This window comes from Apteryx mantelli, chromosome 3, assembly GCF_036417845.1.
Source record: "Apteryx mantelli isolate bAptMan1 chromosome 3, bAptMan1.hap1, whole genome shotgun sequence".
Classification (NCBI taxonomy): Eukaryota; Metazoa; Chordata; class Aves; order Apterygiformes; family Apterygidae; genus Apteryx; species Apteryx mantelli.
In genome coordinates, this window is record NC_089980.1 from 89,288,647 (window position 1) to 89,432,825 (window position 144,179).

The following is a 144,179-nucleotide window of genomic DNA, read 5'->3' on the forward strand; positions in this document are numbered from 1 at the left end:
GGGATGTGTTATATCCTTGATTGCAGAGTTAGTGTTTCACACTAAATAGAAAAGCCCTAGTGGTTTTTATCTGTTCCTCACACTCACTGAATGCATGCTGGTGTGGGTGCTTTGACACTTGTGATCGATTCAAGATTGCAACGGGAAACAAAGAAATCCAAATTTAGCTCTGAGTCCTTGGAAGCCAGGAAGTCTATTAACTCTAATCATCATTATGCTCGAAAACAGCAAGTAGAGATCTACAAAAGGAGTCCTGAGAGATGCCCCCCTCCTAAACTTGGTATTAGCCCTCTTACAGGTCAGCATTCCTGGAGAAGCTCCCCACTTGCCTTTGCATCTGCCCGAGCCAGCCTTTGCCCTGGTGAGCTGCACAGTCTGATCAGGGATAGCTTTTCCTCTTAAATATCTTCTCTGATTTACTGTTGTGTGGGCAAACTGATGGAGTCCAGCACCTTCTCAGGCTTACTCTTCAGCACAGGCAGGCAGATTAGTGTCCTTGGGAATGGGTGGATCAAAACAGAGCTGCTGTCTCTCTCAGAAAGTCTTTTTGAGGTATTTCATGCTCCCTCTGAGCCAGGCAGTATCTACAGTGTGCATAGTCAGCACAGGGCACAGATCCAAAGAAGACCCAAAACGGAAGACCCAAAATGAAGTGTAGTTTACTGCTCAGTGCAACACCACAGACATATCCTTACCTGTTACATTCCTGATTAGGGTTATAATAGAAGGTTTGTGGCTTGTCTGTTTAAATACTGTGAAATTCAGTGTTTTCTTCTATAAAAGAAATTGCATCATTTTACATGCTGTAAAAAAGACTACAGCACAAACTTTTGTAACACAGTTGTGCTTTTCTTTTTTTTTGAGTTAATAACTGCCAAAGTGCTATGACTATGGTATCTTTTTAAAGTAGTAACATCTTCTGTATTTAAGTGATGCCATTTTCATCATGACTCCTCCTCTGGGATAAACCTTAATTTAAGCATTAAACAAAATACTACACTTTCTGTATAAAGTGAGAAGGTAGCATAATGGTCCCTCCTTGTAGCCTCAGTTGCAGTGTTCATCTGAAGATTTCCCTGGGCAATTTTGGATTAACATTAGTTGAAGTACAAGACCCAGTTTAGCCTCAGTATAAGCTGCTCCAATCCTCTTTATTGCTATTAGCAGTTGGTTTTAGCGACAAGGCTGGATTTTGCCTATTGAAGGTCCAGTTTTAGTGATTCAGTGCATTTCCATTGTTAGCAATTGAGAATAAATCATTCCAGCTCTTATGTTTCCAGTGCTGTATATACAAGAGCAAAAAGGCAGTTCTTTTTCACAAAAGATTATTATCTTGGGGTTCGGAGTTGGTTGTTCTTATGGGGGTTGTGGATAGAACACAATAGATACAAGCTCTTTCAAGGGGCAGGTTCTCTTCTTGATATTCTTGAACAGTGTTTATCACAACAGGGCTCTGTTTGGTTTTAGCCTTCAAAAACAAGCCATAATTTTATAGAGTGGGGACAAAAAAGCCTTTTTTTTAAAGAGCGGTTGCAGCTTCTCAGGATATATCTAGCTGTCATTAGGTGGTGCATTGTCAGGATTCATCAGGGCACAGGGACACCTACAGAGGGCACATAGAAGAAGCTGTTTTTTATTGTCTTCTAAGTTCATTGGCAACAACAGCTTGGAAAATTATTGCAGTGAAGTTACAGTGATAAGTAAAAGTTATCTGAAGGACACATTCTTTGTTTCTGATTACATGAACCAGGGAGGTACTGTCAAAACAGTGGAGAATTGGACTCTACAGGAAAAACTGGAAAACACTGATAATTTGAATAGCAGTGAGGAGACGAAGCTTGTACTTGTATACAGTGCAGGGTCATGAGCCCAGAGGCTTAATAATGAGCTCTCAGCTCATACCAGAAATGCTTATCTATTGACACCAATGGAGACAGAGAAAGCCCCAAGCGCACTGGTTAATCATAAATTGGCTTTGAGCTACTGGTGTGGTATAATGTGGCTATGTACAATTCCAGAGTGTTCTGGGGAGGACTTTCAAGAGAGATGGGGAAATACTAACGCGGTTGCACTTGCAAGACTGCACCTAGAATTGTCTTCACAGTACTAGTCACCCACATCAGAAGACAGATGAATTCAGCTGGAACAGGTGCAGAAAACAGCTATTGAGCAGACTCTAGGTACTCTAGGCCAGGATATACAATTCAAAAGGGTAAGTGAGCCTTTGAGGATTTCAACAGCATAAAGTTGGGGCACCTCCCTCACCTCTGCCTCTACTTCCTCATCCCTCTGTCTTTCATCTCTTCAGTCTTCCTACCCTGGACCTTCAGCTTCTTGAATGAGGTACCAGCTCCTACGACACTTAATACCTCCTCTCTTCCATGTGTTTTCCAACTCCTAGTGTTTCAGAGTCTGCCTAAACAACCTTTCTGTACTTCTCTGTTCTCTTCCCAAGCTGAAAAGCCTCATCTTGGGTGGCACAGTAAACTGCCTAGTGCCTATCATGAATATACTGCAGTGTAGGAGTTTGTCTCCCCATTGGGATGAGTGTTGGCAAACAGCACTCGTAACAGCAGCCTATCAATCATATGCCAAGAGCAGTGTGGCAAGGAAGGCCAAATAAATTCTTTCACCAGCCAACAAACTGACATACTAGAACAGGCCCTCTAGCTAAAACAAATTTCAGTTCCCAGTGCTTTGAAGTGCATTTGTGATTGGGCCACAACATTTCCTTGCAACTCTTGACAGTACTTCCATCGTTATTGTAAGGGTATCATACCACAGGCTAAGCTATAAAACTGCACGCAGGAATAGGCAAAGTCCCCTGGCAGGGTTCATGCTTGTTTCTGTGAATGCCCTATGCTTCTAAGCTAAAGAATCCTTTTATCACTGTTCAACAGCAAACATGAGAAGATGCCTGTGCTGGGTGGGAGAGAAGCTTCTTCTTTTAAAAAGAAAAAACAACGTGAACGGAAAAAGTTAGCCTGGAATCTTTTAATTGCATCTGGGCATCAGTCAATGAACAGTGTAGTAAACTAATTATGATTGTGTTTCTTGTTTCCTGCCTTTTTCTAACATTCATGTAATTGGATACCTTCTTCTTTATTTAAGAGACATACTGAAAACAACAAACTTAAGTTGCTCCTTTTTTTTTTTTTTTGCATTTTTTCTGCCCTCTCTTGTGGCATTATGGTCACTAATTTAATTTGAAGTATGATTGTTGTATAACACTATCAGCCTCTTAGATTTGTAGACACGCTCTCTTAGATTTGTAGACACGCTATGCACACCTCTTCATCATTTTCTAGTTGCCCATGTCCTGTAAGTATGTGAGTCCGGAGTTATTGTTCGTACAGGGAATAGTGCTGTGAGAGGCAGAGTTGAAGGGGAGGCCCTCAAGACACCCCCAGCAGGGTATGCTGCCCTGGTATGCTACAAAGCACATTTCCTATTGCAGCTTTCCAGAACAGCTTAGTTCCTAGGTGAACTACAAAAGCAGCAGAAAAGAGACTAGCACTAAGTAAGGGGAAAAAAGCAATGAAGTCGCAATAACTGAGTGCCCTACACCTGAGAAAATGAGAAACATGTGGATAGTAAAATAGCTGCAGTCATGTTAAAGCAAGTTTGCTTTGAATTTGTCCTTATTGTGAAAGTTTGTTAAGGAGGGTGAGGGGAAAACACATCAATGAAAACTGCAGGAATATATACATCAGATTGCAGTTGTATTTTAAAATGTTTCACAGCAGAAGTTCTTAACAACTTTCTTCTCAAAATAACTTCTCCACTATGTAATATCCTTGCTATTTCTGAGTCCCTGGAGAAAAACATCTCCCACTCCCAAACATTTAGGCAGATTGCTCATTTGTTACAGCTCTAGCTTTTGTTTCCTTCAGGAAGCACTGGAATTATCCTCTGGCTGCAAATCTTTCACAGGGCTCGCTGTGTGGTAAGGTTACACCTAGCCACCTGCTGGGCTATGCTACAATGCCATAAAGGTTTCAACTCTATTATATCTGTGAATTGTTTTTTCAAGGCAGCTGTACAAAATGTTTGTATAGGCAGTTTTCCCCAGACCTTCCTGTGTTGTTAAATTCCTCCACTCCTGTAACAAGGGATTTTGAGTTTTTCACTAAACTGTAATAAAAATGTTACTGGTTAGGTGCTGGCAGCAGCTGCACAAAGCTCTGCTCAGCAGTACTGCTCACAACCATCATATCATCTAGTGCTAAGCCCGGGTATCAAGCTACTTCAGGGCCTGTTGAAATGCACAGTCAACTACTTTGAGATGGTTTTCTAATAAGACACCAAGTATCTTAGATATCACCTCAAAAACCTTGAGGCATTTTTGCTTATATCCTGAGGCTGCCAAACCATGCTGGTTCCTAAGCTCTCATTTCCAGTTTGGTGGAATTCCATTATTAGAAAGGGGCTGCAGCAAGAGCATCTGGTATGGGGTCCCCCAAAAGGCAAAACAGGAGAGGGTGGGAGGGGGCAGAAGGCTTGTTGGGGCTGCCTGGAATCTAATAGCCCAGAAATTTAAGCATCCACCAGGAGTTTTGTTTTTCAAGTCCTTACAGCTCTAATTTGAAGACAGGTCTCAACCATTAACAAATTAACAAAGTTTTAAATGACACACTATTCAGAGCTGTAGGATAGACATCTGTCTCGTTTGTACCTTCACTACTGTGCGCCTCATTGTGTAAATAATTATTCAGGTGTCTCCACTTTGAAAGCTACCAACAGAAGAAGCACTGAAGGACACCTCAGAACACCCAGAAGATACTGGAGACTGGATTCAGATCCCTGCTTTAAATCAAAGAAAGTGCAGGAAGGGAAACAGTTTCCCTTTTTCTGATACAAAAACAAATTTACAACTTTAATCTCTCACACTTCTGCAGTTGTGGAAAATGGAAACAACATTCACAGCAGCTTGCTAGTTGTTCAGAAGGCCTTCCAGTCCACTAACACTATAGTCTGAAAATTGGTTTCAAGTTACGATTGTATTGAATAACTGTCCATCAGAGTAGTTGGTATAACTCTTCAGGAGAGCTAAACTGCAGAAAATAATTTCTTATTTAGTAAGCATTTCAAGTGTTGATTACAGAGAGCAGTGATGAAGGAAGAAAAAAAAAACAACCAACCAACCAACCAACCACAGACTACTCGAGGACTAGAGGGCATCTTCCTCCAGAAGAAATTTGGAATTAATCCTTCTCGCAATAGATGCAATCTGCAAGATATGTACACCCATGAGTTATTTCACCTCCTGCACAGGTTTGCTTGAGGAAAGCACTTTTAATGAACTTCCATATGTTATTTCCTTGTTTCCTTTTGTATTTATCTGTTGGTGAATGGATCCTTGATACCTCTGTTCCATTACAGCTTGGCTGGTTGTTTTCATTACAAAAGTCTACCTTCCAGAAGGAAACCAAGCCCTTTGGCAACCATGTAGTTTTCACACAAAAGTTCAGGTTAGTTCTCCAATGGGCCAGATACCTTAGACGCCCTCTAGAGATAGAAAGAAAGCAGCTCCAGAGGCACAAGATGTGTAATTTGAATCCAGTGAAAACAGTGTCAGTTATGAATGGTTCTTAATAACACAAACATGTTTGCTTAATGATTCACTTCAGCTTAATTACACAGTAACAAGCTTTTATGATTCCATCCTACATTACTGCATATGGTCTTAAGCTACATTATTATTTCTGCAGAACAGAATTAACTGCAAAACTACATTTTTAAAGAATCCCCCCAGCTTTCCTGCTTAGCTGACTAGCAAGATTTGTGTTACAAAAAAGAAACAGATTTCTGATGCTGAAAGACACTGCAGTCATGCCTCTTCACTTCTTCTAACTGGATCATTGGGAATTTTATTTGTTTTTCAAACCATTTGGCTACAGTGAGAAGCTGCTTCTCCTGGAATGAATGTCCAATGAACTGAAGCCCAACTGGCAAGCCTCTCTTTGAAAGAGCTGTAGGAATACTTATGGCTGGCAGTCCTGAAAGAAAAGAAGTTACATATGCAAAGGTTTACTATTAAACAAATTCTATAGGAGTCATTTTTGTAACAATCCTAAGAGAACCAGAAGAGAAATTATGTAGATGCAAAAGACCAGTTAAAACCATATAAGCCAGTGAACTAAAGATACTGTCAGGTAATCACAAGGAAATGAATAAGAGAGATTTAAGGAGACAGAATCTTCTCAAATAGGAATTGATTTTCCTCAGGAAGAGATTTCAGCTTCCCAAACCTGAAAGGATTCATCTTATCTGCAGCATCAACTCAGCTCCAAGGAGCAGGGTTTTAAATCTGGCTTTATATTTTAAAGCATTTTATAAATGAACTACCCTTCCAGCCTCACCTCCTCATCATTGTATGATTTACAACATAGGGTTGATATATCTTGATACAAAAGAAGAGGTTAAATGACTGAAGGAAACAGAGAGGAAAACTGACTACATAGGGAAAAAGTACTTGAATTCCTCTCCCTACTCACCAGCCATGTTTGCAGCCTGTGTTAGAATATCATCTTGTGCACTGCGGGTTCTGTTGTCTTCTTTGATGAATTCCATATACGGTACTGCATCGCTCAGAGTGGTAGGAGTGAGCAAAATATCAACACCACTTCCAAAAACCTTCACAAAGTCATTAGCAATGAGGCGTCTGACTTTCTGTGCCTTGATAAAGTAATTCTCATAGTTTCTAGAAAGAAATATGGAGAAGAAGGCTGACTGCTTTAATTCTGAAAAATACAGAGGTTAACTTTTCAGTGACTTTAGAAAAGATAAGCTCATTATTCCTCCTGGTTAAAAGATTAATACATGCATTTGAGATTTTGATATAACACAAGCTTAGTCATCAAACATGGTGCTTATGCTCTCATAGCCATTAAGTCGTCAGAGAAGACAGACAACTGCCAAATTTTTCTTTCTCATGTAAATATGTAAGCTGTAGTCCATGGAGTTCTAAACTCTCTTTATACAATTCTGAAGCAGAAACAAATTGGTTGGCTTTATGTTTATCATTTCTTTTAATTTCACATGCAGAACATCTCTGAATTTAGGGATTTCACTATACCTTTAGAAGTTCAGTTTCAAAAACAATGACCATCTAAAACAATACCTACTCTAAAAACAACTGTATCCTAAGATAGTAGAAAAGTCTGCCAGAGTGTGTGTAGATAAAACAACTGAAATTGCCCCAAATCCAATCTCTCACCAGAATAATTTAAAGATTTAAGTTTCTAGAAAACAAAAACATCTGTAAAAAATAAGAGACAGAAGATTCTAGTCAACAAGTTATGTTATGGAAATCAGCCATCTTTGAGTCATTTCTGAAATCATGCTAGCTTTTAATTTAAGGAAACAATAAAAGGAATAAAAAGGACCTCAAATAAAATATTAAGCTGGAAAGACTATTCTGGGTTAAAAAAAATGAGAAAAATTGTTAAATCAAACACATGCTCTCCATTAATTCTGATATGCTTACAAGCATCCATCATTTCATGAATCAAACACCTAGTTATTTTACACATTTCAAAAGCTAGATAAAAATACTCTGTAAAATGCAATGTTTGCAGGAGAGACAGACACTTGCCTCCGCTGTTTATTCTAAGAATGCTTTCTGAACCCTGAGTTCTGTTCTTCAAAAGCAATTTACTGTTGACAGGAATAGGACTCCTTCTGTTCAATCTTCATGGAAGCCAATTTTGCATTCCTTCACTAAAAAGTGAGCTACATGCATTTTAAAGCATTCACTCTAGGCTTAGGAAAGCTGATCTGGACAGTCGTAACCAGAAGGAGCACATTTAGCAGGAATGCCAGCATTCCATAAAAGCTGGTTGTTACATACTGACTGACAACATTCCTGTCTCTGAGAGCAACTAGAAGTCACATCTCATGACTACTCTTGCTGACAGAGCTCTTTCTGTGGTGCATTTGCTTTGAGACTGATTATACAATTAATTTTTCCATTTTATAAAAAAGTTAAGACAGAGAAAATAAGAGTTCTTAAGAACATAATTTTAAATTAGGACTGTTAGATAAGGAATGAAAAAAAACCAAACAACACCACCCAAACTCTGAACCATGCACTGGTTTCCCTGCATGAGTTTGAGAAACACCTGGCTTCTATAAAATGTTAGTTCAGTACCTTTGCCAGTGCCTTGCCTTCCCTTCCCTGTATATTGAGATAGAGTTATAGTTAATTGCCACACCTTCTCACTTTCTCCAGAAGACCTGCTGGAAAGCAGCTCTGCCAAGAAGGACCTGGGAGTGCTGGTGGACACCAAGTTAACCATGAGGCAGCAATGTGCCCTTGTGGCCAAGAAGGCCAATGGTATCCTGGGCTGCATCAGGAAGAGTGTTGCCAGCAGGTCGAGGGAGGTGATCCTCCCCCTCTACTCTGCCCTGGTGAGGCCACATCTGGAGTACTGCGTCCAGTTCTGGGCTCCCCAGTACAAGAGGGATGTGGCACTACTGGAGAGAGTCCAGCAAAGGGCTACAAAGCTGATTAGGGGACTGGAGCATCTCTCTTATGAGGAAAGACTGAGAGAGCTGGGCCTGTTTAGCTTGGAGAAGAGAAGGCTGAGAGGAGATCTTATCAACATGTACAAGTATCTGAAGGGAGGGTGTCAAGAGGATGGGACCAGACTCTTTTCAGTGGTGCCCAGCGACAGGACGCGAGGCAACGGGCACAAACTGAAACACAGACACTTCCATCTGAACATGAGGAAATACTTTTTCACTGTGAGGGTGACAGAGCACTGGAACAAATTGCCCAGAGAGGTTGTGGAGTCTCCTTCTCTGGAGATATTCAAAACGCGCCTGGATGCAATCCTGTGCAATGTGTTCTAGGTGACCCTGCTTGAGCAGGGGGGTTGGACTAGATGATCTCCAGAGGTCCCTTCCAACCTCAGCGATTCTGTGATTCTGTGAATGTACCAGAACCTTTTCCGTGCAACTTCAGTGAGATTAATAGCTACAGAACTTTTAACACTACAACAGTGACAGCGTCAGTATGATTTCATCGACATACTGTAGGATAGATTTTTGCATAATTTAACAGGTGACAATAATACTCTCATGGGGGGAGTAAAATTACTACGTTGTTTTACTTAACTAGCTCAGAATGCTCACTGGTAGGACTAAAAGATAACATTTTCACTCCTTATTAACAGTTTGCTAGGTAATATATAGCTAAAGCGATAATAATGATACAGATAGCTATTAGAGTAGGAACAGATTTTTTTTTTCAAGTCATGATAACCAATTTAATTACAATTTGTGGAACAAACTGTTAAGGTGGTAAATTTGAACTTTAAGATGTGTTCTGCTTACTGTTTCAACAAAAAGTAGTTTCCTGATAGAATCCTTCCTCTTACAACATCATTAAAACCTTCTCGTCGTGTTGCAGCATACATACTTTCTGTGGACTTGTTCATGTCAGCACGATGGCCTGAAAAGAAAGAAAAAGCCAATTTGGAAATTAATGGTTTTTGTGATCTTTAAGATTTAGCAACGTAAAATAATGGTACGTACAGTAACACCATTTACTGCAGTCTGACATGCTACTATTTTGGAAAAACAACAAAGCATCTTCATGTTTTATTACAGAGGTATTAAACAGTTTTTAACCCGACACTCATGTGTCTGCAAGTGAAATATTTCTATTCACCCTTACTGATAGCTTCAGTTGAGAAAGCTACTATACTTAATCTCTGATTTTCAAAAAAGCATGCCTTCCCTCTCCTAAAATGCACACATGTAAATACTTCAGTAACTATGGTGACTTAGTATTGAGTTTATCTTGAGTAAAGATAAACAACAGAACTCCATGATGTAGATCTGCACTCTTCAAAGGAGCTACCTAACCAGTATTTTTTCCCTCAGGCTTAAAAATAGCTTTGTGAAAATAAATAACTAATTCATATGAAGCCAGATACTAAGCCTGTTGACATCTTTGAAGTATATGAATGGGTTTTCTATGATACCTTAAATCTTTTCAATAACTTTAAGCACACCAAAAGACATAGGGCTGAAAAAAGCACTGCTATATCGATGCAATTCCACTTGCTGCAGTAAAGCAGTGCTTTAATGCAGATTTTGGACAATCACTTTATTCTGTGATTCAGATACATGAAAAGAGTTAGAACATCATTTAAAACCTTGGTTTTGCTTATTGGAGTTTTGGGATCATTGCAGTATCAAATTTGCAGTATCAAATTAGGACAGAACAGACTCCAAAGGGGCAGGATGCTACAAACATTATAAAAGCCTAAGTTCAAAACAAAAATGAGTGCAATAGTAATATCTGTCAAAGCTTTTAAATGACATGCATCTCTTCTATATCAAATTACTAAAAGGTAAAAAACAAAGACAAGTTGCCAACTCTTTATAATGCTGTTTTATTTAACGTTCTCTGAAATATTAGTGCTTTAACTAACTTCAGAAGTAGGATTTTGTTTACCACTATTACCACCACATATACATGAACAAATAATAGACATGCATTTGACAAAGTAAAGCAGTAATCCATTAAACCCTATCTTCCTTGATCTAGCCATACAATGCAAGCACAAAGGTTATTTTAAGGTTAGCTCATTCCTTTGCTCATGGATTATGAATTGTTCTTTAGTTCATATTTGTATATTACACATTTGTTAAAAAATATAAGGTGAAAAAATCATATGCAAGATATGCTTCACCCAAAAAAGGCACTGAATCCACCATTTACACTGGTTCAAGTGGTGTAGTTAACAACACAGAGCCAATAAAAACGTTAGCTTGGTTAGGCTGGTAAATTTTTTTCTGACTAGTCCTGATAAAGCACAGTAAGGCACTACCCATACAGTAAGTTTAATTTAGCAGTTAAAAAAAAAAAAAGAAAAAAACCACGCAACACTATGGGCGGTACCATCATATATCTGAATTCAACACCATTTGCTATTCTACCAAATATATTTAAATACCCAATAAACACTAAAGAATACTAAAGAATATACAGTACTTCACAGTTTTACTAATTTATAATTATAAAAAATAAAAAATTTATTCATTCCCTTAGCCTAAGAGGTATCTGGGTTTCACAACAGTGAGAGTACCTTTAGGTCATCTCAGTTGAAAGATTTACTCCAGCTTTATTTGAACAAGGATTTACTCTGCTGCAACTTAGAGAAACATTACCAAAGATTCAACTATGAAATGCATACACATTACAACTGCACTCAGCAATGTTTCTATTGTTTGAGAACAAAAAAAAATTTCAAAGGCCTTACCATATTCCAGTCCATCAAACCTGGCCATATTTGATGCTACTTCTGCTGTGCACAGCACATGATAGCAGACAATTGAGTAACAAGTATGTGGTAAACTCACTTCAATTACTTTAGCACCTGCATCCTTAAAAAGGTCAGCAGCCTTTGACCACAGTGCCAGAATTTCACTAGAAAGCCCTGGTGCATGGTATTCCTTAAAGAAAAACAAGGAGAGTGATTTTATACACTGGTTTACTTTCAATGGCAGTCAACATGCAAATGCTATGTGCTAAAAATACTTTGAAATTATTCCCTCACCACTGAATGATTTTAAGAATTTATTATAGCCTTCTGTATTTACTATATATTACAGAATCAAGTGGTATAAGTTAACTGGATTCAGTCTTTCAAAAGAGTAGTATGTTCATTTCAGTAGGATCAACCTGTGTAATGCAAGCAAGGGAATTTCAGCAGTGATTTCTGGATGAGAAGTTCCGGTTACCCACTTGTTCATCCATTTATGGAGTCCGTACTGCACTGCTCTGCAGTTCATGGGCAGCATCTCTTCACATTTAAACCCTAATATTAGGGCTAATGTAAGTCGGAAGGTAGAAAGAAATTATGCCTACAACACATCACTGGCAACTGGCATGCCTTAGTCAAAAAACAAAACAAAACAACCCACCAAAGAAGAATTATAATAAGGGGGCTGGGATATGACTTAGTCTAAATTAGCTAAGCTCCTGTTTAAGAGCTAAGTTATTCTGTTAAATTCACTACTCTTGAAGATGTTTGCTTCATTTCTGTAACCCACCAGGTCAAAATACTGTCTGATTTCTGAATAGCAACTACCCATGTTTAACATTACACATGTACCTGTTTAGGATAACACATAACAGCAGAAAACAACTGTTCAAGGAATATGGATAATTAACCAAAACCACTATATTAAATTTACCAAAATCTAAACAGTAGGCAGCTGACTAATTTTCCAGTCATACAATTTTGACAAGAACGACAAAGCATTTTAGATGAAGCACTGGCACATGCTCGCTCTGGATCACCTGTGGAGGCAACAAAGCACATATTTCTGTTCTCTAGGAGCTGCTCATACTGCCTTCACTAATTTAAATCACACGAGACTGGGAGGAAAGGGGCAAGATATAAAGATAACTTTTATTTTGGTAAAAGTCTTATTTGCTGTTCCTGCCCATTCAATCAAATATTGACAGGATTTAAACGTTACCTTAGGAATTCCTATACAGAGCTTTCTGACATCTATTAAATTGGGTAGTTCAAATGGCTTAAAGGTGTCCTGAATTGTGGTAGCGTCTTTAGGATCATGTCCAGCAAGTGAACCTGAAATATGAAATGACATGTGAATAGGAAAAAAAATGTACAGTGAATAACCTGAATTCAATTTGTTTTGAGACATGCTATAAACAAAAACATGTAGTATACAAAGACATATATAGTAGAAATACCTAACACAACTGCTGCATCATCCACACATCTGGTTAAGATTCCTGGCACATCCATGGAGTTCACTAAAGGAATGAGACCATGGCGAGAAATCAGTCCATATGTTGGCTTTAAACCTACTACTCCACAATGAGCAGCAGGGTTTCTGGTAGATCCTCCTGTGTCTGACCCTAAAGCTCTACGGTTTCAAAAGAATTACCATTAGTAAAATAATTCAGAACACTTACAAACAATAAAAATGCACGGCTTTATGATGTGTAGTTTTAAAAACACATGAATTCTTCCAGATTAGAAGTCATAATCACACAGCCTAAATTTCAGTCTGCTCCCTACATCCACTAGTTTTTAATCTGTTCTCAGTATCTTTCCTAGGGCTTCTGAATTAGTCATCAGAAGACCTCAGTTCTCTCCACCAAGCAGGGACAGACAGGTAGAATTTAGGCCCTCTGAATATGGTCCTAAATATCTACTTCTGGCATCTCTGTTGGTCTGTTCCATTTCTGTGTTCTCCGAAAGATATGCCTCATGTGACTTAGTGTATGATTTTCAGACATTCAGATCTCATTTATTCTGTCCCCAATAGACTATGAAGCAGCACTTCCCAGCATACAAAGAAATAATGATAAAGTATGCATTTTTCCCCTAATAAAAGGGAACACTTCCCATCAAAGCAGAGGATGTTTTTCCTGCTTTCCAAGCCCATGAAGCACAGCCTCAGAATTCCCACTTTACGGTAGTGTAAGTGTAATTTTAGAACACAATTTATTATTATTACAAGTTGAATCATTTTATTTTTCTTTTGTAAGTGAAACCTTGTTCTTTTTAAATTGAAATTTTTATTTCAGGAATTAAAAGGGAATGGGCAAGTCACACTGAAATGACACTTGTTCTTCTTGTTTTTAATGATTTTAGCTCAAAAAAAAATTTTTTTTAAATAAAACTGTTTTCATCAAAATCTTTGACAAATATAAAATAAACTTAGGAAGGAGGCATAATTTTTACTGAAGTGGTCATGTGACTTTTCCCATAGGCATCCATTTGTGAGATGGCTGAACCAATTCAATTGACTTTGCTGAAATGGCATTTTCTCAAAGCTTTTATGTTGATGCAAAACATCTTCATTTTTGTAACATTTCTGTACATCCAAATCTCAATTGAAAAAAGAAAGACTGGCAGCATTCCTGGTGCTTGAAAGAAACTAATAATGAATATGTGATAGGTTATAGGCAATAAAATAGCTGGAAGAAAAATCTCCCTGATCTGACAAAGTGCTAAGCAGTGCAGATTGGAAGGCAAGCACGCCCAGAAACATCAGAGATGCTGCCAGACCATCTCAGGATCAGGCCATTCTGGCTCAGGACAAGGACCAGCAGTCCTTGGGAGAGGCTTCACTGCATTCAGTGTAAACAGTAACAAATAGTTAAAAGCACAACCAAGATAATCTTATATATACTGAGCTCCACTATGTAGCGCTAAAAACTGCATAAATAGAAAAGTGTAAAGTTTTAAGGGTCGGATTTCTCTCAATATATTTGAATGGGAAGACACTATAAGCAACTGATTTCTTAAAAAAAGGATTGCTATTCCATGCAGATAATAATTATTAAAAAATGCCAGCTTGTTTAACTCTCTTCCGTTGTGTTTTTTTTTTTAATTTAAGATAGTTGTCTAGGGTATCTGTGTAGCTGGCTTCCTTTAGGTAAGTCAGGGATCTGAAAGCTTTTAGTTCCCAAATCTCATGCATCTGTATTATTACATAACCCTGCCATAAAAACAAAGAATGGGAGGAGAGGTTACTACACGGTTATCAGTTCAGGAATCTTGTCATTTTCTGAATTATATTTTAGTGTGTGTATATGTAACACATTTACCTGTGTGGAGAACGTGTCACAAATCCCATGCTGTTTTTAAGTTAGCATGTGGGAATAACAATAAAATGTCATTTCTTTACTGCCATTAGTATTTTGTTTTATGCAGTACAAAGTGGTCGCATCAGTATGCTGTATAACACTTAAAATTAATAATCTTAAATTTACCTACATGGAATCATTTTGGCTACATGTTACGCCGTGAATAAACCAGATATACTAAAACAAATTCTTGTGTACCAGGGCAAATAATCCTCCCATTTCAAACAAGATAAACATTTTCCCTGAAACTTAGTCTATAAACTAGCTTATTAAAGGATTATAAAATTAAAACCTGGCAACATATTTTGAGGAATTTAATTAAAAACAATTCTAAAAAGCCTCTTACGCAAAACATGTGAAAGATGATACAGCAGCGGCACTGCCTCCTGAACTTCCTCCTGTTATTACCCAGTCAGACTCTTCATTCTCAGAACTGGATTTTGGCGGAGTTTTTTCTTTGTACTGTCTTGAATAACTCCAGGGGTTTCTGACTGGTCCAAATATCCCATCTGTACTTCCAGATCTAAGATATTCAGATAGGATAAATACAAACAAAAGTGACAGATGACACACTCCATTCAACGAGTTTTTCTTTATCCAGTTCTTCATCCTTCATCTTAGCAAATTCAATTTCAACATAGAAAGACAGGTGTATGTAAATCCTTGTGCAGTCAACCCCAACAATGTTACACAGAATTGCAAAGTTCTTAGATCTTCACCCCTTCCTGACACAGTACTTTGACAGAAACATGAACTCATATCTCACTCTGACGTGTGCCAGTGCAACTAAAACTAATGTAATGACACAACATAAAACTGATTATGAGTCACATAACAGTAAAACTGCACATCTGCTACAAAACAAAGGTCTTCTAGTTTCCTAACCCTGCATTTGGAAAAGACAAAGGAATATGACCGCAGTCTTGTGGAAAACCATGCTGGTAGGGGTAAAACAAAGCCCTGCAATAGCAGGAATGAGCACTGCTCTGTAAATAAAATGCTATTACTCCCTACGTAGCCTTCTCCTGAGGCCAAAGTCTGTTGGTTTAGACTGCTAGACTAGCTTCTCAGGGTCCAGTTTCCAGTAGCCTACACCAATTTAAGTGTGGGCTGCTACCAGAAGCAGGAGTGGGAGTTTCCACCTTTCTCCCAACCGCTACTTCATGTTCTTCCCGACTCTAGGGTGCCCACGTTACTAGCCAAACCATCTGACCAAACAGGCAATTGACACAGCAGGTAACTAACCTTACCAAGACATGACTTTTGAGCTGGATCAGCTCCCTGATCAAGCTCATGGTGCAGTCATGCTGGTTCTAGCACAAGTGAGACCATGCAAACACACAGGCCAGAGATGAGGCCAGGGGTGGGACAATCCTTTTCAGCAGCATCTTGAGCTTCCATGAGCTCAGACCAGGTGTATCACTGCATAATCAGTTGTTTTTTTCTGCGTGTTTTCCCTGCCCTTCTTTTGAAGGGTTTCTTTCTGACAAAGAGATGACTTTATCCAAAACAATGCAGCCGGATTACTTCCATGCAAATTGTCTGAATTTCCAATCAGTTCTGTCTTTAGTTTAGATAAAGCAAAAACCAAAACAAAATACAACACTTATTACTTCTCATGGGTAACTAAATTCCCAGACAACTCTTTCCAGATCCAGCAGTGTCCCATCCCTAACTGTCCATCACTGCTCCCTGCCATAGCTTGCTGCCTTCACCGATTTGCTGGAGAATCAATCTGTGAAAACATTTCCCAACTTGCTCCTGATAAAAGCCAGCAACATCAACTTAGGCAATTTAGACTGTTACTCTGGATTAGCCCGTTTGTAGCAATTCAGGGAGAATGCATACAAATAACTCCAGTGGATGACTGGCAGAGGCAGTAACTATCATCAGGGGCATGATAATAATTAGCTAAGGTCAGAAATCACCAGTGAGCAGAGAGAAGAAGGTGACAAACAACTGGGGTAGTAACCAATTCTAACAACACAGCTGGATCTAAAAAAGCCTTCTTGCCTTCTGCAAGGTCTGTGCTGCTTCCACCCCCTCAAACACAGCTCTGGTCAAACACCATTTTCATAAAAATCAGCATTTATATGATTTACACAACCGTATAAGTGTTCAGGGTAGAAATTCATGCAACTCCAGATGCTTTTTGAGGATAATTATTCACTATTTTCTAAACTCACACAAAGAGGAATTAAGGATTACAGACAGATCAGAAGAGGGGGTATATATTCTATTTAAAGTGCAATCACATATTAAAAATAATAAACATCACTCACCCCATTGCAAATTCATCTAGGTTTGTTTTTCCTAAAAGCACAGCTCCCTGATCCAATAATTTCTGAACTACTGTAGCATTGTAAGGAGAAATATAACCTGAAAAAAATCAGAACAGTTAAGAGACTGGTTGGTGAGATATGGATGATTTTCAGAAGCAACTACTCCTCCAAACACTCTATAAAGTTGTCATTATTTTTGCCTAAGAATTGTCACTTCACAGTGCTAAAATTTTGCTTCATGATAACACTAGTAATTATCAAAATGTACCAAAAGTAAAATGAATATTGTTTTGTTCACAATGTTTTTCTTCTTCCATAATTTACAATCCAGTAATTCTGAATTCTACAACTCTAAACTGTAGAACTAAGACTTCACACAAACAAGTTACAGTAAGAGTAGCAATTTACTGGAATCAGTCAATTTGCAGTAACTGTCTAAAATGCATACTCTTACCCCACAGGAATGAGAAGAAATGAGAAATAGCTCTTTACAGAAAATTGCTAAGCTATGTTGAATTATCTGCCACTATCATGAGATAAAGGAGCATATAGCCAGCCACAAGCTGAAATACTAACTGGCTATCCTGTGACCAAGTGTGTGATCCCTTAGACCTTATATAAACTATGATGAGAAACATATCACTTGCATGAGATACTGGGTAGCAACCAACTCCTTCTGTGAATACTGACAAGGATTTCTCTACCCCCACCCTCAACCGGAACTAGCGAGAAAGAAAACATCACTCCTAATACTCTCAGCCACGCTACTACAATCAATCACAACAGGTCTGAAAACATGCACATGGAAAAGCATTGGAGGTAATAGGACGCTTTTTTAAAGGTGAAGTCTTTTTTTGTTTGTTTCTTCTATTATAAAAACACAGTCATCAGATTAGCTCAAATAAATTAGCAGAATCCTATCCTTCCTCTAAGTTTTACAGCTTTACTTTGTACGTATGGCAGAATAAAACTGATAAGAAATGCTTTCTCCTTATCAGGAAATTAAGGAGTCTATTTGTGCTGGCCTATCTTATAACAAAGATTTTGTTTTAAACAAAACCTTTTTTTCCAAGTGCTTTTACTAAGGAAACATTCTAATTTCTTGAAAATCTTCATGGACTGTTAATTGAAACAATGAGCTTGTGAAATTTGAACAAAACAAACAAAAAACCCCCCCACACCTTCCAGAATATGTTTGTATATCACGGAATGTACAGAAAACCTGTAATGACTACTCTCTTACAGTGACATGAATAAATGATTTAAGTCAGAATTATCAACAGAACAAAAAAAGGCTATCTTTTTATTTTGCTAGATGGGACAACAGCAAGAAGTCCTGACTGCTCTCCTAAAAATCTAAAAGTAACATGAAGCAAAATGTGAATTGGAGAGTGGTTACCTTTCAGTATATTGGCTACAGCAACATTGCATTTTTAACAGCAATGTAACTATGTAAATAAACAAGACAATGTGTTTACATAAGAAAAAGATACACCAGTAATACCAGAAGAGCTTGGCAGAGGAAAGCAGAAAAAGATTGAAATGATTTCAGTTCATTTTTTGAAAATACTTAGATTTCCAGAAGACTCTGCTCCATAATCCCTTTAAAGAAGGGAGTTAGGGTTTGAAATGAGATCTGACTTTACTTAAAAAGCTCTACTGTACCTTTTAGCATGTTTGATGCACATGTTGTCTCAATGCCAGCTGTATTAAAGTTGTCTTTTACTGCAATAGGAATTCCATCTAGAACACCCAGCGGCTGACCTGCATGAGGTATTATTACAAAGACAAGGATTAAATCAAAGTGTACTATATATACAATCTTTTTATCAATTACACCTTATTTTATATGTCACTTTGGGTTTTTTTGGAAGTAAGAATGCTATCCACATCACACAGGGTAGCCGTCTGTTACATTTTCAAGAACCATCTTCTGTTTTAACTCTAGCATTAAGTCTGCCCAGACCAGACTTAACTCCGCAGAGCCCAACTCTGCAAATGTTTTTAAGCCTGCAATACAGGCAGCTGCTTTCAGATAGGTTAGCCATCCCAAAGGAGTGCTTACTTCTTCAAATGCGACCACATAATGCTTATTTCAACCTTAGGTACTGCCTAAATCTACTCCATCTCTAGGCTGGGAGTCATAAATTCTGCCTATCTGACATACACAGTAAATATGATCTTAAAAAAAAATGACAGTAGCAGAGAAAGTCCTCCATAGGTGATTGATTATCCACCATCCAGAATAAATAAATAAATAAATAAATAAGTGTCTATGTCAGGAAGCAAAATACTCTGGTTAGCAATTTTCTTAATCTATCAGAGGTTAGCAAGTGTCACCCAGAAAGAAAAAAAAAGTACCCCATCCATGAAAATTTCCCTTTTCTGTCATCCAGGAAATGCACAGGAAAAGGAAGAAGGAAAGCTTGCCAGTGAGGACACAGCAACATCTACCTGCTGTAGACAACATGATTTAATGCTGTTCTGTTCACCAACAAATAACTGAAGATTATCAGAGTTGCTCTATTTTTATTTGCTTTTTTAATTTAAAACCCGACATGCCTAGGAGCAGACTGTCCTGCCTGATGGGCCTACAAAGGCCACTACATCTTCTTGCTTGGGGTAATCACTACTAATTTAAACTAAACTTCTGAAGGAAAGACGAGGCAGCCAGTCACAGCAGTGTTCAGTGGGTATGGAGCTTATTTAATCCATACTGTCTGCTACTGAAATAAACTAACTGGCTTAGAGCAGGTCCTTGAGTGCTGAACCAGATACACTCCTGGGTAATGAGCGTACAGTCACAGAGCTCGTAACTGCAACCCCAGCCGCTAACAGCCAAAGGAATAACGCATACACCTCTTTAAAGGTAAAAGGCACTTCATTTAACAAGGAGAGCTCCCCCACGACAGCTTTTGAAGGACTAATACTAGATGCAAACAAGCTAACGTACCTCTTCTGTATCTTTTCTCTGATTCTTCAGCCTGCTTTAAAGCAGTTTCTTCCGCTACGGTAACGTAAGCGTTGAGGAAGCTGGTGCTTTTGATGAGGGAGAGGCATCGTTGGCAGAGCTCTGTTGGGGTCACGCGTCCTTCCTTTAACGCTGCCGATACCTGAAACCGCGTTTCCCGCCGTGAGCGCCCCGCAGCCCAGGCACGAAAGCCGACTCGCCCCGTCGGACGGCTGCGAGGCCTCCCCACGGCGGCAGCGCGGCCCACAGGGCCCGCCGGGCCCCGCCGGGCCTCAGCGCGGCCGCGAAGCCGCCCGCCGGCAGGGCGCAGCCACCACTCCCGGCCGCCATTTTAGGGCACGGCCCCCCTCACCCGCAGAGCCGGGCCTTGGCGGTGGCCACCGACACCGGCCGCCCCGTCCCGCGGTGGGGCGGGGCGCGGCTCCGTCTCCGTCTCCGTCTCCCCGCGCGCCGGCGGCGCCCGGGGCGGGCTCGGTGCCGCTACTCACCTCTCGGAGGGAGGCGCGCAGCATGGCGGCCCACTCCCTGCCGCCTCACGGCTCCTCCGCCGGCACGGCGCGGCGGGGCAGGACGGCGAGCGCCTGGGCGCCGCCATCTTGCCGCAACATCGAGCGGCGCCATTGGCGGGGCGGCGCAGAAGCCGGCCGCCCATTGGCCGCGGGAGGCGCCCGCGGGGCCGCGGGCGGAGGGGACGGCGCCAGGGTAGGGCGGCGTGGGGCCGCCGCCCGCCGCGGCGCGTAAGGGGAGCGGCGGAGTCGCCCCGGGGCGCCCTGGCGGCGGGGCCGGATCGCCGCGGCCATGCTGGCGGGGGGGGCGGCGGCGCTGCGGGCGGCGGCGCCGGGCCGCGGGCTGCGCAGCTCGGCGGCGCGCACCGCCATGCCCTCCTGGGTCATTGACCGGTACGGCCTCAACGAGGTGCTGCGCTTCAGCCGGGACATGGTGCTGCCCGCCATACGCTTCCCCAACGAGGTGGTGATTAAAGTGCACGCCGCCAGCCTGAACCCCATAGACCTTAGCATGAGAAGTAAGTGCCGCTGCCTCCCCCCGAGCGTGAGCGGCCGCCCGCCGCGGGCCGAGGTTCCCGGCTCTGGGAATCGGCGGGGCTCAAGGTCGCCTCCCGCTCGGCCTGTACAAGCTGACCCGGGCCGCAGCGTGCCCTGGCGTGTCCCTCGCGTCTTCCTGAACCGGCAGCCGAGCAGCTGCTCTCAGCTGGCCCGGGAAGTCTGTACCCGTGACTGGCTCTTTGTATTTGACATATTTAATCAAAATGTGTTATCGGTTTCCAGTTTTGAAATACAAGAAGGAAGTTGCAGTCATTGAAGATCTTACATTTCACGTTGAGAAGTGATGTTGCATACCTAGTTATATTCAGTAGCCCACGCGGAGGTATCTGCGTGAAGCCTACCGTCAAAGCTGTAGTTTGTATTTTGGGTCTCCAATAAATTAACTTAAAAAAAGCCTTTTAAATTATTTACAATTGTGGGTTTGATTATGCAGTGTTTCCTTATCTGAGGATTCTGGTTGAATGACCCACTTGAGCTACTGGGTCACAACTTGTGTTTTTGTGATTATTTGGAAGAAACTACGTTTGCATCCTGCTTTCAAGGTGTCTGTGTTTGTGCCTTTACATCCCTTTTAGCATCATGAGGCAAATAGGCTTCCTCAAACATTTGAAAGGCCATACATGTCTGAATACAGGTTTGTAAGGCTGAGCAGAGTTGCTATGTGCATAATCCTAGGAGTTCACAGCATTTAGGTATTGCTTCTTGAATAGAAGTTAAGGTTTCTCATCTTAGGATATGTTCCTTAATTTTTACAATGATATTTGTGTTGCTGTGCTTATGGTATTTTATATGCAAAGGCGAATGGAAAGCTTGGAGTTCTTCTGGACTCCTGCAATGTTGGACAATGGAGCATTTCCCACAGGCTTCTTAAAATAACAGTGTTACCACATATTAGATGTTTTTATAACAAAGAGCCATTTTGTTTAGTCTCTAATAAGATCATGATATAATCTGCTAAATTGTTTTATAGTGATTTGTATTCTTACACATACTGTATGTTATATAAGGGAGGAAAAAAGAAATAGGCTAGAATTAAAATTTGCTTTTTACTTGTAAAATCTGTAAAAATACAAAACATTCCACATCTTGGCATAAGTTACTGTAGCAATGAAGAATATTTTGAAAACTAGATACATTAGATAAGGACAAGGCTTTCTAATTGGAATTGTCCAGTTAATAAATGAAAATCATAACATGGCTTATTGAGTTAATTTCATGTTTTGTAGGTGGTTATGGTGCCACTGCATTAAATATGAAGCGGGATCCCCTGAAACTGAATAGCGTGGAGAATGAATTTCCACTAACGCTTGGTCGAGATGTCTCTGGTGTAGTTATGGAATGTGGACTAAGCGTGTCTTATTTCAAACCTGGAGATGAGGTGATATAACTAACTTCTTTTTTCTAAAAGAGCATAATTAAAATATAACACAAACTGTTCAGGTTTCATTTCCTTCTTAAGATTTTTTTTTTTCATGATTCTGCATACACTGTTGAGTATCATGCAGAGACTCTTTGGAATGCTTTCTTCCCTACCTTCTTTCTCTAAAAACCTTCTTTCTCCCAAACTTGCTTCTACAAGTTGCTTCATTTTTTAATTTTTGGTCCATTTCAGTGGTGGAAAGAGAGGAATTTATTTATTTGTAACTATGCGAACTCAGGATGCTGCTTCATTTTGACTGAAGATAGAATTCTAACAAGAAGAGGGATTGCTCCCCACCTTGAGTGAGTTGCTTAGTAATAGTAAGGACTCTAGTGTAGCCAGAGAATGACTTCTCAACTCCCACATAAATCCTGGTATGGTTTGCTTTCAACTTCTTAGCATCAGTATAGCAAATCTTGTTTCTGTCTCCCCCCCCCCCCCCCCATCTGAGCTTTCCCTCTGTGAAAGTAATTTGATTTTTTTAAGGAATATATATGCTATGCACAATGTGGTGCAGCTCACTTACGCAGCTCAGCACTCCTTCATTTAGTTACTCTTCTCATGCTTTTTTAGGTAAACTGGTATCTGATAAGCAACAGTGAAGACATTTTGCAAACTGGGAGAAGATATTTCTTTCATAAGGAAAGCTTCTCTCTGTAGATACAATATTATTTAAAGTAGCAAAAATTTATAGTTGTTTTCCCTTCATTTTTAGGTTTGGGCAGCAATTCCTCCATGGAAACAAGGCACTTTGTCAGAGTTTGTTGTAGCTAGTGGAAATGAGGTAAACCTTCAAAAATGTGGCCAAGAGACAAAACCTAAAATTGTTAATACTGGCATTATTTTTTTCTTCAGTGTCTAAATAACTGACTATTTCTTAATGCTTAAATTGACTTACAATCTTTTGCTAATTATGGATAATCAAGATAGTTGAAAATGTGGAATACATGATCTGCAATTCAGTAAAGCTTGTTTAAGTGTTTCAGTGGTACATAGGATCTGCTCTGTCACTTGGATACAATTGGTCTTATTTCAGGTGTCTTTTAAGCCCAAGTGTCTCAGTCACACAGAAGCTGCTGCCTTACCCTATGTAGGTCTCACAGCATGGTCTGCAATTAACAAAGTTGGAGGACTGAACCAGAAAAATTGTGGTGGGAAAAGGTAAGTAACTAGTTCTGGTGCTAAAGCTTCGTGTTTCATTTTTATACTGATTAGCAACTTACAAGACACATCTTAACAGTGATGAAGATTGTAATACCATGACACTCACAAAGGTCAGGTGGCCTGAAGGTGCTAGGTTCAATCTACACAACTCCTGAGAGAGGCTCCTTCAGAGGGAGATTCAGACCAGGAGCCTGACTGAAGTGATCCTAGTAACTTGCTGATGAGCAAGCTTCCTCTGCTGACTATATAGAGAATTAAAGGGTGGTGACTCTAGGAATTTATAGGGACTTTACCTTGCTGCGAGCTAGGCCAGTTGTCCAAATATATTCTCTCTCTGAGTTATCTTGGCAACTCACAAAAGTTCTCTCATCCACAGAAATGTGATTCACTGGGTTGCTCTGTTCCTGCATGCTCTGGGCCACTTGGATCAGACTGGTCTTCCACACTTTTAGGAAAAAGAAGGTGACCAGGTCTCATTTGGCCTGTGTGCCAGAACTTTGATGCGATCAGAAAGGCAAAAGAGAAGGCGAAAACATTCAAGACTAGCAGCCAAAGCAGATAGAAAAACTGGCTTAATTATCAGTCTATTAATCTGATAGTGGAAGGTGGAGGGCAGAGGAGGAAAAAATGTATTGAAAGATTGGAGCAGATACCATTTTTCACCTGATAATTGAAATTTGCAGTTACTTCGGCCTTTAGATGTTTGTGTAAATAGATAGCAAAATGTTCAGAATGGAAAGAAGGGCAAAAGTAAAAATACTGAAATTGAAAAATAATCATTAAAACTACTATGCTGCACCAGAAGTTTAGATCATAAAATAAGGTTGGGCACTAGGAATCTGCCTGTCTGACTACTTCTTATCTTGGGGTTGGTGTTGTAATGCGCACATTGCAAAGGACACTAGATTTGTTGTAAGTCTTCATCCACATCTTTAAAGGATACTTAAGCGAGCGGTTGTTCGTATGTCACAGTAAATTTCATCATGAAAATATAAAGCAAGTGTTTGTTCTAAAGATAAAAAATGTTTTGAGAAAATGAATTGCAAGACGTCTTTGAAGTTAACCTGCAGCTAGTGATAAAATTCTAGATTTACCATCTCTTTTTTTTATTTCTTCAGTATTCAGACTGTGTTTTGCTATCTTAACTTTGCCATATAAATATAATTAACCTAAAGATATATTAATAGGCTAACCTTTTTTTGAAGTGTCTTTACAATGTTCACATAGGTGTTTAGATTTTTAAAAGTGAAATGTAAACTGCATTTGCATTTAACACTTACTTTTATGTTTCCAACAAATATTTAATTATCAACAAAAAACATTTTCCCATATTTAAAAATTTATGATGTTTCGTATCTTGAAGGTTTAGGTTTCAAAACCAACAGAGAATGGCTTATGTGGAGGTGATTTTTTTCTTTAAAAAAAATCTTGTAGAAAATGGAAAAAAAGTATATAAAGATATATATATAATGCATGAATATATAAAGATATATATATATATAATGCATGAATATATATATGTATGTAATGTACTAAAGTGACTCTGCGAAAGTATATTTTATGAACCTTACATAACTCTTTCAAGACAGTAGTCTCAGGGCAAGAATGTACATAGTATTTTTTAATTTCTTGAAATAATTTAACATGTTTGATTGGTAAGAAGGTACCCACATATGTGATTTTATGTTGGTCTTTTTGTCTCCTGTAGGTGTATGTGTATAGCTTTGTAGAAGGTTGTATATACACACAAGAGTGTGTCTTATTTTGAAAGAGCATCTATATTCCTTGATGAAAACTACTTCACTGATACTTTATTGCAGTGTTAAGACATCTTAGAAACAGCGAGATTTTTCCATTGGTGTGTATTGTTTTCTCTGCCTCTTCAAGGTGGAAGGGCGGGCTAACCAGAAATATTCTCCATTAGTTCAACATCTGACTGTATTCTGATCTGACAAGAGTGTCTGCTGCATTTGCACATACTTTCACGGATACTGTTCTTACAATTTTCATGACCTCATAGTTACCTGAAGTGTGCTCAAATTGTTCAGGATGTCTCCTACTTCACTACAGCTCTAGTCATTTCCTAACTTTTATCCTATATCACTGTAATTTATGTCAATATTCTTGCACAAGCTAAAAGTGAATGTTCTTGTTTTTCAAAATGTTCATAATGATTCTACTGTTCAGAAGTTCTCTGTGGGTAACGCTTGGAGGGCTTCTTGTATTTGTGAGGGTCCTCTTTCAGTAGAAGGATATACTCCTTCAACAATAACTGTGTTAAATGTCTTGCTTGCTTGCACAAAAAGCATGATAAAAAAAAATCTGGCAGTTTGAAAAGTTCTTGAAAACTTTTACATTAATACTAATTAAAAAAAAATTGTTTTCTATATAAAAATATTGAGTCAATGTTTCAAACGTTTAAGAATACCAGGAGGAAATATATTAGGATTCTGTTACTGTAAGCTGTTAAACTTCTCCTCTTGGTTTGTGTTGTTACAATGAAAATTTGAATGATACAATACCCCAAGAAAATATTTTCAAAAAGTGAATGCTTTATTTCATCATTTTATCTGTTGAGAAGTAAAAAGTGAGCATAGGGTATAGCACTTCTTGATAAAACAAGAATAAATCCCAAGAAGACATTGTTGATGTAATCAAGTGGGAAGTACATGTCTTGCTGTCAAGCGTTTGCTTTATTTATACGCGTGTAGCTGAGCCACTGAAAATTGTGTGTTGTTCATAGACTGTAGAAAAATCTAGCCTTCATTCCTGCGCTCCCCCATTCTTGTTTCTCGCTTGTTGAACACAGCTGAAACAGGCACTGGTTCTCCGGTGCCAGTTGCTGGCCATGCCATAGTTCAGAGCAGGGTACAGGGAGAAGCGCTAAGCTCTCAGATCCCATGGTATACTCATCAGGAGAGAGACTTTGTGGTCGTTTGAACCGCTGTAGCATCATATGGGACTTTGTGAATGCTGAGGATGGAAAGGTTCAATTAAATATTGGTAGATACTTACTTGAATTATGTGCCTCCATCAGAAGGGAGCAAAGTTTAGGGTAGGTGAGATGAACATGTCTTTGTTCTTCTGGTAGAGTTTTTTCTCTTGGATCTCTGGCCAGGTCAAATAACTCGTTAGTTTGTTCCTGGGTCCTGGTCCCCTTGTGCACATGCTTTTATGTTAGTTTATTCCCAAGTTCACCTTTGCAGTGACTCAGGTAGTTCCTCTGAGATCGTTTTCTCCTGCCTGTATTCTCCCTAGGCAATACAAACAAAACTGCCTCATTTGGCACTTTGCACCCTCTGCGTTCCTTCAATACCATTCTAACAGGTCCTGCACCTTCAGACACTTCCCCGCTTCCTTACGTTACCCCAAACAGCGTGCATTGTGTCCCCAGTGTTATAAAAACACTGATCTGTCGAGCTGCGGCCCACAAACCTCGTGTAATTACAAGGACTTTGAGCTGAAAAAAACAAGGAACAGCCAAGCAAACGTGTAGCAGCAGCACTACAGGCAGCCGAGGGCAGGTGCTTTGCAGTGTGGATGAGAGCAGTCTCTTACAGATGAGCTGGAAGCATTGTGGGCACGAGTCAAGTCACGGGTCACTCGCCCTGGAAGGTGGCAGATTGCTCTGTGGCATCGCTGCCTTTAGAGTGTAAACATAGTTTGTCTCTGAAACAAAGAGCTTTTTTCAACTCACATTATATGGAGAAAGTTTTAAAAAGGTGAAGTTTTGGTAGAAAGTATCCCACGTAGCATAGGAACAGAAGGAATCCAGAGCGTACTTCTCCCTCAAGAATCTTAAGGGCTTTTATTGAAGAAGGGGAAATAAAAAGCAGTCCTAACGAAGCAGCTCCCCCAAACCAAAAATGTTGCATAAATTGTTGAGCAAAATGTACATTTTCAAATTACAGCTTTCTCCAAAATTTAAGCAAAGAGGAAAACTGGAAAGACTGTTTGACAAGGAATTTGTCTTTTTTTGTAGTAATGGAATGTAATTTGACATTTTAAAGGGATTTAGTTGTGACTGTCCTTTGTAAGGATAAAGATGGGCTCAACCCAGTATTGTGAGTGTAGGATACTGTAGTGCTTTTTGTAGGATAATAAAATTAAATATAAATGTTGCTTCAGGCATCTTTTGTTAGAAGCCTGGTTCTGAGCATAAGTACATTTTGGCAGACGGAACAGTGGCAGGCATTGAGATTTCAAATTCTTAATCTGAATTTTGCCATTTAAATCAGTGAAATAGAAGGGAACAGAATCTGATCAGTTACAAAAGAGGAAACATTTAAAAATGGGTACTGTGACCAAAGCCAAGTCTCATAAGTTACTTCAAAGAGTTTTTGTAAACTGAGACACCAGGCTGTACAGTACAGTTTTGCTCTCTAAAAGCAATTACCTTCAACATCCAGCACAGTGAGATTTGAAACAGGAACACCACCTACTTTTGAAGACAGTGAAATTTTGCTGGAAAACTGAAGTTCTGAGAAACATGATGCTCCACAGTCCTATGCCAAGACTTCATCTTGGATGTTCCTTTTTGACCGGGAATTAGCAAATGGGTCCAAACTTGTTGGATTGTTTGTAGCTTCACTTGCAAGGCTTTCTTACTACTTTCCTTCTTGAAGTTGAGCTATTTAATAAAAATATCTGGATGAAATTTTTGAACAGTGGTTGGACTGCTGGAGGTAAGGTTCTCACACCACCAAAGTTATATTCGTTTTTATGAAATTAGGATAGTGTGTTCAGTAAGTCACTGTGAGTTGTTTATTTCACGCAGTTAAAAGGAACTCAATAATAATTTGGTAGTGGACGCCTTTATTTTCTTGTTTGTTTACTGATTCCCACAACCTGACATTTTACAAGCTTTTTTTTGAAATCTATGAAACTAGCAAAATTCTACTGCCTTTTTTCTAAAGAAGGGGATAGATATTTTAATAAAACTTAAACTTATTCATGGTGAGGCTTCTTTGTTATGTTTTTGTCTTTCTTTTAGATAAATATAGCATGATATGGGAAAATTATGTTCCATAAATTCTGAAGTTCCTGGTCTCTCTAAATACTTTGATACTAAACCACTTTTTCTCTTAGATAATATCAGTCTGTGTAAAATGTGGGTGAACCTGATTTTTCCTTTAGGAAATAGGACAGGGCAATGCCAGTGGAGTCTGGTGGGCAGAGAGACTCTTATCTGATTTTGTCCCAACCTAAGCAATTCTGCTTGGGAAAGTATGCACTCCTCACAGGGCTTTTTGGTGATAAATGTTACTGCCTGACAGCTCCACTGGCTGGATTTAGTGGAAAGCACATAGGAGGAAATCTCTTTGGTTGGGCTGAGATAATGGTCTTGGCACAGGAAGCAAGATGAGCAACGTTACGTCATATTGCCAAGTATCTGAAGAGTTAGCCACTAAGTCATTTTGAATAACGGGTACAATCTTCTGCTTAAAGTAATTTGATGTCTGAGATTTATAAGAAGCATTAGAATATATAATGGAATTGTTTTATTATTCAGTTTATTTAAAGAACTGTTTAATACATTTTAATTTTCTCTTACAGAGTATTAATATTAGGAGCTTCAGGAGGAGTTGGTACGTTTGCTGTACAGGTAATATACTGTGGCATGCCCAGGATGTGCCTTCAAATTATTCAGCATGAACAAAATTTCTCAGAAGAGAACTGAGGGAAAGAATAGTTAAATAGTAAGCTAATGAATAATCTGCCAGAGCTCCAAAAGTAAAATATTTTGAGTTTGTTCTTTCCATCTTTATGTTTTACTAGCTTAAGGTAGGAAGTAGGGCATTTCAAAGAAGGGTGTTGTAAGTAGCAAAAGATCACGTTTCACTGTTTGGGTGCAGGAAATTTGTAACTTGTGTATCTTGAAATATGTAGTCTGTTTTCATTATCTTTCAGTCCCTTTCAGCTTAACTCCATAAATCTGAAAGGAACTTGGTGTGCAAGTAGAAAATCTGATGGAAAAAGTAGTTGATTGCAGTTGCAATTTTCCTTCATATGTTAATGTCTGTAGCTGTTGGTGGTGGTCAAAGGATGTAAGATGCACAAGTGTAGTGTATAATCTGTAGATTAATTTTCCTTTGCTGTCATTCCCCCACTGCCCTTTTGTCTTCCTTCATTCTAGTAGCTCTAAACTTTGGAGAATCAACATGTTCTTTTGTTCATCTATTAATTGTGGAACATCCTCTTTTCATGCCTTCATTTAATTTGAGGATTTGGATGCTAATTAATGTCATCTCATGCTACAACATCTTTCTCTTCAGAATATGAAAAAAAATGTACAAGTCAGATGATTGCATCATTGTTTTCCGTCTTACTAGACTATAAACATAATGGTCTTAAGATGGCCACAGGATAATATTTAGTGGTATGCTATTTGCCTGAGGCATCCTAAAGCAGGTGGCTAAATGAGATCAATAAAAAGGCTGAGCCAGCTACTGACTAATTGTGATTTCTACCTGCAGTTAACCTGAGTAAACCAAATTAATTAATTAATCTAGAATAAACATCAAAAAAGATTATTGTGAAGGAAAAATGAGATTACAGAAGAGAGAAATAATTAGCAAGAATCCTTTACTTTGCTGTAGCTTTGTGTACTGGAAGATAACCTGACATCCTCCCTATGGTGAATCAGAGATGATTTTCTTCTTTTTCTTATTCCTTTTATTAATATTTAAGTTATTTACAGTGAAATACTTAATGAGCTGATAGTAATTAAAAATGTTTTAATCTCTGGAATGGTTAAATCTGGTGACAGCTTTGTAGATTGTCAGCTAACCAAGCACTACTGTCCAAGCTACCAAATTCAGAAGGCAAACTGAGACTTTTATTTGAAGTTCTGTTTATCCTGAGACCTGGTATCTATAACTGTCATTTAAAAAAAACCTTACACACCAACTTCTCCTCTCCCCCCTGCCCTGCCCAAACCCCACTTAAATATTGATATTCTAGCCATGGTTTGTTTGTGGGATGTGCGGCATCTTGTATTGTAATACAGTTTTCCTAGTCCCCTGCTAAAGGTGCTTATTTATTATATAAATATAATGAGATTTTGGCTTTTGAAGGTGTCCTGTTTTACTAAATTTTAAAACTTGGACTTTTTTTGCTTTTTGTGCTTGTTTTTAGCTAGTGAAGGCCTGGGGTGCTCATGTGACAGCAGTTTGTTCTAATGATGCCAGCGCTCTGATGAAAGAGCTTGGAGCAGATGAAGTGATTGATTACAAATCTGGAAATTTGGAAGAGCAACTTAAAACATTACCCTTGTAAGTGTTTGTGTTGTTTAATACTGAGATGAAGGAGTTGGCAGTCAGTCCTTTTGGCTTTTGATTACTTGACTCCAGTCAGACTCTGTTTTCTGTTTTTTCCCCATTTTAAAGCCTTACTTTCTAAAGCAAGTTCATCCAAGTACTTTTTGAATGTAATTTGCCAAGTGAGTATCCCAAGCACAGATTTCATTGAAAGATTGAGTCAGTTAATTAGGTTTGTGAAGGAAGCTCACACTTTTACTTGCAGTTCTTCAGTGACTGTGATTTGAACAGTTCTGTCAGCTTCCATCCAAGGATCTCAGTGTACTTGTAAAGCATGAATTAATTAAAATAAATCTCAGGAATCCTATGTGAGGTTAGTAAAATTCATCTCTTAGAGGGAAGAACTGTGTCCTGAAGCAGTTAAGTGGCTTGCCCAAGGTCCTTTAGCTAGTGTGCAACACAGCTGAAAGTAGATTTCTTTTCAGTGACACTGAGTACAGCTGCCTTTGATAAATAATCATATTTATCTTGTCATAGCAGTTAGGTTTAAAGTATCTTGGGGGTTCTCTCTGGAACTGAAATTCTTTTTGCTTCTGTGATCTTTCTGAATGTTTAAACTTGGTCTACTGTGACTTGCATTTGCATATAGTATTTACTTTTTTTTTTTTAGCTAGATTGAGTTAGCTTTTTGAGAGATGAAAAAGACACTGTTTGATTAATAAAGGAATCTTACTGATACTGTGCTAAGCAGGCATGCCCTTCAACTACAGCGCGATTGTTAGCTGACCCGAGATCAATTGTGAGGGTATTGGCTGTGTCTGTATGGGCAGGCGATGCAGCAATTAACTTACCAATTTGCGAGCAGTGCTAAACTTGCCTTCTTGCTATTCAACATCTTAAATGATAAACACCTATTTTAGCAAGTGGTAGTTTGTAGGAGCTAGCACAGCACTGTCTTAGGGTGCAGTTTTATGATATAGCTAATCAATCTGTCAGGTAGCTGCTACTGAGAGGGATGGACATACTTCCCTCTCCTCCTCAGTTGTACTGACTCTTTTCAGACCCCATGCTGAGCTAGCTTTTTCTGGAGCATTAGTTTTCACTATTTTAATTTCCCTTTTGGTGGCACCTAGCTGTGAGGTTGACTGAACTGTAACATGAAATCACAGCCTTGGAAGAGCAACAGGGAAACTATCTTCTGAGAGATAAGAACTCTTTGACATAATTTGCATAAAGTATTTTCCCTCTTATTTGTGGGTTATTTAGATGAGACATGTATATATTGCTGTCTGGAGCTTGCCGGAAATTTACAGATGTTTGTGAATGAACTGTGCATCTAACAGAATAGATGCATAGCTCTTACTTGCCCTGTTCAGCCTTGGCAGATTCATATGCTGGGATAATGAAAATGAATGCTAAAACTGCTGCTTGTTGCCAGAGGCTATACAGATCCATTCCATGGAGAGAAGGTTTTGGACCCTTTGCATTATTAGGTTCTACTTTGCATAGGTAGATGAGGAGAAAAGAGCTGTCAGAAGAGGTAAAAGAGCCCCAAAACAAATAGGGAGATCAAAAAAGACCTTTAAAAGTGAGGCTGGGAACTTGGTTTGTGGAAAAGTTGGGATAGGTGGGGGTTGGTGGGATAGTTTATGTAAGTTTGACCTCTGGGACTGACTTTCACGTGAACAAAGCATGAATAGGAGATGTTCCTACTCAGAGCGCGAGTCCTGACTACTTTTTACATGCATATTGTTAAAATGTCTAGGACTAAATCTCAAGACAGTCCTATTAGCCTCAGTGGGAGCAATGAGGAGATGGAGCTCTAGAAATTGTTAAACAAATTAGAGAATGTACTTGTGCGTCTAAGAGTCTGCTTTTTGGAGTTTAAGAGCAGTTTAAGTTACCTAAGTAGCCTGTGTCTGCTGTGCAGTGAATGAGCAATAACCTATTAATTTAACTGCCTTTGTACAGTGAGGCTGAGGTTTAGTTGAAGGTCTTCAGACTTTCTTTCTGCTTTCTTGCTGGCAGATTATTTTAATGCATTGCAGTGACAAGTAGAAATGTAAACTACAGCCAGTTTCTAAAATAGATTAGCTTAATGATGATCTGTTTTTCCCATATAGTGATTTTAAGCCTGTTCTTTACATGTCTGCAGATTTGATTTCATCCTAGATAATGTTGGTGGATCCACTGAGAAGTGGGCTCTAGATCTCCTGAAGAAATGGTCAGGAGCAACTTATGTTACCTTAGTAACACCTTTCTTAATCAATGTGGACAGACTTGGAGTGGCTGATGGCATGCTACGAACAGGAATCACTATTAGTTCCAAAACTGTAAAGGTATTTGACAAAATCCTGTATACTTTACTGTTATGTGGTACCCTTGTGGCCTATTTTGTGGCTTGGATGCTAGTCCTGTGGTTCATCTAGAGGCTTCTGTCTTATTTTCCTCATACGTCATTAAGCCTACTTCAGATGTGTTTTTATTCTTTCCTTCTTTCTTGCTCAGAAAAAAATATATTGGGGTGGTGCTGATTAGTATATGCGGTAGTTTGGGGTGCTTTGAAGTTTTGATTCCTCATTGTGCTTTTCATTGTGGCCTTTTCCATATGGCATCCTGGTGAGTCCTGCTGACAGCTACTGTTTTATAGTAAACAGAGCAAATACCTGCCTCAATGAAGTCAGGGTAATTTTGCTACTTGCTTCAAGCTGGTCAGGGTTTCTTTCAAAACACTGTTCCATGACTGGATTCTTTTCATCCTATTCCAGCACCAGAGAGTGATAAAAGTGGTTGAGGGTGGCCAAAAAGTCTTTCATCTCTTTCATGTTTGTGTGTCTGGATGGTGATACTGATTTTTCTAGTTCTTCTAAGTGGATTTTTGAAACATTCTCCCAGTGGCCGAGCAGTGAGGCTTTTTAGAACTTTTCTCTGTCTTCTCTCAACATGTGTACTTGCTCTCCAAGAGCAGTTGCCAGGATATTCCTGTGATGGCATGGTTGAGTGAGTGGTTGATGGTTGGTTGAGTTTTTGAGTCCCACACTAATATTTTCAAATGAAAGCTCAAAAACACAAAGAAAAGCCTGGAAAGAAATCAGGTAACTGTATTTCTCAGTGCAATGGTTTTGCGTGTTTCCATGATGAGAAGCATTGTATGCCATGTATTGAATGTCAGTTGTGTTTGAAAAATCAGGACTCTTATTCCTATAACGACTTCCTCAGAGGAGGTGCTCTTGACTTGTGCTCGTGAGATCTTCCCAAAATGCTCTTCACATGAGCTTACAACTGTCATCAAATCGTGATGACTGGCAGATGTGACAGTGGAAAATTTAATCACTGACACTCAGGTGGAAAGTTCTAAATGTCACATTGCTGGGTTTATTCAGCCCTCTCTGTGAATGTGTATAAACATATGGCTTTGCACCATTTCTCTCTTATGTAAGAAATAACACTATTTCTAGCTGTAGAGAGAAGGTCGTTGTTTTTCTCAACTAGCTGACTTGTGCAATTAGGCACAAAATTCACCTTGATCCTATTGTGGTAATACAACACCCCTGTCTGTACGTTTAATCCACATGCTTAGGTGACATTTTCTTCGGACGCTAGGGAATAATTTCCATGTTTTTTGCTTAAATACTTCTCTGGTGTTTCTGTCATTACTTTTAGTTCCCATTTCAGTTTCTTCTCATAACTTTTTAAAATATTTGTGATCTCTTTCTTGCAGCATCTATGTAAAGGAGTCCATTATCGGTGGGCATTTTTTATGCCAAGTGGCCCATGTTTGGATGAAATAGCAGAACTCGTTGATTCTGGAAAGGTATGTCAGTAATAGTTGTTTGAGGTTTTCGTGCTGAAAGATGTGCTGCTTTGACTTACAAATGTTATAATTAACAATTAAGGAATAAAATGTTATGAGATTCACAATGAGAAAAAAGAGTTGTCTTGCTCCAGTTTTGTCATTTCACTCTAAGTTTTGGCTTTTTACATGGAATTTAAGTGTTGATAGTCCATAAAGCCATTCTGCCTTCTCCCTCTCTGCCCTACCTCTTTTTAAAAACCAAGCTGACTAAGTTATGAAGAGAAAACAGCCAGTGCTTGTTTTCTGTACCAATGGGAATCATTTAGCATCAGTTCTGATGCTGAAAATGATGCGTTTTTAGAGGCTTTGTGTGGTTCATTTGGTCAGAGTGAACATGACTGTGTATTCCTGCATATGCAAAATTCCCTAGCCTGGGTGATCAAGAGGCCTGTGCATAATGTACACAGAGATAGGATATTCAGGTTATTGCAGGTCACAGATGACCTGCATTGGCAGAGTGGTGAAGAGAATCTTGCATTTCATTATTTCACTGCTTGGGAGTATAAAGTTTATGCTAATTTAGCACATATTGGTGACTTGAAATATTGTGAGCATTCGTAAGCTTTTGGGAAGCTCTGAGTAGTGGACTTTGGGGGAAAGTCATCAAGTGGCAAGTGTATTACTGCTTTTCTGATCTTTTTAGGTTTGAGCTTGTTATAAAATGTCTGTGAGTGTGTGCAATTGGTTGCTCATTTAGTGGAGTATGTGGTGCTGTAGGTCCTGGCAGTGTTCTCTTTTGGAAGATTTCATATTGGCAAAATCCCCAGAGTAGACAATATGGACAATTGCTGTTAATCTTTGTTTGTTCTGCCCAAGTAGGGGAGGAAGCAGAGTTTGCCCTGACTGCTGCTAATTCTAGTATGTGAGCTGTCAGGCCTTCTTGTGCTCAAAATCTGTATGCACTTAGAAAAGTTTAGGTTTCTCAAAGACAGGTTGAGTGTTCATCTCCTTTCTCTCTGCGCACCGTGTTCCACAGTTTGGAGAAAAGTAAATAAATTTCTGTCGTGCTTAAGGCCTGATTACTTGTATTTGCCTCCTCAGTGCTGCTGACCAGAGTAAATTTCTTTCCAAATTCAGCCATTCCTACCTTGCGTTGTCACCTTGGTGCTGCTGACACAACCGATGGAAAGTCTGTGTTTTCCCCCAAAGTTACTTGCTCATAAACAGAGACTGTAGTGGCAAATAAGCTGTAATGAAGAGTGTTCCTGGCTACAGCTTTACATCACTCTGTTTGGCATTATGTCCAGTGCATTTAGGCACTATCTGTGGTCTAGAAAGAAACCCTAGAAAATGTTTCTTTTCCTGTCATCTCATCCAATCACACTTTACTAAATTACAGTTGACTAGGAAACAGAAACGTCCTTGTCTTCGTGCTTACCATTTATCCTGATTCTTAGCCAGTCACAACTTGTTTTGTGTTCAGCTCCTACTTTGTATGCAAAACAGAAATGCAGAATATGCCCATGAAAGCTTCTTGGGGAACATCTGTTTATGCAATAGAGATAGAGCCTAATTGGTATTCATCTGCCCAGTAATCTGGACAGGTGAATTCTAATGCCATTTAAAGTGTACGTCATACATATATGAATATCCTGATGTACCTTTTGTTGCAAGATGATTGTGAGGATAAAGATGTTTGCTTAGTCTTTTATTCTGTGTCTGCAAAAACAGGTCATAATGTCAGACTGTTTATCTGCATAGTCATTATTCTAGCAGTATTTTACGCTATTCTGTAAAATACTGTAAACACCTATGCTATCAAAAGTATTGTATAAGACCCAGATGTGACCCATTCATTTGGATGAATGTTAATAGAGTATGACTTTTATTGTCCAGACACAGGCGTTCTCTTAAATGGACAGATCATACTCTCAGAAGAGTGGCTTTTGGGAAAAAGGACAGGGGAGAACTACTGGAGGAGGTCCATTGTTATTTTCCATAAGTGATGAATAATTATTGATGTTTGAATTAGAGTATAATAAATGAGAGTTTAAAAAAAAAACCAACAAAGTGAAGCTAGAAGACTTGGGGAAACTAGCAAAGTGTGCTTGAACTTCTTAGTTTTCAGTGAATACAGTTTTGAGTAACTCAGATTTAGTTATTTTAAAATTTCAGTGAATTATCTGTTCTTCTGTTAGAGGCATCTTAATTTGTGTGAGGTGTGAATATGAGAGCAATTGGGGAGTTCCTGAAAAAGGGAGAGAGGCTTTCTTCAGGAAAGTCATGAGGGGGATTCTCAGCTGGGATCAGTGGAACTTACTTTAAATGAGGGTAATTAAAAAGAGCTAATGGTTTAAAGAGATGTTGTTACATTAGGTGAAGCTTTGAAGAGCATATCTGTGAAGCAGATGGGGATTATATTGATTTGTCAGTGTTTTTTTTCTTCTAGTCCTTTTTCATAAACACAGATCTTTGGTTCTGGTGTGTTGCAAAATCTTCCTAGCGAAAGCAGTGATAGTGGATGATGAATAAGCAAAAAGGACATTTTGTTTAAAGATGCTTGGTTTTCACACACATGAGCTTTGCAAAAGCAAGGAAACTTGTTTTTTAAAGAGATTCTTTTTTATGCAGGACAGTCCTTTTTAATGGGGAGGAGAAGGAAGGGGTTTGAAGAGCTGGTATGTCAAGGAAGGAGAATCATTTTCCTTTTGTAACTTCCTGCACATTAATGCAATTCTGGGGATTGTAAAAACAGTGGTGTTTTTCCCCTCGTGAGCTGTTTTCTCTGACTGGCTGTTGAGCATCTTGCTAAGAAATTACTGTGAGACTGAAGGGCTGAGAGCCTGTTGGAATAGCAGTGGGCAAGGAGAAAAACTAATATTTCCTTGTCACATCTTAGAGATAGTGTTTTTTTTCTGATAACCATGTCCCTGCTACAGGTTGCACTCTGCCAGTTAATTATTAGCCTATAAGGTTTGGCTTAACTTGGGCTCCATCAAATCAGCTGATGAAGCACGTGTCAGAAGCGAGGGATCTCTTTCCATAGCAGAACATTCCTTATGAATCATAAGGTTCTAATCTAAAGACAACTAAAATCAATAGAACCTTTGGTTCAGGACATAAATTTGCTGGCAGACTCTTGGCTGAAGCATCATCACTGGTCTCTACTGCCAGGTTAAGACGAAAGGCTCATCAGAGACTAGTTTGATGTATTTAGTGGTGTGGACCTAACACTGACAGTCTTGGTTTTTTGCTGCTTGCTTAATGCTTAACTTTTTGTTGCTTAACTTTTTGTTTCTTACTAATGATGTGCTGCTTGGTCCTTGGTGGAAAATATACCAAGTTCATATATGCTGCGTAGGTTTGTAGAAAACCTGTGACTTGTAATTGAGCGCTTTGCCTATTATAAAGCCTAGTGGAGGAAGGCAGGCTCGAGAAACTCATTAGTGTAGTAAAGGGGAGCACTAAGTATGTCCTGTGTTCCTGCTGGACTGTGTTAGGGTGTGGGTTATGTGCAGCCCAACAGAAGTTTAAAATTCTCATTTTAATTCGGTGCCTTTTAAATGTGCCATAAGCTACATGTGTGCAGTATTTCTGCTGGCTTGTTCTCCCTTCTTCAGAGCAAAGTTGCATGGGCTGGGCTGCCAGGTGAAAGCAGATTTCACAGAAGGAGGGCTAAGGCAAGGAGTGGAGTCTGTGATCATGAAATGAATAGATCATTCTCTGTATTGTGTTTCCTTTCTAGGTAAATGTTACAGCACATACACAAGAGAAACAATTGCATGCCTTTATTAATGTAATTTGTTTGTAGTATCAATTATACTTTTTTCTGAAGACACTAGATGCTTTGAACTTAGAGGCCTACTCTTGTGGATTGGAAGACAGGGCATGCTTACTGTTCACTGGCTCTGCAGCCATCTTCCTGTACGGGCGTAACTTTTTTGTACTCTGATTTCTCTATCTGCTAATGAAGGCTAATGCCGTTTATCCATCTTTGGATGATGTTCTCTGAGATTTCTTGTTAAAATGTAGAATGTAATTGTTTTCTGTTGCCAGTCTTTACTATTCAGGAAGCAAATAACACAAGCGAATATGGTCATCTACTTTGACGTTACTTGGGTTTTGAGTTGTTTGGATGGCCATGATTTAAAATGGCTTACCTTTGTTTTGCTAGCACAGGTTATTACAGCTTCTGGACTGTGTATTCTGACCTATGTGTACCAATTTGCTTCCCCCTTATCTTGTTACGGTTCTGCAAGTAAATTTTTTCTTGGCTTTTGGTGCCCAGTTGTTGCAAATTGCTCTGATCTGTGTAGTATGAATATCAAGCAGCTAATGTAACATATTGAGCCCTTGAATATTCTGCAAATCTGGCATCTGTAGATGTGGCCCTCTCTGCAGAAATTCCACTTTTTGTCCCTATGGCTGTGCCTTCGCTACTTCTTAAAATCTAAGGTGCCTGTTTTACTCTCCCTGCCTATAAAAGGAGTAAGGATTCGAGACTTAGATATCTGAATTGATTAAAGATCAGTCATGCTCCCCACTCCCTTTAGTCCCTCGCCCTGGTTTAGATGGCTATACTTCTCATGCAAAATTGAAAAGCATGCACCTCCTTTTTTTTTCTTTTTTCTTTTTTTTTTCTCTTTCAGTTTTGTGCTTTCTTGTTGTAGTACTTTTGCTTGCCAGGTTGGTTGGCTGGAGCCCAGAGATGTTATCAAGGAGAGGTTGCCAAAGAGACTGTTCAGTCCTGTCTCTTCTAAAAGGAACCTCTATCTGCATCTCATTATGGCCACCAAAAAACATATTGTGATTTGTATTAAAACATCTTCTGCTTCTTTTCTTTCAAATGATGTAGCTTGCTCATGATCTTAATGAAAGTGCTGTGTGATTACATTATAAAATGCCTGTGAAGAAGACTAATGGAAATCTTGCATACCATGGAGAGATAGAGTTTTGTTTGAATATGTAAGTTTGCATAAACCACAATGGGGTCTGGAAAAATTTCAGCAGATACCAGGTATTTAATCAAATGTATTGCCTCAGCTTGATGTTACTGCATATTCTGTGGAACGTCAGTGCTGGTGTTCTGAGCTCTAGTCTCCTAGTATAAGCGGGAAATACATCCAAACAATTACAGCACAACAGTGAAGTGTGGGGTCAATGAAACAGCTCATCTGAGTTTAATTTGCTGAGACCTGGGGAGATACAGGTCACGCAGGAAATTTTTTTTATTAGGGGGGAAAATATCAGTAAACTTGGGAAGAAGGAAAGCATATATATGAAGCATAACTATTCTAAAGACCGTTCTGTCTTGTTTATATGGTGGTTTTGCCCCAGTTAGGTTTAACTACCAGCTCCAGCATAAGCAGCAGGACAGCTGCCATGAATGTGACTGCTGGAGGATTACAGAAGAGATGGTTGCTCTTTCCTCTGGTTAGTAGTTTTTTAGCATGGTTCAGCAGGTAACTAAATCCAGAATTTTTTTCCCCACTTCTGTTGGTTTAAGCTTGAGTAGCCTGGTACACACTACACTTCTGGGCTGGTTCGAGTTTCTTGCTACTCTTCACTGTACTGTTGATGCTGTTCTGCCAGGGACAATTAATGAAATAGAAATTTTTAAGCACCCTGTACCCTCTGAACCATAGCCTGCCTAACTGGGATTTGCCTTTTAACATTTTAAGAATTGTGGATGATACTCATATGTTACTGTGGACTGTTGTTGCATGCTTGATATTAAAGAATTGCATCTTGGCTTAAAAAACAAGAAAACAAAGCCTGGTAATACAGTTGTTTGTAGGAGGACTGTGGGAACAGATCCCAGGACTCCTGCCTTCCGTTCTGGTGTCTTAACCACTGCACCATTCCCCTTGTCTGCGTATTTGATTGCTTTTACTTGTTAGGCACTTCTAGAGCAATAGTTACTTGAGTTCTGGGCCAGAAATATCAAGTACCTGAACTCCTTGATGTGTTCTTGGAAAAATGTGCATATTCTCTGAAATACGATTTCATCTAAAAATAGCACCTTGCAGTTGCAAAACTACCTGTAGACCATGTGACCAGAGCCAGCCATTCCAGAGGATAGGAACTTCCCTTAATCTTTGTCTTCCATGAGTGTTGACTCTAAAACCTATTGATGGCAATGTGAAGCTCACCACATTGTTGCATGTTATTTTATGGGAAGGGAAGGATGATGAAGGGGGTGGGATTAAGACCCAAGGAATGTGGGACGTGAATGCAGCAGGAAGGGAGATGCTCAGCTAAAGGGAAGAAATGGCAGGAACAGCAGTGTCCCAAAGGTGAGCACTTTTTCCATGAGATGACTCTAAAGTGCTGTACAAATAACTAAATGTTTAGTTACAGGAAAGAAACTGTTCTCTGTAGCAATTGCTGTGCAAACCTCTCATTGTTATCAAAGGGAGACTAACTGAAGGTCAGAGAGTTTCAAATTCTGCATTTACACCTTGGCTCATACAGCACAGTTGGGCATGGTGCTTGGTCATTTCTGGAGGAGGAGAGCCTTTACCTTCTACTTGGCTAGCCAAAATGACAGGCTAGCCTTTTCCATTAAAAAAGGCCTCAAAAGGATTTTGAGATCTGTCAGAGCACATTTCTGCTCTCACTGTGTGAACATGCAAGTATCCTTTTCCAAAGCGTGCATGCAAGTGATGACCAGACTTAGGGCCGAGACATAGCTAGCAGGTATATTGGGAGGCGGCAGCTGGGAGGGAGGCGCTCTGCAAAGCATGACTGCCCTGCAGTTTTGACACAGCCATCCTTTACAAACACAGGGACGAGCCAATGCACTGTCATTGCCCTTGGAGCAAGGGTGACTTGTTTCTGTTCCTTCTTGAGCTCAGCTTTCTGTGACCTGTGAGTTTGGGTCTTCTCTCAAGAATGTTGAGGTTCTAGCTCTCCCTCCAGCGGCAGGAAGTGGCTCCAAACTAATTGAAGCCACTTGCTAATGAGGGTCAAAGCCATCTTCATTCCCTTCATGTTTTTTCTCTCCCTTCGTCTCCTAATAAATTCAAACCAGGACCTTGCTAGCACAGAAATGGAAGCCCCCAAGGGAGGGCTTGAATTCGCCAGTTGTGGGAGAAGTGCGTTCCTGCTGACCTGTCTCCTCCTGCCTGCCTCTGTTCACAGCCTGCTGCATTCAGAGCAGGATTGGCTGTGGATATCACTTCAGTGCTTTCTGTAGTATAGCCTTAATCAGCGTCAGCAATTACTCTTTTTATTTTTCCAAACACGTGAGTTCATTTTGAGAGACCTGAGATTCATTTCTATAGTATGTTCTGCACTGGAGAGAATGAAGAGAAAGAAACTATCTTTCAGCCCCAGTCTGTTTTCAGATAAACATTTCAATGTGGGTGTGTATAATCCTTTCTCTCCCAGACTTTAGTTCAGTCCCTTTTCCCTGAACAAATAGATGTCCTCTGGCAAGGAACTGATGTGTGGCTGTAAATAGGCAGTGTTTTTATTATCCAGTTAATCTCTGGTTTATTATCACACATTCAACAAACAGCAGATGCTCCCCTACTTGTTTGTCTGTTCACAGGAAGAAATTTTATCTTAGTCAGTGGATTATAGCAAAGGCTGAGTGAATCACTGTGCTGCGACATGGTCAGCCCTTTCAGGGTTATTCAAACAATGGGACTGATCAGCCAGCCAGATAAAATGTTTAATGCTCCAGATTGTCAGGATCATCAATTTAGTATTCATGTCTCTCTATAGTATTGCCTAAAGGCAGTGTTAAAATGGAACTAGAGGTTACATCAGTGTAGCAGATGAGCTTTGAGCGTTTGGTGGTTGTAATACACACGGTGTTTTGAACTGTTAGACAGAATTCAGGCTTCCTCTGAATCCCTGTGTCACCACTTTTCAAATGTGATGCTTTGAACTTTATGTAATAGGCTGAGGACATAATATATGTAGTTCTGTCAGTGTTATAAGCTGCAGCCTCTGATAAATCACTGAAGGTAGCAGGATATTGAAGTGTAGTAGTCGTCTTGTTCACCTTTTCTCAATTACTGCATGTCTGAAATTACCTTCTGCCTTTCCCTGGAATCCCTTGTGCTTCCCAATCCCAGGCTGCTGAACTGCTTTCTTCCCCTAACACCTCCCCTCTCCTTCCAGCCTCTTACCCTGCTAAGGTCATCTGTGTCCATGTTCCCGCAGGCCAAGTTTCTGTATTCCTGTTTTCTCAACTGAAGCAAAGATTTGTATGCAGCTGCCGTTAACAATAACTACTTGTACAAGTACTACATATGCGCTTGGTTCAACGAGGTTACTGAATTTTCTTGTTTTTCCCAAGCTTCTGCTATGAAAGCAATGGTTGGTCTTCCTGAAAAGTCACTGCTGATCGGCAGCACGTTCCACTTGCTGTTAGTCACAGCAGCTGCAGTTTACTCAAATGCTCAGTTTACCCAAAGACATTACCTCATTCAGTGCTTTCGTTGCCCTGGGTCCATGTTCAATGACTTTGCTGATGCCAGAGACAGCATTTCCATTCTGCACTGGGTGCTGGCCAGACATGATTATTTTTCTTGAACTTGGCCATTTCTGCCCCACGTTTCTTCCCCAGTTGAGTAGTGGAAAGTGTTACACAGCATCTTTCTGATACTTGTTACTCACTTTGCTAGAGGTCTGTCTATATAGATTGTCCTGGCTGAACAAGGGGAAGAAATTACCCAGCCTTATGCCCTGAAGCATGGCACCTTTGAGGTACTTAGTGAATATTTATTTGAACAATTGCTTTCATAGTGAATCAGATGCTAATTCTAACCTTTTCTTTGAAGGAGTTCACTCAGTTCTGCTTTTATGTAATGTAAAATTTCACCCTACTGCTAGGCTTGCCTTGACAGAATAAAAAGCAAAATCCTAGTGACAAGATTAGGAGATACTGCAGTGTAATAGTCTGATTATTGATGTCTTGTATTATCTCATAACCAAAAATAGCAATTATTCTAGTGCAGTGATTGGGCTTTAAGATAGGGTACTGCATATGAATAACGAGAAAATGAACAAAAAGATGAGAAAATGTGTCCATGTGAGCATTGGCGACTGTTAGATTGCATGTGTTGAGCTGCTGTGGCAGGTGTTAGGTTGTCAGAGTCCTGACTGGAAAATGTGCATATATGAAAAACCTTTCCTTGGTAGTGCTGCACATTCACCTTCTAAGCAGTGTGTCTGAAAACATATCCCTGCCTTCTGGTAAAAGCAAAGCTTTTAAAAGAAGGCACTGTCACCGAAGTTGGCAAATTAGTCAAGTCCTTACTGTTTGTTATTTTATTCCTTTTCTATTTAAAGCAGTGCATGTCCTAGCAGGAGAGGGCACTTACCAATTCTGAAGTCTTCCACAAAACAGCGTGTGCTAGCATCTGGGGTGGGGGGGAACCCTGAAGATATTTTCAGTAACACAATTAACAAGGACTTTTTCTAGCAGAATAAACAGGGTGTTTGGGTCTTTGTTATTTAAATTCTGATCACTGTAAGAGCTAGCTGCAAACTCATTTAGTGTTAATGTTTTTCTCCGATAAGAGCATTAGGATCAGTCTGGCGATGCAAGAGCATGCATCAAACTGATGTTAGGGGCTCTATGGTAGGAGACCCCCCTCAGGGTGGGGTTTTTGGAGGAGTTGTGCATACAGATCTTTTGGCCTCCAGAAGAATGGCTCAACTTGATGCTAGAGAAGGTGACCTCTCTTGGACCAGCAGTGACAAGTATTTTTCAGAAGCAATTTTTTTTTCTTCTCTCTCCATAGGTGTACTACATTGTCTAAAAGAAAATGCTGGTAGGGTTTCTGGCTCCTGAGTTAGTGATGGGAACAGTGTATATGGTGAATATTCACAGTGAATATCACCTTCATTATTAGAGATGTCACTGAAGCAATCCAGAAGGCTACTCTACAAAATTAATGTCAAAATACCAATTGATGCAAGCTGGGCTTAATGATCTGTGTTTATTGGAATACACAGTGGCTGAGTTTTCAAGTGTGCCTAAATGATTCAGCAACAAATGCTAGTGGATTTTTGTACTTCAGTTGTAGCCAAGTCTTTTAAAGGTATGAGACACATACTGATGCAGAGGGGCACTAGATTCATGGGTATCTTTAAAATGTCTGACCCTTTGAAAATTGTTGTGTAACGTGAAAACCAGTTTGGAAATATGACAAAAAAAAGTTCACCTTTTTCCTCAGTATGTCATTTTGGACAACAAAGTTGAACCACAGAGTCTGTCAGCTTTTAACAGATGTGCATGTTTACAGCCTTGCATGGTGACTGTGTTGTTAGGGTCCCAGGTTAGGGCTCTTATCTGTGCTAGAAGAGATTTTTCAAAACTTGGGCAGCAGAAAGCTTTCTCCTGCATTGCATGCAGGGCTGTCCTTGGAAAAAGTTAAAAGCTAAGGACTACATCAAGTTTGGCAACCCCTGCCCTAAAGGCTATAAAAACCTCCCCCTTTCTTTATGCAGTTTTGAAGTGTGAAGGTGATATGAGTGCTTGTGATCTGCTAGATCATTTTATTCCTAATGTAGTGACACTTCTTTATTCTGTAGATCCAACCAGTTATCGATCAAGTCTTCTCTTTTTCTGAAGTTCCAAAGGCCTTTCTGAAATTGGAAGGAGGACATGCACGCGGAAAAACAGTGATCAATGTCATTAATAAAAAATAAAGGTATCTCTAATCATTGTTCTGCCTGTAGTCTGTCCTTAACTAGTAAATGACACTTGACCATGAATTGGTATATAGAAACTATTATTTCTTAAAGAGCTCAGAAAAAGGATGCATCATTTAAAAAAAAAAAAAAATCTGTTTTAGAAAAGCCTCTTTGATTCCTTCCTATTTTACTTGTAGATAAATTTGTGGAACAAACAATACTGTCCTTTCAGGAATTTCTAAATAAAAACCATGTTCAAAACATAGTTTCAACTCTTGCAGGACACACTCACTCTTGGGGGTAAAAGAAGAGTTGGCAGCACTTTTGGTTTGTAGATCTGTGGAGCTTTTATTTTCTAGATATGGTTTGGCTAAGTACCAAAATGGTGTGTAGATAACCACCAAATAAAGTATTGCTAGTACCGAATAATAAACAAATAGTAGTCAACAATTTTTAAAGGGGATTCATAGTGGCAGTCACAGCTTAAATGCTACAACTGAGAGCTCTTTACCTTGGAAGTGTGTGTACAGTGGCTGACATGGTAATGCAATAAATCTTTGTTGATACAATCATATGAAGGTGAGCAAGCTGTAGCAGTAGGTATGTTTTTTAATCACTTTGAGTTTCCTTAAGAAGGAGCTGTTTCCATTCCTTCAGGTTATTTAAGAGAAACCTAGTAGAATGAGGAGAGAAAAAAGTGAACTCTCCCCAGAAGCACACTTGTATCTAATTGTCCACATGAAACTTGTGCTGTCCTTTCTTCCTTGGCCTTCCATATTGTTTACCTTTATTAATGTATAGTGTTTGACTCAGCTTACTTTATCCTCTGAACCTGTATACTTCACCTGTATAGAGACACCAATGTGACTGTACTTTACTTAAGACTGTAATTTAAGCTTGATACGCTTTCACCAAATCTTAGCATAACTGATCCAAGTAGACATATGAAACAACATCAGTCTGTAATGGATAATTATTCTAGTGGTCAGACTCATGGTACAGATCCAGCTGATTACAGGGTTCATGTAGGTGGGCCAGAGGCGCTTTTGTCAGTGATCAGGAGCCCCTACTCCTTCCATGCCCCCCAGCACTGCTGGTGTTACAGTGCTGAAGGCGTGTTTGTTTTTTAATTCTTTATTTTGGCAGAGACAGATAGGATAAGGAATGACTTCCCATGCAGTTATGGAGGTAGATCAAAGGAGAGTGCTAACCTGGTAATCCAGAACTGCACGTTGTACTTTGGTGCAGCAATGGTGGTGGAAAAAAGTGTCATGTAGTGCTCCCACCAGGGGACAGAAGCAGCAGCCATGTGATTTGTGGCCCCATGAACACAGCGTATGTTCCTCAGAGGCTGCAGCTACTCCACACTTGTTCATCCCTTATTAGCATTATGGACAGAACAGGGCACAACAGAAAAGCAAAAGTAACAATGAAATGTCAGTTTTCTACCTTTAAAAATAATTTCAGTAAAAAGTTACCTAACTTAAATTTATTTGTGAAATGCCATATTACATTTAGCAAGAGCACATCAATATGACAAAGTACCACTGTTTGGAACCAATAACAACACATTTTCCATAAAGAACTAAAAGCAGCACATTTCAGAGCAAAAAAACTTGAGTACTTCTGTACAGTAGGAGGAGTATTAGTAAGGCACTTCCTCTCAGGTGGTAACAATAAAAGCACCAGTATCCTTTGAGGCAGCACAATAGTAATGCAAATGTTACTTTTAAACAGATCACTATGTGAGCAAAGGATGCTCCTAGGAGCAACTTGTAGTAACACTGGTCTAAGCCAGAACAAAACACAGCAGCATAGTACAAGAGTTGTTCATATTTTACTTTTCTGCCAAAATTATTAAAGAAAACTAACATACAGTTTCAACACAGGGCAACAGAAGAACCTTCTACAGTCATTTAATAGGTCTGACTTGTCACAAGCTCTTTTCTAAACTGGTAACACTTACTTTGAACAGACACTGCCCTTGTGACTGGGTACGTGTCCAAGCTTGGCTATGCCACTAACTACAGCAGTCTGGCATTTTCTTCCCAGCAACAACTGGGAGGCAGCAGCCCACCACAGATGTTGCTCTCCCATGCCACCTAAAACACTTTGGAGTATGGCATGCTCCACAGTAAGCTAGAGCATAAATAAGCCAGCAGAGGCCAAATGGCAGCATCTGAAAAGCCTAATAACCACTGTGCTTTTTCAATCATTTACAGTGATACTTTCCTTAAGAATTCTTGTTTTCTGTATGGTAAATGATTTTTAAGCTTAGGAAGACTGTACTTATTCAAATTGTTCTAAAGGGTAAAAATTTGTCTCAGCAAACAAGTGAAATACTTGTAATTCAAAAAAATTAGGCAGCCTAGAAAACGGGCAAGTTCTTCACATTCTGATGCATCCTTTAGCCAGCCCTCTATTTTTCTTGACAAACTTCTACTCATTTACATCCTCTCTCTACGTGAGAAAAATCTAGTTTTCTTAATTTAGGACTACTACTGTAGCATACTAACTGTATTTGAAGCCACATATCAAACATTCTCTGGATAAGCTGTGTGCTAGTAGTCTTTAAACTTTCAGTAAACATAACTTTGTTCCAGTGAAACAAATATATTAATTTTCAGTAGTGACTATTCCTCTATACTACAGCCCATAGATCCACATTGCTATACCCCCGTACACATTGCATGCCTGTCCTTTATAAAATAAGCTTTAACTATTTTTTAGCCCTTCTCTCAGTTAAAAAAAATTAAAAAAAAATTTAAATTATGGTTATTAACTATTCTGGATTAAGTGCTCACTGACATGATTATAACTCCATGTGGTCTCTCCCACCTTTAGTTCTTTCACTGTAGCCTGAGGGACACTGCCATTCTCTATATCACAGTGGTTTGTGAAGATAAAAAAAAGATTGTGAGATACTCAGGTTTTTATAGGAATAATAATCTTAAACAGACATGAAATCATTCTGTTGCTTTTTGTTCTTAATATTGCAAAGAAAAGACAAAAGTCTCATTGTTGATGTTGTATCCTTCAAAGATGGCAGTGCCAATTCCAGCATCCAGAATGGCGGCCAATTCAAACATTGTCTTTGCTTGTTTGGATTTATACAACTAGTGGTTCCCAACACTGCGTTAACCTTTCTTCATTGACTGTGTTGACAACGACATGGTCACGATCATACTGTGTGCCCCCTGGAAAGAAAAATTCAAAGAGCGTTCATAATCTTTGAAATGAGAAACAGCCTGGACTCTAGGTTTCAGGCCCATTCCAAGTGCTGATGTTCCTCTTCTCCCCAAGGCACAGAAAAGAAACTCATTTTCATCACTGCCTGCTTTTGGAGTTTGTTTTGGAACAGGGGGCCTTGTCTGCTCCCTTCCACCCCGTGCAGTACTTCAGCTCCTCGCCCTTTTCAGCCAGGAGGGGAAGGGGAGGAAATAATGCAACACAGTCACCTCCCAAAGACAAATTTAACTCCTCAATTTCTCCCCAACAGTTATCAGTTAAATCACTTTGCTCTAAAGATGTTTACACTATGAAATAAGTCCTGCTGTTAACAGACAACACTACTGTGACAACACCAAAGAAAAATTAAAACAAGGCAAGGGATGAGGTCTGGATCCTGTATTTTGACCAGCTGCATCACTATTTGCCATAGACAGAATATCAGCCAGTGTTCAGTAGCTTTAACTAGTAGCTGAACATACCCAAATGCAAAAGTGTGTCCCTTTCTTTGATGGGCTTAATTTACTCATGCTACACATAATGCCAAATACATTCTCACAGAAGAACACCATTAGAGTTCTGGCTTAAGGCACCCCCAGGCAAAGAAATGTTCAACCAGAACTGAGAGCCAAACCTGATGGTTCACTCTCAGATCTAGTGCCCATGGCAGAAACACGACATGCACATCTTTCATCTCGTACACCAGGTCTGCAAAAGCAGGTAGTATTCCCACTGCAAGTAGCTGCCTGAGCCAACCATTTGTCCACAACCCTGGGATACTTCTGCAGACCCTCCCCGAACGAGCAAAACCAGCAGGCCTGGCAGCTGAAAGCTATGTAGCAAGCTATTGGCATAACAAATACAGACTCCAGCAGATCCAAGAAAGAAATATGCTGGGTACTTGAAGTCCTGCGTGGTCAAGCACACTTGATAGCAGCTCCTTTGCTTCTGTACTAAGGGAATGCCAGCTCAGGCATTGTCCCACTGACCTCCGCTTCAGAAATTTGGGACAGGCTTTCTGGTTGCCACACTCCCAAATCTGAAAGGCCTTTAAGAAGGTTAACATCACCACGGTTTCTCTCCTTCCCAACACCAGACAATTTTTAAAAGCAGTACAGATACATAGCAGAAATATTTGCAGAATTCTCCACAAAGAACAAAAAGGGAAAAACTAATCAAACATTCCCAGAAGAAAAAACCTTTTACCAGCAGCTACAGGAAATAACATTAGATACATAGCTCAGTTACCACCGCTATGGCAAAAATATTTTGTAAGCAGTATGTAAGCAGTATCTGATAGAATGTAAACATGTAAAGACAGGAAAAAAAAAAAAACAATTTCAGTGGAACAAGAGACTAAATTTACATTGATAAATACAGAGTGGTACGAGGGACAAGCCACTGTACTAGGCCAGTATATCCACAAGATGGCATTGTCAGCGCGCAGTTGAATATCTACATTCACTTGCTGAAGAACTCATTAAGGCTGAGTTTGCGGTCAAGAACGCATCGACAGAATTGACTGGAACAGATAACGTTCCTATTCGACTTTCTCGAATAAAAGCTAAATGTACGTACTCTTTCAGACTTACTGAAATTATTATGCATTCTTTGTTTAAAGAAATCTGTGCTGTATATTTTTGTAACTGAATCTATACTTTCCTCACCAGACCTATCGATTGCAAAGTTTTTCAAATATAAATGCAGAATACACAATGTGCTTTTAACATGATTAACTGAAGACAAGCCAGCATATTTCTGCCTTTTCTGTGCAACTCAGAACTGAGTTTAGAAAAAAGTATGTGCAGAGTCACTGTACATAAAGACTCTCCTTTGAACTGCAGTCTTTTTTATAGGTTTACAATTATTTACTACATGCTTTATATGGCAGTGAAGAGAATTTATGAGTATTTACACCGGTGTTATATCAGTCAGACATTATATAACCCTTTTCTCACAATTCTGCTAGTCCTGTCCTTTTTACTTACAAACGGCTGACTGCTGACTCTGAGAATTTTATATTTTTAGTAATTGCTGTGATTAATGTCACAGCATCAATTCAAAATTAATTTTAAAACCACTAAAAATGTAACAGCTATGGGAAATGATTACTTCTCTCCCCCAATATAAAAGTTATGTAAAAGCATCTAATCATGCTAATTCTGCTGACCATTCCATTTGGTGCTTTATTGGCCCTATGAAACTATGAAAGCAAAGGTAGTTGAAGAAGAGTATCACAGGAAGCAAATTGCTGTGACAAAAGCTACTGTAAGATGTGCATCAGGCGCACACAGATTGCAGGCTGCTATGACAGAATCTCATGTTCAGAATACAAACAAAAAACCCCTTTGTGTCTAATCACATTAGTGTGCCTGATGTGAAAGGAAAGCCTGCCTTTGCTTTCCTAATATCCTTTGGCTATTGCATCTAAAACTACTATATAAGAAAATTTGCTCTATACAAATTAAAGCTAATGAGAAGCTATGTTTTTCTTGCTTCAGCATTTTAAAATAATTATATTCACATCACCCCGTGCCAAGTAAAATTGACTACTGAGGGTATCTACACCAAGTGGACACTGGGAATACAAGATAAGTGAGTACTGTGAGTTACTAAGCTCTACGTAGGAAAAGATGAAATGAAGTCCTAAGGCCTGTATGTTTCAAAAGGTCCGGCTACATAATTGGGTCCTTTCTGAGTCTAGATTAAAGTAACACCATGCTTATTTTACAGGCACGTTTAGTGCCTATCCCACTGTATACACCATGTAATTAAGACACAGTGTAATGAGATAACACATTTGCTTACCTTTGATATCTAAAACCAGTTTTGGTTTCATCTTGCTGTAGATCCTGCCATCAGGACTAATACGCCAGTATTGTTTGTCTTCATTCCGCTCAAATGATAGACCCAATTTAGAGCCAGGAGTTATAAGATTTCCAACAATTGTCAAGCAGCAATCCTCTGCCACCTATATCATCAGAAAGGCAACAGCAGTTACTCAAAAGGCCTTATTTCTAGTATCTCCTTGTTTTTATCTGGAGAGATATAAGTTGGTGAGAACTGGGCCTAGGAACTACTTCTTTCCCCTTAAGGAATGTATTTTTCCCCCTAAACTCGATTTATTTTTCTTTTGTTCCTGTTTCTGCTGACACTCTCCACTACATAAGAACATTAAAATAACCATGCTATATCAGATCAAAAGGTGCAAATAGCACCTGCCTCTAGCAGTGACGGTAACATGCTACGAAAGAGTACATTTGCTCTGTTGTTGTATAGCAGTATGCCCTGGTATACTCTCCCAGCCTACAGCAATTTCCAGCCCAGGGACTTTTCCATGCACAGCTGCTATCTTTGAGTTTAACAGCTTGATGGATACTGTCCCATATGTGAAACTGTTAGTCACTCACCCACTAAGACCACTGTAACCTTTTCGCACGTACACTATACTGTGCAAAGTAGTTCCACATCTTAACTACACATTGTACAAAGAAATACCATTTATTTGATAAACAACTACTAGCTTTATTTGATGCTCTCCTTCCTCCTCAACCTTCCCCCCTTTAAGGGGACAATCTTGTCCATACTAAATATGTGTTTATAGCCTGCAATCTTATCATCCCTCAAACCGCCCCTTGCAAGCTAAAGAGAACTAGCTATGTAGTCACTCCTTGCACGGAGGCCTGTCACCTCCTCCAGCCATCCTTTTTTGTCCTTTAATTTTTTCTAGTTCTGCAATAACCCTTTTGAGATAGAGAAAGGGCATAACTGCACACTGTATAATGTATAAATTCCACAGTGCATCATAATGACATTTTCTTCTTTGTTCTATATTCTCTTCCTAGTCATTTGTATTACTTGATTTCAAAACTCTGCAAATGTCTTCATGGTTAAAAAAGAGGACTCAAAATCAGACTTATTTGAAAAGAATATTAAAGCTGTATTACTAGCAAATTACAGAGAATTATTTTGTATTAACAGTGATTTTTCAGTATTAAAGATCACCATAAACTTCTTGTAGCTACTGAATTGACTTCAATGGCTGTTTAAATACCAATCCACCACTGTTGATGTGGCCCTAAATTATTAGATACAGTTTTGAAAAAACAGTATTTCTTACTATTGTAACCTAGAATTGAAATACAAGCCATGAACTAAGCCAATTTAGTTCTGTAGTTCTGAAATTCTCACCTGTACCTAATTTTTTCTCTACTGGGACTTGAAAGCTCACACATTAGGTCCACTAGGTCACTACTTCTCCCATCTCTGAGAAATTCATCAAGAGAGGTTACCCAAGTTCATATCTGCTCTTTGTGTCTGCCATTCACACCTGATTCTGACAAGCGAGAGGAATGACTTTCATATCCTGCTCACTGGTCACCCCAGCTACCTAAAAAACGTCCTTCCTGAAAACCTCTAGCATACCTACGCATACGGTGACTAAGAGTCGGTAAGATGACCTAAACTGACAGGGACAAAGGCACAAGTTCTTCCAGTGAAGTTTATCTGCCTATGTGCATGCATCCACCCACTCACAAGTTTAATTTTCTTTCTAAAGTGTGGTGTAAGCATTTGTTAGTGCAAAATACAGAGATTCCACTGCTATTTCACAAAAAGATGGCACAGGTCTGTAAGAGGTCAGTCATTTGTGACCAACGTTGCTGTCCTGCACTCAGTACTAAGCTACCTGACTGCTATACGGCACAAGCTGTGTATTTTTCTGTTTGCACAAAATTGTATTACAAAATACATGGAAGGTAAAAAAAGAGCATTTACCCAAAGCCATATAATACTGCACCATCCTGATACGAATACTTTCAGTGAAAAGTTTGAGAGGCATTGTCATGAGAAGTCTTTTGTATGTGATATTAAAGCTGTTTGCTTAGTTGGCATCATTTTACTGTCTGCATAAATCCCCTTTACTACCACATCTGTGCTGTAAACATGCCCAAACAATGCTGTAGCTTATTAACAGGGAGATTCTTCCCTTCAGGACAGATGACATGGTTACAAATGGCTCCTTTGAAGTTATACAATCCTCTAGAAAGAGTTCACATGATTCTTTGCACTCAAGCTGCTTAACTGTATTAAAGTAACTTCATTTTCTTTGGCCTACATCCCTACCTAAGACTAATGTACATGCTTAAGCATTATGAACTGGGCATACCTGTGCACACCTCAATGACACTCCGCACATGATTAGTTTTATAGACTGTGAGAAAAGCAGAACCTCATTTAGAAACATGTAAGCAGGTGTGGAAAAGGAATGAATTTGACCAATATAGGGATAACCAGCACAATTTTTTTTAGGATTTTACCTTTCAGCTTGCCTGACTGCAGGTGAGGGTATAACCTACACCACACAATCATCTAACTGCCCCAAATAATACAAGTATGTGTAGCTCAAATGATTATCAGGAAGGTCTGCATTTTAAAAGGTTTCCCCTGCTGGGATACTTTAGTGATATTTTCACTGTGGAGAAAAGGGGCATGGAAGTAGAGGGAGCACATGAAAAGCAAGATTATGATCTTCTGGTACTTACTGTATTTATTCTTTAGGAAAAAGTAAATCATAACTAAAATCTCTGAAAGATTCAATGACATCAAAAAGGGATATGATACAAGTGGTTTATACCACCCCAAAAACAAAGAGTTCAATGCAAAAAAAAAAAAAAAAAAAAAAATCTACAAAAGATCATATTTTAGCTGAAATGGAGTAAGTCTAGAAAATGAAGTAAGATGATATAGTAGAAATTAAATTCAGACAGTCCTACCATTGGAGGGAAAAGAAAATTCACATTGAATTTGAACCTCACCCGGCATCTTATGAATCCATCTTGATAAACCCAGATTTGATCATCCGAGTCAGCATCTTCTGCAATTTGTATTCTGAGAAGATTTAAATTGTCTAGATTTCCATCAGCTGACATGAATTTTCCAGTTTCCTTGTTTCGAAGCCTGAAGTACACACGTTTCTACAGAAACAACAGAACTCTTTAACCCCATTCTCTTTAGTGCAGAACACATCCTGCTCTGGTTAACTTCAGGGCAATCACTGCTCAGTACTGAACGTGGTGCCTGCCTCTTTCTTTCAAATGGCTTAGATTTGCTGTTTGGGAATTTAATTCTGAAGTCCATAAATATCTAGAAGACCCAAGCTTTGAGAATCCTCCGTTCTGCATGGAGAGTTCTAGGCCTGTCTATGCACAGAAATCAGTGCACAGTAAAAAAAAAAAAAAGTTATGAACCTTGAATTTATAGCATCACTAACTGTGCTCTGTGCTAACTCCCCATATAAAGGCTCTTAGCCTTCATTAAAGGTGTATTTGTGCAGTGCTGCTTACTTCAGTAACACAAAGTATTTCACTGCACATTCATGCTGTAGCTCGTTACACATTAACATTTCTGTTTAGACAAGATCTCAGCCAGGACAGTCAAAATGCATTATTTTTAACTCTGCTTGAGGCTATACAAAGGCAACTCTATGACAGCAAACGAATTTCTTACAGGTACAAGGGATCTGTGAATTACAAAAAGTTGTTTCCTCAATAAAATATGGCTCAACAAGAAGCTCAAGTGTTAGAGCTCAGAGAATGGCTGCAGCATGTGGACCAAATCAGATGGTCCCCATTTAGAGAACAAAATGGAAAACATCAAGAGAATAATTTTTACAGCAGATTTGCAAATTATTTGCTATGTAATGAACAGGGAAGGATTTTTTTCCCAAAAAAGAAAAAACAACACAAAAGCACTAATTGAAGTATCTAATTTTGTTGGTCAATTTTCTTGTTGTTCCAAAAATAACATAAGATAGTACACACAGCATGCCAGTGACCAGTTTGGTAGCTAATTATAAAACAGCTTAAAATATTTTCCATATAATAGTTATAGCCATTAAAGTAATTTAGCCAAACCTTATATGGCATCTTCTATACTTCAGTTTAAAGTATACTCAATGGACAGCTTACACAGAATTACACAGCCACGTAGCATAATCAATTAGTTTTTATTGAAAACAGAACTGTAGAGCAGTTTCTTTACAAAATTGCCGTTTCTGAAGCCTGTATATGCAACAAGATCATACATTGTTTGACTGTATGATAATATTCCCTCACCCCATTACTAAATACAAATTAGGATCTGACAATCTCATAGCAGAGCCTACTCACCTGAAGTAAAGGTCGCAGAGAACCTATCTGACAGCAGCCACTCAGTTTATACCAATCCGGAATTTCATTCGGTGATAACAACATCTGACGCCCCCTGTAATTACTATGTTCGTAAATTATCCATCTGGAAAAAAAAAAAAAAGCTTTTGCTGCCAAATCCTGCTTCTGAATCAATAAACAGGTTTAACAGAAATTTGTTACATGAAAAAAGTAGGGTTTAACTTAGGAAAGTCAATGTCCCATAGAACTGGGATTCTTTTTAACAGGTCTTCAAAGTAACAAAATCATCTCCTGATTTAGAGCAACTGCATTAAGATGAGTACCCTGGAGTTCACATTTTGATGTCCTGTTATTTAAAAATTACAAACAAAGCATTTTTTTTGTCTTAAAGGGGTACCTAACTTTTAAATATCACCTGGTTACAGGATGTACAGTGACTCCTCAAGGAAAATATATGTACATGCTTTATATGCTGTATATGCTACATTGCTGTATATGCAAAACCAGTAGTCCTGTAGACCTTAATTTGGATGAGCCCAATGCACATGGGGAAGCAGCACTAGGGGAGTAGAGTGTTTGTGACAAGCACATACTGGAACTGCAACATGGTGAAATGCTCTAGGGTCTTTTGATACAGGTTTTAATCTAAGAACACCTCTCCTCTTCCCAAATACTTGAAAATGGGGGAAAAAAGGAGAGAAATAGGATAGGGGTAGAAAATTTCTGTTTGGCATTCCCTTGGATGTGTCCAAGCATCCTAACAACCACATATTGAGAGCAGCCTGTCAGAACCTGACTCCTGCATCTCTACTAATACCATAGGCAGTGAAATACAACTGGACTTTGAAAAAGGCTGCAATACAGAGTTGTCTAGTTTACTCACACTTACAGAACTTATGGCACACTGATTTGCTGGGACTATCCAGTAGCCATAGGTTTTCAGTATATGAACATTGCATATGCACATTTAGCTGTCACCTTCTTTCCTCTGACAGATTCTTCAATAGACTTGTATGTTATATCCAGAAGCAGCACACTCACCTTAATTTTGGAGCTCCTTCATGGCCTATCCCCATCTATTCCCAAATAGGGGATTAAGAGAATTATAAATGAATCTCTTTTAGTAAGGGAGGACAGAAGACCAAAACCCTTTCAAAAAGGAAAACAGTAGGGGTAACAGACAGACACTGTGAAGCTTGTGGTTTGAGAGAGAACTAGTTCAGCAGCTGACATGGCAATAATGAAAACAGAATTTCCATACCATACTCTACATATTGCCAGTGACCAACCAGAAAAGACATTTATATTCATTGAGCAGGAAACACACACAATTCACAATTCCATTACCTGAACGGTAACCATGTTCTTGGCAAAGAAACAACCTGATCTTTGACTTCATGTTTTTTCTCCTTATGGAAAGTGAGGGTCAACTATACTGCAGTTATGTTGAAAGATACCAAAGTCTCAAGAGACTCAAGAATACACAGCATGCATCTTCTGCACAGCCCTCCTCATGACATTTGTGTTTCAGACTTCAATACAATGAGCTAAGGAAACCCCTTCACCAATTTTTCCAGATAGAGAAAAAGGTATGCGCTTAGGATCTGGTATTAGCTATCCACTTGAGGGCAGTAGTCAGCAACCCAATAGCATCTCACACACTTTGGAAGTTTGCCTTGTCAAAAGAAAATGCTTAAATGCAGAACAATTACATGGATCTATCATTAAAAAAAACAAAACTGACTCTTCAAGTTTAAAAATCTGAACATATACTTGAGGGAAGTAGCTTGGAGGTAGAGGTTAACACCAGAAAAAACACAATAAAAGAAATTTAACAGATCTGTTGAAACACTGGAAGAGGCTAACACAGTTGTTTTCAAAATGCTTCCAGACAGTTTTTAAACTTCATCATGAGTTATTTTTCACGTCATCTTTCACATCATCTTCACATGAGTAAAATTAGAGATATAGCTTCTTAAAATAGCTTAAGAATTAGCTGAAAACCAAATCGATATCAAGAGTCTGACCTCATTCCTGAAGTGAAAAGGGAGTATGACTACCAATGCTAAAAAGGGCCAGATAACTTGATTGTACCACTGTGTTCACAACATCTAGTTAAAGCAGCAACTACGGAGGCTTATTAAAATGTTTAGAACTCATGACACAGGATATGGATCATACACTGCATGATTTGTTATGGTTGAAACCTCAAACAAAAGCATGAAAGTTGGTTTTAAGGATGCTGCGTAAACTGGCTTTGATGATGCTATGGAATGAGGGAAGGGGTCAGTCCCCTTATCAGTTTTATATAAATTAATTTCAACTTCTTAGAAAAGCACAGTAACTTCTCAGTCAGTGGTGACATGCTGTAGAAATATGATCTGAGAAAGTTCTGTGAAAGTGTGTTAATGCACTGCACACATTGCAGTATTAGTTTTACGCTCCTTGTTTTCTGATATCTGTCATTTTTCTGCTGAAGAATCAAAAAGTTATTTTCAACTTACGTGCCACCAAGGACTTGGACTGAAGCTATTCGAGGGTTGTATCCCAGAAACTGGAGATTTAAGATTTCTGTATTGAATTCAATTTTCTTTCCCTGGAAACCCACCTTTTCAAAAAGAGCTATACGTGGCTCAGACAGCTCCTGCAAAAGGAAAGTAAGCACTTTTACAGGACATTAAAACTCCAGATGTGACTGTGAACATCATTACTCCACACAGCCCTTTTATTTCACAGTTTTCTGCCTGATTCTTTAAGATCAAAGACCCTGAATAAAGTTTTTCCTCTGCAACAAGTTATTAACAAGAAAGACAAATTAAAAAGTTATAATACAAAACCTTATATAAAACACACAATTGGTCTTTTTGCATGCAACATAAGACCTTATCATAAAGTGCACACAAATGTCTTTGTGGTTGATTCTCACATAATCACTTAATTATACTTTAAAACACATTTTAATTAATGCCATATCCCCCTTCCATTGCATTAAACCCCATTTCACTACAGGAATTCTTATCTGCAGAGCTGAACACACAGTAATGTAATACTAATTTCCACAGCTTCAAATGATGACAGACTTGTCTTATTACTTACTGCTCTCATTTTTAACTCCTCCAGTGGGTTATGATAGTATCGATCTCTCACTAAACCAAAGCCTCAAGATTGGTATTTTTGAGGTCAAATTCATGACTCAAGCAAAAACTGTAGCACTGCAATCCTCCAAATTGCTCTGAGGAGATGATTCTTCTGTCTCTCTGTCAAAACACTCCTGCTTTCAAAGGGGTTCTGCCCACATGAAACTCGCTGCATCACTGAATCCACTTTAAATGCCTTCTGGATAATGAACCTTGGGTTCTTTTCTGTGTGGCAAGATATCTGTAGTGGATCAGGAACAACTCCTCGCAATTAAGGTCCTCATTTGGAAGTTGGGAGGTAAAGGTTTGAAATCCCTCAGGATAAGGTAATTAAATCTGAATTCCCTGGTGTCATAATTTATACTCATAGATGTGAGAAGGGGAATGGCAGGGTCACTCCTAAGTCTTCCCATCATGACTAAAGCCAATGTTACGGCCAGATTCCTGCTGGCATATGCTAGGCATACTCCAAACACACCAGCTGGATTGGGAACTCTGGACGCGAAGGGAAGTCTAGACAGACTCACAACTGGCCTCAGGCGCAAATCAGGCTACGCCAAGGCAGAGGTGGTTCATTATACACATAGCAGCAGATATACATGCTTCCGTGTGCATTTATTTAGAAAAATCTAGATGCTTACCGATTCTTGACAGTGCTTAAACTGCTCTTTAATCTTCCTTTAGATGTTTAAGGGCCCAGATGAACATTACATTAGCATCACCATTATCTCAACAGCAGTCCAGGTTATCACATGGCAACTGAGCTATGCTTCCTGTTTGCCTGCATGCTGTCAGGTTGTGGAAAATGCAGGGCGAGGCCTTTTACCTTACCCCAAAATCAGAGTAGACCAATGCCCACAACGAAAGGTTAACACCGAGTCAGACTGTCATGCCTCATCATGGGTTAAGAGCCCAACATGAACAGTTACACTGTGATTATGTTTTGGTGTCTCTGAACCCTCAGCCCTTTTACAGATCTGCACCTGCGTTCTGTGACACAGAGCTGGTCAGATAGTAACCCTCGAGCCACATGCAGTATTTCAGAAATAATCTATTTAGAAAGAAAACAGAGAAACAGGAAAAAAAATCCTCCAGTTTTCAACCACACCTTCTACTCTGGGCGCTTTCAGATTCAGCAGCAACACTGTTATATAAAACATTCCCCACAGCAAGAAGTACAAGGTCAACTAAAAGTTTTCTAACTTGCATTCTTCCCACGTATTGCACTGCACAAAGCTGCTTCCCATGTATATCTATGTTTAGCTATTTCACAGAGTTACTTGTTAAAAAAATTATTTTCAGCATGACTGTTCAAGTAGAAACTACATACAGAGTTGTCTTTATCATACGTTCAGGGAAGAGAACATGTAGCAAATCTAAGAAGGAAAATGTATTTTCTGTCTGCAACACAATTATTTGGAACATGCAGAACAAGCACAATCCAGCAAAGATATGGTGATATAAATAAATAAAAGCCTTGAGGTTAGGAACAAAAACCCTTTTAACTTCCAAGTGTCTTAAGTGTCCTTTTATGTGGGTGTGTGCGCGTGTGTGTTTCCTTAGAAATGGATCTCTGAAAAGGAGTTAAACTAGTTAAGTATAGCAGCTTGACATATTAAAATAGAAAAGGTGCTTTGTGTATGGAAACATTGTGGAAAATCATGGGGAATGTTGTGGGAACAGCAAATTGGGGCGTGAGGGGAGGTGTTGAGACTGGCACTGCCAAAAAACAACCAAAAATAAATTTGTCAAGTGAAACTGGTGTCTGGAATAATAAACTCAAGCTTTTGTAAAATTATGAAAAATGAACTGTATAACATGATCTAACTTCTTATTCTCTGTATACAGGTTTGCTAATAAACAGCTGAGCAGAGCAACCCACTTTCCTCTTTCCTTCAAGTAGAAAGCCTCTGAAGAAGAAAGCAGCAGTATATGATTTGTAGATAGTAGGGGAGAGCTGTGTCTATCTAACTGTGATAAATCATACTACTAGGACCAGTTTCATAAGCTTTAAGAACTTCAAGAGGCAAAGATTTGCCATTTGGCTGTTTTAACATGACATCCTCTTTCAAGAAGAAGAAATTTGCCAAGAGTAAGTTGATCCTTCCAGAATGAAACAAGCATTTTAAACTCCAAAACTTGGGATTTAAAATGTACAAAAAGCCAATTTTAATCCATGTATGTGATCATCCATTAAGCTTGCCTAAAACCACTTCCAGTGTTTTTAATAGGATCTGTCTACTGGACAGCAAAACCATTCTGAAGACAGACACCTGCTGCAGATGTTTGTTTACATCATACATCAAAATGCTCCGGAGACATGAAAGAGGATGACACATTTTATTTCTCCTTAGTCAACTGCTACATCACTGACAAGCTACCAAAATTACAGTGGAGCACAATAAAATTGCTAAATTCAAAGACAGTCAACAGTTTACTCTTCCATTTTTAAAATAAATACCATCTCTGCATTTTAGTTGCAGTAGGTTCCTAGATACTTGACTACATTTTGCTAGTAATTACTTTGATCTTACAAGATACTTGCAGATTCCACAACTGATCTATCATAATGGTTGGTTATAGGCTTGAACAAACTCATTTTTGACCACTGATGAGTTACAACATATGTAAATGTTGTTTGGGTTTGTACCTGCCACATATAATAACAGCCAAATTTTGCCAAATGGCATTGGGTGTTGCTTTACTTTATCTAGAAAGGTGCATTATTCTGCGATGAACACAAATTACATTTCCCTGATGATAGCAATAGTATTGTATAATTACATGTTTTTCATGCAAAGCTGCATAGTTGTAGTCTGTTTTTTTAGCATGCATAAAAAACAAAGACAGCAGTACAAATGTTTCTTCAAAGGTCCTACTGACATTTCTCAACCTACTCTAACTGATCTCTATGGGGAAATAACAAGTCTATCTGACACATACTTGACTCCTTTTACGGAAGACCTTTTGCAGGCTGTCATTATAAACAGTGATGCCAACCAGCTGCTTCTGTGAAGTCCTCCCCTTTGCAAAAACAGCAGAGGCCAAAAACACTGACTGCAGATAGGACATTTAACAGCTACTGAACAGAAAAAAAAGTGCTGCTTTATTGTTCATGCCTCCCTATCATTTTTATTGTTGCAAAAATGGGGAGGTCAGAGACATCAGTGTACTTATCTGCTTACTTACAATATTTATAATCCGTAAAGATTTTGGAACTGCTTGGGGTGAACATCCCATTGCTGTCAGATCAGGATAGATTCCTTCTTCTAACACATACTGGTTACCAGAGAATTCTTCCTGGTCATACACTATGCAGCTGCAGGAAGAAGAACAAGTTGCTTCTTAAGAATTCCATGCAACTACAATGATACTAGCATTTCTTAGTCTTTAGCTACTGACAGAAACGTTATCCAAAATTTTTTTGTCCTGACAAGCTAAAATGATGTGTAAACTGCAAAGCATTATCATTTTTCTTTTCTCTTTAAGTCCCAACCTGTGAAACCATTTCAAATCTTAGAAAGCTGGTTGCTTTTTAAAAAACTTTTACTGAACTTGTTATTTATGTTGTATGAATACTGCAAAATCACTTACCTGCCATCTAAAATTTTTGAAGACTTCGCAGCAAATGAATCAATATATTTTGTGTTTTTTTCAAATATTTGGCAGCTACCCTTGAATTCAGGCTCTGAAAATAACTGGACCTTTAAAAAGTTATAAACATATCATTTACAAACAATTCATTCCTCAGCCTTCAGCAACATGACTCTACTGTTACTTCTGTTACTAAATTAAAATCTACTTAAAATCCAAACTCCCTCAGCTGCATATAATTTTTAAATACCTCATCAATGTTGTAATCCCTTTTCAAGATAGCAAGGTATCAATAAGAAAAATTACTTTTGACTATAAATCATTCAATAACATACAAAATAGTTAAAAATCACTGACAAACAAGAATAGCTCCTCGGACTGTCAGAAAAGATTTTTAAGTCCCCACAGAATGGCCAGAATTGGCACATCATTAATAAAAGGGCCATAAACTGTGCTTAATCCATTTAATCTCCAAAATACATACTCTTTCCACTAAATGAAAATCACTTATTTCTCAGAACATAAATGGTGCATAATCTTGGCAAAGGACTCGGACAGCACACCAACAGGCGTGGTATATATTCCCAGGGTAGATGGGCTCTATGTGCCCTGATTTAACTATAGTTACAGCCATGTCAGTTCTTTCTTTACTCTGAGGATAGGAGAGGATAAGTCACTCAGTGTCTTTTGTCCTTGTTTTAAAAAGAAAACCTGCTAATTTGGTTAGAGGATAATTAACCCTGATCACACAGAAGTCATTCACATTATCACATGCCTACCAGCTTTATTCACTCTTAACAGAGATACAAGTGCAGGCATGCACAGCGTTCTCCAAAGAGAACATGCTGACAAGGGATGCAGTTTGTTGACTACAAGCCATTTACTTCTTTGTTTCCTTAGGATAAGCTCTTAATAGGCAACATAAGATATAGATGTAAATAATTTTTCATGCATACAGCAGAAAATAAGCAGCCTTGAGATTTTTACTCCCCATAGTTTATACATATCCCTATACAGGAGATTCCAGTGAGGTATGCTACTAATGAAGCATGCAAATCAAGACAGCCAAGACTTTCCTCCCAGGTTCTTTAGTCCATGACATAGTCACCATTTTGACTGAAATGAAAATAAAAACAACCTCGTAGAGACACAAAAATGAAAAGGCTCAGAATTATGAAAGGATGAAAAAAGCCCCCACATCAATCTTATTGTCAAAACTATCTATTCGTACTTGTACATAGGACATGGTCCAACATAAAAATACACTAACTCACTGAACAGACAAGTTCTCTCTGCCATTTCCTTCTCTTAGTGGCAAAGCTGTCATTAAGCATGACAACTCAGAAAACAGTATTTATGAGTGAACTAGATTCTTTTCGAGTGCAACCACCACTAGCAGCACTGTTAACCAAAAAAGTAGGTTCAAAAAGGGTTAAGTCACAATTGCACCATGTATACCACCACCTAACTTGCAGGGCCCTTGCCTCTGGGGCAGACTGCAGATGCCTGCACCTGCTACCTGAAGTCCTGCATAGATGTGTGCGGGCTCCACCTCCACAGAGCCATCACCGGTAACCCCAAGCAGCTCACTCGCCAAGCCAAAACACTGCCTGGGCATACAGGAGGTTCTGAAGACAGCTGTACGTTAAATCCCACCTTTCCTGGACCTTAATGTGCCTTACCTATGAGATTCAGAAAGCAGCCTTCCTTCACTTTAAGGTTCTCACACTTTACCTGACTGGTCAACCATCTGTGCAAATACCTGGGTGTTTCAGGGGACAAAAAGCTGATCCCATTTCTTTATTCACATGTGTTAAACAGACACCATATAGTATGTTTCATGCATTTAGAGAAGTGTCTTACCTTGACTTTACCCCTTTCACTTCCAACAATATCCTACAAAAGTTTGGGGAATAAAAAGAATGATGTTAAAAAGTGCTAAAATAACAAAGAAGCATACAAAAGCTTACTGTTTGAAGAGTGCACATAAAATGAATTTGATTAAAAAAAATAGCTACAAATACTTCAGAGAAATGTGCGAAACAAGTGTAAAATAAAATCCTTACCACAACAATGGGTTGAACTGAAGATATTTTACAATTCTTGCCCCCCCATGCCTCAACGCTGGGATATAGCCCTTTATCCAGTATGTACTGCTCCCCTGTAAACTCAGGATTCTCATAAGCCACCCACCTGAGAGAGAGAGAAAAAGGGGCAAGGGGGAATGTCACAATACTTCTTCCAAAACAAAAGTATATATTCATTATTGCCTTCATGCTAACAACAGATCAGATGGTTGTATTTTTTTTTCCTAATACCATCACTCAAACTGTGATGCTATTAAAACTCTAAACAAACAAAACTATGTATCTTTCTATATAGTATAACTATATATTCCAAAACCTACTATAACTATAAAACTATATATTCCATTCAACCTACTATTATGTCAGTATGAATGTGAGTGAACTAGCTGAAGCAGACCAGAAGTTCTGAACTACTAGGTATTTTAAAAGACGTCTCCCATCAGAAAATTTGAGATATTTCACAATTCTATTATTTTATCTAGATCAAGTTCTTTTCTAGAAAAATAAAGATGTCAGAATATCATTGTTTTGGATGAAACTAACTTTCAGAGTCATCTGTGCCATAAAGATAGCTACAGGCAACATTAAAAATTAGTATTACCAAAGCTCTGTTGTGTTTAAGCAAACATATATCCCGTAAAAGTGTAACAAAAGGCCTTTATGCTAATGAAAGCACAGACTGTTCCTTGCTAGGAATCACAGACATCAGCAATAAGAACTTCTAAGGAAGTCAACATTAAAACCATCACAAAATCTGACCAGATTAATGTATTTAAATTCAAAGCAATTATTATGACTACTCAGCCTGACCTCATGCCTGACAGAGGCAGAGACTGTGATTTCTGCATCAAACCCCTAACTTTTAGCTCAGTCAGAATACATCTTTCTGCAAAGACACTGAACTTTGAGATGAAACAGTTCAAACATTAGAAAAGCTACCAAATACGACATGTATCTCTCCAACATTTAATTACCCTTGCAGCACTTCATTTCTAGTTGGAGGTTACGGAAGTGTATCTGCTACCAGCCAGTCTTGCTAGGCATAGCCTACTACATTTAAGAAACCTTCTGTCATGCGGCTCTTCTAATCCGGACTCCACACTAAGTCTGGATAAAGCATTCCTGTATCAGCATTAACTTTGCTTTTGTTATAAGCTCCCTAAATCCTTTAGTCTTACACTGCTAGGCTTTCCAAACTTTCCATTAAATTCCAGCTCTTTTTAAATGCCTTCCTCTCCTCCACTCCCCTCTCCCCTCTCTTTTTTCTTTTTTTTTTTTCCTTTTTTTTTTTTTAACCAGTGATGGCATTGGAACTGGCCACAGGATCGACTGCATTTCATTCGTTATATTTATGCAGGGATCAGAACATCTTCCTGGTTCTGCAAGATAATCTTCTACTCATAGTCAACCAACTTTAATTTTAACCAATACACTACACATGAGTGTACGCTATGTCATGCCGAAACCCGCTTACTGCAAAGTCTTCTCACAGAATTTCAACACTAACAAATTCACATCATAATGCAGTGAAATGATACTGAATTTTTAAATTCACAGTGGAGGTTAACTCTCACCATTTGACTTCACTATCAAATGATTTTTCTGTGTTGAGCACCTAGATTCTATTAAGCTGCAGTTTTGGTTGAAGTACAAACGCCAGAGTGTCTGCAAATATAAAAAGTGAGATAACTTCGAAATGAAATGAAGTTACATCAGCATGTGTGCGCTGACAGTGTGAGCTTCATATTATTTGTCCATGACAAGCACTCACATAGTGATTCACATTTATCACTGTTCACATCTCTTGGTTTGCCTCAGATATAATCAATTATTCTAAATAGTTATGCACTAATTACTTAAGGCATATTTCAAGACACACTCCTAAATCATCTTATACTAATTTATCAAAGAGACATTGGTATGTACAATAAATTAGGCAGAAAGCTCAAATATCTCAGGTGTGTTTATACCTGTAGGCCACTTACATCAAAAGCTGTGAAAATGAGGTTTCCTTAACCAATTTCTTAAGTGGATGTTCATTAACTTTTTTTCTGCACAAATACTAGGATATAATTATAGTACATGATACTTGGAGCTTGACTGACATCTATGAAATTAAGCAAATGATAAAACACACCAGATACCTCCTAAGCATCTCTTGATAGCATTCATTAATTTTCCTCCCATCTAACAAGCCTGAATACAGAAGTAGTTAATGTATCTCACTTTCAATACACGCATATGTTGAAATCAATGGTACAGTACCACTTTCCCACGCAAGCCAGCCCACATGGTTGGAGGGTTTCTAGCGCCAGGGCTCACTGGTGAAATACTCCCGCTTTTTCACTACATTCAGAAGGCAGTACAAGCTGCTGAGAGCAGTAATAACGACAGGAACAGGCAGCTGAATTCAGGAGCAGCTGAAGCTCAGTCAGACCTCAGGAACACCCCCAATAACCCATTTTTGAACCAGCAGAAAGGTCAGGAGAGCAAGGCAAAGCCTCTGTCTAAAAGAAAGCGCCACAAGAACAGCAGTATGCCCCTGCAGCAACCATCACTCTGCTCCAGAGGGAGTGAGTTTGCTTAATGCCATAGTTTTGTAAACCCCAGCTAAGAAACTGCTTTAGCTAGGCCGAGCGACAGCCTCATCCCAGGTTGCTGCCAGGAAGGCGATGGAGACCTCGCTCCACAGCACCATCCACGCTGCTGAAAGCAGAGATGTGGCCAGGAGTGTCATCTACAAACCAGAAGTACTATTGCACTCACACTATCTTCCCTCAAAGCATTACATATACAACATCTAGCAAGGCAACCCAAAACAGGGTCTGTAGGAACAGCCAAGAAAAATCAGTGACTTGTGACTTGCTGAAAAACAGCATTCTCCCCTGTTAGCTCAGGATTCACCTTACTTCATTTTAGCTTTCAAAATGCTGGCCTTTCTCATCATGTAGGTGCCTTCTAACATCAGCCGAGAGGAGCAATCCCTCCCTTTTAGTGCTGCTGAGATGCTGATCTTATGGCAGGACAGATTACCTCCTGGAAGGGCCTACTTCTCTCTCAGGTACAGAGGATTCAGTAACACCTTCATTAAACCAAATGACACAGCTGTGAGAAGTAGGCTTTCAGGCACAGAAGCGCTCCTTTAGCTCTGAAATAGGATCCACAATCTTTAAAGCTTAAATACTACTTTGAGACAACCGGTTTAAATTGGACTATACATGCTAATCAGCTAGACCGTGCAGGGCCGAGGAGGGAAGGAGGGAGATAACTGGCACTTGCAGATTTGTAGCATGATGAACAGAGAGGAAAAAGTGATCAAATTCTGTTTATAGGAGGGAGAGAAAACAGGTTCTTTATTACATGAAGGTTTACAGGAATGGCAACAAGATGGTAAAATAGCATAAAGATCCCTTTGTGCCTATGATCCCACAGACCTGTGAATTTTAATTTCCTGACTCCTTTAAAGGTTCTCTTGAACTTTAGTGCTGACATCAGAGATGGAGGGAAGGGGAGTCTTTGTCGGAAAAGTTCTCCCACCTGTACCTAAGGGCTCCCACCCTTTCCAGCTCCCAAGGAAGGTTTGTTCTTGTATGTAGCATCTCTTCAGTTTCACCCATATTATCTTCCCAAATGCATCTGATACACTAGAATACACTACATTCTGGCTCCTGTATAAGAACTGCTCATCACCTATTGATCTTCTCACCATATCACTATATATACACACTAGAGGCAGCCAAATCTGCACTGTAGGCTAATTATTTGAAAATTCAGGGAAAAACAGTACGAATTACAGGACTACAATAAAACAAACAGCTATGTAGAAAATAAATCTGGAGAAGTTCTTCCACCAAGTTTAAAAAGGATTGACAAAAAGATGTTCAGTACTTTTGGCACAAGTTTAGCGCAACTAAAATGTGTTTATAGATAAAGAAAAGACATTTCAAAACATGCAATGCCTATGATTTTGATCACTATTAAATATAAGCATGAAGAGTTACTAAGCAAACAGGAAATCATAAATTGTATAACACAGTTGCTTTCAGTACTTGCTTGAACTTGTAAAGGGTGTTACCTGTTGCTACTTAATACTTTCATTTTCTGCCATTTAAAATACTGCCAATTTGGAAGTAAAGATGAAAATTATATTTAAGAAAGGCAGGCCTCTCAGTTTCAAAGAGTGCATTGCTTTCCTCTCCCTGCTCCCCCCGCAATATGGTAGAAAAATAATTATAGCCTGGATTTTGGGCTTGGCTATTTCTGAAAAATGCTAAGAGCAAAGCATTTACCCATTTGTTTTAAAAGAAGGCAACCCTCGCCACCTTTAGCTATATTTTTCAAGATCTGTTTACGCTGGATTTAGCAAAGGCATTAAAGTATCACTTGGAAACATTCCTCAGAAGAATAATAGCTGAAAGTTTTATGCAGCTAGCTCTCAATTACCCACAAACGGACTAGTCATTCCTCAAATGCAGAGCTGGGCTGTCTTCAGCATACAGTTTAGAGATATAGCTTAGCTCAGAACTTGTTCAGAGATATCTGTGCTCTAGAATGGCAGCCCTTCTTTTCTTTGATACATCTTTTATATTGCACAGAAGCAAATTAATTACATAAGAAATATAGCTCAGACGTTATCTGTTATTGCTACAACTGCTTACCCCAGATATCAGTACTTAAAAAAAATGTTATGAAAGGTTCAGGGATTCTTCACTTTTTTTTTTTAATTAAGTATTTTCAGTATGATATGAGGAATTACATCTTTAAAAAACTAGAAGGTAAAATTACAGGGGCAGTAGCAGAGCCTCTGGAACAAGGGCTTTGTTTTTAATAATAGTTTTTAATAATTTCTACCCACCTTTACCATAAGAGTGTTAGAGAAGAGTCACTCAATTATTTAAACACTCAGAAACTCAAGCAGGATTCCTATCTCAGCTGCAACAGTCACGTTTACTGGAACAGCTACACAAAGGGTGTGACAGGTAACCCACAGTCTATTTCCCAGCCTTAGGAAGCGACTCCTTCCCATACATCTCCCTTGTGCATTAGGGAAGACAGAGAGGGCATGGTGGCTACAAAGGGCACCAGGCAGGGCGGGGGAAGAAAAAACCAGCTGCCACAGCATATTCAAATACAATTAAAAGCATTCCTTAGGAATGCACCGCGAGCTTGATTCTGCAGTCTTTATCCAGACAAAACTTGCACAGATATCGCACAGATAACATGCAGGAAAGATCTGGATACGGCTCGGTAAGGCAGCACTTTCAGCGAGTTACCTGCCTACCAGGTAGGGAGAGAAACTGTATGTCTTGCACTTTCAGTTCTCCTTCAAGTAATTTTGTATATTTGGGGCCATGATTGCTAATATTTCCAAAATACTTTGATGCAGTCCACAATGCCATGAAACTTGATCTGTAACCGACATGCAGAACAAACCGAACAGCTAAATCTACCAGTTTACCAACTGCATGCGACAACACACATGACAGAACTTTGACCACTCATTCTTAGGAACCCCACTGTAAAAAAGAAGAAGAAAAAGTGTTACTATTAAACTATTAACCTATGGAATTCACTGTAAAAGTAAGGTTACTTTTTGGAACAATTCAATTAAGGGCATGAATAGTGAAAAAACACTGTCCAAAAGATAAGATGAGAACACACGTCAATTTACTGCCTTAAATTCTATTCAGCATCAGAATTTACTAGTAGGCATGAGAAGCATTATTGTCATCTTGCAGGCACACAACTGAGCAAAAGCGCTAAGGATTTGTCTCTGGCTAAACACAAGAAGCCTCAGTCAAAACTGGAAACTAGTTCCATAACTTTGCTGCTAAGATGCTAAAAAAAAAAAAAAAAAAAGAAGAAGAAAGAAAAAAAGAGAGAGAAGAAAATTAAGCAATAAGAACACGCCATTTTTACCTCTATGATGACATATCAACTCATATACTTTCATACTTTGTAAATCAATTAACCAGCACTTCCTGGGAACATCTGATCTCATTGCGAGAAGAAAACTGATTTACTGCACATATTCACAAAAACAATGAGCTGCACTTCCCACATTGTGCAGTCAGGGGCAGAAAATTTTTATCTGAAGACTTTCCATATAGATATTAGAAGTCAGAGGGCAGAAAAACATTTGCAAAAGCTACCATATTCTAAAAATTGTAACAGCAAATTTAAAATTAAATAGTAGTTAAAAATATCACTTACACTCCACTTAGTACATTTATAGACTGTGTCCTCAGTCCGTATCCAGTGTCTTTCAAATTGGAAATAATTCCTAACACATTAATATTGGAACCCTTTGGTCCAAAGTTTTTTTCATTGTACATTATCATGCGGGAATTTGTGAAGTCCTGTTAAAACAAAGAGAAGCATCATAAGGAAAATGCAACATGATGTCTCAGTGTGCTCAAGAGATACCCACTACACGTTCTTGGAACTTACGCCAACAACAGGTCGCAGTGATTGCAGTTCTTCATCATAACCACCCCAGTCTGTCCAATCTCGATAAGCTCCTTCTTCCAGCAAGTACTGATGGCCTTCAAACCCGGGCTTCTCATAAGCAACCCACCTAAACAACAACAGAGCCTCTGTGTGAAAATGGACACCCGCTGCTATGTGCTGTTGCAGAGCACACACAGATGGGTGAAATTTGTTCTTTCTTCACCCCACTTTTGTTCTAAATATGGGAATCTCCTAAATACTTTTCCCATTGAAGTTAACCTAACTACATATCTTCTCAAGTCTAATAAAATCTTTGCTAATTTCGCCAGAATTAAGCAAAATAGAGAGAGTTGCATTGTGATGACTACTCTGGTTTGACACAGTGCAGCGAGGTGGAGAGAAGGCTTGAAAACCAGAAGCCTTTGGGACTTCAAGTGAATTTGAGAAGCCTTTTGTACTTCTCTAACCAAAGCCAGATGAGATTCTGTGACCATTCTATGGCTTGGGTTTAAAAGAACTACATTAACTAGGGAACCAGCACTAAGCCAAGTGAGAGGAGAGTTAGCCAAGTTAGGTAGCTGTAGCTGCTTGGCAGCCTTTCTATCCCTTCATCCACTGTTGTGAAACCAGGATGACACTGAGTATTGTCCAGAATGCAGCCTTTGCTTGTGAATATGTGCCGATTTAACCCAGACGTGTATCTAAAACCAAAAACTAGGAAGACGTGCATAATAACTGGGCACTGAATTTTATTCACTACAATTTCCAACTTATAGAGTTATTACATCTACTGAAGGACAAATATTGCTGATGCTTTCCCGTACTTACACTCCTCCCAGTACTTTCATGGATCCCACTGATGCAAGTGGAAGCACTGTCTTTTCTTCCAATTCTTTGTCACTGAGCATAAACATTTCCGATTCTATCTCCACATGCCTCCCTTCAAAGAAAGGCTTCTCATAAATGATGACCTGTGGCAGAAATGAAGTACAATAAAAAGCTGTAGACAGCATGACAAACACACCCTGACAGCAGACAGTTTCTTTTGCATGGGCACATAAAGACAGAAGCCAAGATTATGAAACTAACTAGTGGGATCTCTATTTTCTTCAAGAGGTTACAGATGCAACATGAGGACTTGAATATCATTATCCATCTGCATTATCCAGACGGCTGTTAATACTGTCATATACACAGGAAGGATGCAGAAGTATGCCAGAAACTGCAGTCGCATGGTGCGATCACATACAGGAGGACCAAGCACTAAAGTATAAGTAGGCAAGATATCACCATAATAAATATGTCTATGCACGTGTAGTTCATCTGTCATAGAAAGGACAATCAAATAAATAGATTTTTACCTTTGGCTCTCTAGTGAATTCTACTTTGCGACCACCCTATTAAAAAAAAAAAAAAGAGAGAGAGAGAGATACAAAAATAAGTTGTCTGTACTCAGTGTAGGTGGTTTTAAACTCTTTACAAAAGCCAGAATTCTTTAAGATGAAGCATTCTTCAAAGAACACAAGCGGAAACAAAAGATTAAAGACAGAAATAGATACAATCAAGTTTAGGAAGTTACAGAGTTTTTTAAAAAAACAAATTTTGGAGTTTATAAAGACTTACACTTTTGTGAGTCTGGAAAAATCTAGCAAACTTATTTTTAATGCATAAATGCAAGTCATGTAACTTGTAAGTAATAACAATATTTTACCATTTTCAAGGGCCTCATAGACCTAATGTAAGCTTCCTTCTTCTCCCAGAAGGCTAAATTAGGATATTCACCAGGCTCCAACATTAAAGGGATTCCCTGGAAACCAGGTTCTTCATAAATTAGCCATCTAAAGCAGAGAGGAGTGGAAAGTAAACAATAAAAGACAAAAACAAAACCAATAAAGAACAAGATAATATGCTTACTTTAGAAAAGACATCACTACACCCTTAACAAAATTTTGTTTGTGCTTATCAAAATTCTCAGCTATAAGCTGGTATTCTGGTATACTTCCGTGCCTGTGCAAGAAGCACCAACAATGCATGTATTTTGCTTGAACGGGGCTAAAAAAATTTTAGCACAGTGAACCAGGCATTTAAGGATTTGACCATGTCTCATCTGGAGCAACAGACATTTTAGATTGATGTTTCAAGACTTAAGATTACTGTATACTATTTTTAGAATAGCTCTAAAATGCACAGAACCAATTTTCTAGAAGTTAAAAGATCTCTTCTAACCTAGACTTCGATTTGTTCCAAACTGTGTTCACCAGAGAATTATAAACTTGCGTTATTAAGTGACATGTAAAAACCCCACAAGCTCCTTGGAAATCTGCTTCCTTATGACTTGTACCTGCTAACAGTCTGCTTTGAAAGTCATCATTTTCAAAATTCCTGATCGGGACAGCGACAGCAGATTTTCAAAGCTTTTTCAAAAAAAATCATAAGCAGTAATCACTTATTAGAAACAAAGGAACATACTGCTGATCTCTGCATAGAAGGTGGCAACTGATTTCTTCCAGTTAAATTTAAAATTCAGACTAAACAGGAACACTTTGTGCAGCCAACTCTTTGATCATGTAAAGACCATAATGTACAAATCTGGTGATATTAAAAAGATGTTAAAATAATCCATCATTTTAACATGCTTAAAAGGCAGATTCTTAGCTGATGGAAACTGGTACAAGTTGACATAGTTTCATCGACAACATACAACTTCAGGAAACAAATAAAGAGCTCTTCTTTTATTGCTACCTAAAGCCAAATATTCCATATATTGTTACACTGCTAATTCCATGTAGTTACACTGCTAAACACTATATAAGGGACTCCAGTCTTGGTAAGGTGAAAGAAGTGACACCACATAGTAAACCCTCAACTTCTCTGCCAGAATTTAAACACACGGGAGACCCAGGAGAGAGCACAATCAGAAGATAATGGTGCACTGCCTCATTTTTGTTGGTAGCTTTTAATCAACAACGATTAAGCGCACATAGTGGGAAACCTTAAGAAGATACTGCCACACCCACATAGCAGGGTGACTCAGAATCAAAGCCTACCCTCAGCCGCCAGCAAAGTGAACTATGCTGCACTTGTAAATTAAAGAAGGAAAGAAAAAAAACCTGCAATGTGGAAAAAACACAGCAGCAACTCTCACTTAACTTCTCGTGCATGCAGTTGGCAGAAGCTACTTCTTTCTACACAGGACTCATGAACCGATATCTGAAAAAGATTACTTTCCAGCCATCTATTTTGCTTCCTGATGGAAATATCACAGTCTGCCTTCCATTAAGGGATCCACATGCAACATCAAATAAATTTGGGCGGCAAGAATTTAACTCAGATTTAGTGCAAAAAATACTCTCACACTGATGCAAAATAAGGACCAGTCTGAAACCTGATGAATGTGCAAAGGCCCTGACTCCTTTCCCAAAGATCTGTTATTTCACTATTCACAAGAATGCTTCTAAGTGAGGAACAGAAATAAAGTTTATTAATTGACTTCATCCAGATTTAATCAGCATCCAAATAACATCTCTGATTTCATTATTGTTAGCAAACACATAATTTGGATTGAACACACAGTTCATAGGAAAAAAGCTCCTGTCAGAGAAACAACCACATGGGCAACATCTTAAAGTTTTCCTATACACCTGACTGCTTTTTTTTTTTTTCCTTAAAATTAAGGCATAAAGATTTGATCAAATAAAATACCCTTTATCTAGAAACTAAAATGTCCCATTCATCAGTTTATCTGAATATATCTTTGCAGTGGTATATAATACGTACTGACAGATGGACAGAAGTGTTAAACAGAACACTGGTGACATGAGCAGTATCACGCATGTGAAAGATGTGAGCAATAGCACACACTAATCAGAACCAAATGATAGACAGGCAAACAGTACTAGTGTTCAACACGACACAGCCAGCAGGCAACAACCAACATCTGTAAGCCTTGAAAACGTTCTACAGAATCTAAGATCGTTGCAGGTGGCTTCACTTTCATACTTTTTCTGGAAGCAACTGCCCTCTTCCGCGCGCTTTTCCCAGTGCCACTTTGAGGCATATTCTCAGTATTGATCTACAGGTTGGCTTATTAAGTCATTGAAATTACCATTTGTATAATATCTGTGCTGTTCTTTAGAGGTCTCCTTTTTCACTAAAGCTTGCTTAATTCATGACATACAGTAAGCCCCTAATTTATAGAGCTTGATGTTTTCAGGCATAACATACATGTCCTAAACATCACCATAAAAAAACACCAAATAAAATGCACTATGAAATGTAAGGGTGATTTCCAGAGTCTACACATGACAGTGAGTTGTATATGATAATACAAGACCTTTAAAATTTTCTTCTTTAACTATGGTGATTTCAAGTTTACAGAGGAAAGCAAGTAGAAAATGTGGTCTTATCATTATGTTTTATCCCCCCACTCTCACTTCTGATAAGTTTGCCTGAATCAGAAAGAGCAGCAGCGAAAAACTCATTCCTTTACTACAAATGCACCAGGGTTACTCTGGCTTTAGCCCCTGCAAGCAGAAGAAAGACTGCCTCCAACACAAAACATTTTAAGAGATCAGCCTCTCCAAGGATGAAGCATTGCAATGATGTCCTAATGGTACTGTCAACAAACACTACCAAAATATGTAACTAGCATAAACATACTCTGCTTTCTTGCATGTCTGATAGGCGTAACCAATGGTTTAAAACAAATTCCTTTCATAGCAGCACACGTTCACACAAAACTATGTACTTACATGCCCCAGTGTACTTTGATAGAACAGGTCTTCTGGGTGGTGCCAAACACGCCTGTTTCTTCAGTGTCGTCAAAAAAGGAAGTCACGATTCCCAGCCCTTCAGGTTCTGTATACAAATCAATTCGGCAAACCCTGTAATCCTGAAAAACGAAGATGGCCATAATCACTTCATCTGTGCTGTGAATTCTGTAATTACTGTGGTTAACTAAATCAGTTTTGAAACTTCTGCTTATTTGAAATCATCTCCCCTGTCGTCAATTACTGCTGTATTAGATACCTTTAATGAAAACATAACTAGGCCAGTTATTTGCTTGTCTCTGTATGGACAGAGACAACAGTCAGTCAAACTCTAATCAGCGTTTATATTGTTTACTTTCTGCCATGTAGGCAGGAATGCATCTTCTTTCATCACTTAACATCTCCTCTAGCAAATTAAATCCTAACATAACATCAAGCAGGCCAGTCTTGAAAAGAACTGTAATTTAAACAGCAATTGTAGTTACAAGTAATATATTCCTCCTTTTCCTTTCCCAGTCCGGTATCTTTATAGATCACGCTTATTTTGACAACCTGCAAAGCTAACTACTTAATAGTAGGATAAAAGTACATATAGAAACGTGCATGCACATTGTTCCACAGCGTGTGCTAAATCCCCATTTTGCACATACAGGGGTATTTTCTGAGTATCAAACAAGGTTTATTTGTTACAGTGAAGTCTGCATGGGTGTAAATTGTATATATACAAAAAGCACATGTATTTTTGAAAATACGACTCTGTGGACTTACTGATGGTTTTCTGGGATTTTGAGAGATTTACCAAATTAGAAAACATCCATTGCATATTAAATTTCAATAGCATTTTGAAGATTATTCTAATGAAAAACACTAAGTTTTCTTCCTGCCCTCGCTTTCCAGTGGATGTTACCGGAATCCCTATTGTGATAAAGTATCATCCATTTGGTTATTAAATCAGAAATTCAACCCAGAAGACTGTTTCATTCCTTTGTATCTCATGTTACACTTGTGCCTTAGTACACCAACAACTATTTGTATCAATATAAAACATCACCAAACACTAAGGCCTACACCAGATTTTCTTTTATTATATTACTTGCCTTAACAACATGTCTTATTGAACCAATCACTGCAGGTTTTAGAGATTTGCATTCATATTGCTCTTCAGAAGTACCTGCACCCCATATATCAGTGAGTTCCAGCTCTCCTTCTTCCAGAGGAATAGAGGGGCCTTCAAAATTTGGTTTCTCGTAAAGTATCCAGCTTAAAATAAGAGAGTCTTGGTTTTAATGGTACTTTATCAGATATGATTTGTAAAAACCATGCTCCCATTTAAAAAATCTTTTCACAAGAAGTATTATTTCAAACTTCCCTCCCCCCAGTACAGCTTATTCACTCAACACTGCTGATGCAAGTCATTTCTGGTGCATGCAATATTTTTAAGAGTGATAAAAGCAAAGATGCTTGCTGCTGACTTTCTGATTTCATCAAAAAGTCCTCCACCCATTTAAACTGATGGTTTGGGACAACAGAAATGCTATTCAGAAATACCATACTTTTGCATGAGATAATAATCAGAACCAATTAATCGGTCAGAATATGTTGACACTGCAGACTGCTGCACCATGTAAAAACAGAAGCTACTTGGGTCCTGGGAACAGCAGCAGGGAGTCCCATGGGGGCTGGTATGGATGTGCTGAAGGGTGGTAAGGCTGCTCAAAAGACAAGCACAACTTTATTGCTAGCTGCAGGTGTGAATGTATAACTAGATGAAAACTATATCCATCTGCAAATCCCAAACCCTCCCCTGGAGCTCTCAGTTGAAGGGAAACAGTCCCCCAGTGCAACTGAAAACCACACTGGAAAAGAAAGAAGAAGGACCTGGCTCATAGATCAAAAGATCTTCATTCCAGTTTTCTGAAGCTAAACAGCTATCAATGTGCTTCCCAGCATTTCCTACTACAGCTAGTCCTTGCGTCTCCAGCTTGCTATCAGATCATACTTTTGAGAACTTGCTATTTGACTGTATTAGAGCCTGATACTTGGCCACAACTTAACTTGTCATGCTAACCACGGTAATAATGGCTGTTCTGTTAATGCTACACAGAAGGTACAAGAAAAACTTGTTCAGACAATCTAGCTTTTGGAGAAAAATTCAAAATTCCTTCTGGATTCACCAGAGAAACACTCAGTTATCCTTACAGCACCATTTTGTACTTTTGGATATAGAATACATGGAATTCATCTTTTGCATCCAGATTAAAAGAGCCAAACCGCTGTCACTCCTGGCTAGCCCCCTCTTAGACCAATTAAAACACTACCCCAAAACCCATAAAGAGGAGAGAAGTCAAACAGCAGCACACCTGGAAAGAATCTGTCATCTTTCCCCTGTGCCTGCTGAAGTGCTGCACAACTGGATACCAGATTGCCACATTCACTCCAATTTTGCAGCAAAATAGGTTAGCTAGGACAGGACTTCCTACTGCAGGAGGTAAAATGCCACATTTCTAGCTCAAAGGTATCTACATTACATTGCCATTTGAAAAGCACACCTACATGTTGATTCTGTTCCAAGGGATTTTTAGTCTTGCCTAGGACAGGCCTAACTATACAGAGTAAAAATTAATCTCTTACCATCCTCTGATGACTTTAACTATAACTGTTGGTGACAGAACCCAAGAACTGCAATCCAGTACATCATGGAAAACTTCAATACCATTCTTCTGGTCATCAGATTCACTGTATATCACCAGCTGTATTATAAATAAATAAATAAATAGCGTGTATGCATGTATGCTTATATAAACACACATAAACACACACACATATATATATATGTAGATAGATAGATATAAATTCTATCTTGCTATGTTTTTCAATATAACGAGAAACAGTAAAAATCAGAAAACTCATCTTACCTTGCCAGGTCTGGGATTGATTTTATTTTGTCCATTTCTTGAAAATGCCTAATAGACAGTGGGGAGAGAAAAGTCACAAACACAAAACAAACCAAAAACCTACTCAATTAAGATGCTCAGTTATAAAATAAGTTAGTGAAAGAAAATTAAAATTGGTCTGAATAGTAAAAATCTGAGAACACTTCATCTCTACCTACTTCCCACTTCTGTTTTGTTTTCTTTCTGAAGAGCAGTATTTTGTCATGAATATACAAATTTACACTTTTTAAAAATAAACACTGGATTATTGTCTCACTAAAGCCAAGTGGTCTCAGACTTGGAATGCTTTAGAATCCTTTTGATCAGCTTCCCAGATATTCCAGGAATTTCAGACATCCTTGGAGAATGCTTAGAAAATTGATACTATGAAAGCACATGGTCTACAATCTTAAAAATATTAAAGAAAGTTTAAGTGTCTGGTATCCATAAAGCATGAAATTATTTTTCCAGGAACATATGAAGAGACTGGACAAGATATGATGGCATATGAACTAACTAGCATAATCAATTCTCTTTTGAACACCTTGTAACAAGATATGTATTCTTCAGAAAGTATGAGGCTCTGTGCAATAAGTGAAAGACTGAATATGGCAAGAAACATATTCAGGTATACAAAATCAAAAGCAATAGTTTTAAGTCAGTGGTGAATTTTATGATATAGAATACCCAGGAAAAGTTGTGGTTGTATCCTGTGATCTTAAAACAGATTTTAAAAGGGTTGCAATTATGCGTTTGGTTTCCTAGCAAGACCAGAAGCCCTCATTCTGGAACAGGGTCCCATTGCGCTAAGTACTATGCAAGCACAAATCACAGAACAGATCCTGCCCCAAACAGCTCACAGTCTAAGATAGCCAGCAACACGTGCAAGGAACTGATGAGAACATATTACTCAGCAGCCAGGACAGGCAGCGGTCTCAGGACAGAGTTCTTAACCACCATCAGGTTTTTGTAGGCATCATCAAAACGAGTTGAGGCATGACTGGTTTTTCGGCCTCTGCTTCAATTCCAGTCAGAACTTGCTCTGTGTTTGAAGGAATGTCAGAGTCATTGTTTTAGGCTGCCCTTATTCTTTTCCTTCACATGGCCTATTAAGTTTTTCATCATCGCCATCTTAGTCAGCGGAAGATGCACAGTAGGTATACATCACACAAACATTTTCGACTCCTCTCTAACTTGAGCAAGACGCTTCAGAGTCAGCGACAGTGCTGCAAAAGTCCTGGACCCTAGGGAACCTAACTGGGCTTTCCATGAGAGCAAACTTATGTGCCTGTATATCCCCTACCACCTTAGGCCCCCATAATCTACTGAAATCTGGAAACTCACTCAGGAGCAACAGCCTAAGGGGCAAAAAAATCAGTATCTGTATTGGTCATTTAGCTTCAAACCCAGGTTTTGAAATCCACGCTGGACCTTCCAGAGTAAGAACTCATTTTTAACTGGCAGCATAAGTATGCACTGCTGCAAAATAAAAACTAATTTCCATCCCCACACTAATTAAAAAACTTCTCATGAGAGAAAGTCTCCATCCTCAAAACTGCAAGGTAGCACAGAAGATTCCTTTCTGTAAGGTGAAGGAGAACGGAGTTATTTCTACTACTTCCCCCTGCCCCACCTTTTAGTAGAACAGTAACAGCAGATAACCATTTACTTTTGAAAAGTACTTAAAGCTTCTCATACCCTCCTTCAATTCCACAGATCACATTAATGCCTATTAAACTTTTGATATTACAGTTCTTCCTATGGTTCATAGATCTGATGATGATACTTTGCCCCTTAGTAACAACACAGACTCTGATCCACAGAAATAACTGATAATGCAGAGTATTTGTTCTTGATTCTGAAAATAGAATATATGAAGTTCTCCCACATTAGCGTACAGTTGCCTCTGAGGGAACAAGTAGGTCTGCCTTCAGTCATGATGAAGAGACGCTCCAAAATAGACAAAGGGACATCCCGCCAGAGCAGCGGCACTTTCAACCATTACTATTACCCAGTTTTTAAAGCATTCTTAAAGATTATATGTATTTTCTATCATACGCATGGAAATACTGGGAGCAGAAATGCAAGGCTGACCAAGTTTGCCCCCTTACCCATTTAATGGTGCAGGATGTTCTGGAAGAGCAGAGGCATTAGCATCAAGAAAAGAAGCAGGTGCAAGTTTTCTGAAGTTCACAGAAAGCATTTTACTGATTTATAGTAAATATGGCATTATTATGAGCTTTGTTTCAAAACAGAAAAACTCAAGCCTTAAGACATATTCAAAAATACAGACTGTCAATTCATATTTATGAAAAGTCTCAGAATAAGAGCACCATATAGAAATGTAATCATGTTAATAGATGCCATACATGCATCTCATTTCCATGTGTAGCCAACATCAGACAAAACTTGTACACACTACTGTACTCACTATTTGTAATCTATGTATGTCCCACTACGAGGGGAAACAAAGCAAAACAATATATACATATTGTCTGTAGTGAATGTAAAAGCTGAATAAATTTCCAAACAGACTTTAAAGAACAGAATACTTACATCCACATCTAATAAGCCAGCGGGGACATTTGATTCATATCTGCCTGTCCCTAACCAGCTGGAGAAACTTCTCTCAGGGTTTCCATAGTTAGACATTTGTAAACTTAGATCTTTTTTTGCACTATCTGCTTGCATGTACTTCTCCAAATAACTTGGAAACTTCATATCTGAAAGAGACTGAATTGCAAAATCACAATTAACAGTCATTCAGCAGCTAGACAAAATTTTACACTGTTGCATTTCTTGAATGGTCTTTATTACCTCAGATTTTTGAGGCATATTGAATGGTCCAGAAGCATCCTGTTGTAGAGGCATGCCTGTGGAATCAGTTGTTGTGTTATTTACTGATGTCACAGAAGGAATAAAAAACTTTTCTTTAGATGTAGATGACAACAAGCTTGAGAAAAGTGAGCTTTTTTCAAGCCGGGATCTCTTAACTTCACCATCTGTACTATCATTATTCTCTTTTCCATTTAGTTCCTGAGCGAAGGCAGGTTCCTCTCTACTACATGACTGCAGGGACTTGAATATTATGCTTTGCTCTGTTGATGCACGCTTGGGTCTGACTCTGGCTATCGTTTCCAAGCTTTGCATTTTAAATTGCTGGGCTGGTAACAGATCCTGTGCTTTCTCCCTCTTCAGTCCCAAACCAAAAGTAAATACACTAGGATCAAATACTTTCTCTAAATTGTCTTCGTGAATTGGAGGCATTGCAAAGTGGGGTGCTGGTGATTTGGGAAGCTTTGACCTTTTCTTCTTCTGTGGTAAACACACTGAGCTGTCCAAGTTTTTTATTGTTTCAGCAAACTTCTTCATGTCAGATGGGGAATCAAAAATGCTATCATCTTCAGCAGAACCATTACAAGTCTTGCTTGGACTCTTTTGTGCATTGATATCATGCTCTGTTGTCAATATATTATCTGAACTACTTTCATCATACTGCAGGGCTGAAAAGTTTGACTCTCCTGGCTTTGCCTTTTCATCTCCGTTTTCCATCTTCTGAAATTCTGACTCTCTAGAAAACTGATTAGGTTGTACGGGATATTTGTCATCACTGCAAGGTGATAAAACCTCTGTGTTTGAGAGCAGCTTTTCTTCATTTCTGGAGAATTCTGAGCTCGTGTTGTTTCTTTGGTGGCAAGTATCTTGAGTATTTTCACTCTTATTGGGTGAGTGTAAAGACAGTTTAAAAGGTAAACTTTCTTTTTTAGCTGTGGCTAATTCTGGATTGGGTTGCTTCAGAGAGACACCACTACCATCAGTTTTGCTATTTTGATTAAAAAGGGATATTGCAGCTTTTACTTTAAGTTCTGTTGCCTTTCCAATATCCTCATAAGATGCGGAACCTTCTTCATTTTTGCCTTTTAATTCTGCAGTGCTATCTTTCTCTGTCGTGCCATTTTCAAATAACTTCTGGCTACTGCTTTGCTTATTTAACATTTTATCAGGCTGTTCAGTTTCCTTAGGTTGTTTTCCAAATTTCAGCTTTGCTCTACCAACAAATGTGCTTGGTACAGTAGTATTTTTTGAAGCAGGGATGTCAGCAGGCCTCTGGCTCTGGTTAGCACATTTATTTTCAAACAAGGAAATTTTGTTGGCAATGCTGCTGTTAGTTTTATTAGCTGTTTTTTCAAGAGAATCCTGCTCACTTTCTAAACTGTCTTGATTTGTAGGTGCTTTAAAATTCAGCTCTACATTCTTCGGTTTGGCTGGACTACAGGAGGCAAAGTGATAAAGAGTTACAGCTTTCATTAATCTTGAAAACACTTGCAACATTTTTTTAAACAATAAAATGTAATATTATAATGAAAATTTTCCAGAGTAACATTCAGTTTAAATTTCAGTATTTCAAGAAGAATTTAAAAAGGAGTAGCTATATGACTGAGAAAGAAATTAGACACTAAATAAGGAGAATACATTTCACAAACACATATGGAATTCTGTAATGCTCAGTAAAACAAAAACCACACAAGCCTACAGCATCTACAAATGAGGCAGAGAACTTAACTATTTATGACTGACAGACATTAAAATTTAATAGAGAATAGACAGAATAAATTATATGCATGCAATTCCCTACAGAGTTTAGGAAACAAATCCCAAATCATTAAGGTGATAATGAGTTGGTTAACATTTGAATATATCTCTGCAACAAGTTTTGAAGACATCTGCCCTAATTCTTTGCAGCTCTTATACTGCAGAAGCACCCTTAAATCAAGTGAAAAACCTCTCTGGATTCATTAGTGCTGGTGGAGAAGGCTACTGCCCCCAGTCCACTGCAGCTGCTCATCACCATTTGGCTAAGAGAACACTGCATGTGAGGACTCTTCCATTTCCTTCAGGCAAAATCACTTAACAATTTAAATTGTATAAACTAACTCTGCTGATTTTACAAGAATTCAATTAGAGAATACCTACAGAAACTTCTCCATCAGATTGGACAGATTGTGTACTATAGGCAGAAGGGTGATGCTGTGCAGCTGTGTGTTTTAAACCTCTTTCATCTGAATAGCTAGACCCAGGAAAAAAAAAATCTGTCCATGTCACCTGCTACTGCAGGAACAGTATGAACAGCTGGGAAGAAGCAGGGCAGATGTCTTCAAAATTTATCAGTCAGCTATAAGCAGTGTTAAGCAGCCCACTAGCACCGAGTCAGACTTGTTCTCCAAAGAGGAATCTGGATGCATTCAATAGTGGGAGAAACTACACTACGTAAAAACTATGATGGTGGAAGATAAAAAGAAACCAGCTTGCAGCAGCAGTCTCCAAAGTCTCATATGCTCTAATCAATCAACAGTAGTCAGTGCTTTATTCTTTTTTTCACCTATACATACTGTGTTCACTGAGCAGCCGCACAGTTCTTTAGCCCAAGAAGTGTGAGGTGCAAGTGAGTTAACACCAACAACCTAAAAACAGAGACCACTCCTTTCCCCTCTTCCTCCCAATACCAAGGCCAAGTAAAAAAGTAAACCCTAACAAGACAAGCCTTTCCACTGTACAAGCTTCTTTTCTTGAGAAAAGCATGAGGAACAAACCTACTGAAACAGTAGAAGGAACCCCTAATCAATTACCTAAGAACCTGTACAGAAAATAACAGTGCAATCATCATATCTTTTAGGAGAAGACCACTCAACAGCGCTCACTGTAACTACTCGCCTACTCAAATATGTATAAACAACTCTGGCCATACTTCAAACAAGGACTAACGAAAACTTGGAAAATTTAAGTCTAAAAATAGAAAAAAGTCTCCTTAAACATACAGTGCTACTATGTACAAGAGGGGGATATCACATAGCAGAAAATGCATGATATTTAGACAACCACCTTTCACTTGCAGTATGCCTGTCTGTCCTCAATTTTTCAAAGTTAAATTATTCTATGATTTGCTCTTTCTTGAAGATGAATTTAAGTCAGAAGGGACCTCTGAAGGTCATCTAGTCCAACTCCCTGCTCAAAGCCAGGCTAAATTCAAAGTTAGATAAAGTTGCCTTGGCCTTGTCCAACCAAGTTTTGAATATCTCTGAAGATGGAGATTTCACAGCCTTGCTGGGGAAGCACTGGAACAGGTTAACTACCCTTTGTGAATTTTTTTTTTCTTGAAACTTCACTGTTGCAATCTGCAACCACTGCCCTTGTCCCTTCACTGCCCACTTTGGAGAACAGTCTGGCCCTGCCTTTTATATAACTTCTCTTTAAGTAGTAGATGGTTATTAGATCTACCCATATCCTTCTCTTCTCCCAGCTGAACAAATCAGCTCCCTCAGCTGCACCTCATACATCATATGCTCCAGCTCTGTCGCCCATCTTAATGGCTCACTGCAGGACTCATTCCAGTTTGTGAACATCTCTCTTGTACCAAGAGAGGAGAGTTGGAAGGAGATAGAGGGGCACAGTTGGACACAGTACCCAAATATAGTCTCACCAGCACTGAATATTGAGGCACAATCACCTCCTTTGACCTGCTGGCTGTGCTCCTGCTAATGTAGCCCAGTACAGCCTTAATCTTCATTTACTGCAAAGATGCACTTCTAACACATGTTCAACTTGCTGTCCTGCAGGACTCTTCATGTCTTTCTCTGTAGAGGAAAAAAACACTTACCCTTTCCTTCTACCTGTATTTTCAAGAGGTATCACTAAAGGCCTAATCATCACTACTGACTCATTTCCATACCTTCATTTTGTCAATCTGCAATTTGCACTACTATGCGCATTTTGGCATAACAGCACAGATCTTCTAATAAATTCCTTTCATTCCTGTAAGCCTTGACACACAAGCAGGTGTAATGATTAACATTGATGTTTATCAGCCACACCTAAAACCTGTTTAAATGAACAGTTAACACCTGAAAGGTATAGTTTCAGGCTTTGGAAATTTAGCCTTCCTCTACCTATATTTTACATTCTGTATTATTTCTGTGCAACAGTGGCAGCAACAGCAGAGACAAGCAGCTGAGACTGAAGAGCAATAGAAATCTCTGTCTTGGAGCTCCATCCCCTACAGCTGGCCTCCTGTAACTAATCTTTTCATTACATTTTTTTCCACACTGAGAAACATTGATTTTAAATGCAGCTAAAAGATGTGTCTTATTAGAAGTACTGTGTTTTTATACTTGTTAAGGGGGGAAGAGGGGGAGCAAAGGTGCTGTTTTAGGATCCTTTAAGTCTTCCCCCTAGTATGGGAGAAAACACTGGAAGATGGATTCACCTAACAGTATAGACACTTCCTCACAAACAGTCCAGTGTGGCTGATCACTACCACTCACTGCTCACCTGCAAACTATTTGCTAGTCAGGAACAAGCAGGCACAAGAGAGATACTGACATCCTTCTCTTTAGACTATACCTGGCAACTAATTGGCAGAAGGAAGCAGTTAAACCTCTCCCAATAAGGCTGTAAATGTATGGTGACTCACACAGCTGAAGTGTACTGTCCAAACGGCCAAGTCAAGCTTGCAAGATTGATGGCAAAGTACCAGATTGAGGGGAGCAAAGCAAAATGACATGTTAACAGCAAAGGATAATTAAATAAGTGGCATAAATGCAAAGGCAACTACAAAATCATGTCTGAACATCAAATATGACAACTGAAGACAAGATTTCTGCTAAGAACATCAAAGCAACTACTGCCTGAGGTTTTGTGTGCTGATTAAGATGTACCGTCAGCCTAAGCTGAGTTTCAAGCCTGATAAATTCCCCTTTGAAAAGTTACAAGACAAGTATCCTGTGACTCCCACATTCTGCAGCGCACCAACATAAAAGGGAGAAAAGACAGCAAATGCTCTTCATTACTTGAAGAGAACAGGCAAAAACGACTTCTTTGAAAAATGTTTCTAAAGAAACTTGTTTTACACAATTAGTAAAACAGCATTAGTAACGGACATTACACATTTTTTTAAATAAAAGCTACTTTGATTATTTCAAATCCATTTGATAGCAGGCAAAGCGGGGGTCAGTAAGTAAATCAGTATTTTTCAAACAGAAAGGGATAAACCTGAAGCATCTAAAAAAACCAACAACCTTTTAATCCTTAAAAATGAAAACTTTATCTGTTCTATAGTTCAAAATAGCATGAAGAGAACAAAAACACACTTTCTTCTAGCAATGGCATTGTCAAATTTTTCCTTTCCCATTTTACAGCAGTTTAATCCACATCCAGGTTTACAGTCCACGTGTTCTCACAAGCGACCATAAATGATACCTGGTAGTCTGACTATCTCAGTTTGCCTGGCTAAAGAAACTGTGTGCCACTGTCCAATGCTATCTAATAGACGCATCAGGAATCTTGTATGCAACACAGCAGTCCCCACCCAGGGCTAAAGTTCCTACTTTATTGATAAAGTCAAGACACAGTGTCACACACCCCACAAAACCAGGTAAAAATGCACAGACTGTTTATTCACCAAAATGAAATCTGTTAGAAAGGGTACCTATTACTTTAAGAGTACATCAGAAGATAATTTACCCTATAGCAAACCAAGTAGATGCCTACAAAAACTAAACCCAGATACATAAGCATTTACAATCTCATCATCACCAGTGATAGCAGCATAAAGAGAAAAATGTGAAGGCTACTTTTTTGTAAAGACACCAAACTTCAGAGTTTAAGATTTGTGATCTATATTGCCTGATAACAAAACATCAACACGTACAAAAAAATTCACTATTTAATTTTCAGAACTGGGCATTTTTATTTCAATTAAAAATGAACAAATCAGATGCAGTTTATCACAAATGGTGCAAAGGAAATGTTTCTAGATGAGATGTGAGAAGCATAATTGGAAACATATGCTTTTCTTAAGCCGTAACATTGAACTTCCATGTCCCTCTAACACAACTAAGTAACAGTGATACTGAACATTCAATATTCCCAGGACCCATAGGATTCAACGTACTCTGATAGGACCGGCAGGTCCTATAAATGACTATGTCAAAACTAGGAAAGCAATACTGTATACTACATACCTATGAAAAATCAAATAACAGAAATGATAAATGCAATAGAGACTCACTAGAGAACAAAATTCAATAGAAGCCAGGCACTCAATAGCCAGAATCATGCTATTGATTACAGTGAATGTTACAAATATATCCACTTCTTCATAATCCTAAGAAAAGCTTAGATCACTTTTGTTTTGGCAGGTGACAGTCTTTTTGAAGATAAGACCAAATCCTGCAAACAAATATATGCATAATTCTGCAAATGCCTGATGTTACTCACATGCATAAGAATCTACTTGCTGGATCCTGCATGTACTTACGAAACCAACTATATGTATTCAAATTTCTCAAGTGAGATTTACCACATCATTTGAAGTATCGAATAAGTTCTACACTGCATCCCACATTTCTTCATAAAATAATAGCTGAGCAGAGCTGCTGTTTCTTAAAAGAGTAACTTGAGCACATTCCTTATTCAAGGATTTTAACATACAGAATCTTTGACCAGATTCTCAGTTGGCAACATTAAGGTCAAGGAGAGTTGTGTTAATCAGAGCAGTAGTTGGAAACAGTGACTATAGAGCAATTTCTATGTACATTATTCCATATAATGTAACTAACATACAAAGAAATGTCTATCCATAAAAAAATGTAAAAAAGATTGGTTTTATAACACATTTATATTATAACAGTTGTTAAGTGGTAACTCTATGATCTGAACAAAAGAAAAAATGCAGTTTTTAATTGAAAATAATCTATATAGATAGCAGATACATACCTAGTACTCCTATATAATACTAAACACAGATGCAGGCAAAATTACAGCTACAGGGATAAGGCAAACTGTAGTTTATGATACTTACAGGCTAATCTTTGTTGTGACTGTTCTTGAAGCATCCAAAATTTTCAGCTTTGAGCTGTCTAAATCAGAATTTGTCAGTCTTTCAGCTGACAGAGATATGTCTCCATTTCTAATCCCATCAGTACGCAAGAAAGGTCTTCCATCACAGCCATTGCTGTGTTTGATTGTCTTGGACTCACTTCTGCCTTCAACAAACACCAAGGCAGTGTTTTCTGTCTTATCAGCCAAGGAAGCTTTGGGAGACTCCAAACCGTCTTCCCCCAAAGCTGCTGGTATAGTTCCCTTTTCCACGGAAGTTCTTTTTGTCACTGGGTTACTCTCTGTTGGTGCTAAAGGTTGCCTTTTTGAGGAGTAATCTTTCATCTGACTCTTCAAACCAGTAGGTGAAACGGGGACAGTATCCACCTGATTCTTTTTATACGATCTTCTCCTTGCTGGGGTCGTGTTTGATGTCTGCTGCTTGCCTTTGTCAGCTTCAGTTTTAGATGCCCCTTTTTGAGCAGATCCAGCTTTTAGGTCCTGGTTATTACCTGGGGAAGAGGGATTCCTTTCAGGAGTCTGTTGAGGAGACTTTATTTTTCTTTCTGAGTTCATTATCTTGTCTGAAAACACATCAGAAGGGACATCATCCTCAAAAACTGAATCTTCTTTTGCAGTATTCTCAGTCTGGTTTCTCTCTCCATTTGGGATGTCACTAGATGACTGAGATTTTCTTCTTCTTCCAGACCTTCTATTAGCAGATTTTTTATCCATTGTGTCTGAGTCACAATTTTCCTCCGATAAAACAGTCACAGGTTCATTAAGAAGTTCGTCTGTTCTTCTAAGATAGATATCAACCGTTAACACTCTAGCAGAAGGTATGTGTTCACCTGCTGTGGATGCCAGACTGTATGGCAAATCCTTTGGCTTTGCATGCCCAGGATCCTCAGAGACCCATGTGCTCACTAGCTGCTTGTGGTTTAAGATACTCTTTTCTAAGTCTTCACTAGATAAGTTCCTCAAGCTCTTTATGAAGTCTGGAGTTGTGGAATTATTTATATCTGTGACCAGCTCTTCTTCCAGTTCCACTGTTTCCACATTCAGGCTACTCTCAAAGAATGAGTTTTTAATGGTTTCACTGCTGCTGCTCCAGTCTGGTGACCACTCGCTGTCAGACAAGACTCCTTTACCACTCCACTCTGAAATAGTGTCGTGATACACAGGCACTACTTCCCCGCTGAAATTATATTCCTGCGTTTCAGAAGCAGCATTCAGGCTTCTCACCCGCTGTACCTGAAGAGCTTCGGGTCCTTCCTTTATGTGCTTACAGTATATCGGCTGTGCTTTATGAGGAGAAACTGACCTCTCCCCTTTCCAATTAGAGGTGGGTTCTAGCGAGCTTTTGACATTTTTCCTTTTCCCTGTATTAAACAAATTTCCAAGCCTTTCCAAAACTGGTTTCTTTTTATTCTCTTCTCTGGAAGACTCCGGAAATTGTGAGGTGGACTACAAAAACAAACAAATAGTTGGTTAATGTCAAAAGTGTTTTTTCAACAGGTATGCTTGTATTAATACTACCTATAAACTAAAAGGACGTGGTGAAGAACAAGACAGCTTACTGAACAAAACTAGTTTTAAAAAAGAACAAGAAAAACAAAACAACACTGCAAAACAATGAAAACCCCAAGACTCTTCCGTGTGGGTTTACTTGTATTCATTTACAAATATGCTCATTTTGCCTTACAATATTGGTATGATATGTCCCAGATCTCAAACTTTTGCACAAATATTTAATGTTATCGAAAATAATAGGTGGAAGCATCCCAAAATTTACAGGATTAGGGACATATACTGCCAGATCAAAACTTTCCTTGCCAAAAATGAAGGGGGGGGTGGAAAGGGGCTGTTCATTTCCATATTGGCTTAGTTTTGACACTTGTGCTGAGAGAGAGTAGTTTTACAAGTGTAAGTTGTTTTACAATTTATACTTTTTTTATTATTATTAATGAAGTCCAATAGCTATTTGGCTTGTTTTTGTGCTGAAAAGCCTAAAACTATAGAAGCCACTGCATCATTCAGTGAGCATTACTGGGTCAAATACTGCCCTGGATTACACTTTGTGAAGCTTTCCCTTACAACTTCTAATTAACATAATAAACAGGAAACATGCAACAGCATTACCAGGCACACATGCATATTTACATTTTAATATATTAGCACTTTTTAAACACTGGCATAATGAATACATGTTTAGGAGAAGTCTATTTCAAAACACCACCTGTAAGTATTTCCTACTCCAGCAAATTACTCCTCCTGAAGCTGATGCTATTCTCCAAGCTAGGGCGAAAACAGGCTATTTTGGGGGCGCTTCCCAAACTTCTTCCTCGCGGTGCCCAAGCACTTGCTCCACCACTGCGCACGGGCTCGCTGGGCCGCGCCGAGCGCCCGCGGGGCCCCGCGCACCCGCCGCGCCGGGGCGGGCCCCTCGGCGCTCCGCCCGCACCGCCTTCACCCGCGCAGCTCCTTCACGCGGGGCCGGCGAGGCCCCGGGTGCTCCGCCGCCCTCCGCGCCGCGGCCCCCTCAGAGCCGCTCGCCGCCCCGCGCGGCCTCTCCCCCCTCGCCCCGCGCGTTACCAGCCGCGGAGGACGATGTCCCGCGAGGCGGCGGCCGCCGCCGCCCTTCCCCTTCCCGGAGAGGAGCCGCGGCGGACTTTACCCCGCCGCCCAGCTCTGCCCCGGCCGCGCCGCATCTTCGCCCGGCTCCGCGGGTGCGGGCGCAGCGCGCACCGCCTCCCCCCCTCCCGCCCCCTGCGCCGAGCCGCTCCCAGCGGAGCCCGCGAGCAGCCGCCCTCGCCCGGCGCGGGCACCCCGACACTCACCACGCGGTGTGGTGCGGTGTGGTGCGGTGGCCCACTGCGCGGAGCTGCCCCACACGCCGCACAGCGCGCCGCTACCCGCGCGGCTCCCTCGGCGCCAGCTGTCTGGGCGCTCCGCCTCAGCCCGCGCGCCCGCGCGGCGGGGTGCGGCCCGCCCCGAGCCGCCGCCCTCGCCGCGGGCAGCGGCTCTACCTGGCGCAGGGGCCAGCACTGAGGGAGAGGAGGCGCAGGCGGCCCCCGGCGGGGGCGGGCGGACTGAGGGGCAGAAAGCGCGGGCAAGGCGGGCGCCCTCGGCCCCGGGGGGCGCCGGCCGGGGCCTCCGCGGAGGCGGCGGAGGACGAGTGGGCGCCCCGTCCCGTCCTGTCCGTGCCTGAGCAGCTTGCGCTGCGGCGGCAGCGCGGCTTCCCTGTTATTGAGGGCAAAACGCCGCCCCGAGCAAAACCGACAAACTTCTGATGCTGAGGGAAAAATGCCAAGGGTTTAACATAGGCAGCCACGCCGCCGCTTCACCTCCGCGGTAGAGTTGCTTAGTTGCGCTAGTTACAGGGCCGCGCTTCCCAGGCAGTCCTGGATGAATCAGGCGCCCGGCATTAGAGGAGGGCCAGCGCCGCCTTTTCGCTGAAACTGGGGGAAGTGGGCACCGCGTTTTCCCACTTATTCCTCACGGCCGCGCGAGGATGAGCTGCCCTCGTTAACTGCCGCGCTGCCGGCGGGCTCGGTCCTGCCGCCCGCTGGCGCTGCGGGGCAAAGGGGCGACAGCCCGGGTTCCCTGCGGCCCCGCCGCCGGGCCCGGGAGGAGGCGTCGCTTTCCCCAGCTCACTCGCAGGACCTGCCCGGGCAGGCGTGCTCGGGCCGGCAGCGCCTAGTGGCGAGGGCCCTTGTGGGAGATCTAAGTTCAAAGCCCTGCGGGGCGATGAACCCGCGTTTTCCCCCTCGCAACCGCCCGCCGCCTGAGCGTGCCTCCGCGCGGCGCCGGGGCCGAGCCTCGGGACCGGGGCACCCCCACCACCATGTCAGGAACAGGCCCACGGCGCCCCCGCCGCCATGTCGGGGACGGCAGGCCAGGGTGCCGCTGCCGCCATGTCGGGGACAGCGACGTGAGACTGGCTCTGCCGCTTAATGGTGCCAGTGCTTTCTGCCAGCGCTCAATTATTATTTAATGTTTAATGACTGCTAAACTAGTCCTCTTCTAATTAACACTTAATTACTTATATGGGGTGGAACGGCTTCAACAGGAAGGACCAAGGCAGTTGTGCTGTAGCCTTTCTGAGGGCCTGGTGCGGAGGTGGGAGAGACATTGGGTCAAGTGCCCTGCGGCTCGTGGCTCAGCGCAGCCTGGTGCCTGCCTGACTTGCTGGCTATTGTAGGGAATAGGGGCATTTTTTTACACCATCACCTCCACCTCTGGGTCAAAAAGTAGTAAGTTACTTATTTTGCTTCATCGACAGACCAGCGTGCGGTCTCAGACTGAAACTCCCCATGCGTGAGTTGTGAAATGTGGCCTCAGTACCAGGAGAGCCTTGCAGAGCCCATTTACTGCTAGCAAAACAGTGCATCACATTGAGACTTGCCTGAACACACGAAAAACATGGTGAACCGGAAATAAGGAAATCTGTATGTACAGTTAGCATTATCACACTGCAGCCAAACAAAAATATACTGGTACATTAGTTTTTGCCTAGCTTCATTGAACGTGCCATTTATACAACTAGTAAGCAAATATACCACTAAATAAATCCAGTCTCTGCAGCTGCAGTGATCTCCCCCAGTGGCTCTTGGGCAAGTTGATGATCCCAGCCCTAAGTCTCAGGATTTTTTTTTTTTTTTTTTACAGATAGTGAAATAATCTGCAAATGAGAATATTTAATGTCTGTGGTTTCCCTCACTCCACTGTCTTCTTTCAACCAGTAGAACCAAAACATTCAATTAAAGAACAGTGAGGTCTATGTAGAGTTCATACAGCTCAGACAGTTAAAGTGCTTTTGTGATAACAAAAACAACTATGAATTTCCCTATCAGATACAACAATCATGAGTAATGTGGCCCAATTACTATCTAAGTTCTTGATTCTGTGTATGTATTGTCCATACTAACTAATTAGAGCAAAAGCGTAAGGGGATAGCAATGAACATTGTTAGCTAGAAAAAAGCAAAAATATGAAATGTTCAGAAAATTTAAACATTCAGAAACATTTAAAGCAGGCCAATAAGTAATAAGTAAAACTAATTTCTCTGAGAATTCACAACAACTGCAAATATGAGGAGAATGTTCTATGTTTGTCATACTAAAAACTGGTAAAATACCAAAATAGGAGAAACTTAACTTAATTATGGTGTCAATTTGCATATTAATATTTGGATGAATAACAGCTGTCACTCCTCTAAATTAGTTGGGATTACATTATCAACCTGGCAGTCATTATTACACTTGCAATCAACCTTTGGGTTATGCTTGCAAAAAATATTTGATATGTGGATCTGGATTTCTCTCTTCCCAGCTGCTAATTTTCATAAAGTCCATGGGAACTTAATTATCTTTGAGATGTTTCCCCCTTTTAAAGTTAGTTTAAACTGTCCAACAAGTTCAAAAGGTGTTAAATGGAAGGAAGGAGGGACAGCCAGCCAGTCTGGTCATAAGCCTTGTTTCCTCAGGGAACCAGGCTAAAAATTTTTGCTTGATCTTGAAATAGCTGCCCTGTGTAAACTGTTTTGAAGTAATTTCTTCATACAGAGTGCCTTAATTATATACAGCTCTTTCAAAACACATAAAAGGCCTGGTACTTGCCCTGAAGAGCCTGTATTTTAACTCAGGTAAATGTAGATGAGCCAGTATGGCCAGTGCAAGAGGGCACAGAGACCAGGATTCTTAAAAGACTAGAACATGGGCTCAACCTGACAGACCACAGCATAAAAATATTTGATTTTCAGAGGGCAAGAAGTGCAGATCAGGCTTCTTCAACAGGTTTCAGCTCAAGCATTCTTAACATTGAGGCATTATCCATTTCAGAAATCCCTGATCAAAGGCTTTAGCAGTGTCAGCAAAAAACAGGACTTGTCTATCCGTTCCTTGGATGCAGCGGAGGAAGCTGTTTCAAGTACACTGTATGAGTCTTTAAAGTGGTGTTCTAATCTGAAAACAAACGCAATCTTTTTAACCAAGAAATGTAAATCTTGTTTGTATTTATATTCATACCTGTTTGTGTTAACATCAAAATATTTCCTGGTTTTGGCTTTTTTTTTTTTTTTTTTTTTTAGCTAATACAAACTGTCATAGCCAAACCCCTAATTTTACAAAGTAATTAAACATGTGCTTTTCTGGTTTCCAGCGATTTGTTGAATCAGAACTTAAGGCTGTGTCTTGAGGGATCAACTGGATATTATTTTGTTAGAATAGTTCATCTGAGTCAGTTGAACATGACTGAAAACACTTCTTAGGGCACACACTGTGGACAAAAATAGTATTTTTACTAGTCTTTATAAACTCTGTGGTAACTAATATGTGGCAATATCTAGTGCGGACAGTTCTGCAGTAATTTAAATATTTACCTGCTAGCCAATGTTCACTTTCAGGGGAAAAAGAGCTACAACCAATATTTAGTGAAGCTTAAGTTTGACATTTATTGTTCACTAAAATGCCCTACATAACTGGATTTCAAGTTACATGAAAACCTATGATACTCCTGTATGTTGAACAATCTAATAGTGTAGGAGCCCTTTAAATTCATACCAGAACTTAGGATATCTTTAAATCACAGTATCATAATTCTAACAGTCATGAGAAACAGAGAGCATCAGAGTTCTTGCAGTCATGTGATATCCCCAAAAGTGCATTAGCCAAAAACATTTAAATTAATAAACTTCTTCTCTTCAGGCTCTAGCGTTCTGCACAGTGAGACTCATATATTCAATGCTAGCAGTGCCAGGTTTTGTTAAGCTGAAAATTTTGTTGGAGTACTGCTAGCATAGTATGCTGTAAAAATATTAGTAAGAAAACTAAAAGAAAGGACGTACAAATAAAAGAGAGAAGTCTGAATGGTACAAGACACACTCAAGTCCCTGCTTCAAGTCGAGCAGAGAGAAGATTTCATACCGCTCTCCCACTTCCCAGGTAAGTGCCCTAACTACCACCAGAGAGAGAGATGGAGTTGCAGGCAGAAATGAGCACCATGTACTAGTTTGGTGACCAGTTTTCTACATATCTTAGTTACTGTTCTTGCTTGTGTTCCTTTTTAAAAAGCCTAGGGGGAAAAATTAAACTAAACACAACATTTGACGTGAAACATTTCCTTTTTTTTTGTGTGTGATTCACTGAGGAAAGAAAACCATTGCATATCGATTTAACCTAAATGATTCCTATTCCTACCAGCTACCTTACCAGCAGATGATTTGAATTACTTCAGTTCACTATAGTAATTTCTCTTTGTATATGCTGACCCTTCGTACAACCACAAAATAGGGGTTACTGTTACAAAAAATAAGAATACATTATTCTAATTCACCAACTGCTTTCCTCTAAACAGCAAAAGTTTGGCACATGCACATTAAATGTATTTAGCATTTCTTTTAAACAGACTAGATTCAGGTTGACAGTCTCCTTTTCAGAGGCAGAGAAAGAAATACACTTTAACAATTCCACTGTAATATGGCATTTACTCCCTCTTCTGACTCTTTGACTAATACTCTTGAATAGGATATGAACAGCAATTCATGGATTTTAAACAACTTCACCTGTACCTGAGCCCTGTATACAGGGAATGTAGTTAAACAGATTGGGAAACTTACTTATAACCAAGGAATTATAAAGACTCTTTATTGAGTAGAGTGAAGTGAAATGAACATAAGTTTTCCAAGTAGACCTATTTTTTTCGCAAACTATTTAGATTTTCTATTTTCTACAAAGTCAGGATGTTTTAGCAAAGCAGTTTATGTCTTCAAAAGAACAGGACCTTTCTGCTTCCCACTTAATTTTTTTAATGTAACACTGAATTTTTACTTCAAATATACATTGAAAGCTGACCATTTGCAACAGCATATAGAATAGTGAGAATACTGAAGCTACATGCTTAACTAATTTTTTGGAAGAAAATATTCAGCTCAACAAGCATAGATGTAAGTATAAATCCCTTATCATTTCCTAAGTGCCAAGCAGAGAGATTTAGATCATTGATGTATCCAAAAAACCCACAAGCTTGAAAGAAGTAAATCATGCAAAATCAAATAAATAGAAATATTTCTAAAAAGCTCAGGACAGGCAAAGAAGCATAAATAAAAACTGAACAGACCCTTACATGAATATTTAGGAAAGGAGGTCGATAAAAAAGAACAGGCATGGCAGAAAAGACATGCCTGCTACCATCTCCTCTTCCCCAGAGCTAGTTATTTCCATATACTAAAATCTTTACCCCCCTCCCCTTCTGTCAACAACAGTATCCATCATTTAAAGAGACACTCTATAAAACTAAGGAGGATCAAATTGACTTAATGATCTTAAAAAAATAAATGTGTATTAACCCAAAGATCTCTGGTGGGGTTTAAAGGAAAAAAAAAGAGTACTGTTTGCCTTACCATGATGATGATAATTCTTTTTGCTGTTTACAGAAGAATAAACAAACTATAGTGTGTGAGATGCAGTCTTGTGTGTCATTAACCAAACCCCTTTTCTTAGCAATCCTCCCACGCTTTAACCCCTTCTTTCTTCTGGCAGTACTCAGTTAAAAACAGGCAAAAAAGGAAGTAGTATCTGAAATGAGCCTTTCCAACTGATAAGTCATTTGGCAGACAAATTTTAATTGTGGAAGGGACTCAATTATAGGATAGGGGAAGGAGCTGCAGAGGGGTGGCAGCAAGTCCTTCAGTATGCTTCTCACCAGAAAGGACAGAACCTGGTGTAAAGAACTAAGAAGTTAGTGTTGGGCAAATGCCTTACATGCATTAGTTAACATGCAATACTGGAACGTAGATATGCAACAGTAGGAAAAAAATACCACACACGTTGGTTCTCACAAACTTGATTAATGTTTTCTGATCTGCATTTAAGATGGCTAAAGAAAAAAAAAATCACTTGTGCCTTTACTCAGCAAGAGATTGATTTATACATACATCCTTGATTATTCAGCTTCCTGACTTGGTATATTAAATCTGTATTTTTCCAGGGTCTCATGGAAAAGTGATACTAAGCAGGAATTCAAAAAAACAAACACAAGCAGCACCAAAATTAGGAGGAAGGATCATTCAACATTAAAGAACTGAGAGAATGTTTAAACTCTCCTGAACTTGGATGACTTCCAGAAATAAAATGATATGAGAAAAATAGCATTAACAAATTCTTGTACTAGTAACTCTGTGTTTCAATGTAAGAGAATGTAAGAAAGTTTGGTATTAGTTAACCTCACATCTTCATTTTCAGAATTTCTAGCCTTGTTTCTGGTCAGAGCCGTACAATTAGGTAATCAGTGCAAATATTCAGTGAGACATCACCTCTTTTGAGCTAAAAAGTGAACATAAACATATGTTGTCTGTGTTTTATCCTAAGAGACAGGAAGTTGAAAGTACTTGTTCTGTTGAGCAATAAAGGATAAATGGCACAAGCATTCTGGAGGGGAAAAGAGAGGGGCTTGGAAGTCTCTTAGGTCTCCCTAACCAGAAGACACAACTAATAAATAGAACCCATTTCGTTTTCGATTGTGAATGCAACTCAGAGAGTGATAAAGAATCTGGTACACAAATGTGTTTACATTTACTATTTGTTGGTCTCTTTCTTCTGTTTTGTGAGACGGCACAGTATCCTGTCACAAACTCTAAACAGGGTATGTTGGTACATACAGATTTAATAGAAGTTGTCTGATTTAGACCTGCAGCTCACCATGACACTTCCAAATTCATTTTAGATTAAGTATTCTTTTATAATTACTGAAGATAGAAAATAGTTGTCTTTTGCTGCAAATCTAAATGTGTCTGTACTATAGAATAAGCTATAAATCTGTGAAAATCATCTCATTCTTAGGCACCATTAAACGCTGCTTGTGATCTGTCAGCTTGCTTTCACATAAAATTATTACTGTCAGTAGGAACTCTGTAGTCCTGAAAATATATGACATTTGAACAAGTCTTGCAACGTTTCAGAGCATGTGCAAGAAATCGCATAAGAGCATCAGTTTATTACCAAAGCAACCCCAAATCAATTTCCTAAGACAAAAACTGCAGAGTTGTCACTAATATTACTGGCTTACACTCAACAAAAATGAAAACTGCTGGATAGGTCAGCTAAAAATGCACAAGTGACAATTTATTATGTTTTCCATTCTGTGTGGTTCTAGTCTAAGAAAAAAACATTTTAAGAAGCAATTTGGATTTACTTCTTTACTAAGCACTTAGATAAAGCAAAACTGATGTATATTCCTTTAACAGAAGTTATGCACACTGAGAACTCTTGAAATCAGACTGTGGAAATTGTATTACAAGTGTCAGACTCCTTGTAATCCTTGGATCTTATTCCAGATAATCTAATCCATTTTCTCAGGACTGCTTATGCATTTTTACATTAAATGATTATTGGACAAAGAGGAAATAATCCTAAGGAGCCACATATATTAGCCTTTGCCAAACATTGCACTGATGTGGCTACACTGTGCTGGCTAACTGAGTTGGCTGCTCCTGGGCTAGCTTGTGTCTCTCTGCATGATACTGCATGTAGCTTGAGAGCAAGGCAGGATTTCTAATACGCTCCTGCGCTCAATTCTTCTTATTAGCTAGCTCTAAGTGCTCAAGAGATGAAGGACTGAAATTGTCTCACTCTTTGCTTGCACTTTATAGGAAACCTAGGTCCTTAACTGGAGTTTTAAGTCAGTTTAGGGAAAATATGCCTAGGAGTAAGTCTAACTAGCTAAAGCACTTAAGCGCTTTAGTGCTTCACTAGCTCTAGCTCCAGGTACCTAAAGTTAACTTATGATGTCATTTGAAATTTAGAAAACGGGATTTTCACTGGGTGAAACAAATCATCTGAAGCAATAAAAGGAAAATTGAAAGTCCTCTTTCTAGCAACACAAGGATTTTCCCCAGCTCAGGCACAGTGGAAAATAAACCTATCATAGGCATACAGGGCAAGAGACAGAAAGCCATCCTTCTAAGCACTACTTTGTTACTGCAAGAAAATGCAGTAAAACTGCAAAAGAAGACATTAAACAAGCTGCAAACTGGACTGCTGATCTGGCTAACCCCAAATTTCATAAACCTAAGAACAAAGTGAGCTGCATATATGACATGTTTGCTTTGGAAAGTAGATGCCATGGTCCTGGAATGGGGAAAAAAATGAATATATCTTTATGAGTTTGAAAACCTTTCAGAAGGATAAAAAATGACAGTATTTAATCAAAGTGTATTTACATATGAAATTAACAGAATCTCTCTCCTCCACAGAAGTTCTCATTAAATAGATAAAAAATCACACAATTTAGCTTTTATTACAAATTATCCTAGGATAACATTTGGTATCTTTAAACATACAGAACCCTGTTCAATGGAGGTATGTCTCAAGTCAATCCCCCCAATATTAAGGCAGCCAACATAGCTGCTTTGGAAAATTTGGTTTTGATAGTCTATGTGCTTAAAGAGCCCTTCTGTAGAGTGTATATAATAAGTGTTTACACCCCTTGATAACTTCTTTGATGTACAGAGTTTTCATCATATACAGATGAAGAGTATTAAGTACAAGGAACTATTATTACTAAAATACCTTATCCTGACTTTCTAAAAATAGCTGGACATCTCATCTTACATTTGAATTACAATGTTATAATTTAGCATTTACTCTAAATAACAGTGTTCCCCTGAGGCTCCCAGAATTCCCTCAAACTAATTATTATAATAATTGTTACAGAGAATTGCCTTCTTATTAATTAGAATAAACTTTATATTTATATTTATAAAACCAGTACAGAGAAGATAGGAGTGACTCAAGACCCACTGGTTCCCTGAAGTACAGTGGGCAAAAATTAAATCAAGTGGCATACTTCTGCAAACTCATTGCTCTTAATCCCACGATTAATCCCATCAGTATTGCCTAGTATTCACCATTAAGCAAGAGAAACTTCTAAGAGAAAATGTTTTAATGAAATGCATTTATATTCTTAGGTGTGTTTATTTTAGGCTCCAAACAGACGTAATTAGTATATAAAACATTAAAATAAGTAATATATGCCTGTCCAGAAAACAGATATGTTATTACTTCTGAAGAAAAATGAAGATGTGTGTTTCCCTGCTATTACAGATATATTATTACAGACATTACATTTTCCTACTGTGCACACAAACTACTGAATATTTTCTGCTAAAGAAATATAACTACAACAGCATTTAAATCTCACTAGCATTACTGGTGGGTAATTGGATGAAAGTTTGAATTCCTAGCTGGTATTCTAAAAAAATTTCTTTTAAGTATCACCTGTAGAATTATATATTTTGTTGATGAAGAATACTGTAACAGGGAATTGGATGAAGCTTTTCACAAATGCCAGCATTTCCAGGAAATGCCAAGAAATACACAGGATTATTGGTTCCACACTTGAATTTCTGAGTAAGACATTAGTTTGGGCATAGGCCAATCCCACATTCTCTAGGGCTGGCATTGGTGTCTGTGGTTTAGAGCAAGAGACATTACAAAGGTAGTTTTAAAATTAACCCTTAAAAGCAGCATGCTGAACAAATACTGTTTTAACTACCACAGTTCTAGTGCTTGGCTCAAACTACTTCTTGGATTCTTCCTAAATAAAATCTGGTAAACACACTGCTCTGCTGGCAACTCTTGGGGACCCCGTTGTACAAGCCCACTCCATTATTTCTCAGCAATTGGGAATGTAGGAGGCTCCTGGTGCAGCCCCAGTGAAAGCTGGTAGGCTTGAGGGCTTCCTGTGCATGGATGAAAGAAGGGTCTCCTCCCCAGTTTCTGCCCTGCCACTACCTTCCTCCACCTCTGCGGCACCTGGTGGGCAGGCAGTGGGAAGACAAATCTCTGCTACTCTATCTGTTTCGCTCTAGCTGCCTCACCTTTTCCTCTGCAAGTAACACTGGTGTTTGCCTCTGCTGTGATTCAGGCTTTCCCAGCTGGCTGCATGATGAGCCTGACAAGTCTCCTCGGTTCCTCAGCTGTCCACCATGCTCTGAACAGCAGCCAGCAACAAGCTGGATGAGCTTCTGTTTTGCTGGGCAGCTGCTTAGAAAAAGCAGGAATGCTCCAGGCACTCAAACTGTCTATGCTTTTCTGCTGTTTGGAAAGTAACTTTTTCAGTTCCAAGAGTGAGAAATTTATGTGCTAAAAATTAAAGTTTGTATGCCAAAGAAAAAACATACCCTCAACGTTCCCAGAAGCAAAACAAACAATCAAAACTCTTCTGGAGAAAAGGGGAGGGGAATGTTCAGAATTGCCAGATAAGCCTTCAAAAATCACTAGTTTCTCTAGAACAAATGCAAACAAGTAAACAGACCTTGATGTTCTTTTTATCTAAATTCTGGTTTCTAAACATTTACACTTTGGTTTGTTCAGATTTTTCAGACTTTTCAACAGCTAGATTTTTCAATTTTCTTACTCCATTCTATCCCTATTTTCCTCCCAGACAATGATTCACTATATTCCAGCAAATATAGTGTAAAACCACCCTAAAAACCAAATTGTAAAATGGCAAGAAGAAAAATGAGGGGGATTGTAAAAATGGGAGGGGAAAAGAGGTTATATTTTTATTTGCATGTCTTAAGGTATAATATAGAGGAAAGTATGATGCCATGTTCCATTATAAAAAGCAATATATGTAGACCAAAGCATACTCTATTTAAATCTTTGGATATTGTTTGCAACCACAACTAACTCAAAATTTATCTGTTGAAATGTTACTTTATGTGATTTTGAAAATTACTGAACAGAACTAGTTTGTAGGATTGGAGGAAAAAAATCCTTTGTTTTAGAATCTCTAAATCTTACTCAAATAATAGTTCAGGCAGTTCTTTAATAAAAGTGGACTGTGCTCTGCTTTTGGAGATCTTGAGCTATGGCAGATTGAGTGCTTTTTTTGAAGGGATAAGAGAAGGAGTGTTCCACTTTATTAACTGTAGTTCAGTTCTCAAGAGAATAAAAACATAAAGATGAAATTTTTCAGGTCTGCCCTTTGGAAACCCAGTATTATACTGTAGCTGGAACTACAGTGCATTAAGTTACACATGTATGTGTACACACACACACAGACACACACTCCTTATTGTCATATACATTATTTAGCATATAAAGTGACAAAAGCCTGGTCAGGAGGAGTAAACTATTACTAAAAGCTTCATGTTGCAATCTTCTCAGATCTGAGGGTGCACAGGTGTACTGTGTGTATGCTGAGCTACCTGGTCACATAGCATGGCAAAATAGAAATACGGTTACACCCAAAGAGAGAGCATGGCTAGCTGCCAAAGTCCTGAAAAACATTCCAACACATTGCACAAGTGTGGAAGTGGTACAAGAAAAGCATGATGTAAAGCAGTCTACAGCTCTCCACACAGATCACTGCACAGTATCCTAGCATGGAGGCCAGAAGCAAACCCCTAGTGATTGAAACAGCCATTTCACAGGATGGTACCTATCAAGGGGAAGAAAAGGGAGGAGTAAGCCCTTTGGGAAGAAGGCAGAAAAGTGCCTGGTGTCATCCTAAGAAAGAGTCACACAGCAGCATGAGCAACACACTAGTGAAATGTTGAAATGTTATGTAGCTAGGTGTTTGGCATGATGATACACAAAGGTGGGACAGATAAAGGATGGCCACTGATAACGCTGGGCTACCTGGGGCACACTCCCCTGTCACTGTTGCCAGACTCTTTATGTATTGTTCATGTTTGATCATTGACGACAGACTTCCTTAATGCTTTGCAATGCATTTATGGTCCATTGCTTTGCCCAGGCTACTTGGTTCTGATGGGGCACCATTCCGAGTATGTGGCTATCTGCATCAGTTCATGTCTCCATGGCATGATATTTTATTTTGTCATTCCTTAGGGCATAGACTGTAGATTATTCAGTAATCCAAGCCTGGAGACCCCAGCACCACCACACACCAAGGACAATTGCTCATGCGAGTGCCTTCTAAGCAGTCACTAGTCATCTCAAACAGAAACATGCTTTCTCCCATCGCATCTTCTAAATTTGTTCACAGACTTACATAAAAATGTAAATTACTAGGAAACTTTTGGAGCATGCAGTAACAGATGAAATTCAACTCCAAACATAGCTCAGCACAAAGATTATGCAGGATGCAAGTCTAATGTAAAGTAGGATGTAAGCTTTTTATAATTATCCTGCACCAAGGTAGGTATGTTGAACTGTTTTGGCAGGAGAGCACTCATAGTGACATCTGTCTTAAGTTGCCAGCCAAGAGTAAATAAATGTAAGCTGTCTGATAAATGTTACTTTTCTTTTAACTACCTGTAAAAAAACTCAGTCTCCATAATAAAGTTTGTGAGTACTTGAAAGATGTCAGTCAGAATAAGAATTTACTGACATTCCTATTTTGCTTTCAAATTTATTTGTATACAAAAAGGGGAGTGAATCTTTTTGACTCATTTAGTGCATCCATTCCCATCTCAAATCCCAAAGTCTCAGAGTACAGGGCTGATTTCTCTCATACCAGTATCCCAGAAACTATGTTCCTTCTATAAAAATGCTGCATAACTCCATGACCGTCTTTCCTCCTGTCTTTTTTTGTCCAAGGTCCATGTTAGCTGTCAGCTATAGTCTTGTACACCTGCAGTCAACCACAGCTTAAATACTCTTGTGCTACAGCTCAAAAGTAAACTCCTCACCAGACAGCAGTAGAAATATAAGAGAGGAAGGTGTTTTCAAGGTTTCTCAGAACCAGCCTCAAGAACTGGACATAACCTAAAGACGTTATTTTTAGGAAATAAAAGAGTTGGTGCCTTCAACCAGGTTGGAAGTAGCAAGAAGAAGAAAACTTTTTAAATTAACAAAGAAATAAATTTGTGGTTCAAATGGGGATAAGAGGAGTAATGAGCTGGGAATATGGAAAAAAGTGGAATGACAAGGAAATTGCAATGATGCCTTTAGTCTAGTCAGCAGAACGGTATTTTATTAAGCAGAGAAGTAATTTTGTTGAGCAATACTTGGAGAGGTTCTGTCGTGGGTAGCTGAGAACCTTCTCTTGTGCTGTAATTACCCATAAATTTCATGACTTTTGGAAGATAAAACGATGAACAAGTCTTTAGTGAGCAGTGTTACAAAGCCAAATCATAATAAACAGCTCATTTCATGGTGCACCTGGTATCCAAGCTTTCTGACAGTTGGAATTCTCAGAATTTTGGTCTCTGCCTACACAATAAGCAAAACCGTGCATTTATAACTGGCTGCAGGATTCTTCTGACTTCATTATTAACAAATGTGGTTGACTTGAGAGCACACAACATTTTCTTCCACGAAAGAATCATAGTTTTGTATCCACGGCACCTCTGCTGCAATGCTAGGTACGTTTGCTATGTCCTGGGACATCTGGGCAGAGCAACGCTTAACTAAAGGCTTATAGCACTATAGTTACTCTTAACTCAGTAATTCTTAACTCTGTGGTGGGCCCAAACAGATCACTACTCTGTTAAAAAGAAAAATTCTAGCACACATGGCTTAAATTTCTGGGGATGCCATTACCAGAATCATAGCTTCATTTAACCAGAGACATAAAATAAGTTAAACTTACAGTAAAACCCAGAGGAAGCATAAGCCTACGGCAGTGGCTTTCCTGACATCAGGTAAGTGAAACACTTAAATGACGGAAACAGCTTATTTTCTCTTCTGAACACTCCTGCATTAATTTTTGGTTTTGGTAGCTTTCCTATTTGCTGTGAATCTAATCTGCAAAAAATTAATTGTGCTTTCTTTGTTTTTCTGGCTTGCTTTGGTCCCATTTTTTCTGTCTCCCCTCTCTGGTACCCATGTCCCTTCTCCCTCCTCATATAATTTCTCTTATCTAGGTCTTGACACAGCTCAGACAAGAAAAAGCAATGGAAGTGCAATTAAGGCAGCCCAAAACCAAAAGTGCTTGATGTACACAATTCGTATCAGGTTTATCTTTTTTTTTTTTTTTCCTTTAAAGCAGACATGATATCTGAGTTCTGTCAGCCGGCGTAGCATTGCCCATGCTAACTTACGACTGGCTCTCCCACTGCCCCATGCAGCATCCCTACAGGGCCTACCGGTACCATGCACTATTAAAAGTCAATTGCTTGAATAGGGGCTTTGTGACTTTTATAGTTTTCTGTGTCAAAACTAAGAAATATTTATATTAAAAGACAGCACCCTAAGTTATTAAAACTGAAAGAATTAACAAATATGTAGTTCAATCTTCAACTGTTAATACTGTTCCTTAGGAAGAAGTGGCCTCCATGTGGATTCTTTATAGCAGGTGGTGTTACCTAATGCCTGTAGGTATTTGGGCCACTTTTGCTTTGTCTGAGAAATACCTGTTACCTCTATCATTCTGAAGCATCCCTTTCTGGCAAATATACTTACGGTATTCAACATGGCTGTGATTTCTCCGTAGACTGTGCTCTTTATTCGCTAAAAGAAAGCACATCAACAGAAGGTATCTTTGACTTATTCCCCCTTGCAATCCTCATTTACTTTGCGAGGCTTGGCATTTTACCAGATTATTTCAGCTTAGTGATTTATGACACTACTCACTTACCAACCACTGCATTTAAAAGTAATTTAAAATACAGAGGCTTCTTAGAGCAGATGTGTTTGTGATGGACATAACTGTGACCTAAATGGTCAGCTTTTAACTGTTCTGTATTTTCTGGCTTACATGATGATTTCAGTACTATTTTCATTCTGTTTGCTCCTTATTGGTGCCGTGGATTTATTTATTTTTTAATATGAATTATATCTTTATCAGCTAAATCATTCTGAAAGAGTATTTCAGGATTAATCATCTCAAACTATTGCAAAACATAGCATGATTCAGAATTAAGCATCCTATAAAAACTTTAAAAGTTTAAAGAACAGACAGAGCGAATTAAATATTTCCTAAGTGTAGTATAAATCCTTTGTCCATGTAAGAAATGCTGGCATAGCTAAGACAAAATGAGGCATTCTTTTTCCCTTCCCACGTCTCTCCACCCTACTCAACTTGTTTGGTTTGAAAATTTGATTATTTTTATTTTTATTTTTCATGAATTTCAAAGTAAACACTTTAGTGTTCTTTTCCTGTTAACATCACTTTCTTGCTCAAACCACAGCGTGGTTGCAGCCTAAGAATAGAAACAAATTACTTAGATAGAATGAAAGAAAAAAAACAACTGAGATAAACTTATAACTTTCTCATGTTTTCTTAGACATTTTTAACCAAAATAAGGAATTACTGTGTTGGCCAGCCAGCAGAATTACATCCTGTTAAAATCCATATTAGAAGCTGCACAGATGATAAATAATGTAGAATTCTCATGTGATCCATGCTTCATCACATTTGATCTTTTTCCATTCTCTCCTTATACCTTTCTCCTCGATTCATACCAATACATCAGGATAGCAGTCCCAGACCTATGGCTCATGGATAACATCCCCCATATTTTCTTAAAGCCATATATACATATAAGAATATATACATATGTGTATATATATACATACATATATATATATATAAAATTCCTATATATATCCTGTAAGAATTTCTCTCTCACTCTTCCTATATTTTTGGTCAATCTAAACCAAAGAAATATATTTCTCCAGGCTTCCTATAAATTAGTGCATTAGAGGCACACAAACATGCAGAAGACTGTCATAGGCAGATCTGGCTATTTAATTTGAAGAGGTTAAAAGTTAAGCTTTAAAATTAAAAGCATGGGAGGCTACTCTCTCCTCTGCAGGGATGACACCACTGGAGCCATGTGATTAGAAAGTAGGCCTACTGGAGTGAACATAAGCATGACTAATCAAAGAGGGAGTAAATAAATGCCAGCTCTTTGTTGAAGAACATTTTGGGGGAATTATCAAGAGATTTTGAACCTATCTGCCCAGTAACACAGGGGAATTCATAACGGAATAAAAGGAAAATGATTCAACTTGTTAGACCCAAGAAGGAGGTAGAAAGCATTACCATTATTTCAGGTGGACCAGACACGCCTGGGGGAAGAGGGTGATGGGGTGATGAAGAGGATGTGTGGAAGCCCCAAAGGGTAGCACTGGCTTGTCTGCTTTGGAGGTGGGGACTAGTGAGACCTACAGCCCAAATTTGGTGACCCTTGCTGTCTTCTCCACACTATGAATGACAATAATTTTAGCAGGTAAAGATGCAGGTAAAATGTCGTATCATTTCTCCTTCCCTTTTCCCCTTCAGTCTTTGCACAAAGCAGGTTAGTGCTTTCCTGAAAATGTTTTTTTTTTTTAATTTATGCCTGAGAAAAAATATACCAGCATATATTCTTGGCCCCCGCATGACTTACTTTGTAGCACTTTTGCTATAAGGTTTTGTTTGGCTTTTTGATTACAAGCAGAAGGATGCCTTTTCTTCTCTTGGATTCAAGTTTTGGGAGGAGATGGGTTAAACACCGAAAGGTCTTATCTGTTGAAAATTGTGGTGAACCTGAAGGCAAAGACTTGTTCTCCTCAAGGCAGGCTCCTCTCACCTATCCACAACTGATAATTTTGCTGTCTGTTACTCTGGAAAAGGGCTCACCTGCTGTCTCAGTTACTGGAAGTTTACTAAATGAGAGTGTAAAATACTTGGTCTCCATGGTTTAAAACATCAGTCTAGAAGGTACCTTTGAAACCTTGTGGGATCACAAACAGACTTTGGGTTTTGTTATTTCTTGAGAAAATAAAGCACTGTAAGGAGAAACAGTGTGAGGACCTGGGCTGGATGTCTTGCTACACATTGAGCAAGGCAGAAATGAAATTAAAGAAGCAGATGAGGAAACTTAAACTGAAGAAAATCCTAGACTTTGACCAGCTATCATCTTGAAAGGTGAGTTAAAGAGCAGGAGGCATTTGCGATCTGCATATCTGCTGTTTCAGGAATATGGCAAAGGTAGTGATAGAATAAAGTCATTTAATCCAGTAATTTGACACATAATCAAAATGGGCTTCCACAGCCACACCTGGTGTTAGAAGTACTCCACCCTGTTTCCGTAGTTAAATATTCATGTCATAGGACTGAATCGTTGTGTGCAAGGCAGCAGTTCTGTTTACGTAGCAAGTAGGTGTGAGAACCCTTATCTAGATGGAGAATCCTGAGAACCTTTAGACAGATACCTCGTTATAGGTCTGAAAAAATGACTAATCAACACCTGAATATAAAGAGGAGAGATTAGCAAGTGAGCACATAGTTGTGACTGTTAAAAAAACATTTAGACTCAATTTCTTTGTTGGTATTCTAAAGTTTAGAGGTTTTGTGTTTATTATTCATAGTGAACGGGAAGTGTATAAATAATGAAGGATAAAGAAAACTCTTTTCATGTCTAATTCACTCCATTCACTATCAGCTGAAGTCAATGTAAACTTAAAACTGTTCTCTACAGCAATAAATACTTTTCAGTTAAACTACCTATACTGAAACATATCATCGTAAGGCCCATTTGTCTGTAGCTACACAATACATAAGGCCATACGAGTTAGCCATATTACAGGTAGGGCTCCTTCTCAGTTGGTAGTGGCATCCATTTTGTCCCTATTGAAATTGTATGACTGCAAAATACACATTTTCACAAATCACTTCTGCAATCCTCAAATGGATTTTTTTTTTTTTTTTGAAGCAAACTGAATGAATCAAACAGTAAGGAAGTTGTTTCCTCATTCATAGTAAGAATGCTGGCCATATCAGTTTTAAAGAAAGATGGCCATAGATATCTACTTCATGTAGTGTAGGCTATGTGAGCTCAAATAATCTTAAATGTGGGTCTGCATAGACATTCTAGGTATAAATAGGAATCTAATCAAGTTAATTTTGCCTTGATTTGCAAACAAACTCAAAGACAACAAATACTCTTCCGATGTAGCTCCACTGAGCAGAACCAGGTTGTGCAAATGTTACCAAAGGCAGAATGCATTACTTGTTACTCAGGAAAAGGAGTAAGACATGTTTTAGGAATCTAAAAATAGAGTATTTTGCAGAACTGACATCTAGAAATGATTCTGTTTGGTTAGTATTTAAAAGTATGTTGCCAAACTTCTAGTTGCCAAAATAACAAAAGGTAAACTCCTAAACTTCATTTCTATAAAAAAAATGTTTTGCATATTGAATATAAAAAGACCATACAAGTCAAGAAAATAAAAGCATCTGTTACATATTTGTAATTTCTGTGATTTATTAATTTGTGATAGATCTAGTTACCTGCATGATTTAATGAGCATATGCTATTTATGTATTTGAAAAGAGCACTTAAAAAGCTCATCTTGTTCATTGTTATATAGCTGACGTTTTCAGCTGTTCAAGTCAGAAGTTTACAATAAATCAAAGTGATACATTCCAAACTGCCTTGCAAAGGGAAAAAAATGGAAATCTTTGTACACAATTTGAAATACATCTGAATCAGCATCACAGGTATTTGATGAGAGCACAATACTGGTATAGAAAGATGTAGCTTATTTCTAAAACAATGGTGTAGTGAGAGGAGATGTTTTACCCCTATAATTTGGGCAATGCAGCATTTAATCATAGAGCAACACTATCAAACAAGGGATTTTAAACATTTTTTAATTTCCTCCTGTTTTACCACCACTATTTATGAAAGCCAAGCAAAAAATAAATAAATAAATAAAAGAAGCAAAGTTGTACTGTATATCAAGAATAGTTGCTCTGAAGTACAGGAATAGGTAAGATGAAGATTTTTTAAACATCCCTGGAAGAAGATGAAAGGGGAAAACAGAGGGTATATTATGATAGAAGTTTATTATACGCTAGTTAATTGGATGGGAAAAAGACTGTTTTTTGATCAAGCAAGAGAAGCATCCAAAAGGACAGAACCTGTCGGCTTTAATTACTTCTTGGAATTAATTTTTTTTGTTGTTGTTGGAGAAGAAATGCAAGACAGAGACAGTCCAACAAGTTCTTGGAATATGCTGGGGACAGCTTCTTCTTCAGAAGGTGAAGAAAACTATTAAGGGAGTGGCTATTTTAGATCTTCTGCTGACTAGTAGGCATGAACTGGCTGAGAGTGGAAGGGAGTTTAGGTGAAAGTGAACTCTGTCACTGATCACTATTACAAAAAAAGGAAAGGGAAAGCAGCAAAATAAAAATGCTGGGTTTTTTTAGAAAACCAAACCAAATGTTAACAAGCTCCAGGGACTGATAAGCGAGGTTTCTTAGGAAGGCTGTTTAATTAATAAAAGAATGCAGGAGAGCTTGTCTCTTTTAGTCATTGCTACAGTCAGCTCTTAATTATCTGAGGTAAAGGGAATAAACTAAATTAGGCAAAAAGAGAGGATAATACAAATTAGGCTGTGTAAATTAGGCTGCAAGATTCTAGTTAGTACATTCACCTTTGAAAGGCATATGAACAGATTTCCATAGAGAGAGGACAGACAGGAGCCTAGAGCAAACAACATATGTTCTATGTCATGAACAGTTTGCTACTGCTCTCCCACAAGAAATGCTGAGGGAAGTCAGAGCTTCATTAAATCTCAATCCCCATAATCCATTAGCAGCAGGTGACTCTTCACAATAGCAAATTATCCCAATACAGAAGAATCTGCTGAATTCACACACACACACACACACACACACACGTAATGATTCCTATGAAAAATGAAATTACTTTCCTTGATTTTTCCTTGATTTATCTCACAATTAGACCTTTGAGTTATGCAGCAAAGTATGAAATGATGTGACCTGCTCTGATACTCCTTTGGATGCTTCAGTTGAAGGATTTTTAATGTTTTTAGTAAAAATTGATTGGTTCCAGGTTACAGGAATGACACAATGGTTTAAATTAGATGCAAGTATGAAAAACTTATTCCAAAAGAGGAACAAAATGTCAAGGCAGAGCTCATTAAATAACCAATTGAATTCTGCCATTCTTAACATTCCCCAGAAAAGCATTTGGATGTTTGAGTTTTCGATGAGAAGTCCTTGCAAGGAGGACCAAGTCCATCAAAGACAGTGACAGAGTGAACAGCAATTTGGTCTACTGCAAAGCTAAGTCCCCAGCTGGCTTCTAAAGCACTAGAGATTTTATCCCATCACAGTACTGCATCATTTTGGTGTTTCGTAACTGTGAAGAACTAAGCTTTGCTCATAGGCATGTTTCTACAATATCAACCGAGCTAAGAAGCTGGGTGAGATCACAAGGGTTGTTTGGGGTTTATATTACTTCTGTTTTCAGCTAAAAACTGAAGGCTTTAGATCCAAAGACTTCATATAGAAATTAGAAGGTGCGATTTGCTGGCTAGACCAGACTAGACAATAGATATGTTTCTTTTACAGCCCTCATCAAATATATTCAGATGAATATTAGTTCCACAACCAAGAAGAAAAGCAGCTTTTTCAATTACTGGCCTACTGTGTACTTCTGTTAACGTGAAAAAAAAGTAGAAGTATTTCTCCATGGAAAAAGAAAGACTGAAATAAATTAAGACAAAAATGGCATTGCACAACCTTGTCTGCAATCTGAAACTAAGTTCTCACATTAGAACAGAACTAATCAGCATTTTCCCTAGCTTGCTTCCATGCAATAATGCTGCTGCCAAGCAAATGAGTAGCACTATATGAGGTAAATGAACATTAGAAAATGAATACATAGCCACTTCTCCTTCTCTGGAATAAAACAACATAGAAAACAGTACAGGTTAAGTGAGAAGCTGTAGAAGTGTAAATACTGGTTATTTTATTGTTTTGGCTTATATATATTTTATGAACAAAAGGAAAAAGCCATATGGTTTGTGAATGCAAGTGGAAGATCTCCTCGAGCCATTTCCTTTGTTGGCAGTTCATGCCATATTCATTATGTACCTTCCTTACTTCCGTATATGATAGTCATTTGAAAATTTTCCAATACTTCAAACACAGGTCTTTTAAAATAAGATTACAATTATACCTAGTGTTAAATTCTGTTTTTAGAACAGTCATCCTCTTTATGATATACATATATGTGTGTACATATATATATAATGTATACATGCATATTTAATTTTCTCTTACCTTTCTCAATGCTGCTGGTAATGAGGCAGTAGACATTGATATTGCTGGAAGAACATAAGAGTCTGGACAGGTTACTGATGGTATTTGGCTATCTCGAACAGTATAGCGTGTGCCTGATATATCATAGTACCTGAAAGGAGAGTAAACATTGTTCAGTTAATACATTCTAGTGAAATAAACTCTGAGCTAATATCTGCCATATTTCCTGAGAAAACACACCAAGCCATTTACTCCTGTCATAGTGGTTCCAGGCCTCCAATACTTCTAAAGTTTATAGCTTTTTTTAGCTAATTTATTCACTGCTCTTATTTAGACATTAATTCTTCCTAGCTTCTTTAGCTACCTGAAATTCTAACTTGCCAGCTTTTTCCTGATAACGAAACATCCAAAACTGAATACAATATTCAGCAGGGTAACCACATCAGAGTCAGAAGGCAGAAAAATTACTCTTATTATCTTATGATGCTTCACCTCTACAGACACAGCAGATTACAACATAGGGGGTTTACAGTTCTACGTTACATCACACGTTCTGCTCACCTTCCTCCTGGAAGTTGTCACAGGAAAGAATCAGTTGAATTAACATGACAGAAATTAATTTCTTGGGGAAGATATTGTCACAATGACAATGTATACAATCTTTAACCCAATACATTAATTTTTAGCAAGTCACAATAAAGCTCAGTGGACCTAATTTTGCTTAGTCAATTTCAAAGAATCCAAAGAACTTGGAAAATGTCATTTAGTCCTTCCTAAGAGAGAAATAAAATACTAAAAATCAACATCAACCATCCTATTCCTTGGGATCCTTCATGAGATACAATAGTATAAAATGGATTTCATTTCACTGTCTGAAAAATCGAAGTAGCAAGAATACAGAATTCTCTAAAGATGAGGTTTCATGAAGAAGGTTGATAAAAAATGACATTTTTAATATTTAGTCCTTCGGATATTCAACAATTTGTTTAAATCCAGCTTTTTTAATTCAAGTATTTTAATCTTTTTATTTCAAAATTGAACTATGTTTTTCATAGAATCATAGGGCAGTTCAGTTTGGAAGGAACCCCAGGAGGTCTCTAGTCCAACCCCCTGCCCAAAACAAGGTGAGCTATGGGATCAGACCAGGTTGCTCATGGCTTTGTCCAGTCAGGTCTTGAAAACCTCTAAGGATGGAGACCGCACAACCTCTCTAGGCAATGGCGAAAAAGTTTCTCCTTATATCCAGTCTGAGGTTTCAATTTTTGCCTGTTGTCTCTTGTCCTCCTGCTCTGCACCGCTGAAAAGCCTGCGCTCCATCTTCTTGGTGACCCCCCTGTAGGTGCTGGGGGGCTGCTGTTAGGTCCCCCTGAAGCTGCCTCTTCCCCAGGCTGGCCAAGCCCTGTTCCCTTAGTGTCTCCTCACAGGGCAAGTGCTCCAGCCCCTGACTGACTGTCCTGGTGGCCCTACACTGAACTCACTCCAGTTTGAAAGACAGAGATTTTTAGGAATAAAATGCACTGCTCTCAGTGGCCAGTTATCTTCTCTAAGCCATAGATGACTTAAAGCTGTCTGTCCTGATTTTCATTTTCTGCCTGTTGTCTGTAAGGCCTCTGCGAACAGAGATTGCTTTGGGGTGGTTCCACGTTGTGTGGGAAAGAACCCAAAAGTCGCATTAAGCAATTGCTCATCTCATGCTGAAGGATTCTGTCACATCCTGCTCTGTTTGACATATACACTGGAGGCCTCTGTAAGACTCCTCAAGAGAGCAACAATATACAGAAGACAATCAACTTCGTGACCAAGTGATTTTATCAGTGCAGTGGAACAAATGATATAGGATCAGCAGGAGGCTGGGAAGGCTCACTGGTGTAAGTCCCGGGAAGAAGGAGACAATCATGGCACACTGCAGGAAGCAGATGAAAGAGTGGTCAAGGGCTGAGGTGCCACTAAAAGTCTAAGAGAAGCCACCATTTGCAATGGCACTATTTGGCTGGTGCCAAGCTTCTTCACCCCAAATGCTACATGCTGGCTCCCTTCCAGCAACGGGGGCAAGACCTCTCAGGACCCACCACCACCATGGACCTGCTGCTGGCCACAAGGGGTTGGCCCCAAGGACTAGCGGACGGGCCCTCAATTTCTGAGTCACTGGCAGACCTCCGGGCGCTGCCAGATCCACAGCGCTGTAGCCAGGAAGCCGTTCATTCAGAGTACAGTGAAGCACCACTGTTTCCCTTGACAACTTTTTTTTAAATGATGCAATTTCAAGCCAAAAACTGGAGCTGACAAAAGAAGCATGAAGATTTTCATGCCAAAGACGATACACTGGTGAATGCCCAGCAGCGCACTGGATTTCCAAGTGGGAAAGAAGATGCCCTCTTTCTGACACGATTTAAAATTATATGAGAAAGGGTCTCTCCTCCCAACAAGCTACCGATTGTTGAGATCACCAGTCCCCCAAAAGCTTTCGCTTATGATCCCAGGCAGTTTTCTGGGGAAACGCTGCAGTACACATCCTGCCTCAAGGCACGGGCATGCAAGCAGCTACCACAGGGCAAGCCACGGTGTGAACTCCTGGCAGGCAGCGACTTTGCGGCAACTGCCCAAGTCCACGTTCCCATTCCTGTCTAGCTGCAAAGCAGCTCGCCCCGACTCATGGCAGAGCAATTCACCATGGGGCAAGGGCGCGCGGATGGACAGTTAGCGCAGAGCGGCTGACGCACTGCAAATCCACACCCTTGCTTTCCTCACCCGAACCTGTTTGTGTAAGCACAGTCACTCTTTCACAGCCCCAAAGGCCCCGGGGAAGACGGTGTTTGCAACAAGTCGGGAAAGTGATGAAACCCTCCCAGATGTTTTGCAGGCCCCTCTCCTGTCTGAGGCACTTGGAGAGGATGAAGGTAAGAATTTTTAAATCAGGAAAAACAGCGGGTTGAATATTTATGACAGACGGAGTAGTTAGTTTACCGTCTGTTTGTTGTATGTTTGGCTACTACACAGTACAACTAATTATGCCAAAAACACTCAGAATATGTTTCCTGGTTTACAGCAGTGAGTGTCTGGCATGTTTTCATATAACTAATGAAGATAACTAATTTTACAGTGAAGCAAAGGAAGAGCAGGCAGAAGGCCTAAAAATTACCAAGCTTTAGAACAGAGAGTGAAGCACTAAAAAGAGGGAAGAGAAGCTTTGCAGGTAGATAGTCTGCTGTTTGCCAGTACAGAGACAGTAAAACTACTGACTGGAAAAGTAATCATAAACCTTTAGATAGAAATTAAAACGAGAAATACTCTCTTCATGGTGCAGACCACACACCATAGCCCCACCACTCTTTTCCATCTATGCATAACTCCCTAGTAGTGTACAGAATGGTATTTTATTTAAAAAAAAAAATATATATATATATATAAAGACAATTACAAATAATTTTGAAGGGGATTAATCTGAAGACAAAAATACATGAAAACACTAAGGTAGGACCAAAAAACAAGCAATTCACAAAAAAATGAAAAAGAAGGAAAGAGGATTTGCCATATATCTAAAATTAATAGTGCTTACTAAACCGGCAGCCTTACAATTTGACAGCCATGGCTTCCCTCATAATCCATTTTATTCAGCCCTCATATCCATCTACAATCTGCTATTTTTTAGAGCAGTCTTCAAGCTGTGCCCAGTAGATCATTCTTGCATATTAATTCCTGTTTTCAGTCAACACTTTCATGCGGGATGAGATCATGTCTTAAAAAAGAGCGAGCATGTGTGAACAAGAGCAACTTGATTAAAACAGAAAGATATTTTGTCTGTTCAGATCCTCTGCCCACCCACCCCCTTCCCCAGTGCCATATCAGCATTTAATTTTTTGTCTGGGACCAGTAAGTACCAGTCTGATCAGCAAAGTGTCTGTGCTGAAGACTTACTGCAAAACCCAGAATGACATTAGGAGCAATGAGGTGGCATCCCCCCAGTCACCCACCATCCAGGTGCTGTTGACTATGATGGGTGCATCTACACTGCCACATAATTTAGCTCTTGCTCCATTCCCTGGTCCTGGTACCCTTATCACCCGTGCTGCACATGCACCACTTTGCTCCTGGAACCTCTTCTGGAGGAAACCAGCCTGCCAAAACCCAGGCGCAACTTTGCGGATGAACCGCTCTGTGGACGACTCCCTTTGGATAGTAAGGACGAGGCAACGCCAGCGTGGCTCCTCCTGCCTGGCACCTATCCCTGCTGGCCATCACCCTCAGACACCCCCCATTCATCCCACGCTGCACCCCACAGCATGCAGCAGACCTTTGGCATCATGCTGCAAAAACACCCATCTTGCAGGCAGCAAAGCAGCCCTCTCATTACTTCAGACACTTTGAACTGAAGCCACACAAATATAATTATGGTTCTAGAGCCACAGGGGTACCAGACCCAGGTCAAGTGCTGTCCAGAGCAAACACAGCCAGTTCACTCCAGAGGTGGGTAATCGTGGGAGGTGTGCATGCATATATAAGGATTACTCCCTGGGGCAGATCCTTTAGCAGTTTAGACTCTTATTTTAAATGAGTTTTTTTATTGCACATTATTTGAGTTGCTGTAGTTGAAGTTTTAATATAGTTCGAGCATTTCAAACAGCCTGCTCTGGGCTGAAGTTTTCCATACAAAGCTGCTGCTTCCTTCTGCCATCTTTTCCACAAAACCAGTATGCAGACTTCCTGAACAGTCTGCAGCAAGCTCCTGTATTTATATCATCTCTTTCCAGTGCCTCACCATTATTGAATCCCTGGTTATAGCTTTTTCTCTTCCCTCCATTACAGTGTTGTTCATACTCCAGCCAACTTCAGCTCCTGTACAAAGTGGCTTGTTACCCTGAGATAACTTAACACCTCTTGTACCTACCTACCCATGCCATATCTGAAGTAGTTAAAAGTTGGAGCATCCCTGTGGCCTGAAAGGATATGCACTTGGGACACAGCTGCTCTATGACTTTATGCCAGGCTGCAGGGGGGTAATTTCGAAAGGAAAACATAGCAGCTCAAATTATCCTGTCCCCCGAAGCATGACCTGACCAAGCCACGGGAAGACAGGCACACTCTCGTACCAGAGCCCTGCCATCTAATGGCCACATTTCAGATTCACAAGCGAATCAACTTTTATTTATTCTCTGCCTCCCCCTTTCTTGATCCTAGAGATAGAAAAGGCTATTTAAACTACCTTAGGTCACATCTCCTTGCCATGGCAGATTTATTCCTACTGGGTTATTTAGGAATGTTTTGTCATCCATCTTAATAACAGGGTTAATACCTGACCTAAAAGTACCCTTTGTTATAGTCACTCCATTCTGTCTTACTATGTCAGCCTAAATAATTCCTTTCTTTGTTTGGCAAATTCACACAATTTAAATATTTGCAGACTTTAGCTATATCTCTCACTTAGTCATTATGTAGCATAATCTTTCCTTTTGTAAAATTAATTCCCATGTTCTCCTCTATGACTGTTTCCTTCTGACAACATCTCTCTAGCAAAGCTGGGTTCAAAATTGGATGCAATTTTCTGGTTCTAACCGTAAGAAAAATCACAAAGAAGAAGTCTACTACCTCTTTGCTTTGCTCCATGATACATTTACACATGCAGACTAAGACCACACAGAGCATTTTCTGAGGCACTGTAACTCCACAAACTTGTCATACTTGCTGTCCACTGCCATACCTACATGTATTTGTTTTTTCAGCCTTACTGCTTTCCCAGTACAATATATTAATTTCAGGTTATTAAATATATTTGTTTATATTTGGCAGTTTGTTGAAGCTCTGAGCAACTGCTCAGGAGTTGAAATGGCTTCAAGCTTCTGGCTTTCTTGTACTTCAAACAGCATGAAATTGGAAATACTACATTTATTAGTCCTTCGAAACATGTTTTCCTGAATTCTAATACGGATACACAGTGTTGCTGTTTGACCAATTTTTTAGTCCAGTGAATTCAAGCAGCTTCTGGTTTCTTATTCCAAGTGACCCTTTTCTGTTTTACAAAATCAAAAAAGCCCACTTGTCACAGAAATTATTGCACTTTTTCACCATATCTAAAGTTATCTTCTTTACCACCTCCATTGACTGGAGATAAACCCAATACAGGCACTTCAAATTGAGAATAGGTGCATTTGAATCTGGAAACTTAGAGGATAAAGCTTTTAGGTGCACCAGAAACGCAGCCATTATATAGCTAGCTAAAATTTTCACAAACAGTAGTGTAGAGCTTGATCTTCTTCAGGCCTAGGCCAGGTGCTCATCACTGTTTCACTCCCTTGTCTCCTGATCATCTAAACTGAGGAACTTAATCACTGTAATAGATGTAATGTTGTAGGCTTGCTGGCATCATAAATGTCTTCCCACCAGCTCCACTTTCTTCTCTTTTTATGTCTTTATCTCCTTCACAGATTATCATTCTACATTAATATTGCAATTAGGAGATTTATAACAAATTTCAGTTTACACCTACCACAGAAAATTGCCTTTCTTTAGTTGCACTTCTAGCTCTTGTTTGCACAGAAAGCCCCCCCCCCCAACACACACACACAATCTAAAAACAACAGCAAAAAATAACACTGTTTTTGGTAAAAAAACACTTGAACATACTAATACACTTTCTAAAACCTGGTGTCAAAGGAGGACCATATTTTATCATTTGATTACTTGGAAACAGTTTGAATTAACTGAAGCTCTTTATTCTTTAATTGGAAGACCACCTAACAAACTTTGTCAGCTACTACCTTTCAAGAGGCTGCAACCCCCTTTATTTATGTGGTGATCGCAACCTCTGGGAAAAAAAATCATTTCCAAGAAATTACTAAAATATTAAGCGCAAGACGCCCTCCTTGAACTCTCACTTTCCTTTTCCTTTAAATTAAGAGCCAGAAAGACTCGCTATAGCCGGGTGGCCACTGGGTGGCACCTGTAGACACCTGCCAGATTTGCCCCGCGCTGACCTCTTCGCACGTTCCACAACCGCGTGTACGGACCTTGCATCAGCTCCGCATACCCAGCCGCGCTGGGGACACAGCTACACCTGGGTATTTTGTTACTAAAATGCTGGCTTTGCAAAGCATCCCTGAAATTTTCCATCGTCATTTTTCTGCTGTAATTTGGGGGGGGAGAAATGAAATGAAATGTGTATAAAAGGAAATCTGCATAAAATAGCCTTTGGGTGGAAACCTGATTCTTTGAGCAGTCAATATGTACAAGTCTTGAGAATTTTTGAGAGCATCTGACATTTAATTGACAGACCTGACAGAGAAGATATACAGTGAATTTTTATACTGTGTCTTAATTAAAGAAATCAGTCATATTGGACATTATGGCAGCATCCAAAGACCCTCAAGCAAGGTCAGATTCCAGTTTTTCTGGGCAATGAACAAATACACACTACTACCATCCCCACCCCTCGAGATCATTTGTAACCATGCTCCACTAACGTATCTCACTTTATTCTGAGTGTAGAGCTAATCTTGATATTTATATCCTGGCCTAGCTTTAAAGCACTGTATAAACAATAATCATCACATTCACTTGCCTAATGAAGTTAATATCTCATTTTATATAGTAAGAAGCTCAAAAAACAAGATGAAGCAGTTTGACTAAGGAGACAGAAAGCCAGCATCACTCATTTCTTTAAACACATGATGCCTTTCTTCCTTTGTTCATATTGACTCACCAGGAGTTGATGAACGGAAATATCATGTTACCACATAATTTTGCTGCTTTCTGTGACTACATCAAGAGATACAGAAAAGTATTTACAAATTCAGGGATATGAAAATGCTTCTGAACATACAGACTCACGATTGCACCATTTTTTCCCCTGCTCTTTTATGTGCGTATTAGCATTTGGTTCGAAGTGATAGTTGGAAAAATTCAGCAAAGTTTGTACTCTTTCCTCTTTAAAGTTTGCTGTGTGCATCTTAATAATCTACCTGAGACTAAAGTCCCCCCTTGAAGAAGTCCAATTTAGCTAGGCATCGCCAAATACAGCACAATTCCAGCGGCAAAGAGAAAAGCCTTTAATCCTCAGAAGCAAGGCTCGCACCACAGTGTGGACAAGGGAGGAAGGGGCCAAACGACTTAGGTGTGTGCAGATGTGCGAGAGTCGGCTGGTGCTGCGTAAAGCCTTCTCATCTATTTATCTGCTCATCACAATCTTCATAAACCGCACCCTGCAATTACAGTAGAGGCGCTCTCCTAAACTGAGTTGGTTTCTTGAGCCAAATCAGCACACGGTACAGGAGAAAGACAACCAGTCCGTGTGGTACCAGCTGTTTTACATTCTCATCTGGTACGCTAAGGCTCACTGAAATGAGGGCTTTTGGCAACAAAGCTCTGAGCTACCTTTTTCTCAGAAAATAACAGTGGCTTATATTTAATGGGGATCTGTGATTGAAAATCTCATTAATATAACATATTATTTTCTGAATATCAGCAGTCTAAACATTTAGGAAATCTAGAAAACAATTCCAAGCTTGCCACAGAAAAACAATTATTTTTTTTTAAGAAGTGGCACCAGAAATACAGGCACCAGTTGTTAATGTAGACATGGAAATTTAGCTTTGAAAAGTGGCCATTAAGATTTTACTGAGCTTTAAGTAGAAAGGAACAACAATTCATTACAATGGTTGAGCAACTGTTCTTTGATGCCAGGAATGGAATGATGTATTCAGTTAGAAGTAATAGGCAAACATTAAGATAGACTTAGATAAGTATGCTCTTGTAATGTGAGATGTCTTGTAGTTTCCAGATGTAATAATGGACTGTATAATTTTAGGTTTCAAATAATGATAATTTTGTTGCAAAAGATACTAATATGGACTATCTCATTTGCCTAAAAACATGTTCCTGCAGAGATTTTCATATAAATCCTAGCATTTTACAATTTTGGTTTGCAAAACCACTAATTACTCCCATTCAAACTGTCCGCATATTTCTATACTGAACAACCGAGTGAAGTTTGAATTGTGTCTTAAAGTAATAGGATGACAATACTCAATGACAATTTATGAATGTGTTCAGTGGGCTGGATTTGTGACTTTCATGTCTTTCAGCAAACAATCTTAATGTTATATGTGTATTTAGAGTTATGTCTATTAAAATAATTGTAAAATGCTTTAACACCAGAAATATTTTAAGGTACAACTTTTAAAAATCTATTTTCATACTTCCCATAGCTTTTCAAGTCATGAGTCCAGCAGAAAAAGTAGTTTGGGGAAATCCTGGAAATTATTAAGCCTTTAAACAGGAGAACAATGGGGAAGGTGACAAGGCCGTTCACAAGCAATAAATATCAATTGTGGTCACAGGTGAGGCATAAGGAGTGGTTTTGTCCCAAACTCTAGCACAGCACCAAAATGAGATGCCATCCATTTCACAGTACATCCTGTAGCCCTACAAATTATCATCAGAGCTCTTCATTCTTGAATTCTTCTCAGAGCAATGAATACTGATATTTAAATTGTCAAAAGTTACACATCAAAATAAATACGTGGATGTGGATGGGCTTTCTTCATACCTCCACACCAGACAGGCTTTCTGCCAACTCAGATGGACATCATAGCATTGATTTACACTCAGAAGTGTTTCTTTGAAGGCATCCTGGCTTTTTAGCAAAGACGAACTTACAGAGCAAGTAACAGCGGACATCAGGATTCCTCCTGGGTACAAGCTCGCTGCAAGGCAGCCTACCCGGATCTCTGTGTCTACTGCTACAGAGCCAGAAGGTCACAGACTTTCATAGCCTCTTCCACTTCATCTTTCTAGGAATGGGAAGTTGTCTTCTGAAAGCATTTTTGCAACTTGTCAAACCCATTTACCCCTCCTCTCTTTCACCTCCTTCTCTTCTCCATAGTAACTGAAAGTGATCTTTTGGGCAATGAGAGAAGGTAAAAGAAAGGATATGAAAAACAGAAGAGAGGGGAAAATGAGAAATGAGAATGAGAGGATCCTGGGAAAGAAGATGCAGACAAACTAGAGAGAAATATTTACTTAACCAGCACACTGACAGCCCATTTTATGTTGTGTAACATTTTCTTATTTAAAATAGTGAACATTTTGCTACAATTTTCTTACACTTACTCCACATTGCTTATTAACAGCTGTCTTCTGGATTACTACACTACAAGGCCTTCAACTCATATTGGTTATGAACAGCTCATCTTCCAGTCCCAATGCTTGTTCATCCTAGGTTGCTCAAATACCTCCTGAGCAGGAAACACCTTCAAGTTAATTATATTAAATATCTGGGATGGAGCCTGCCAAGCGGTTCTGAACACAAGAAAGCAGGCAGAGACTCCTTGTAATGAATAAAAACAATGTGATCTTATAATGAGATCATTATCTCAGGAAAAAAATTCAAAGAAAATAATAAGACAGTAAGCTTTTAATTTTGAGGAAGCTGATTAAGACAACTTTTTTACTTCTACCTCTTATACTGACCTGTAACCATGCTTATGAAAGAAATATCTGTATCTTGTCTCTTTAACAAACAGCCAGAGCAGAGGTAGCTATCTCAATACACTTCCAGTTTTGAGTGAAAACATGTTTGATTTGTCCACCAAAATGTTAACTTTCAACCACATCTACTCTTCTGATTGGGTCAAATCCATCATTACTGAAAGCTCCCTCTCTACATGGCAAGCAAATGTAGATATAGCCCTGCTTAGCTTTGATTAGAGTTGTCATCTACAAAATTACAAGATTACTACAGTTGTGTTTGAAGCTGAATTAAGCAGAAAAACTTAAGGGAGTGAACTTGCTCTTACTAGCCTACAGCTATACCATTGCATAGCTCTAACCTGTCTACCTGCCCTGGTCTGTACCTAGCAGGAGTAACCTCTATGGCGTTTGCTGAAGGAAGTCATTTGCGTGTTTCAGTAAGTGACATGCTTCAGCTCTCTGTCATCAAGCAATCAATTATTTTGGCATGGGCCAAGGTGACAATCAATGACTCTGACACTCCATGTACTTTCAGTATGCAAGCTCCTGAAAGTCTGTAGTCATAAAAAGATCACGTGGCCATTTAAAAGCAAATTAAGGCACTGCATGACAGGGTTTTGGGTATTCCTTTGGAAACAAAGGATTTTCTACCATCCTATTAGCTCAGTAAGTTAGGTAGCTCAGTTTGAACCTGGGTCTTAGGCAGCGCAAGATGTCTAATTGACAGCTGAGTACAAAGAGTAATTAAGTAAACATCTCAAATCACATAAAATAATTCTACGACAATTTCAATCACATTTTAATTTTAATATAATTCACACATTAAACTTTATCCTAAAGCATCATTTTGAACAGATACATTACAAGTCTCGGACTTTATACATGAAATACAAGTTGCTCTGGAGCCAGTTCAAAGACTGACTTCTTAAGTCATCTAGAATGTCCTATTTACAATAGCTTCCTACAGAGTCATCTGCCAGCAGCTCTGTAGTTACCTGCTAAAACCTTCCACTGTAATTTCTGTATTTGCCTACTTTCAACCCTCTAAGGGCTAGAACCAGTTTAACAAGGCATTTATCTTGTCATTTGTGACCCAGGTGGGGCAACTCCTTCAGAAGGGACTATGAAATTAGAATCTCCCACAGATAAGTCCTCAGGATTTTGAGGCAAAACATTTTTGGTGCTGGGTTTTAGACTGAAGAGTACTTTGTCTTGATGATTTTTTCAAAGTGTAACATAACCCCTCCTTCCTTGAAAAACCTTCCCCCAAAAGAAGAAACTATAGATCCTTTTTTAAAACCCTAAGTAATCAATCTCCAAAAGACAGCAAGAACAAAGTACTAAACTAATCATTATTCTGTTAATTGGTTATGCAAGGGGAAAAAAAGTGGACATGTTTTTATTTTATTACATACACAGAAAAACAAATCACAATTTCAAAATCTTTGGAATCAGTCTCCAAACTCAGACCTTCAAGTGTTGTGAATGTCTTTTATAGGCTTTATATCTAAGCTGCTATGTATAGCAGAATATACATCTTAAAATAGAGTTATCCTGGCAGCAGAACTTTAGGGCTGCACAGATTTTCCCTGCAAAGATACAGACTTTGAAATCTTTGTCAAGAGATACTGTATTATCTATTATACAGAACTTTATTTTTGTCTTTCTTCATATGAGATAATACTTATTATTTCATAATAAATGGAGAGGAGGAGACATCTAAAGATGACAATTAATTGCCAAATATTTAAAGTTTATTTTCAAAATAGATCATTTTGTCTAAATTTTGTAAGATGATAAATTATAGATTTCAAAATAAAATTACATGATTTTGCTGAAGCATCATAAACAAATGATCCTTCTAAAAGACTTGATTTGAGCTATGTTTCCATCAAAAAGTAGCACTGTAGCTTGGTCTGTATGTCTCCTATTACAGATCTTACATGTAAAAAAGTAAAAGAAATATCATTTTCTATTACTGTTTCCATTAATTAATAGGAAAACCAGTAGCTACAGAAACAAGACACTGAAGTCTTGGTTTCACTAATTAATGCTAGTCCAACATCATTTTAGTAACTCAGTCTCACTAACAAGTGCAATAGACATTTTTAGGAACTTAAGAACAACAATAGCTGGCCCTGTAAGTAGGACCCTATTGTTTCCTGTAAATGATCTCTGGGCTAAGCTCTAGTTGTATAAAATGTACTGAGCGCAGCTAACAGAGGCAGCGAACAGAGGCAGTAGTTTGCGCAGCAGTGTTGGGCTCTGACTAGAACTTGAGGATCTTGTTGGAAGTTGTGGGCTTCCTGAGGACTCCCGAGGAACTAGAAGGTGATTGCTGCGAACAGGAAAGGGGAAGCTAGGCAAGGACAACTGCAGGAGGCCTTGACTTCTCCTGGGAAAAGCTCTAGCTAGGAGTGGCTGCTGCTAACGAGGTCTCTTGGTTGCCCCTGACCAGAGGGAGTTGGGGCCTTTGATCCCGGTGGCCCTTGATTAGGGCGGTCAAGCACCCTCTTAGCCAGTGCTAGGGAGAGGCCTATATAAAAGCCAGGCCTAGAGCGCAGTGAACAGACGCAGCAGTTTGTGCAGAAGGGACCTTTGTTTCTGTTCCCTGTGGTGTACGCTTCCTCAAGTATGGTCGTGACACGCCGCACAGCGCGTTCCCCAGTGGCTGTTGGAGTTGCTGTGTCAGAGGCTGGGACCCAGACCGACCCTCTGACAGTAGATGCAGCTCTACAGGTCTCAGGCTGCAGGGAGTGCTTGGGGCCTCTCCAGGAGGCCTGGGCTGGCAGCCAGCTCTCCTGCAGGAGGTGTGCTGCTGTTGATGAGCTGTGTCGTCAGGTAAGGGAGTCACAGGAGGAGGTCAGTAGGCTGTGCAGCATCAGAGAAGCAGAGCAAGAGATAGACAGGGTATTCTTGGAGACTGCAGCTTTGGGAGTCCCAACCCCCTGCAGCAGTGGAGTTGCCGGAGGGCTCTGTGCCGTGTGAAACGGTACATCATAACATCATAGAAGAAGACTGGAAACTGGTCACTGCTCGTGGGAGGAGAAAGGCTCCTACTCCTCCTGAAGACCTGAAGCTGAAGAACAGGTTTAGTGCCCTCCAGGATGAGGAGGAGATGGGCATGGCTGCAAGGGAAGTACCTGGGACAACAGACCCTGTGCCCTGCCGGAGCGCCCGGAAAAAGCGGCGGGTGATTGTTGTGGGGGACTCCCTGCTGCAGGGGACGGAGGCATCTATCTGCCGACCTGACCTCATGTCTAGAGAGGTTTGTGGCCTGCCGGGGGCTCGTGTGAGAGATGTCACGCAAAGACTGCCAAGGCTTGTCCACGCTTTGGACTATTACCCACTGCTGCTCTTCCATGTGGGCGCCAATGACACCAAGGGCAAACTGGAGACCATCAAGCAGGATTTCAGAGCTCTGGGGATGGTGGTCAAGGGTCTGGGAGCCCAGGTCATCTTCTCCTCAATCCTGCCAGTGAGGGGGATGGATGAGAGGAGGAGGAGACGGACTTTCCAGGTTAACGACTGGCTGTGCCGCTGGTGTTGGCAACAGGGTTTTGGTTTCTACGACCATGGGACCCTGTTTGAAGATCGACAACTGATGGCAAGAGATGGGATCCACCTCACGAGGTGGGGCACGCGGGTCTTTGCCAACAGGTTGGCCAACCTGGTAAGGAGGGCTCTAAACTAGGAAAGATGGGGGAAGGGGAGAGTTATAGTGCCAGGGTAGTTGGCAAAAGACAGCTCAAGTCGGGATGCCTCCAGCAGGTGAATGCAGCCAGGGAAGTGCGCATGGGATGTGGCTATGGAGGATCCTCTTTTACCCCTCCTGGGAAACCTGCATGCTCGATCACCTCCCTGAAATGCCTGTACACCAATGCACGCAGCATGGGGAACAAACAGGAAGAACTAGAGATGTGTGTGCGGTCGCAGGGCCATGATCTCATTGCCATTACGGAGACATGGTGGGATAGCTCGCATGACTGGAGTGCTGTCATGGATGGCTACGTGCTTTTTAGGAAAGACAGGCCAGGAAAGCGAGGTGGTGGAGTTGCTCTTTATGTGAGGGAGCAACTGGAATGTATTGAGCTGTGCCTAGGGGTGGATGAAGAGCGAGTCGAGAGCTTATGGGTAAGGATCAAAGGGCAGGCTAGCATGGGTGACACTGTTGTGGGTGTTTACTACAGGCCACCTGATCAGGAAGAGGAAGTTGATGAGGCCTTCTACAGACAGCTGGAAGTAGCCTCATGATCCCAGGCCCTGGTTCTCATGGGGGACTTCAACCACCCCGATATCTGCTGGAAAGACAACACAGCTAGGCACAAACAGTCCTGGAGGTTCCTGCAGAGCATTGGTGACAACTTCTTGACACAAACAAAGAAGGACTGGTGGAAGATGTGAAGGTCGGGGGCAGCCTTGGCTGCAGTGACCATGAGATGGTGGAGTTCAGGATCCTGCAAGGAGGAAGCAGGGCACCAAGTAGGATCGCAACCCTGGACTTCAGGAGAGCAAACTTTGGCCTCTTCAGGGACCTACTTGGAGGAATCCCATGGGTGAGGGCCCTAGAAGGAAGGGGTGTTCAAGACAGCTGGTTAATATTCAAACATCACTTCCTCCAGGCTCAAGAACGGTGCATCCCTATGAGTAGGAAGTCAAGCAAAGGAGGCAGGAGACCTGCATGGATGAGCAAGGAGCTCCTGGCAAAACTCAACCAGAAGAAGGAAGTATACAGAAAGTGGAAAGGGGGACAGGCCACTTGGGAGGAATATAGGAACGTTGTCATAGTATGCAGGGATGCGACGAGGAAGGCTAAGGCCCGTTTGGAATTAAATCTGGCAAGGCATGTCAAGGACAGCAAGAAGGGCTTCTTCAAATACATCAGCAGCAAGAGGAAGACTAGGGAAAATGTGGGCCCTTTGCTAAATGGGGTGGGTGCCCTGGTGACGAAGGATACAGAGAAGGCAGAGTTACTGAATGCCTTCTTTGCTTCAGTCTTTACTGCTCAGGCCAGCCCTCAGGAACCCCAGATCCTGGAGGCAAGAGAGAAAGTCTGGAGAAAGGAAGACTTTCCCTTGGTCGAGGAGGATCGGGTTAGAGATCATTTAAGCAAACTTGACACCCACAAATCCATGGGCCCCGATGGGATGCACCCACGAGTGCTGAGGGAGCTGGCGGACATTATTGCTAAGCCACTCTCCATCATCTTTGAAAGGTCATGGAGGACAGGAGAGGTGCCTGAGGACTGGAAGAAAGCCAGTGTCACCCCAGTCTTCAAAAAGGGCAAGAAGGAGGACCCAGGGAACTACAGGCCAGTCAGCCTCACCTCCATCCCTGGAAAGGTGATGGAGCAGCTCATCCTGGAAGCCATCTCCAAGCATGTGGAGGAAAAGAAGGTGATCAGGAGTAGTCAGCATGGCTTCACCAAGGGGAAATCATGCCTAACCAATCTGATAGCCTTCTATGATGGAATGACAGGCTGGGTAGATGAGGGGAGAGCAGTGGATGTTGTCTACCTAGACTTTAGCAAGGCTTTCGACACTGTCTCCCATAGCATCCTCATAGACAAGCTCAGGAAGCGTGGGTTAGATGAGTGGACAGTGAGGTGGATTGAGAACTGGCTGAATGGCAGAGCTCAGAGAGTTGTGATCAGCGGTGCAGAGTCTAGTTGGAGGCCTGTAGCTAGCGGTGTCCCCCAGGGGTCAGTACTGGGTCCAATCTTGTTCAACTTCTTCATCAGTGACCTGGATGAAGGGACAGAGTGCACCCTCAGCAAGTTTGCCAAAGATACAAAACTGGGAGGAGTGGCTGATACCCCAGAAGGCTGTGCTGCCATTCAGAGGGACCTCAACAGGCTGGAGAGGTGGGCAGAGAGGAACCTCATGAAGTTCAACAAAGGCAAGTGCAGGGTCCTGCACCTGGGGAGGAATAACCCCATGCACCAGTACAGGCTGGGGGTTGACCTGCTGGAAAGCAGCTCTGCTGAGAAGGACCTGGAAGTGCTGGTGGACACCAAGTTAAGCATGAGGCAGCAATGTGGCCTTGTGGCCAAGAAGGCCAATGGTATCCTGGGCTGCATCAGGAAGAGTGTTGCCAGCAGGTGGAGGGAGGTGATTCTCCCCCTCTACTCAGCCCTGGTGAGGCCACATCTGGAGTACTGCGTCCAGTTCTGGGCTCCCCAGTACAAGAGGGATGTGGCACTACTGGAGCAAGTCCAGTGAAGGGCTACAAAGATGATTAGGGGACTGGAGCATCTCTCTTATGAGGAAAGGCTGAGAGAGCTTGGCCTGTTTAGCCTGGAGAAGAGAAGGCTGAGAGGAGATCTTATCAACGTGTACAAGTATCTGAAGGGAGGGTGTCGAGAGGATGGGACCAGACTCTTTTCAGTGGTGCCGAGCGACAGGACGCAAGGCAACGGGCACAAACTGAAACACAGACAGTTCCATCTGAACATGAGGAAAAACTTTTTCACTGTGAGGGTGACAGAGCACTGCAACAGGTTGCCCCGAGAGGTGGTGGAGTCTCCTTCTCTGGAGATATTCAAAACGCGCCTGGATGCAATCCTGTGCAATGTGCTCTAGGTGACCCTGCTTGAGCAGGGTGGTTGGACTAGATGATCTCCAGAGGTCCCTTCCAACCTCAGCGATTCTGTGATTCTTAATACTAATAATCCCTTACAGATGTGCCACAGGAGCTAATGAAAATGGAGGCAATAAACACTTTTACTTATCAAGCTTTACAAACTTCAGCACAAAAATGTAGAATTAACAGATTTAATTTTATATACCCAACTCACTATCAGACCTGCTCTTTCAAGAAAAGGTTTTTTTACTTACCACATAGACCTGAATAATTTAAGTATTACCCCAAATACCTTTTATTTTCCTAGTATCAATGTTCAAGCAGAAGTCACATAATATCCTAACATGCAATATCCGTCTCCTAATGTAAAAGGTGAAAAAGTAGTATAGGCAAACACCTGTATATGTCAACTGGCATAATACAAGTTAATAAAAGCAGTTAGTCTCAGTGATGCAGAAGAAAAGATTGAAGCCCTCAACTAAAGATAAATACAGGAAGAAAAAGTGCAAAACAAATTGATTTTATTTTACCCTTTGTGTTGTTTTTAGCCTAATTCTATGTTTTCAGTCATTCTTTTTTAATGCTTTACTACATAAATATTCAAGAGTTGGCTCAAAAAGTAGTTTTGCTACAGAAACCTTGGCAGACATTTCTAAAAATACTTTTGTTAAAAAGGCTCTGCCAGTGCCTAGTAAAAAGGCATCCAGTTTTCATTAAAGAAAAGCTTTGGTTCACCTTTGTTTTTTAAGCTGTCTATAGTGGTATTTCTGTGCCTCAGTCTGTACACAAGAAAACAAACAAGCACCCTGAAAGACCTGAACCATAGACCACAATAACAGAAGGTGCAGGATGACTGAATAGTTGTGTTTGACAGCTAACTTTTGAAATGAGAACTGCCTCTCCTCCTCAACCCTCACCTTTATTATTAAATTGTAATTTGGTCTAGATTAAAGGACAGTGAAGCAACATAAAAGCAGGGGTGGATAGCTAACCAAAATTAGTGCATTTGTGAAAGGACTAAGAGAGACAAGATTTTTTTGGTAGATGAAAATAAAGAGACTGTTCCAGATATATGAAACACACAGAAATCGTGGTGGAAGAAGTGAAACACTTCTGAAAGGTACTTTAAGAAAGGAAAAAGAAAAAAGTGTGAGAACGAACAGTGAATAGAAGAAGGTCTCTTCAAACCATCTTTTTAACTGTATTTCTTACTCTTGGAGGAAGTGGAGAGTAGCTTTAGGAAAAATGAATTTGTTTAAACTTTAAAAAATTGCCTGTACTGATTTAAGCTTTTGCAATTTGTTATTTTCTGTTGCATGTATGCTAAATAGGCTCCATATAAAAACTCAGACCCAAATATTAAGCAATGCAATGTAATCAACAGGTAAACAGTGCTAAAAACAAGTAAAAGGGGGTATAACAGGTGAAATCTAGTACTGTTTGCATTGTAATTGCACTGAGAATCTCCAGAGTCTCACTGTGGTAGATCCTGTCCCAAAAAGTGGGTATGTCCAATAAGTGGGAAGGGAGGAGACACAATTATGGTGAAACATTTGCAATTATCATAACAGTTTCAGAACAGGAGCTGCTTTATGAGATATTTCAGCACAAAGACCCAAAGTATGACGGGAAGACTTGTGGTGGGAGGTGTCAACAGTAGGTGTGAACATCAAAGCCAACTGATAGTATGGGAGAAAGCTCTAAGGAGTCATAAAGAATCACAGAATCGCTGAGGTTGGAAGGGACCTCTGGAGATCATCTAGTCCAACCACCCTGCTCAAGCAGGGTCACCTAGAGCACATTGCACAGGATTGCATCCAGGCGCGTTTTGAATATCTCCAGAGAAGGAGACTCCACCACCTCTCGGGGCAACCTGTTGCAGTGCTCTGTCACCCTCACAGTGAAAAAGTTTTTCCTCATGTTCAGATGGAACTGTCTGTGTTTCAGTTTGTGCCCGTTGCCTTGCGTCCTGTCGCTCGGCACCACTGAAAAGAGTCTGGTCCCATCCTCTCGACACCCTCCCTTCAGATACTTGTACACGTTGATAAGATCTCCTCTCAGCCTTCTCTTCTCCAGGCTAAACAGGCCAAGCTCTCTCAGCCTTTCCTCATAAGAGAGATGCTCCAGTCCCCTAATCATCTTTGTAGCCCTTCACTGGACTTGCTCCAGTAGTGCCACATCCCTCTTGTACTGGGGAGCCCAGAACTGGACGCAGTACTCCAGATGTGGCCTCACCAGGGCTGAGTAGAGGGGGAGAATCACCTCCTTCCACCTGCTGGCAACACTCTTCCTGATGCAGCCCAGGATACCATTGGCCTTCTTGGCCACAAGGCCACATTGCTGCCTCATGCTTAACTTGGTGTCCACCAGCACTCCCAGGTCCTTCTCAGCAGAGCTGCTTTCCAGCAGGTCAACCCCCAGCCTGTACTGGTGCATGGGGTTATTCCTCCCCAGGTGCAGGACCCTGCACTTGCCTTTGTTGAACTTCATGAGGTTCCTCTCTGCCCACCTCTCCAGCCTGTTGAGGTCCCTCTGAATGGCAGCACAGCCCTCTGGGGTATCAGCCACTCCTCCCAGTTTTGTATCATCAGCAAACTTGCTGAGGGTGCACTCTGTCCCTTCATCCAGGTCATTGATGAATAAGTTGAACATATATACAACATTCATACCTCTATGGTCTTTCAAATCAAGATCACAGGACATTAGTGACAGTCACCCAAGCTTGATGGCATTTCTAGTAACCTCCACAATAACAGATGTATCAATGATAGCACTTCATTACTAGCTAAGTAATGATGCAGGACAACAGGGAATGTTACTTTATGGTAAAGCATGTCCAGTTCTTTGTTTGAACATGTTTATGTGGATTAACAAACAAGAACAGATTAAGTTCACCATAAAGTTTTCAGAAATGTGAGTTTACAGATTCAAGGAACAAAGGAAAATTACACAAGAAAATGTCACAGGGAGTGAAATAATAAATATCAGATGAGCAAAACTGTATTTCATTAAAATATTAAAAAGGCCATATTCAATTTACTTTATAAATAACAGGTGGGGGGGGCAGAAATTTCCTCTAGAGAGTTATGAAACAGAATAAGTACTGGGCAAAAATAGTCTTTCCTGTCCCTGCTATGCAAGTAAGCCCCATCTCTGCTATGCAAGTAAGCCCTTACTATGCATAGTAAGCCCTAAAATCCAGGATTTATTTTTTCTTATTGTAAGCTTACTAACTACAAATGTTCTAATTTGTAAAAATTCCCCAGGACTTTTCTAAGCCTAACCTGCAGCATTTGACTCTATGTTCACCCCAGGCAGTTTATTTGAAGAGCTGTCAAAATGCAATGCCATGTGTTCTTCTGTGTGTTTTTTTAAATCAGCCCTAAATTTCCTTGAGTAATTTGGTTGATTCTGTCATTAATGTTTCTATATGGATTTAAACATATATAAAACAACACTGTCTGTCAGAGTTAAAAAGGAGAGATTAATACGTCTTCAGCTTTTATTTGATAACTTCGGCTGTTTCATAGAGACCTTTCTGATCTCCAGGTCACAGAAATTCTATTTTTATCAGTCTTCCAGACTGTGTATGTATGTAAATCCCATCAAATGTCTGACTACCATGGTTCTTTCACTGACCTTTCAGTCCCACTTATGCCTTTAGTAAGACAATCCACAAACTGACATAATACTTCAGACGACAACAAATCACTAACTATGGATGAGCACCTAAAAGTGCAATCCCTTCTGTGGGGCTAGGATACCATCACAGCAACTTGTCCTCTGACGATTCCTTACATTCAGAGGCCTATTTGTGAAATGTATACTTTTTGGTTAACATGCACAAAATTACATTGATCTATTTTCAATTTATTGCCCCATCATGTTGCAGTATTTCTTTCACTTAAAGCAAAAAGGATGTTTAAATTCAATCCTGCGTGATTCTTCCATACAGGAAAAAAAAGAAGCTACCAGAGTTAAATCAGTACTAGCTATATTCATACTCCAATACAAGTGCACACACCGTATGTACTTGAACTCGATGACCTTTTTTGCAGTAGTACCTATTCATTTGACATTCTTTGTATCTAGCTTAATATTTTTTGCACCAAGGTCATAAAGGGCAGAGCATGCCCCAAAATTTCAGTTTCCTTATGAGTATGAAATCACATGTTGCTTTATCTGTAGAAGGAGAGGCTATAGGAGGTAAGGAGATAAATACATTTTTTGACAATGCTGGAGGTGCTACTTCAGGAATCCTGACAACCTCTGTTAGTTTGGCAAATCCAGAATTCATTTATAGGCAAAGACACTTTTCCCAAGGCTGCTTGTTGAACTTCCAACAATATTGGCTGGCTTTTTGATCTGGTGATATGTTGCCACCTCCATCATGTCTTAGACCTTGGCTCTCTGAAATCTACTCACTTGTAGGGCACTCATCTATAGACAGTCATTTCACCTTGAGAGCAGGAGCTCGGAACAGGATCTGTGAACTGTATAATTATCTTAGGAACATCATCTTTTCCTGGGGACCACTTCTGGGTGGATTCAGGGCATTTGTGGTGGACAGTGTTGCCCAGTCACAGAATAGTTGGGGTTGGAGATCATTTGGTCCAGCAGGGTCAGCTAGACCAGGTTGCCCAGGACCTTGTACAGTCAGGTTTTGAATATCTCCAAGGATGGAGACTCCACCACTTCGCTGGACAACCTGTTCCAGTGTTTGACCACTCTCACACTGAAGAAGTGTTTTCTTGTGTTCAAGTGGAATTTCCTGTGTTTCTGCTTGTGCCCATTGCTTCTCGTTCTGTCACCAGGCACCACAGAGAAGAGTCTGGCCCCATTCTCTTGACACCTTCCCATCGGGTATTTATACACATTGATAAGATCCCCCCTGAGCCTTCTCTTCTCCAGGCTGAACAGTCCCAGCTCTCTCAGTCTCCCCTCATATGAGAGATGCTCCAGTCCCTTCATCATCTTTACAGCCCTTTGCTGCACTCATTCCAGTAAATCCATGTCTTTCTTGAACTGGGAGCCAGGACTGGACACAGTACTCCCGATGTGGCAGAATAAGGGACCCTTCAGCCACCAGTCTGTCTCAGGAATCACCTTTTCTTTCCAGGACCCACTGATATTGGCAAAGACAGAGAATATTTACAGCCAGAGAGTTGGAAACCAGGAGTCATATGGCAGATTTCACCATCTGTCCAAATCTCTGACCTTCCTGTGGGAACACACAGAAGGTAGATTCCCATCTGGGTAATTCTTTGAGCCCCCTCTCTGGTATTGACAGGAAAGATCTGACTTGACTTTACAAGGTCCATCTGGACTACATCAGAGACAAAGTCCCAGGCTAATTATAAATGCCTGGGAAAACAGGATAAGAAACAGGATTGTTGCAGAACAATCCTCACCCAACACATCCTCCTAGATCCCAGCAAATGATGAAGAGTCATAGAGAAAGGGAACACCCTTCCTCCAGAGAGACAGCCTTGGTGCCAATGGCAGCAGGGACATCATGGGACCTGTATACCCTCAGCAAGCCAGTCTTAAGTTCCTGGAGCATTAGTCAGCGTTACCTGCTGCTTAGATGCCTTAAAATACCCTGCGTTCATTGTCAGACTCTACCTTGGCATCCTGGGATGTGCTAACACTGGTGCTGAATTTCAAACTGCTAAGAAGTATCCGATAACATGGTACCATGCTGAGGAGCAGTGTCTGAACTGTTTCTTTATTATCATTTGTCTGTGATCAGCCCTGGGAGAGAAGCAGAAGTCACCAGCAGTATCACAGCACCAGTTCCTCACCCAGTGCTTTAGAGGCAGGTCACCAACATCAGAAGTTGCATGAGCACTGCTGGAAAACATTCACACTTCCAGTTTGGGGAGATGCTTGCTACTCCTCTAGATGCCCCTGATCACTGCTGTATTTGTTCATGCTTCCATCTTCAGCTCTGAAATCTGTGACAAAGGACCTAAACCAATGGGCCCAGGCTGATAAAAACTACTGAAATTTAAAGAAAAAAGCTTCCTGACAACAAGAAGCTTGCACTAAGGCTGAGAAGTGGCTGCAACACATGAAGACACTAGCCCTTTTATTCCTCTCTGATATGAAGCACAAGTTGCAGCAGCAGAACCTGAGCCCCCTACGGATACTACTACATCCAAAAGTCTCTATGTTTGAGCACACTCACATTCACTCACATTCACACCTGAACAGCTGTGAGGACAACTGCTCAAAAGAGAATGTGCCTGTAAACAAAAATGGCCAATTTAGAATCCATATGCAGAGAAACAGAAATTTCTACCAGACCCTTTTTCTGAGGAGCTGCTCATGGTGATTGTTTACTTCTTTTAGGCTGATTTCTAACACCTCCTGTAAAAACTGGACCCTAAAGTTCAGCAGATAGAATAATCAAAATATCCTCCAAAGTTTCAGTGTTCACAGGCTAAAGTTACAAGGAAAGCAGAGGCAAGCAGGGACAATCCAGGGAAGATGTAAGAATTGCTAAATAAAATAAGTCTGTTGACATTCCAATATCCACTTAGCTGGTCTTTAAGTTCCTGACAGTCAACATCCTTTATTTTGCAGCTGTTTTCCCTGACACTCTTTACATTAAAAAATAAAGTTTAGGATTAAGAAATAATTCAGTGTGGTTTATAAGTGGTTCAGTTTATGAGTGGGCATCCAGACCATCAAATAAAGTGAAGGCATAATTAAAGCCAAGTGATACACTAACACAATACTACAATTTAATAAGAGACATGAATATGTCCACAGAGAGTTCAAATGGAGGGCTGGAAGCTGTGCTGCCTCAGAAATATGGAAAACATATGACTGAAGAGATAAAGCAATTGCAGGTGTTCTTCCTACACACTGAGTAGGATGCTATATGGAGAAGGTTTCAAAACTTTCTTCAAAGGCAGAAATGACTTAATCACCAGAAATGACAAATCACCCAGTTTCCCCCCCAACCCCCCCAAAAAAACCTAAACAACAACATCTACCCTTGAAGAATCACACTGTGATTACTTTTGAAAGTAAAAAAGTAAGCACGTGAATTTCAAATAGACCATGGCCTGCTAATTGCCAGCACGTGGCCAGTCACACCTGCTTCATTAGATGACATGGACACCTAATTAATAATAAGCAGCAAAATTTATTTATAATCATCTGCAAGTGTCATGGACATCCTGCTAGTAAGAAAATGCAGCAAACCAAAATGCACACGTTAGAATGAAAATGGGTATTAAGCTGTAGAGAAAAGAAACAAGTCTACCCTAGGCACCTATGCTGCAATATAGACTGTAAAATGGAGAATAGTCTGGAAGCGGACAAAAACATTTTCAAAATTACAAGAGAAACAGATTATCTGGTGGACAGCCTAGGAATTACATCAGGAAGAAGTGTTAAAAAATAAGCAGTATTACTGATGAAAGAGAAATCTGTCTTAGTTACAGAGAGGCACAGCTGAAAAAACTATGTTTAACTTGAACAACTCTTCTATGAAGCAAAGTCAGAACTGCTAATTTTGACTGTGGAAAGAAATGAATACCTGATCATAATTCATTGTTTTGGCAATTGTCCCAGGGTAATGATGGGAGGGTTCAAATTCAACTTAAAAAGCATATTCAACCCATGATTGGAAGAAAAGAAATTCCATGGACTATAATAAAGAACAGTGGGAACATCTTATGAACCACAAATGAATTATCAAAATGTGGAGTCTTTAGAACATAAAGGAGTTGCTTTAAGATGGATGCAAGAAAAGCACTACTTTTGCAGACAACAGCATGGGGGAAAAAAAAACACTGTTTAGCAGAAGTACACCAAGGAAACACACCAAAGTTTGACAAATAGCTCTGATCATAAAAGACATTAGACATGTCCAAACAGGTATACAGAGGTTTACCATATTTTTTTTTAAAAAAAGAACTGCAAAGTTAGGCAAGTTAGTCTCTTACAACTGCAGTAATAATAAGGAATCACCCTGATCATGTTTAGTAAAATCACAAAAAATGAAAACAATTGCATAGCAAATAGCTGATAAAGAAACTTAGGAAGACAAAGTAGGCAAAGAAAAAAGACAGCTAGCAGAGAGAAATGATTTAGAAACTTTTCCAACAAACCAGTAGAAAAAAACCCTCGTGGACTAATTGTATTTCATACTGTATAAAAGAAACTTGCCAGAATATGAAAATATTAATTCCCATCACAAAAATCTGATTAAAACAGATGATACTATAATATCATCAAAAATACTCTTCTATGCAATAATTCAGCTTGCTAGAGCTTATTTAGACACAGAATGTGATAGTTTAAAGTTGCTAGACTTATGTCAGGCGTGTCTTGTTCAATTCCTTCCCAACAGTCGCACCAAGCAGCTGTGAAACAAGCAGTCACCACTCCAATACCTCAGTGTAGGCACTGAACTATTATTATTTCCTCTAATGCTGCCCCACTGGTTTAACAGCTAATGGGACACTCTTCCAGCACAAGCAGCCTGCCTGGCTTCCAACAGTCTCGCACACCGCTTCCGAGCACAGTATTACACAGTGGAAACAAAAATATACATTCAGTTTAAACGAGAGTCATTTAGGATGCAGATCATTTATAAAAGTATTCAGGGCTAAATTACTACTCGTTTCACGTATTAATAAACATTTGTAATTGAGGTCACTTTTTGCTTCATTTCAAATCTTAAGTATTACTCTCACATTGTATTTAGCATTTATAGAAAAATAGGACATTTTGCATAACAAAAGGACAGAGTTTGTCATCTGACTAGATTTATTTCAACCAAAGCAGTTACATTATGAAGGAAGTGCTGTTTTTTTCACTTTTTTATGATTTATCAGACGTCCATAGCACCATGGGCACATGTAAAAGTTGCTCAGGATAAGACTTCTATTGTCTTGACCTTGATTTATAAATGTTAGACATTCTCTGAACTATGCTTTGATCCAAACATAGTATGTTTGCACTAATAAATACTAAGTGAAAATCAAGATGAGAAGTCAGGTATCTTGGCAGAAAAAACTGCATTTAGGCTATTTTTTTCCATTATATTAATTATAAGGATCCACTAGAGAGTACTGCCTTCTCTACCATTTTTTTCTATTCTTAATGAATTATAGTAGAAACATGACCTCTCCCCCATAGAATTTGTCTTACTCATATATTTAGCTAATATAAAATACTAAAAATTCTGTATTAAAACGACCATCTCTACCTTACCTTGAAGGATGTATAAAGTGCAGATTTCTACTTGTCCCAGGTAAGGAAGATACCATCTAGGTCATGTTAAAGAACTGGTTAGTTCAATTACTGGTCGCTCCAAGCCACAGATGCATGGCAGACGATAGTGCAAACAATGAGACAGACTCACATAAATAATAGTACCATTAAGACTGCCTTTGGATTTCTACTCTAACAACAATGGAGCAGCAGAGAGGAAAGATGCCTACATAATTCAGATTTATCAGAATCTTAGAGGCAAAGATTTTCCTGAAGACATCAGCAGGTTTGATCCCAAATACAGGAGATAAGAGCCTCACTGAAGTATTGACTATTCTCAGTTTCTGTCAAACGTGTGACAAGAATGGCTATCAAGCTGTTCAGTGGGAACCATGCAGACAATTTCATGTGAAAAGGCTTCTCATCTGAAGGATTATCATCTGTATTACGTTTAAAGTACAGACCTGTGGATCTTCTATAGGCCTCTCGGCCTCTTTTCTTATTTTCTTTTTTTTTTTTCTTCCTCATCTCATACACACCCTTAAATTATACAAGGCTTATGAAGCCTGATGAATTCCATGCTCAAGTTTCAAATGATATGTGTTCATTTAGAGCCTTTGAAAGGTGCCAGCTTTTTTTGTCTTTTGTGCTGTTATTCACTATTTGCATATAGAAGCCATAGTCAAAATCAGACTCCATTATTCTAGACACCTGATAAAACACACTAACCACCGCAGCTTGGGAGAGGTTACTAAGTAAACTAAGACAGACAAAAGGTGCAAAAAAAACATTTATTATTATCTGAACTGAAGTCAAACAGGGTTGCCTCCCATCGAATAAGTTAAGGAGTCCAACCTCAAATCATAAGAGTTTCATAAAGTTAACTCAGGATATGCCTATACAGTGGGGTCAGACAGATGTGCATTCAGTCTGCCCGAGGATATGTCAGCCAGGTAAAAAGCAGCTCTGGTTTGCAAGCCATGTAATGATGTTTGCATGGTGCCATGTCCGGACAGTTGTCCGTTCAATCTGAATATATGAGTTTATTCTCACTGCTGGAAAAATCAGTCAATCAATTAATCAATCAATCAGTCACTAACCTGCCTCTCAACAGGAGGTAACAGTGCAAGCACAGAACTATACTAACACATCTGCATTGCTTCCAAACAGAAGGTACCTTGCCCTTAGACAACTTCTAATGCAGGAAGACTGAACATGCATAAACTTGGACCTGTACCTCTTTTCACAGCCCAGTCTGTACGGGGAGGAATACTGAGCTAGCACCAAAGGTAACATGATGGCTGCTAGTTCAGCAGTTCCAATGAATTATTTACAGTGTTACTCTTAAACATATTTAGAGAAAATAAGCTCCATAATTTCTTGCTCTTCACCAAGTACCCTAATATTCTTCAAACAGAAAAAGCATAACACTGACAGGTAGGTTTGCTTTCATTTCCATTCCAGTTTTCTCCCCTATTGCTTCAGCTTTTGCACATAGCTAAGGAAAGCCACAAAGATGCTTCAACAGTGGACAACAGATAAATTCCAGCAAGTATTGAGGAGCATCCCATCACAGTCCATGCACTATGAATTATTTGTACTTTCTCTGCAACCAGTAGTCAGGGGGTGAATCATCAAAACATTCTACTTTGTAGATAGAGATGACTCTACAAAATGCGCTCCTCTACTAGTAATCATATAGCTTTGGTTTTATGCCAAATGTGCTTATACTGTTCCAAAATTCTAAATATACATCTTGTCACAAAAATTACATGTTACTCATTAAATGATTCATGAACGGCATAATGTTCCCAGCCAAGTGTAGGAAAACACTTCAGCATTGCTAATCACAGAGTACCTCATTGGCTGTTGTGAAATGTCCACCGTGAAGTCCCAAATGACGGTGTCAAGGAATTAAAATGATGGAAACCAAACCAACCAAACAAACAACTCGGTAAACCCTTCTGGAAGGCAAAGAAGAAAAAACTATACCCTCCCCCCCAAAATCCACACATTCATGATGCCACTTAGAATGAGCTTGTACACCTCGATGCAGAGTCTCTGCAAGTCCACAGTTTTTACATTGTTCTACTACCAGACATTACCAGCAATGTACCCTTGCAGTAACGAAGGCTAACGACATACTGTGTTGCATCTATAAGAGCAAGGCGAGCACACTGGGAGAAGTGATTCCTCTCCTCTGCTTGGCACATGCGGGACCACATCTGGAGTGCTGTGTCCACTTTCAGACCTCCGGTAAAAGAGAAATGTGGATAAAATGGAGCGAGTACAGGGGAGGGCCACCAAGATGCTTAGGGGCTGGGCCATAAAGTACAAGGAGCACCTGAAAGAGCAGGGTTTGTTCGGCCCCAAGAAGAGAAGGTGAAGGGGACATCTTATTGCTGTCTACTGCTACATAATGGGAGCCAAACTCTCCTTGGAGGTACACAGGGATAGAGCAAAAGGTGATGGACAAAAGCTGCAGCCCAAGAAATTCTGTTCAGACACGAGGAAAAATTTTCACAATCTTCACAGAGAGGTTATGGAGTCTCCATCCTTGCAGATACTCAAAACTTGACTAGATAAAGCCCTGAGCAACCTGCTCTAACTTCACAGCTGGATCTAATTTTGAAGCTGGCTCTGCTTTGAGTGGGGAGTTGGACAAGACGACCTCCAGAGGCTCCTTCCAACCTAAATTATTCTGATTCTATTGTGTATTTATCATACAATGAGGAAAGCGTTCTGCTAGTTTCCTGCCAGGAAACAACCATATGACCACCTCACTTCCTCTGGAGCACCCTCTCCTCACAGGTAATACAAAAGCTTCCACTGATATTACAGGTTCTCACCTGCCTTCATCATCATTAATTGGAAGTCATCTCTGACTTTGCACGTGGCCTGAGAGTGGGAGACTGTGTTGTGGCACCTGCTCCTGACCACAGAAGAAGGGACAGATGGAAAATAATGGTTTCCACTGGGCCATGCATCTTAAACCTTTTCTGCTTAGCTATTTATAACCTGATCAAGGTCTTTTGGCTCATGCATAGATCCTCACTGGTTTGAATGGAACTGGATATAATTCCTAACATGCAACCTTGCCTCGACAACAGTACTACGGCTGTGACAACAGCAACAGTCCAAAATACTCAAGAGAGAAAACATAATAGTAGCTTAGAAAGATTAAATAGCAACTATAAAGTTGCTTAAAGGATGCACTAAGGCCTCTGCTTTGAGCTCTCTAAGTACTTGCTCAGTTAGTCTAATGGTAGGAGGAGCACTATTGATCCGCAGGAGTAGACACAGGCAAGGAACCCCTGTAAATATACGAACACAGACCTCATACAAAAGCTACGTTATTTGAAGGAAGCATTTTTTTTTTAATACAGGGGGCACAGTTTTAAACCAGACACTACTACACTACTACTGTAATTAACATAAGGTATCCCTATGGAAGAAAAAAAGAATTCTTTTGTCAAAATAGCAATTGTGCTGATGGTGTTGGGCTTTAGCTGAAACATAGGATTTGGGGAATTCATCAGACATGTCTGTTTTACAATTTTTTATAGTTCAGAACACTCTCTTAAAATTTAGCTTGGTTAACTTTGTAACTGTAAATTCTAGAAGAAAAAAGGATTCACTTATCAAAACAAGTACTATGTTATGTAACAGAATTTCCAAGTACAGTTCCAAAGTGAAGATAAGGAAAAATAATAGGACTTTTGCACACTTGGGAATGAAGGACATGGACAAGACAATAATTTCTTTTCTTTAAATGAATTAATATTAATTTTTGCAGAGAGCACTAAAGGAAAGAAATAATCCCTTATATTGATCAATCTTTGCCAATTTTTCCCTTCTGGTCTTGAGGGAGCATTGAATAATGAAATATTTGATGACAGATTGTGTTAGCTCACATGTATGCGGCTTCATGAACAAACACGCAGGAGAAGGAAAATTGTACAGTAGAAAGTTTGCTAGGTGTAAGAGGTCACTAATATAAAAATACTGTACACAAAGATACCAGCTACATTATATGCATGCAAACCATCAATTTCTATAATGTCTGTTTTGAAAACTGAAGATGAGAAGGGATTTTTCCCTTGCACTGGAACCTCCAATTATAGAACAGCTCTTCGTGTTTTTATTGTATTTTAAAATACAAGCTGCTAGAGGAAGAACTGCCTACTGTTAACAGTTTCCCATATTTCCCATTAAAAGATTTCTTTTTTGGCAACTTTTAACTTTACTAAATATTGTCATTTTGGCTAAAATTCTGCAAATCAGACCCTAGGTCAGGTAGTCTCCTCTCTCCTCTGTCCTGCTTCCCCTGTTCTCTCTTAACTTCTTGTCCTCACAGTGAAAAAGAAAAATCAGTAATCACCCAGGAAAGCTTTGTTTTCCTGTTATTTGTCCAACTTTACTCAGCAAGCTCAGCAGAAGTAGAGATCAACCCCAACTCCCTAAACATAAGAACTCTTAACCACAATCAACTGAACAAGACTGAAATTCTGTGGAAAAAAGGGTCTTTAAGAGTAGATTGCTTGTGAACAAAGAAGGCTCCTTAAAGTTGCACAGGAAAAATCAGAATAGAGATTTTCAAACTCACGACCGTTTGATTCTGCACTCTAACATCTCCATGTGTGGAGATACCACTCTGTGGACTCCCTTTATCAGGCAACATGGAGGGAATTCAGCTGTCCGCATTCAGATGTTGGAACTGTCACCCTCAGGAGCCTTTCACAGTCAATGAGGAAAACCAGGCACTTCTAAGGTGCAATTCATTTAGCCTGTTTTAGACGCTCACCTTAGGGTGAGAGGAACGGCATGCCAGACATGCCTATTTGCCCTCCTTGATTACAAGGGGAGGAACTAGTTCAGATATGTACATCTGAAATTAGAGGATATGGATCCTGCCTTATATTTGTACATGAAGTAGTCAAACTAATTACATTCACCGTTTCAATAACAGATACTGCTTCTGTTTACCCATGGTATTTAAGATCACCAAAAATGAGGCAAAATGTTATTTTAAGAAAATCACAGGGATTCCATACAGAACTATTTCTTCTGTCTGAATAAACTAATTTATATTTTATTCATATTCATTTTATATTGAGTTCTATTTTATTTATATAATTTTCTCTGTGCAAAGGCACTGTTTACCAGCATGTGAAAATACCTACAACACTCTTGCTGTTTTTCCTCTTAATTTACTATTTCCACAACCTTAATTAAGAGAGGATGTGAAGAGAACAAAGTAATCATCTTCTTCAGGTCTTCTCTTGTGTGCCAAAAAGCTTGTTTAATTTTTCCAATTATGCCAACTGATCTACAGATATTACTGCTCTGTACAAACATCATCCTGCTTATGTCTTCAGGCCATCACAAGTACAATGAAGTATCACTCTTCTGTATTCTCGATGCAAG

At 39.6% G+C, this 144,179-nt stretch overlaps 3 protein-coding genes across 3 annotated transcripts; 1 reads left to right on the forward strand and 2 right to left on the reverse strand.

Annotated features, from left to right (window-relative positions):
* Window positions 1-3,589: 3,589 nt before the first annotated feature.
* QRSL1 (glutaminyl-tRNA amidotransferase subunit QRSL1) lies at window positions 3,590-20,494 on the reverse strand. Its single transcript, XM_067293911.1, has 11 exons — window positions 20,389-20,494; window positions 19,883-20,042; window positions 18,595-18,693; window positions 16,930-17,026; window positions 14,994-15,170; window positions 12,740-12,915; window positions 12,502-12,614; window positions 11,277-11,469; window positions 9,340-9,457; window positions 6,498-6,703; window positions 3,590-5,999 (listed from the first exon to the last, which is right to left on the reverse strand). The coding sequence occupies exons 1-11, from the start codon at window positions 20,410-20,412 to the stop codon at window positions 5,788-5,790; spliced, it is 1,575 nt and encodes a 524-aa protein (XP_067150012.1). The 5' UTR covers window positions 20,413-20,494; the 3' UTR covers window positions 3,590-5,787.
* Window positions 20,495-20,660: 166 nt separating this feature from the next.
* Window positions 20,661-45,291, forward strand: RTN4IP1 (reticulon 4 interacting protein 1). The gene is made up of 9 exons (XM_067293912.1): window positions 20,661-20,924; window positions 22,191-22,342; window positions 23,100-23,168; window positions 23,421-23,545; window positions 29,105-29,153; window positions 30,686-30,822; window positions 32,963-33,146; window positions 34,529-34,621; window positions 45,158-45,291. Exons 1-9 carry the CDS (start codon window positions 20,699-20,701, stop codon window positions 45,272-45,274), a joined length of 1,152 nt encoding a protein of 383 aa, XP_067150013.1. The 5' UTR covers window positions 20,661-20,698; the 3' UTR covers window positions 45,275-45,291.
* Window positions 45,292-46,741: 1,450 nt separating this feature from the next.
* On the reverse strand, window positions 46,742-112,547 carry CRYBG1 (crystallin beta-gamma domain containing 1). Its single transcript, XM_013949011.2, has 22 exons — window positions 112,497-112,547; window positions 88,483-89,966; window positions 81,444-82,896; window positions 81,183-81,359; window positions 78,609-78,656; window positions 78,325-78,443; window positions 76,791-76,953; window positions 75,676-75,815; window positions 72,636-72,762; window positions 72,286-72,321; window positions 71,753-71,895; window positions 70,925-71,051; window positions 70,688-70,833; window positions 64,454-64,580; window positions 64,251-64,283; window positions 62,388-62,497; window positions 61,983-62,112; window positions 58,161-58,300; window positions 55,657-55,780; window positions 54,304-54,462; window positions 51,296-51,458; window positions 46,742-48,456 (listed from the first exon to the last, which is right to left on the reverse strand). The coding sequence occupies exons 1-22, from the start codon at window positions 112,530-112,532 to the stop codon at window positions 48,368-48,370; spliced, it is 5,274 nt and encodes a 1,757-aa protein (XP_013804465.2). The 5' UTR covers window positions 112,533-112,547; the 3' UTR covers window positions 46,742-48,367.
* Window positions 112,548-144,179: the final 31,632 nt, after the last annotated feature.

Coding starts and splice junctions, on each gene's coding strand:
- QRSL1 (XM_067293911.1), bottom strand. CDS start 20,412: ATGCTGCGCGCCTCCCTCCGAGAG. Junction 17,027..18,594: donor TGCATCAAACATGCTAAAAG/GTACAGTAGAGC, acceptor GATTTTTTTCAG/GTTATATTTCTCCTTACAAT. Junction 15,171..16,929: donor CTAGATGAATTTGCAATGGG/GTGAGTGATGTT, acceptor TGAATATCTTAG/ATCTGGAAGTACAGATGGGA.
- CRYBG1 (XM_013949011.2), bottom strand. CDS start 112,532: ATGTCTACTGCCTCATTACCAGCAGCATTGAGAAAG. Junction 72,763..75,675: donor ATCAAAGTACACTGGGGCAT/GTAAGTACATAG, acceptor TCTCTGCTTTAG/ATGGCTAATTTATGAAGAAC. Junction 62,498..64,250: donor GTGAAAGGGGTAAAGTCAAG/GTAAGACACTTC, acceptor AACTTTTTAAAG/GTCCAGTTATTTTCAGAGCC.
- RTN4IP1 (XM_067293912.1), top strand. CDS start 20,699: ATGCTGGCGGGGGGGGCGGCGGCGCTGCGGGCGGCGGCGCCGGGCCGC. Junction 20,925..22,190: donor CATAGACCTTAGCATGAGAA/GTAAGTGCCGCT, acceptor CATGTTTTGTAG/GTGGTTATGGTGCCACTGCA. Junction 34,622..45,157: donor AACTCGTTGATTCTGGAAAG/GTATGTCAGTAA, acceptor TTTATTCTGTAG/ATCCAACCAGTTATCGATCA.